The sequence below is a fragment of the Xiphias gladius genome, chromosome 3 (assembly GCF_016859285.1).
Source record: "Xiphias gladius isolate SHS-SW01 ecotype Sanya breed wild chromosome 3, ASM1685928v1, whole genome shotgun sequence".
Lineage (NCBI taxonomy): Eukaryota > Metazoa > Chordata > Actinopteri > Istiophoriformes > Xiphiidae > Xiphias > Xiphias gladius.
The window spans coordinates 3971035-4105030 of record NC_053402.1 but is presented as its reverse complement, the minus strand read 5'-3'; the positions used below and the strand labels follow the sequence as shown (position 1 = coordinate 4105030).

Here is a 133996-nt window from a genome sequence, read left to right as displayed (position 1 = left end):
GCACTCGTCAATCTTGTTGCAAGCAAAAGCTGATAAACTTACTTAACACTACTAACTCTGCACCAAACTGGAGTCACACTCATTAGCTGGTGAGCATGGTGGTGCATTAAGCAGCTAAAGTATCACAGATTTTGGGAGTGAGGGTCTGCGCAGACCCCTGTGCGGACATCCACATGGAACCTCACGGCAATGATGAACTGGCCTTTACCTCTGTGATAGACTGGCAACCTGTTCAGGGAGTACCCTGTCTCTGACCTAATGAATGCTGGGATTTGCTCCAGCCCCTGATAATCATGAAGTCTATAAGCAGTCATAGCCCACAAATAGTCGAAGGGAACGAGAGGACATAGTACTTGCAGGAAAAGTTTCTACGTGTTTGCCTTTAGAAATCTTTGAAGCTGAAGATCCAGAGTAAGTAGCAAATGGACCAAACATGACGTTTCCGACCATGAAAAGTGTTCAAGTGAAGTCGTCAAGTCTAGTCAGGTGTATCTGAAGGGACATAAGTATGCCCACTATCCTTGGTCATTAAAAAAGAAAAAAAAGACTTACCCAGGCCATTCTCACAGTCTGTAAATTCCATGGAATGAACAGCTCGGTCTACTCCATATGGACCCATGAGTGTCCTGTTAGAGATGGAGGGATAAAAAAGATGGAGATGAGAGGGATGGAGAGACATTTCTTGTTTTTCTGTCACAGTCTATGCCCTTTGGTTTGTAAAGTTACACAATCAGACTATGAGTGCTCAATGCGTAGGAGCACCTAACTGGAATTTGACATGAAGATGAATGTTGAGCCTTGTGTCTTCATCACAGAGTTTCTCGTGTAGCCTTACAGGTAGGAGATTGGAACATTTCCATACATCAGTCATGAAACACAAGTAGTGTACTTTAGTGTCCACTGCAGACATTTACTAGTGCAAATCAGTCTCTTCCACACATTGATGAATACATGTGACCATCAAGAAATCTTTTACTGAATGACTGAATACTGTTTTTACATTCATCATTGTGCCATGTCAGGTACAGAAATATGTTGAAGAATGTTTTTTTTCTCTTTTTGTTTAAACAGCTGACATTGAAAGTCTGGACTTAGGGATTCCAGCATTTCAGTCTTGAATATATTAGATCTTTTTTCATTTATTTGTGTGCAACTGTCGTATTGGATGAAAACAGACGAGTCTAACACATGAATCCAACTTACTGTAGCTGAGTTACTAGCCTATTGACAGTTGTCTCACCAGCGTGGAGTAAATGGTGAAATAGCCCTTTTGTAATCCCTGGACAAATACAGTAAGTCTCTCTGGTGAGACTACTATTTTGTTGACATTGTCTGCCATCACTTGCTGGGAGTTACAAATATACAGTAAACCTCTGGATGCAAGACTGAGGGAGAAAGATTCACAGGATGTGACTGGGGCATTACATTTTTAACATAACAGCAATCCAGCGCTGAGCTCTGACTTGAGAAAATATATTCAATTTTCAGCTGTGTTGAAAAGTAATTGTAGGGCTGGTCTGTGTGCCTGCAGCTGACACCTCAGGCAAGAATCCACCCAAGAATGAACCATCAATTTTTAAAATAGTATAAACAGGAGAAGCAATAGCAGTCTTCTATCTGACATGTCTCACCCCTAGATATGTTCATTCAGCCTCTCTAAAATGCTCATCAACAAATCTTTCACTACCTAAACAAAATCTGGAGAAACAACATTATGGCTGGATTTTTTTTGTTTTATTCCTTTATTCCTGATTTTATTTACCTCATAGTAATGCAGAATGTGTGTGAAATATCTTCATGTGTTGTATTTCACACATATCAAATATGATGTCTGAATATGACTTCATACTGTGTAACATATGAACACAATATTTTGACAAGGAAACTGATCCTGTCTGTGGAATATCAAGACTATTTATTACTTACAATAAATATGGTGCAACACTGAAGACAAATAAAGCTTTTGTTCATACATTGACTTTGGTGTTTTACTCGTATTCGCTGATGTATGGTACAGGACAATAGTGGGAAAAGTTGTATTGATATGCATGGTGTCCAAACTACTAGCTTCTACACTCAGTTATTAGTTAATTACTGTGTACTACAATCGTCCTGTAATAAATGTTCTTTCATGAAGGTTAGAATGTTCAGTTTGTGTAAAACTGTTTCAGATAGATGTTGATTCAACTGTAGATCATTTGAGGATGTAGCCTCTGATGTTGTTGAATTGTACTGTTTTATACTAACTGATGTTTCCATTATTTTTTCCATCCTATTTTTATCAATGAGGGCAGGCTAAAATACAGATGCAGTACAAATGCAGTACAGTTCAATAGCACCACAAACTACAGCCTCCAAAAACGGTCATGAGGTTGAAGAGTTTTAACAAAAACTGAACATTGTAGCCCTCGTGAAGGAGGATTTATTGCATGACTGCTGTATTAGACTGCATTAGTTTTAGCAAGGTGTTCCTAATAAACTGCCAACTGAATGTATATGAAGCTAGTGATCATGGTAGTATACAATGTCTGAAACCAACCTCATCTTACCTGTAGGCCTACTAACTAATATGTTATATATGGAAGCAGAGCTGATACATATCACTGGCTTGTACATATACTGTAACAAATATATAACCAATCATACATTTTAAAAACATGCTACTATTAGTGTTAAAACCCAAAGTTAGTTACACTATTGCTACTAACCCTCCATTTACCCCATATAGAGAAAGTATGACAAAATTTGCACTATCCCCTGCAAAGCTCCCAGGTAATAAGTTAACAGAAAAACACCACAAAACCCAATCATTTTAATCAAGATGAAATGAAGCAAGCAAAACAACCACTACCTCCCTGCTATACAACTGGCAAAATGACCAAGAGAGCTATATTCTAATTCTGTACAAATATCTAATAAAGATGCTGTCCTCTCATAAAAAACAATTAACAAAAAAAAACACCACTGGTCATTCATTTATACAGCTTAAGTTACCTATGTCTGCATTCATTGCCAGCATGGATCGATGGGCATACAAAGAATTTTGACTGACAGGTGAAGGATTTTGGCCTATGCCTGCCAAGTAGTTTAAGTTGCCTACACTGAATCGTGCTTTTAAAAGTACTCCAGTGATTTAGTACTGCACTCCTATAACACTGTTGGACTTGTGATGGACTTGTTGACACTGTCTGCTTGTGATGGATCAAAATCGATGCACCAGAACCAGAGATACTGTGTTTTTTATTCCACGCATCCTTCTTCCTTGTCAAATCCTGGCACCTACTGTATATTACAACCCATTCAATGCATTTGGGTGTTTTATGCTAGTGTCGATAATGTAACCTGGAGCCTGTAGCCTGCAACAGAGAGGCTACAGAGATGAGGAGCGGGCTACAGACATCTCGTAAGCTCACTTCTTTCTAACTCCACACCGCCATATTTTTTTACTTTTCAAACTTGTAGTTTTCAGACACAAGTCACTTGAGGACGTTAATCAGACTCACCAGAACAATTACAGCATTGGAAATTTGATCAACACTGAAAATGACCTGTGTTTATGTTTTTCTGTTGTGACCGTTGTAGTGATGTGAACAATGACTGTTGGCTCTGAGAAGTAAAGATGTAAGTAGTATGGAAGTATTATTAATATTATATCAAAATCCGTTGGGTAGGAGAAGGGTGGATGGTTTGGTGTATGTCCTACGTTTTAGTGTAGATGATGTGAATCAGTCTACAAGCACAGAGGATGGCTGCTTTAGAGGAGAAAAGTAGGAAAGAACTAACGTTCTTTGTTAAAACTTCTACAGTTTCTGTATGTTTAAAAACCTTGATATTTCCAATTATGAGAGGAACATGCTGGGTCCGGGGACTGGCTGCTATTACGCAATTGTAGAGATTTGATGTCAAGCGTGGGTGTTTGTGGAGCCTGCTGCAAGTCTGCACCATGTAGTCTGCTTAACTGTGTTCACTGTTTGGTGCTGAGCAGGTAGTATACAGTGGGTTTATATGAGCTCTTTCACTGAATAACTGATAAATGATGATAATGCTGAAAGACGTTTGCAGGACAGAAAACCAAAACATGAACTAAAAGAGGCTAAAAAGCCTTGTAGAGCTTCAGAGTGGGCTATAATTGTCTGTGATTTCATTATTCCTTTGGCTCCTATCACATTACACAGTTATTTGATCAGTTTTTAATCTACTTTATTTCATCAAATAGCGACCAGGGTTTTTATTTACCTCAACTGCAGAGGGTAAAAGGCCTTTATTTGAAGTAGGATTTTAATAGAGGCAGGTCTTTAATTCTAAATCCCTCTGTTTAAGGGAGTATAATTGGTCATATTTTAGTAAGAAGTCTCATTTGCCCTCCTAAAGTTACTGCATACTCTGTTAATATTAAATCAAGACTTCCTGTAACCATTTCAAATTAAGAGCCCTCTAGCTTCAGCCAGACAGCCCCAATCTGTATTTGGGGGCCGGCCTTTATTTGTAAGTGTCGACCACACCCCTGGCCATTATTGAAGACCCGGCTTTTAATTGACTATCAGTTTTTATTGGAGGTACATCTTTTGAATGCTGCAGTTTTAACTACAGAAAACATGCTTATGAATCTTCTTTGAGGGACCATTTCTAATCATTTTGAAGCACACTGACAAGCAATAACTGGCTCTTTAGCCAGACAGAGGCTAAAAAGGCTGAAAAATGTTGTTCTACTATTTGGAGCATCAGATCAGAAAATAAGGTTGTTTTGGAGGGCAATGACAATTAACCAGTTTTCATATTTAGGTAAGAAAACTTGTGAAGACCTGGTTTGAGGACCTGACCTCCTCTGCACAAATCATCTGAGCTTTAGTCTTTAGGCTGTTACACAGTGTATGTAAGAGGATTAAATGACTGATCGCTGCCTTTGTACAAATGACCATCAATATGTTCAAAACAATTACAACGAACACCTCACTTCTGTTATAATTTAGTCAATATTATCGTCTCATAGTTGTGTTCATCATTCTTTATGTCTGACTGGTTTTGTAGTCCCAGTTTTCTTACTGTCCTATTTGTTAGTGTAACATTTTAAACCCTGCATCAAATTTTTCTTCATTGCATAATAAAATCTGATGGATTGATATGTCCTTTTAATTTCTTTACACAGTTAAGTAATAAAGTGCAAATGCAACTTTTCACAGATGTAACTAACCTCTTATATTGAAAGACAGTTTAGAGATTAGCACATTTTAAGGTATTTTAAGATATTTAGACTCAAATAAATATATTGTCTCTGACTTGGGAACTTTGACTTATAGAGGTTCATTACATCATATGACTGTTCCTTTGATTTTTGCTTCAGCTTTTGGGATGCAAGTGCAAAGGGAGCCCATGTAAAGCTGGGCCACATACAGTCAACAACAGTTGAAAGATACAAAATTTAAAAAAAAAAAGAAAAAGTAAAAAGCATCTTGGTCAGAACTCACACACTGTACAGTAATCTCTAGTAGATAAGGTTGGCAGAAATTATTGTAGTCTTATGTAACAGTACTGCACAAGAACCGACCACTCTGTTTTTTTCCCAGTTTTCCTAATCCATCTAATGCTGACTCAAGTAGCAATTAAGGAAGATCCATTTGCTCAGAATGTACACTACAAAAGATAATGTTCAACACTAGGGATTAACAAGATAAACCAGCGCATACTTACCTGTAAATATTACTAGCAACACTTGGTAAGTAAATTTAAGAGACTATTGTGTTCATTTTGGGAATCTGGAACAATGTCTTCTCAGCAGTGACACTTACACTTCACTGTTTGCTTGCCACCCAAATGACAAGAAGGGTTATCAATATTTCAGCTGCAGAGCGTTCAGTGAAACAATGAGGCTAACTGAGGACACGGTGAACTTTAAATGAAAACATTGTCCTTATAAAAAAAAAGGAGAGTCAGCAGCAGAATGTACTAAAATGTGAAGACAGAAAGAAGTGTGAAGCATTATTGATATTACCAATGACGTGGAAACTCATGATTTAAGAGTGACACTTTCATGCTAATCTTTGATTCATGTATACATTAAATCTTGACAGTCCCCCAGTACATGTAATTCATTATTAGATATACACTGGAATTTTTCATTGTAAACAAGCTCTCTCTCTCTCTCTCTCTCTCTCTCTCTCTCTGTCTGTCTCTGTTAAACACACACACACACACACACACACACAATTCAATATCTAAACTCAAGGTCCTCTTACCAACTTTTGTGCTGTCTTCCACTTCTTTTCTTACAGTCTTCATCAGTAAATGTTTGTGCAGTTGTCATAACATGACCTAACCATGGTACACATGTGAAGACTGTGAGATGTGGCTTAAAATCTCACAAAAAAGGTAGAACATGGACCTTATATTAGGTTTTTTTATTTTGGTCAAATCATGATTGATAACAATGAAAAGTTTAGTGTACCTCTGTGAATAAATTTTGTCAAACTACTGTATTTGAGATCAAGGATGACTTTCGTGCTCAAATGATGGTTTCATTTACGTAAACAAGCATTACATGTTACATCTAACAAACATGTTGGATTTGCCACCAGATAACAGTATTAGCTTCTTTCAATCTTTTTAAAACCTGCATTATTTACATAACCATGTTGTCATCTTCTTCTTCTCATTATAGGCCATTAACACCTACAACTACCGCCAATCAGAAATTAGAAACATGTACCACATTACTCCTATGTTGATGCTGTAAAACTTAGTGTGGTAAAGTATGAGGTACAAATAATATGGTAATCCTCATCCAAACACTGCTCTACAGTACCAGTAGTCTAAATTTCCTTGTGTTTGTTTGTTTTCTGTATTTCAAAAAGCAGGCACCTGTAACAAAAAGCAAGATGCACTGAGCCATTCCAAGTAAAACTGGGTAAAATATAAGATTTGGCTCCAGAGTTGTCAGTACAAAGCAGGTTCAAACAAGAGCCAAGATTTCCTCCTTTTTTTAAAAGTTTGTGTCCTGGCTAACAGAACACAAAGAGTTTCCTTTCAGTTTGAGTTACAAGTTGTCCTGGGTTATCATTACATAAAGGGTACCCACCACTATGTTGCTTATGTTGGTCAAGAATATTCTCATGTACTCAAGATTCCAAATGTCTCCATCATATGACACATTGTGCTTCTACCAAGCTTCAACTGAAAACTTGCAGAACACAAAGATTAAAATTTAGTATGACAACAACTTTTTGTATATTATTCAGTGGGAAAAGCTAGTACTGAAACCATAAGCTAGAATCATCTGTCCTTGTTGTGTAACTATTTCAACATTCAATATGTTCAATTACAGAGGGTCAAGTGGTTAAAATAATTAAGAAGCCTGAATTTTCAGTGACTAAAAAAGGTTTTTGTGTTTTTTGTGATCTAGATGATATAGTTAAACTGTACGGAGAGAATGTGGAATTTTTACACATTTTCTGCTGGTAAAAAGGATTTCAATAATACATTTAAAGACACAATCAGTAATCTACAATCCATATAACAGTAGCTTCATCATTAAAATGCAATAATGGAACCTGCTATGACTCCCAAACTGATTCCCAGATCTAACCTGTTAAGATGTTCTTTAGAAAGGAAAGGAAAGGAAATAGGGTAGTATTTTTTAGAATTTTTGTAAGACAGTATGCTGAATTAACAACAGCAGGAGAGATGCTAGAGAAATGTCCCAGTGCTTCATTAGCTGCATTTGGTCAATAGGACATCTCTACTTATCAAGAAATCCTTCAGAATCTTAGTGTTACCCTGACTTCTGATATGAATTCATCCACTTTGATTTTTCAACATTACAACCCTTCATCTGAAAAAGTACATCATCAGACTAACTTTTCTTAAGGACTGTCATAAGACAAATGTAGGCCATGGAATGGCCATTATTGCAAAAGCACACCAAATACAACCAGCTCTCCTTGCGCGCGGAGCACGAGCGTGATAGACGATTTATGGAAAGAGGTCTATTCTGTTCAGTGGAATGGTCAATAAAATAACAGACGAACACACAAACACTATGTGCTGCCAAAGTGTTGTTAAAGAATTATTTCCCCTTCACATCCACAGACAAAGCACCTCCATTTTCAAACACCGTAAAACGCAGCACCGTGTTTATTGCTTTACCAAATGACAGTTCACTGCTTAGCGTGCGAACGCCGCACGAGCCCAAATTCAATCAAACCGTTTTTTCCACACACAGTTAACACTCCATTTCGCTTGTTCTTCTAAAAACAGAACCTGTAAACATCACTGTCACCGCCACTACAACATACACTCAACACTTGACAAAAGTAGGCATACAGCAGCGTCGACCCGGGTTTCATTCACAAAGACCTTAACCCGACAGTCTCCCTTTTGTTTTTTACCTGCTAATGATGACAGCTCCTTTATACATGACTGAAAAGGTTGGCATTTTTACATGGAGCCCGCTTCTCCGGTGAGACGGACGGTTGCTCTGCTTCCCCAGCCTTCACCCTTCAGCTTTCAGCCACATGATGGTCTGTCTACACAGGCAGCCTCTAATTCCAGTTAACCATGCTTTCCGTTCCAAACATCTCCACCTTCACCCACACATTTAATCTCTTACATAACCAAAGTCGCCGAAAAATTAAAAAAAAAAAAGGGCACAGAAAGCACTGAGACTGCAAATGATTTTGGCGAGGTTTATCATCACACATTTTCAGAGACTACCTGACATCTGTCTGTTCCCGTTGGATTACAACAAGTATTTATTTGTTGTTTGACAGCTGAAGAGAGCAGAAACGAGCAGAAAAGAATATCCTTAGCAAAACATTTTACAAGATTATTGTTATTGACTATTATTAAAATTTTGAATAATACAAAATTAAAAAAAAAAAAAAGTGTGTAGAATATTTTACAAGCTTGGAAAAATATTATATCTACTTGGGTTTATTGGACATTGTTGCAGGCATTTTTTACATCTAAACATAAATGTTTAAATATCATCTTAGTTTAAAACAATGACAATCATAAAGGTAAATGACATTTATAAACAATAGAAAATATTTGGGATGAATTATTTCCTCTGCCACCCCACTATACTAACAACTGCATCTTGAGCCACAGAGAATTTAAACAGAGCAGAAGGGGCATAAATGCCTTCAAGCACATTAATGCATAAGTGCCCAAATCTCCATTTAGAAACAGCAATTTAATACTCAATTGTCATCCATTACTTAAAATTGTCATTTGTCATTCAAGCCTGTTAGCATCTGCTTTATTGCCGAACGGTTCAGGCTGCAACTAACAAATTATTTTTCATTGTCAAACAATCTGTTGATTACTTTTGATAAATAAATTAATACATTATTCTATAAAATATACTTTTTTAAAAGATAGAAAAGTCCCCATAGAGGTAAGTGGTGATGATGTCTTGCAATTATGTTCCTCTCCTCATTTATAGGGGTTCCTTCAAATTGCTGTAGTTATTATAATCCCATAAAATAATTCCATACAAGTACTTAAAAGCATGCTTCCCAACATTGCTATTGTTACCTCAACAAGGCATGAGACAAATCTGAGGGGTCAAAAGATGATTAACGGGATATGAAACTACAAAAAAAAGCATTTCTACCATCCAAAACTATATTTTTTCAGATCTGCAGTCTTTTCTTTTTTTCTTTTAAATTATTGGATCATTTGACATCTTCAGGCCTCAAAATAAAAAAAATTAAAAAATTAAATTTGGGGATAAATTACTCTTTGATTGAATTGGTCATAACCCATAACTATATAGAATGCAACCAGTGATGAGGGGTTACTAGTAGACATTGCTTTGTTTTAAGGATGCCAAAACAGATGGGAGCAATTTAGAGAAATACAGTATATTTACTGTAGCCTACTGTTCTCTCACTGAATGTCATATAACAGGCAGTTGCTGATGTTCACCAGTGATATGTTGAGGCACTCCCTACAGCAGTAAAACAATCTGAAGTACATGACATAATTCTGTTTTCACATTTTACCTTTTCAGCTCATTTTAAATACTTCCCATCCATTTATTTTCTATATTCACTTATTTGTATAGGGTACCACAAGCTTTTCTAAGCAAGCACTGGTCAAAAGGCAGGGGATCACCCACACATCCAACCCATCACAGGCCAACAAACACACACACACACACACACACACACACACACACACACACACACACACACACACACACACACACACACACACATTACACCTTAAGAATGGGCCTCACAAAACTGTAAAGTCCAGGTTTATGTCAATGTAAAGTGTTTCTCCTTCCCACTGAATATTTTAGGTGGTGCTGCTCACCTGCCTTAAATCAGCTAAGATTTTAGGAATTGATTCAGCCTGTGTTTTACTGGAGTTTAGTGTGATATGATGGTCTAAATGGCGCTTCAGAAGCTTTTCCAGTCAGAGAAAAAAACCCATATTCTTATTCATCAATCTGATACAAAAAAGTCTGCACACTGTTTGCATTAAATGTGAGAAACACTGAAAAATAAAGAATTTAAAGGTTACTGAAAACTGAAATAAAATATCAGCAACTGGTAGCTTTAATGTAAAATACAAAAGCTCTGGATGCATGTGTAGGTCCATGCAGAATAATATTAATTTGGTACAAACACAAGTAACTAATATTTTTACTGCTAATCTTAATGCATGTGAAAATTTCCTAGAATAACAGCCTATATCAGTTCAGTATAGCCTCATAATCCCTGGCATGCAGGCAAAGTTAATATCCATGAGTAAATTCGGCCTAACTGACGGAGAAACAGTTTAAAACATACCTGGCAAAACCTAGAGGCACTTTCAGCCTTTGGAACATGTCTGTTTCTGTGGAAAAGCTTGGCTGTCTGATTCTCGTTGTCAACAATGGCTCTACATATTCCCTTTCATGATGCACTGCAGCTGCCAAGCAGATATGAAGAGTGCCAATTGATGAAGAGATGATAAGCTTATGGCAAAAGGATAATACACACAAATCCACCAACGTGCTAAATATAGGCCTTTATAAGAGGGCTACTCAATTTCTCCAAACACTGAGCACAGATTTTACTACATTTCTTCAAACTGTACACACACATCATAGTGTACTATTACTACTATACTATTTAATATTTCCCCCTATATTTTACTTGCTCTGTTTTTTCAGAAACAGATATGATCGTTTGCTTTGGCTTCCAGAACATAGAGCTGTTAGTTCACCCCCTGTGTGTAAATTTCTTTTGCTGTTAAAGCTGCATTAATTGTTTTGTTTGTTTGTTTTTCAGTTATTGTTCTTGTTGTTGTTTTGGCCACTTCAGGGCAGTAGAAGAAACTTCAAATTGAATATTGAAATCACCTTATAAAGTTATTATGATTGAAGTGTTAATGAACGTTTTTTGACACGTGCAGTAGGCATGGAGCAGCATTAACATTCATTATGTTTCTGTACAGCTGAGGGGAACTGCAAAGTTGGTGATACTTCTCTTTAGATTCATTACTATGAGTGACAGTTTTTAAATTAACCATTGCCATTTGAACCCTTGTTAATACAAAATATTGATTAGTGCAGCTTTATAAACTGCCAGGCCAGAATAAAACAATCTTTTGGACTCTATTTAAGATGTTGAAGATGTGATACATTGCCTGCTGAGGGAAAAGTACATACAGTAACTGAGGTAACACATTCTACTTTAAAACTGCACTAATGACTATGTGTAATGTGAAAGGTGTTGGACGTAGTGTCCACAAAAAAATTATCAACAACGCTACAGAACTTTTTTAGCGTCTTTTAGCTGATTTTTTTGGTTCTCTAACCCACAACTCCTCTCGCATCAGCCAGGTTTCCAGAAGCAGCAGGCAGTTGTTTTCAGTGAGATTTTATAAATATCTTGGCTGAATCTTGGCTCAGATTTCAAGTGTTTGAAACTAAGTGAATCTTGCTGGATCCCTAAACTGTCAAACAAAATGGAATTAAATAAATCATTATTTACAGTGACAACAGTGCTACTGAAGCTGTTTTAAGTTTCTACCTACACACAAATAATTCTTATAAAGCCAGGCCAAGGTTTCTGATGTTTACCCAGTTGCTGAGATTAGAAGAAGCTGGAGGCTGTCCAGCATCTTTCCTAACCCAGAGGTCTTGTACTGACTCCAGAGACAGGCTTTGAGAACACAGATGTAAGCTTGGCTAACACTTGCCTGCTATGGTAGCCAACATGTTGTCACTGCTGTCATCTCATTTAGTAATGAATAACATTACTTGCACAAAAATGTCCTTACACTTACCCCAATAAGAAAATTATCTGTGAAAATCTGATGGAGACCTGAAATATGGAATGAAAGTCTAAGAATAGTGAATGAAAATCATGTCCTTTTCAGCATATTCAGTTTAATTGCATATCATCAGGACCCATCATGTCCTGTACAGCACTACCAGTGATTACTGCCCACACTCATCAAAGATGCAAAGTCTGTGTAGAGTGACATATTTATAACCAAAATTCATCATCTTGGTGATGTAACACTTACACAGAAACATGCCAATCCTTCTGTGAAATAATAACACGAGGACAGAACAAATGATAGAAGACAGTTAACTCCCACAGCAGCTCACTAACACATAAATCCTGACATCTTACTGTAAATAACTCTACAGCCAGAGGAACTCATTCACACCCTCTAGGGTTTGACTGGGTTTTTGAAAGCTGATGTTGATTCTAGTGCTGTTGTTGGTATCTTTAGCTACAAACAGTCCTCAAACCAAAACTACCAAATATGTAATTTGTCTCTACCCTCTGATACAAGTCAATGCATTAAAGCATTTCCTGAATTAGCCTCCCTACCAGCAACAGAAAAGACACCACAGATAAACTGTTAATCATTCTATAACATCATCTGACTTCCTCCTTTGCTCCTGTCATAATGACTATGGCCAGTAGTTTTGGGGCATTTGCTGAAACGACTGATGTGGTCTCATGCAACCTCTAGAGGTCGCTTAACAATAAAATGTAACTATTGGTTGTAATAAGCTTCTTGCATAAACAACCTATGGGGTCTTTTTTTTTTTTATAGGAAGACAGTCTACTATCCAAGTTTGATCATTTGCTGAGAAAACCTTCCCCATAATTGAGGTTTTGGTTGAAGTTGGAAATTAGACAAATAAGTCACATAACATTTAGACTGTAAAAAATTTTTAGTTTTTTTAATCTTATGAAATAACTATTGGGAAAAAAACATGATATTCCTCCATCACAAAAAAAGTCTGATGCTTATGAATTTGGGACATGTCTGTGATCCTGAGTTGATAGGAAGTGAGTTTTTGTTGCTTGCCTCAGTTCTCTTAAATTGTGCTAAATTTGTAAATCATGGGTTACTAAATAATCTGCTTCTTAACAATAAATGGTGCTAACTGGCTGATCACATTGGTATTGCTTGTTTCCCTCTCCCCTAGATCTTTCTGGTAGTAGTCAGACATATATCTGTATCGATTGTCAGGAAAATAAAGAGTTGATTTGCTGCACACTTCTTATTCATTTTTTGCTTTATTTAACAGGGACAGTGTACATTAATAGACATTTCTGTAAATCTACCAGAGTTAGTTAAAAGGCTATTTTTTCATATGTAGTCCTGGATAGATGTTTCATTGTCAGCATGTTTTCATAGCATATTTTTTCTTAATCTACACCTCTGATTGAACCGAGGTTAGGAGAAGGCTAGTTGACACACACTGAACCATTTTAACACAGGTCTAAAGTTCGTCACTAACCCTGTCTAAGTGTCTATCTCCACTGTAATTCTTATAGTTCTAGTAGGTGAGTGACCCAATCTATGCTACAGGAAATTCTGACATACAAAATTACTGCCTTTTAGATTCAAAAATATTCTAGGAATCTTGCTGAAAATTAAATGATTAACCAAAAAATATTCTGTACTTTTTTGGAAGTTTGAAACAGGTTTTCCTCAGGTGTGATCAGTAGAACGCTTCTACCCCACATGGTCTAAAACTGAACTTGCAGCTGTCTGAGTAGAACATAAACACATTAATGTTCAATGTCAAGATTATTTGTGAGAAAATAAAGAAAGAATTCCGGTTGCATACAGGGCAATGTTGTTCCTTTGATCTTGCTGACTTTCAGAGGGACATGACTTGCTTGTTCAGGACCTTAAGCCTTACATTCATCAGCATCTTCCTTCTTCTGCTATCCATGTTTCAATAATTTGGTTTGTTTGTGTGGTTTTCAAATGGCAATCCAATGTTTGAGGTAAGTCACCTAAACTCATTCAATGAGCATTTGATTTGGGTGACTTGTGTTTACTTTCATCAGCTGCCGGATTACATAAAATATGAAATCCCACTTATTTTTTTAAACTCTAATGCCTAGAGAAGCTTAGCAGTTCTTCAAAGCATTGAAGGGTGAACCAAAAAGGCAGAAGGCTGCACGGTGTTGCCATATATTCACTGACTTCACTGTGGAGGTTGAGCATTCTGTTTTTTGGTAGTGTGCTTTGGGATACCAGGGTCTTAAAATAGTCTTTATTCTTTTTTATTTTGAGGCTGATGTACACAATAAGTGATTCAATTGAAATTCAAGTAATGATTTAAAGCTGCATTTATTTGATTTTTGACAATATTTTGACCTGACCAAGACCAAGATGAAAACACAACATTTATACTTACAACTTTTTAAAGTTGATAAGGTGAATGTGTAAGTGAAAAGTTGCCTTTTAACACATCCAGCAAATATAGCACCATTTTTATTCAATTAGAAGAGGTGTTTGTTTCCACTTGATGAATTTATGTCCAATATTCATTCTCATCTTAGCTCTGTTTTGGTTTACATTAACTCCTCAGAAAAGATTCTGGCTTTTTATCAGCTAAATGCTCCACTATGTTGTTGAGCAAATAGTGTACAGTTGATTTATCAGAGCTTTTTCACTGAAAACAGCTGCATGCTGAGGCTGGAAACAAGGTTGATGAGAGTGATGTTTGTGGGGCAGAAAACAAAAACAATGAGCTAATACAAAAAAGGTCTGCAGAGCCAAAGGGAATGTAGAATTGGTGATAATTCTCTGTGGAACCAATGAAGAGGTTGATCACAAAATCTTTAAGGCTAGTAGGAGTTATTGAGAAATGCTAGCGTAGTGTGCAGCTGCTATACCATACCCATTGCCATCTCAGACACCTAATGAACAATGGCAAAATCATCAAAAAATATACACTATATAAATGTAAAGTAATTTTAAACCTGAGTCTGTAGCCTTTTAAGACATGCCACATGTAACATTGCTGGTTTCATCAAGCTGTTAAAGTGTCTTTTACCTAATTGTAACTTAAAGATTTATTCTGGCATACTAGCTCATTTATGGAGCCTAATGCTTGTTGGATATTTGTCAGATGGTGCACGAGAGGAAGAGGTATCACTGGTGGAAAATAACAGTGACTTGAAAAGTTTAATGATCAGAAGGAAGTGCTCTAAATTCTCCCACAAACTGCATCATGCGGATTTTAACAAATTTTTATAACAAACCTCTGTTGAAGACTTAATTAGACCATTGTGAGCATAAGGACCACATGCCACCCACTTCTCTATAGTGAGTCAGCTAATAAATTCGATAAATTTAATCGATTATTAGATAGAGATTCCTGCTGCCTACTAAGTCCAATAAAGCCAAAGCATACAATGATAAGACATTATAGTGGGGTTCTCATTTAATTCCCTTTGCTCACGTGCTATATCAAAAGTTTTTAGCTAGATATTTGTGTGTTCATCTATCCATTCACCTCATATGCCCTGGTTGCTCTGTAAGGAGAAAAATGATTTTTAGAGAATGATGTGCCACAAGAAAAAACACCGCCTTTGTTGGCATATTGCTGTGTTTCTTGGCACATTACCGCCACCTGTGAATCAGTGGTATAGCGTGAAACTAGTGGGAGGAATGTGTGATGCATCACTGCATTTTTATGCATCCTCACGCTCATGCACAGAACAAACAAATTCCACATGCAAAGCATTGTTCCATGGTGCTATTAGTGATCAGCAACTCCAAAGGGTAAATTTAAGAGCTGGCTCTCAAAATGCACTGCAGTCACAACCTACGTTTCCCTTAAAGTATTAATCTTTTAAATTTCAGTTTTGTTTGATTTGGTAACAACTGTGGTTACTGGTGGTGACAGCAAGTGTGTTTCAGGAATTCAGATCCCAGTTTTCTATTGGAAATGACACATCCACTATGGGGATTAGCAAATACACCTAGAGCAGCTACTGTGAATCACTTGTGCATGCATGCAATTTGAATCCCATTTGGGAAAGGCAAACTACAGAGTGCAAATATATTGAATGGCTAATGCTGAAAAAAACTTTGACCGTAAATGTTAGTGAAACTGGAGTTTGATATAATGAAAATCTTAAGCATTAACACTTTAAACTCAGAAGACAATTACTAAGCAAGCATGTCCAAATCATGAAAAGGATCATGTGAACCTGAAGTTTTTTTCTGTATAAGATAATTCTTAAATCTGGCATGTATGAGTTACTTTGAACAAATCAGCTAACTGAAAGGAAGGGAATCATTGTATAATCATTTAAATGATTGATAACATCAACATGCACACACTGAAAATAATTTACACTGATAAATATTTTTTAATAATAAATGTTTACCACAGATGTATGTGTACTGTACATACAGCTCTGAAAAAAATTAAGAGACCACTGCAAATTTTTCAGAAATTAGGAACTCTACATGTATGATAGCCATTCCATTCCAGTGTCTGTTCTCTTCAATTCAAGCACACCTCATTCTACTTAATGAGGTACTGATTAGGTGATCACCTGAACCAAATCTTATTTAACGAGGAAAAGTATAAAAACCACTGCTGTGGTCATCACTATCGTCTTGCAATAGGACCAGCTGGATGGCAAAAACAGTGCTAGCAGTACCGCAAAAGTAATTGAGACAGAGACAGAGACAGAGACAGAGACAGGGACAGGGACAGGGACAGGGACAGGGACAGGGACAGGGACAGGGACAGGGACAGGGACAGGGACAGGGACAGGGACAGGGACAGGGACAGGCTGAGGTTTTGCAAAAGACCATAAGGATTGGACCATAGAGGACTGGAGTAAGGTCATCTTCTCTGATGAGTCCAATTTTCAGCTTTGCCCAACACCTGGTTGTCTAATGGTTAGACGGAGACCTGGAGAGGCCTACAAGCCACAGTTTCTCGCACGCACAGTGAAATTTGGTGGAGGATCGGTGATCTGGGGTTGCTTCAGCAAAGCTGAAATTGGGCAGCTGTATCTTTGCGAAGGACGCATGAATCAAGCCACGTACAAGGTTGTCCTGGAAGAACACTTGCTTCTTTCTGCTCTGACAATGTTCCGCAATTCCAAGGATTGGTTTTTCTAGCAGGACAATGCTCCATGCCACACAGCTAGGTCAAGGTGTGAATGAAGGACCACCAGATCAAGACCCTGTTATGGCCAGCCCAATCTCCAGACCTGAACCCCATTGAAAACCTCTGGAATGTGATCAAGAGGAAGATGGATGGTCACAAGCCATTAAATAAAGCTGAGCTGCTTGAATTTTTGCGCCAGGAGTGGCATAAACCCACCAAACAGCAATGTGAAAGACTGACTCAGAGCATGCCAAGACTCATGAAAGCTGTGATTGAAAATCAGGGTTATTCCACCAAATATTGATTTCTGAACTCATCCTTAGTTAAAGCATTAGTATTGTGTTGTTTAAAAATGAATATGAACTTGTTTTCTTTGCATTATTTGAGGTCTGAAAATCTTTTTTGTTATTTTGACCATTTGTCATTTTCTGCAAATAAATGCTCTAAAGGACAATATTTTTATTTGGAATTTGGGAGAAATGTCAGTAGTTTTTAGAATAAAACAAAAACGTTCATTTTATTCAAAAACATGCCTATAAATAGTAAAATCAGAGAAACTGATAATTTTGCAATGGTCTCTGTTTTCCGTGCACTTCACCCCAGCTTTCCATTACAGTACAATCCTGTGGATCAACAGCAACTATGCATTCACTCATTCCCCCCAACCACACACACTTTCTCATCATGCACACAGATTTATACTCTTCTTCTATTTGGAAGCCATAGCAACGACCATTTGCCTCAGAACTTTAATCACTAAATCTGCACAGTGAGTCATTATCAGATTATGGGATTATCCAATCCACAATGAGAAATCAAACAGGCCCGGAGTCAATCACAGAGAGACAAACGCATGCATGCTCTTACACACACACACACACACACACACACACACACAAATATGATGTGTGTGTGTGTGTGTGTGTGTTTGTATTTATGTGATAGAGAGCACTACGAAGAGAAGACACAAACTAAAGAAATGGGTGATAATTGGCAAGTGTTTCCAGTTACGAGGCTGCCCTCTACAGATGAGGAAGAAAAACTGCAGGTTCAGTAAACAGCAGACTAACAGGTCCTAGATGCTCCAAGTAGCCAATCAAACATACAAATTATTATAGTTTAGAGAAGTTGAAGAAGCAGAGACTTTTAGCAGCTCTACTCCACTCTTTCAAGAAGTAAACTATTACATCAGGTCTAATATTTGTGTTATCAATACTAGGCGGACAAATTATGGTACTTTAACATCCGACTTTATACAATCCTGTTTACATCAAGCCATATTTTGGTAGTCCTGGTAGGAAATACTACATATAGCCATTACCACCTCCATTTCCAGCTTGACTGATCCAGTCCAGCTCATTTTATGTCCAATGTGACAAAAAGCGGTAAATGGCACTGTAGGCTAAACTTTAGGCTGTTGCTGTTATTTGCTTTGCTGTAAGTTTTGCAGAAGCAGTAGGCACATAAGCATTAATAATATGTCATAATATAACACCAAGTAAAGACAATATTTTTAATGAAAAATTCGGAATGAATGTACATTCAGTGTTAATGTTGAATCTAAATGTTTGAATCTAAAAATTCGTTTTCAAGTAAGGTTTGTCTTGTTTTCTAGAGGATCTTTCTGCTTGGTAAGAATAAAGAGTTAGCTGAAGTAGCTACGTGCATTTGAGGCTTTTATAGTTGGACTCAAAGATTAATGCAGCAAGCTAGACAACAACAATGCTTTTGTTTAAGCAGTGATCTCACATTTTTGGCCCAAGAGTAATTCACACAGCATTTTAGCTTTGAGAGTACAGATGGGTGACAAATTAAGAGCAAAACCGACATAAAGTGTCTTAGTAAGGTGTTAGGCCACCACGAGCTGCCAGAACAGCTTCAATGCACCTTGGCTTTGATTCTACAAGTCTCTGTAACTCTACTGGAAGGATGGAACATCATTCTGCCAAAAGGTATTCCCTCATTTGGTGTTTTGATGATGGTGGTGGAGAGCGCTGTCTAACATGTCGGTCCAAAACCTCCCTTAGGTGTTCAGTTGGGTTGAGATCTGGTGACGGCAAAGGCCATAGCATATGATTCACATCATTTTCATACTCATCAAACCATTCAGTGATACCTCATTCCCTATTAATGGGGAATTGTCATCCTGTTTCTCCACTCATTTTTCAAGTTTTTCCTTTAAATTGTCACCCGTCTTAGCTCATAAATTTAAGAGAAGTAGTCCAGAGGACTCCTAGGTCATTAACCGTGTCTACACAAAAAGAGTTTCAGCCACGCTTTTCAGTCATCCGTTTCAAGCACATCTGACGAAACAGATGTGCTCCTATTTAATCCATTCAGCTTTCTACGCAGGCCAAGTAATGGCTTGCAGTTTACTCACGCTATACACATGTAAACGTGACCCAAAGTGTATTGGATATTAACGCTCTAAGGCTATTTTTCAACGTTATCTCATTTCCCTACTAAAAGTTGCTCTCAGCAGCTTTGTGAATAGCTCTTAGGGGGAAACTATTAGTTGGGAATGTACACTACAAATGGTAAAATAAAATCCATCGATTATCAAGGGCTGACTCTAAATGTGTTTTCAAACCTGTAGTTTGGTTCATTTGTCTGGACAAGGGAGAAAAATTATACATTGTTATCTTTTGCTTCTGGTCCACTTTCTGTTCACTCTGGCATTTTACAAATTAACAGGTAACTCATGACTCATAGACAGTTATGGCGATTTTTTCCATCATCAGGATGCGTGGAGAAATCAAATTCCTGCATGTCGGCAGTTCATGTAGAACTGTAAAGCTTCTTAAGGGTATATTTATGTTCCCTTGTGTCACATTGTGTTCGCGAAGAAATAACTGATTATGAGCATTATTGGTATCATTAGACTGCAAAGACACCACACATTACAATAATGAAAAACAGATATGATTGATTTTAGTGCATCCGCAAGGTGACAGTGCTTTTCCCAAAGGACATAACCAACCAAGAATTATCAGCAACAGCTATTTTTAGTATGCTGCTATGAATTAAGTAGGATTTTTTTTTTGTCTTGATTCAGGACTTTTATTTTGGGTAATCTTTCCAATTTTTTGAAAAGAGGTAACATTTAAATACAAATGAGGTGAATTCTAGACAATCACATCCTAGGGACAAAATGGACACTGAAATGCATGAGTGAAGATTTCCTTAATCACTTAATTAACCTTTAGTTGAACAAAAGGCATTGAGCTAGTCTCAGCCTATTACAACTGTTAGAGCATACATCAGCAGATCACTTATATCTTCTCACTTCTAATGAAAAAATAGTGTCTGACACTTTTGATACTCCTAAACAGACACAACAGACTAGTCAGCTAAGAAAAGAAACATCAATAGTTTAACAGGGAGAGAAGAAAATAGCACCAACAAGCAAATTTCCCTGGGGGCAAAACAAGTCAGCATTCTGCTTCAGGATCCACGTCTTCTGTGGGGAGAAAATCAAACCCAATGAAGTCTTTTCCAGCAAATCAATCACCAATGAGGACAAAAGCAGTTGATAAGTGGTTAATTTAAATTCCATTACTGATCAATGATTTTACCTGACAAGGAAGAATGGAGCTGATTCTCACAGTGTCTGTTAAATTTAAGAGACAACCACAGGAGGAGACAATAATGTAGGAGTTTAGAGGGATACAGACCAGTGCTGAGAAGCATTGAAAAACATGTCCATCCAGAAATTTGGATTTGAACAGACCTGGGCATAAAAAGCAGCCATGCTCAATTTAGTTGTTGAGAAAGTATTTGAGGTGGCCTCACAAGTGCATATTTTTCCAGTATGTAATGGAGACACTTATACCAGCATTATCTCATTGGATCGCATACAACAATGACACCACTTTCAGGACATTCTAGTGTCATGTTTACGCATTTTAAGCTTTTCGCGTGTCATTTGACAGTTTTGTTTACAGTTAGGATTAAGGGGAGGGTTAGAGGTTAGTAGGTAATAAAATGACGTGGCGTGAAATGACACGCAAAAAACAAAAAATGCATAGTGACAACACGCGTTATGACTTAATGAAATTGGCGTGTTATTCATATACCATTTGGTGAGATCAGGCTGCTGATAGTGCATTCAGAAACTATTATTTTCATTCATTAATTTTGTTATTTTTCAAACTTATGCTCAAATTATTTAAATTTGAGCATAATTTATTAAAAAGGAAAAACTGAAATATCAAATTGACATTAGTATACCCTTTGCTCAGTACTTAGTTGAAACAGTTGAGTTTACAGCCTCGAGTCTTCTTGGGTAAGATGCAACAAGCTGAATTTGGGGATTTTCTGCAATTCTTCTCTGCAGATCCTCTCAAGCTTTGTCAGGTTGGATGGGGACTGTCGGTGGACAGCCATTTTCAGGTCTCTCCAGAGATGTTCAATTAGGTTCAAGTCAGAGCTCAGGCTGGGCCACTCAAGAACATTAATATAGTTGTCCCTAAGCCACTTCTGTGCTGTCTTGGCTGTGTGCTTAGGCTCATTGTCCTGTTGAGAGGTGAAACATCGGCCCAATCCGAGGTCCTGAGCTCTCTAGATCAGGTTTTCATCAAGGATATCTCTGTACTTTGCTCAGCTTTCCCTCAACCCTGACCAGTCTCTCACTCCCTGCTACTGAAAAAACACCCCTGAGGCATGATGCTGCAACCTCCATGCTTCAACGCTGAGATGGTATTGGGCAAATGATTAGTGGTGCCTGGTTTCCTCCAGACATGGTGCTTAAAATTGAGGCTAAACAGTTCAATCTTGGTTTCGTCAGACCAGACACTCTTGTTTTTCATGGTCTGAGAGTCCTTTAAGTGCTTTTTTGCAAACTCTAAGTGGGCATTCAAGTGCCTTTCACTAAGAAGAGGCTTCTGTCTGGCCACTCTGCCACAAAGCCCAGATCAGTGGAGTGCTGCAGTGATGCTGTCCTTCTAGAAGTTTCTTCCATCTTGCTACAGAATCTCTGGAACTCAGCCAGAGTGATCATCAGGTTCTTGGTCACCTCTTTTACAAAGGCCCTTCTCTTCTAAGTTTGGCCAGGCAGCCAGCTCTAGGAAGAGACCTGGTTGTTCCCGATTTCTTCCATTTAAGAATTATGGAAGCCACTATTCTCTTGGGAACCAGTGAAGCAGAAATTTTGCGTAGCCTTCCCCAGATCTTTGCCTCTACACAATCCTGTCTCTGAGGTCTGAAGGCAGTTCTTTCGACCTCATGGCTTGGTTTTTTCTCTGATATGCGTTGTTAGCTGCGAGACCTTACATAGACAGGTTTGTATGATTTTAGCATAAGGCTGCAACATTACAAAATGTGAAAAATGTGAAGCAGTCTGAATACTTTCTGAACGCACTTTATATTGGCCATGTAACTTTATATGTCTAGCTATGTCATACAGGTCCGATGGGCGTTTCTCCCGTTTGGGGAAGCAAGTGACCAATCAGTTTTGTTCGTGGGTTTGGCCTAGCCAAAGCCAAGACTCAAACCCCACAGAGCATCTGTATAGAGACCTGCAGATGGCAGTTACCAGGTGTTTCCCATCCAATCTGACGGAGCTTGAGAAGACCTGCCAGGAAGGATGGGATGAACTGCTAAAATCCAGGTGTGCAAAGCTTGTACCCAAGAAGACTCAAAGCTGTAATTGCTGCCAAAGGGACTTCAAAAAAGTACTGATTTAAGGGTCTGAATATTCTTGTTAATAAGAAATTTCAGTTTTTGATTTTTAATAAATTTGAAAAAAAAAAATTCTAAAAACATGTTTTCACTTTGTCATCATGGGTTATTGAATGTAGACTGGTGGCCAAAAAAGGGCAATTTTATCCATTTACAATTAAATCTACAGCACAAAGTGTGCAAAAATTGAAGGGCCTGACCACTTTCTGAGGCAACTGCAAATCAACATGTGAAAAACACAGTTTCCTCCACAGAAATGGGAAAATATACCAGAGGGATAAGACCATTCCATCCAGCACACCTTTTCTGGGGAATACAAATGAGACAATAAAGACAAAGTGAGAAGGGGACAAAAGTTAAAGTTGAACTGATTGACAAGCATCCTTGGTCATGCAATATACTTCAAGATACTTCTGATTTTTTGAATCATATTATTATAGTGGTTGAAGCATCATGGCATTGGTATTTCTAGTAGCAACTTTGGTCAGGATTGAAGAAACAATGAATGAAGTCAAATACGGAGACATCCCTAAAGAAAAACAGTACTCCTAAGCACATCAATTAAAACTGGAATAAAGTTTCACCTTTCAGCAATGTGACCCAAAGCACCCAGCAAACAGCAAAAATACGGGCCTCTGAATATCCCTGAGTGGCCCCAGCCAAAGCCCCGACTGGAACCCCACTGAGAATCAGGAGAGACCTAAAGATAACTGGTCACCAGTGATCCTAATACAGTCTGACAGAGGACACAGTAAGAGGATCGGAATTGGAGAGACTGTGTGTTTCCAGGTGTGCAAAACTGGTAGAGGCATACCCAAGACTGGAATCATTTGTATAGTTAATGATTCAATATTTGTTTTAGACTAATAAAAAATAATAATCTGGAGACATTGCTAAACAAATTTTCGCTTTTTCTTTGTCATTATAGGTTAATGTGTTTACTCTTTGCCCTTCTTTGTCATAGTGGAGCCTGGTTTGTCATACATTTTTTCAAGCTCTGGAAAAGATTTTTAAAAATACTTCCTATTGACTACAGTTCTGTTCAGTATGGGTTTATATTGGAAGTGCCACTAATATTTTCAGGCCGATTGTCAATATCATTTGTTGCACAAAAAATATTCTGGTCAATGTGGAAAAGCTTTTGAAACGATACTGCTGCTAGGGAACACTACAATTATACTGGGAAGAATAAATAAAACCAGTGGCAGTGACAGGTACTGTAGGTTAGAAGGAAAAAAAGGATTGGAGTGGATTCCTTAAACCAAATCATTCGGGGCAAGTTCTAGTCTCATACAGAGGTCCATGTGGGTTATCTTGGATCCTATTAACACAGACCTGAACGAGGGCCCAAGATGAGCCAGGTCCAAATTATAATCTGTCTAATTGGAGAGCGGGAGCTGGAAATGTGAACTGTGAAGGGCAGGAAAATTGACATGTGCTTCTGGTCTTTTCCGTTACAGTTACTCATTATTTGAAGGAGTATCATGCCATTACCAGTGTTAGTGTTGTCTTTGTTTTGATATGTTTGGGTTGACCACATTTTGGATCATGTCGAATTATCTTTGTGTCCATTTTAGACCAGGTATCTTAAAATAAGAAAAAAAAATTATGCACATCAGGGTTAGTTAGCTTTTCCACAGGTCTGTTCTAGATCGGGTGTGACCCAATCCTATCTGAGATTTCTCTGATAGTTTTCCTAACTTATTTTATTGTAAAGTGTTGTATCTGACTAATTCCCTCAACGTGTCTTATCTACTCCATCAGTGATTTCCTATATATCACAGATTTCCTTTCAACAACCTCTATAGAATCTGTTCACATTAAATGGAGAACCCCCCATTTGCGACCTTGTCATTGATGGTGTGGGAGACAGTCCCAGATGCTTCCTATATAAAATTTTAGGGAAGTAGGTTGTGAACTACTCTTTATCAGAGGTGGGGAAGTTAAGCAGAAATGCATTTACCAAACCAACCAGTTAGCCCTGATCACTAAAGCCTTCTCATGTAAAACTGTTGTTAGAAAACATTTTACATTAAGCATAAATCACATCTTTGTGCAGCTTGTCCAATTTGGTTTTCAAGTGTGGATTGGGCTCATTGCTGCACACACAACAGTAATGATCCCATTATGATTTTGTGCAACGGAATGAGATGAAGATGATGCACATGAAAACTTACCTGGACAAGCCACACAAAGATGATACAGCTTTATCATTAGTGTTTTCCAACACCATGTTTCAGTTTTACAAGAGAAAAGACTTCAAAACCAGTTAAGTTTCCCACATCTGATAAATACCATCCCTAAGCTTTTCAATAGGAAGGATTTGGGACTGTCTCCCATGCTATCAGTGAGACAGCCCCAAACTGGGCTAAGTAGAGAGAGCAATTAAAGCAGCAGTGAAAGTAGCATGGGTGGGATTTCCTAAATAAAATAGCAGTTGCTCTATTATTACATTTTTTAAATATTGACCTTGAATTAACAGGGAAGGAACAAAGGACATATGTACATCATAACAGCATGTCCAGATAAGGAGGTGAGAGATGCTAAGACTATGTGACTTAATGAGAGCATGTTGTTTTCCTCTGTCACCAAAGTGGTTTTTGTTTCCACCAGAGGCCTGAATTCCAAAGGACAGGAGCTGAGTAAATAACCTGTCAAAGTGCATCCAGTCACACCTGCCACAACTGTCAGTTTGTGCTCAGTTTCACAATAAAAATCTAGTCAAGGACACCAAGTAAAACAAACAATGTGCTGAGGTTTTCGTCCAGTGTTTTAAAGAAAGGATGACAATATTCAAGATCATTAAAGTGAGACTTTATAATGGTGATAAATGTTGCTGAGGCATTTATACTAACAAAGTATTCAAAACCTCTCTAGTAAATTCAAACTACCACACAATCTTTTAGCTGAATTGCAAATTCCTTGAAGGGTTTTTTTTTCCCTTTTCTAGCATTTCTGAGTAAACTTTTTGTTTGTTGGCATATTTTCTTATTCCCACATAACTGCCACAATTTAGATCACGCAATAAATAATCTGATTATCAACCAATTAATTGTAAGTTCTAGTACAATACACTATGAAGGTGCCTCTGCCATTCTTTCTGCAGTACTTTATTTCGGTATGGTAAAGCCAGCTTGGTCAACCAAAATTTTTAATGTAAGCTTAGAACCTTTACTACAAATTTCATTCAGTATAGGCTACTTTACATTATGGCTGGCTGTTTTGCAAAGCATGCTGCTTTGTTTTTTATGTGTTTTACTACCTTCCAGACAACCACTGGCTTCCCTTCATTTCAGGACAAATCTTCCATGATTTACGTAATCCATAAAAGTGAATATCATATCTACTTTGATTGCAGTCAAAGTTATGGAGTGGTAAGGCAGTGTGGACAAGGGTTGCAACTAACATTTATTTTAATTATTGATATTTTTTCTTTCAATAACTAAAAAACTATTTGGACTATAAAACAATGAAAAAGCAAAGACTGAAAAATTCTCTTCACAAGTTCCTTGAACCCAATGTTACATCTTCAAAGGTTTTGTCCAACAGACAGTCCAAAACTCAGAGATATTCAGTTTACTGTTATACAAGACCAAAAATATTCATATTGATCAGCTTGTAAGTGATCACTAGTAAATTTTGCCATTTCGGTCAAATAGTTACACAATTAATCAATTGTCAAAATTGTTGTTGAATATTTTTCTTTTCACCATATAATCAATTGTCATTTCAACTCTAATATCCACATATTGTCTTAAAAAGATTTCCTGACAACTCAATTGACGAACTATTTATGGACAGAATAACCAGACAGGCATTTAATTTGATGGATTAGCCAAAAACATTCCTGACATTCCTAATCAATGTACGTATTTCATCACAGTGATGCAAAAATCATATAAAATCCAATATAACCACAAATCATTCCTGCACATTGATTCGTAATATTTCCCATAATGGTCTAATACACCCAGAGATAATAAAGGAAACAATACCACAGTATGAATAGTATGGATAAATGTAGATTGTCACACAGCACAGCATATAATCATATAATCCAATGGCCAATAAGCATATAGGACAATCAACATGCACTTCTAACTAGTTTGTCACTGTGGTGTGTTGCAACCTTTACTATCTGTATGTTGAGGTGACCAGATTTCATGTATTTTGACCATGGTAACTGTTGTACTGTAATAAACTATGGTGAAGGCCAACGGATAAAATTGGGTACTAACTAAGTAACTTTGTAAACAGTGTTTAAAACCATACAGTAGCCTACCATGGTGAGTGAAGCTTTAGTAAACTAGGGAAAACTCAATAAAGAAAATGGTCTTTAATAATAAATAGTACACCATTAGATAAAATACTTGGTTAACAGATTCCCATTATTTGCCTCATTTTTGTATTTTATTGTTTAGAATAATAAATTGGCAGGCTCTGTAATAATTTCTTTACCATTCCTCCTCTGTCTCCTTCACTCCTCTTCTTATTCAGTCTTCCTCCTCTGCTTCCTCTATACTCTCCCTACAGGTATTACAGTAAAAAAAAAAAAAAAAAAAAAAATTCTTCTGATTTTTTTTAATTTTAAGGTAAAGTCATATTCCCCATGTACAATTTGTAAAACAATTTACAGAGGTGGCCCACATTGGCCCTCGGCGCTTCCTAAATAAATAGTGTGTTAAATATGTTAAATTAAAAATTTTGCACTATATTTGTAGATCGCATGGTAACTGACATCCAAATAGATTGTATGCCTACAAATCAGCTACCTATCACCTGGTAGTACAATTCCTAAATCCTGTAACCCCACCCGATTCTGACACTGGGTTACCTCCTGGCTTGAGGATTCACTTGACACTCGTTAGTGTCTGGTCGAGTTTTACACAGCAATTTTATCTAAAACTAGGCAAGCATGTGGCTAGTCCTAGAAGAGTGATATAAAGCTGCTATACTGAGCAGCCAGCCCCCTCTGTTGGCCAAAACAAGCACAACACGACATGTCTGCTAATCTGCTCTGCTGACCGTTTCTTCTTTTTAGTGTGTTTTTAATTCACAGTTAAAAACAGGCACATTTCTAGGGACAGCTCCAGCCGGAGACAGGCAACCGAAAACGGTTGCCTCAACGTCCTCAGTAACTCATTTAACGAGGATGGATGTTTACAACAGATAGTTTGGCTAATAATATGACAGCACAACTTTGTTTTCTCTTCAGTATAAGTTTACCTAACCTGCAGGTTTGTTTCCAACCCGTCTAATCATCTGGTTGGTTTTATTTTAATGACCTGCTGGACTTTGTTGTAGCAATGTCACCATGTTTGCACATCTCAGCAATTTGTGAGTACAATGTTATTATCACTGATAGAAAAGATCGGCAAGTATCAAAATTAGAAAAATTTTCACTAAATCACTAACAGACCCTTTTCCCAGCAGACATTATGACTTCTCAAAGCAAGAAAAGCACAGCCAGAATTAAAAACAACATTAATGATGGCTGCTTTCCATTTCGGTGAGCCAGTTCCAACTCTCAGTTATTGTGCATTTTCAGCCACTGACATGGTTTACTGGAACATTTATTGGAATGAAGCCTTCATTAATGTACTTATTTACACCACTGCTTTTCCTGCTTTGACAAGTCAAAATGTCTCCTGACAAAAAGGTATATTATCCTTTAATCCCACTAGCCACATATTTACCTCCAGCTGCTACTAATAATAGAGGCTGCTGGCACTCCCTGTCGGCTCATCAAGTTCTCTACCAGCAAGAGTTTCCCTAATTTTCATCTAAATTTCTGAGAATTAACCTATAATCTGTTAGTAGTAGATGTGTGAATGAAATCTCATTCAGGAAATTGTTTATAGTCTTGTTTTGTAAGGGAAAATTATCCGAGCAGCAGAGAAGAAGGTATGCTGCTTGTCAGCAATGAGTGCAAGAACAGTGAGAAAGGTCATTGACAGTAAAATGTTTGATAAAATGCTGTATAATTTAAAACTTGGTGGACCTCTACTGGTAGCCCATTAGCAATGCTAGCTCATGCTGTTCACGTTTACAACCCAACCCAGTCTGTTTCCTGTCCCCCTCACCCCACCTGCTTTTGGTCACAGCACACGAGTAAATTTTGCCAGATGAGTTCCGGGTCCCTAATACAGTTCTACCTTCTCATCCACCACATTACTTTCCCCTGTAGCATAGCTTGAGGCATCATATAAGATTTGAGCAAGATTGAAATCTTGATCTTTGAACTTTAACAAACGGCCAATATTGGCCTGACGTTTCTGTCTAATCAAGCATCAACTGCCAAAAGCAAAATGTGAAACAGAAATGGAAGAGACAGAGATAGAAAAAGAACAGTGTTTGCATTCAATGGTGCACCATCTGTCTCAGAATAGTGTTTGCACTCAGTGGTGCACCATGTCTGACTGTCTTAACATCGTATCTTAACATCCTGTTTGACCTGTGTTAACAGGTGTTCCATGTATCAACTTTCAAATGTTTCAGGACACATTATGAAACTTAAAAATCTTAAATGGGGACAATTGGAATTAAATTAAAACATCTACCTCCACAGAAATGACATAACCTAATGAATGTCTGCAAGCATAATTCCCTGTACATTATGAATTGCAGCCTTTATGTCATTATAGTGTTGATAATGAGTTCAACATGGTACCAGAAAGTTGTCCAGCAATATATTGGAAATAAAGAGGGCAGACTCTGATATCTGATATCATATAGTACTTAAGATAACCCCGAAATGTAAATGACTTACTTCTTATAACCTCACACAGCACCTTAAACCCCTTTGATATTCAAGGTGCTTTCACACCTAACCAGTGTGGTGCCATTCAAAGATGCTAACATTCACACTAATGCGGTTCTGTCATGGTGTGAACGAAAAGCAGACCAATCACAGGATTGTGTAATAGAAGATTTAAGCATGAATTCAAAGCAAAAGTACTATTAAATACATCTGCTGATCATGAACTGAAAGTAATGTGATCTATAAATCAGTGATCTGTATAATTGCGCAGTATCATTTTGAAACCAACTCATATGGGGGTCAGCATGTGAGTGTGGAGATTTTCTCTGATACATCAGAAAATGAAAAGCAGTTACAAGTATTATAAACTACTTATCCCATAATATTACGGTACTGATGGCTCTTTTTTTGTCTTGTTTCTGCTTATTCATTTTTATTTATGTTCAATTATATGAGTTCCAGTTGCAGTCTTAACGCAGCCCCTGAACCCCAATTTGGTATACATCTCACAACCCTAATTGCCATTATCGATTCTGCTTATTGGTCTGATTCTATATGAGTTCCCTTGATGATTCCTGATCATTTTCTGTGTGGAAAAACAGTAGGCTTACCCAAATTTTCAGCATCAACATACCTGTTTTATTATCTCTCTCTCATCATCTAAAATTGATGAAATGAGAGAATATTTCTACAGCATTCATTTTAATTTAGGTTTTCTTACTGGAAGTTAAGACCATTTTGCGTAGAAAGATGTTTCAGCATACTGCTGGTGTTTCCACCCTTACTTCAAATTAATATTTTATAGATATTATAAATACGTCATCTTTCTTAGTGAAATGAACAACCAATGCTGCTACTAAAATTATTTTAAATAATATAACTTTTAAACAGTCCATCAGTCTCCATCTGTCGGTCTATGAATAAGCAGACCTATACAGAACAGAATGAGACATAAACAAACAATATTTATTTTATATGATATTTTCTAGGGTATCTTAAGATAAGCGAATATCAACATTAACATGAATAAGAAATTGTAGAACATTTTAAATGTAGAAAATAATAACGTATAACGCTGAGCTTCAGCTCTGCTGCCTGGTAATTACTCCAGTCTTTACAATTTTATACAATTCGCTTTAGCTATAAAATGTAAACATAAGCCTATAGGCTATGGCTGCAGCTTTATTTTTAATTTTATCAGTTACATCAGGCCCATTCAAACTGGCCCCCCAGATTTCCTTTTATACATTTTCAAATATATTGTTACTTATACTATGGCTTGGCTGAATACTTGAAGGTTATTATTTACTTAGAGATGTACATCCATATTGCCCAGTGTGCCCAGCTAATCAACATCTTAAATTCAATTTTTTAAGCGACAGGCAATGTCAATACATTGCTTTCCATATAGCATTAGTCCAGAGTTGTATCTAAACCTTGACTGAGAGACTAGATAATCATTGTCTTAATTCGGGTCCCTAATTCCATCCTAAAATTAGACCACAAACATGAAACCATGGATCAAGCAGAGTGGTCACTATTAACCCATTCTCTATGGCTGCAGTACAAGAAATTAGAGCGGTCGGGCTCAATTTTATCAGCTGATATTGGCCTATCCCAGATATATCAGTATTGGCTTATATGTTATCTGATATGCGCCAATATGAAAACTTTTTTTACAGACCAGAATAACAGACAGAATAAGATGCTTGGACTAATTTAGAAATGGCGTCATCACATAGCTTGTCCAGCAGAACAAGCTCCGCACTGTCTGCAGTACATGTAGCAGAGCACATGTAGCAGTGTATTCACGGTAAGTTGCTATCTAGTTTGTGAAATACATGGATGGAATAGTAATAAACAACGACCCCATCATTTCCCCTTTTCAATATAACATAACATACACTATACGTATATATTTATATATATAAAGAATATCGCCAATAGAGCGATATCAGAATTTTTTACTCCCTAAAAATCAGTATCTGCTCCAAAAATCCAGTGTCGGTCGGGTTCTACAAGAAATTATATTTTTCATTTTGCAGGAAACCAAAGATGACACATTGGGAACCCTTGCTGTAATGATCATTTAAGAATACAAAAAAAGAAGCTCCAAACTAATAGATACAATGGTCTCAATGTTCATTATCATTTGTTTTGTCGTTTTTAGAAAATCAGAGGTTTTGAGTCATTATGTTTTAATACTGTAAATAATCACTATCACAGCCAAAACAAATAATCAAATATGGCTTTAATGTTGAGTGACGGATATGCAATTACAGGGCAGCCATTGTATTTTCTACACATTGCATTAGTAAAAATTCTGAAACAAGCCAAGATGATCATGAACAATTTCCAGTCCACCCAGTCACTTCGGGTAACTTCCCGGAGGAGACAATCATGTGGGAAACTTTACGGGTGGTACTGTTTGTGGGAGAGATGGCTGGAAAAAGATGGGTGTCATCCAGAGAGGGGGCACCCAACAGTGTTATATCACCTCCCTTCAGCTTGCCTTTAAGCGCTCCTGGCTGAACCCGCTTCATTGTTACTGATTGTGTTGCCTAATTTTGGCAATGTAATTTAAAAATGCCACTCAATGTAACCTTAAAAAGTTTTCATCCTACAATTTTAAAAACTTTAACCTAACTGTACATTGGATCCATTGTTAGTGTTTATTGTGTATTTGCTTAATCTGCAGGGTTTACATTGATTAGTTATTGAAACAGGTAAAAAGGACAGGTGCTCCAATCACAGTAGCACAGTTAAAGCTTTGCTAAAACAATTATTTTCCTTTCTTTTCGAGATAGTTAAAGCTGTTTATCTTGTGTTATTTTGTATTTAAAAGAAATTGAAAATTAGACAAAGAAACAACAGCATATCAACAATCTTTTTAAAATTTTTCTGTGAGCGCAGTATCAAAAATCCAGTCAAATTCAACTTATCTGAACTACGGGACCCCCAGGAACACCAACACACACATACAAACGCACATTCTTCATCAGGTGGAAAGGAATTATATTTCAAAATCTGACACTTAAGATAATGCATACTATGAATATGTACAGGAATTGACACTTTTAAATAATGTCAACTTTGCAATTACTCCAGCATATTTTTACCGCTCTGTGTGTAACCTACAGTGGTTATGGGAAGAAAACAAGACAATTTGATTAGAAGTACAACGTCGTACAGATTAAGGTATGTGTGCCGAGTCTGTTGTGGGAACCTACTGATTTGAAAGCTCTTCAGTCGTGTTTAATGGCAGGTATCGTTTTCCAGATTTGTAATGAAGTTTTGTGTTGCATTCTCTCTTTCCCTGAGTGAACGCAACGCGCAGGCGTGATGTATTGAACCAATACCTCGTTCACTTTGCACGTACCAGTAAATGAGCGACAGTCCATCGAAACGCTCAAGCTCTCTCCCCCGCTGTTTCGGCAGAGACATATTATCCAAGTGTGGTCCAGCTGTTCAGCCCCTACCGCTGCTGCCGGTCGCGTTTCGGAGCGGGAACAAAGTGCCCCGTACCAGAAACGCATCACTCTGCCCTCTCTTCAACTGGCGTCGCGCTTCGGGGCTGAGCGGCGTGCCTTTGCTGACTGCGTGCATGTGTCAGCGCTCATTCCCCTTCAAATCAATGAGACGGACACTGCTCACCGGTAACGGGAGGATCTGTCGGCACGATTCTAATCTGACCGACGCGCGGGCCTTTAACTGCTGACTGACCTTAACGCATCTGTTTGACAAAACTTCAACGTCTTTCCACCCGCACCACAGTTCTAACAGTTTCTGCTGCCCGTACAGCAGGAGAAGCCGAACCTGTGTGGTGGGGACACACCGCGCAGTTGATTCCAGGATCAGAGACGCTGCATTCAAGGTGCGATTAGGAAAACCGGTCAAAAGACAATCTGAGGGCAAGGCTCCTCGGAAGAAATCACGGCCGTCACTTCATTTAAACTGATTACGCCACTGACTTAATTTTTTTGAAGTCAGTTGATACTGCAGATAATTAGAAAGATAAATGCCCATTTTAAAGAATATCTATTACTAAAGCATAATGCCAGTTAAAACAAAAAACACATTAAAGCTGGTCATGCATTATTTAGCTTACTAAATACATATACAAATACTCTGCTTAAAAGTTCAATTACCTTGTAAAAATATCTTAAGGTTAACATTTACCTCTCCTTCACTGAAAAAACAGTAGCCTATCTATGAATATGCAAATATTGTTCATTTGAAAAGAAAATTTAACTGAACTGTTTAGGTGCTTCACCAATGGCCACTTATGGTTACACAAAATCAGCAGCAAAGGCTCGGGAGAGGTGGGATGCACATCTTTTGAAAATGAGGCAGCCAAAAATACAACCAAGAGCAGCCTACTGCAGTATTGTGATGCTCCTATCTGGAATCAGCTGGACAAGTCTACAAGAGAACAAACTAGTCTGCAGGCATTCAAATTTAAACTGAAATCCAGACACCAGAAGACATGTATGAAATGCTTTATATGTATTCTTGTTTTATTGTTTGTTTGAATGTATGTACCCATGAATCCCTGGAAAGCAGTATGTCTATGGACTCTCATGATAAAAAGTTATTTATGCCATACTGAAGTTCTGTTCAAAATGTGGTGCATATTGGCCACTAGGTGGCATAAACAAAGTTGAAAAGTATGAAAAAAAAACAACTTTTTCATTTTCATCATAAGCTAACGTTCAGACTGCATAAATTGTTACACATAGCATTTAAGGACCCTCATGATTGTCAGATCACTTAGCCAAAAACTTGGAGTAAGTTGCAACAGGTTCCCTCAACCCCAAATCCAGGGTTTATGCTCGGCAAGGCTAACCATGTTTTCTGGAATACCCCAGTAGAATGCCCCACTTGAATACCCCTTTCCAGGTGAGGTTTAGAATGGTGCACACATGTCAGACACCAAAAATGAAACATGTGCAGCAGCAGGTTGTGCTATAATCACGGTAAGCATGTTTTGGCATAGGCCACAGCCATTTCTGCCTATATATTCTTTTTTTGCAAAATTTCAAAAAATACAAAATCTACTTTCCCAAACTCCTCCTAGGCTGCCAGTTCAATCTGCATGAAACTTTTAATTGAATTGATTTATTTTTTATTTATATAGTGTCAAATCATAACAGGAGTTATCTCAGGCACTTTCCCTAGACCGTACTCGTTATAGTTATATTTACAAAGGGGGGCAGGGGGGAGGAAAGGGAGCATAGCATAGTACAGGTACCGCATAAAGATGTATAATAATAATGAGACTAATAAGAAAAATAATTATTATAATAATAGCGTGAATAATAATACTAATAAAACTACAAAATATAATCATAGTAATGATAATCATAACAATTTAAGCAGTAGATGTTTAGCAGGATCATGGGGCAGTAGATGGTTTGCAGTCACAGATCCAGACTCTAGTACCAGGGGCAGAAATACCTGCAGAAAGTGACAAGAGGAGAGAGGAGAGAGATGAGAAAGTACAAAACTATGGGAGAGAGAGAGAAGTTGCAATAATCCAGCCTAGAAGTAACAAAAGCATGGACTAGTTTTTTTGCGTCTTTTTGAGACAGGATATTTTTGCGATTTTACATAGGTGAAAAAACGCAGTCCTTGAGGTTTGTTTTATGTGGGAGTTAAAAGACATATCCTGATCGAAGAAAATTAGATTCCTAAGTGGTGCTGCAGTCCAGGGCAAACCCATTTAGAGTAACTATATCATTAGATAATGTGTTTCTGAGGTGTTGGAGGCCAAGCACAATAACTTCAGTTTTTCTGAGTTTAACAGCAGGAAGTTGCTGGTCATCCAGGTCTTTATGTCATTAAGGCATGTTTGAAGTTTAGCTAACTGATTGGTTTCATTGGGCTTCAATGACAAGTACAATAGGGTATCATCTGCATAAGAATGGGAGTTTATGGAGTGTTTCCTAATAATATTGGCTAAAGGAAGCATATATAAGGTGAACAGAACTGGTCCAAGCACAGAACCTTGTTGAACTCCTTGACTAACTTTTGAGTATATGGAAGATTTATGGTTAACGTGCACAAACTGAAATCGATCTGATAAATAGAACTTAAACCATCTTAGAGCGGGTCCTTTAATGCCAATTAAATGTTCCAGTCTCTGTAATAGGATATGATGGTCAATGGTGTTAAATGCAGCACTAGCATCTAACAAGACAAGTACAGAGACAAGTCTTTTGATTCCTTCAATTCCCTCAAGTCCTTCAATTAGAAGGTCATTTGTAACTTTCACCAGTACTGTCTCTGTGCCATGATGTACATATGCTATGATCTATCATCCATGTGCTTTCATGATTACACATTATTAAATGAGTTTTTATCCTCCAAAAAATGCAAAAGTCATAAAGGAAAAACTTATACAAATACAAATACAAATACTCATACAAAGGAAGTGATGTCATCTCTTTACGGTCTCTCTGATTAAGACAAAACCAGTAGTATGCCGTACCACACCAAGGTTCTGTACAAAATTTGGTGCATATCGGCCACTAGGTGGTGCTTTTACATAAATTTGAAAAATGTGCAAAACCAGCTTTTTCATTTTAGGTTGGAGTCTAATCTGCATAAATTGTTACACATAGCATCTAAGGACCAAAGCCTGTCCAGGGTTTATGCCAAGCAAGATTAACCATGCTTTCTGGAATACCCCTCAGAAACATGCCATCCTTGGTGGAATGTTTTCCAGTGTCTTTGCTGCTCTAAGTCAGAGACTTGCATCGCACCTGCAGTATTAGAAAACAGGTACCGGTTTTAATGGTGTGGCGGAATGTATTTGGGCCCTTCTAGAGAGTTGGTTCAAAGTCAGAGTTGCAAGGATCTTGAAATAAATGTGTCTTTCCCCCAAACTTGGTATGTATGTAATTGTATAATATGCAGGGTACAGATTTTTAGTTATTGTACAGTTAATTTTCATTTCATTCATTGGATTTTCAGACAGTTTTGGAATATATTTCCTTTACCAAAATTTGCTAAAACTGAAACACAACAATAAATAATATAATAAGAAGGGTTCTATTGACCTGTTAAGATTTTGTTTATATTTACCTTGTAAAAATATTTGAATTTTTTTTTAAATAGATTTTTTAACAATTTTAAGTGTAATTTATTATATTTTGAATCCAATCTTTCTTTGTAAAGGGCAATTGCAATTGAGCAATTATGATGACGTAGGGATCACAAAAAGTGAACTTACCAAGAGTGAGAAAAGACTGAATAAATATTTTTTTAAAAACATTTTTTTTGCTGTCGCCTCCAGAGTGGCAGTAGGGCCAGGAAACAGAGACTTTGAAACTCTCCTCAGCCCAGAATGACCCACTAGTTACAAATTCTAAACTGGATAGTGACAGCTCAGAATATAAAGAGTAGATGGACCTACATTTCTCTCACTCCCAGCAGCTATTGTGTCTAGTGACAGGGTTGACAGAACAGAACATGTCCCTGATACATAACTCCAGCAGGGTGAAGTAGATACTGGATGAACTCTGGCATACGATGGAGATTACCCAGAAGATGAAAAAGGAGAACGAAGAGACACTAGTGTTGTACATTAATGACGTGAAAGAGAGAATCAACAAAGGAAAGGAGAGAGTTTTCAAGTTCAGAATGAAGGTTTAGGTCCATGACTCTTTAAAAACAGAGGACCAGAATATTATGTTGGATGCTCTTGGCATGACGGTGACAGAAGTTCATTGCTGCTGCGTGGATAGGCAATTGAACCACCTAAACACCTTGGAGCAGCTGTCTAGTGTTGAGTACCGTTTTTCATTAATGCTTCACTGAAATGAGAGCATCCCAGCAGAAAGTTTGGAGAAACTGAGGCAGATCAAGGACAGGCTCTGATAGGAAAAGCTCAGAGTAGAGAGGGACAAAAGGAAGAAAAAGATGAAATGCATGCAAAGATCCCTGGGTGATGGCAAGAAAATGCTTGGAAGAAGCTCATGCCCAGATGAATCCCTGTCGAGCGGAGGATCAAAGTCATGATGAGGAGGTCCTTTATGGCTCATTGGGAGAAGTGGAGATTTTCCATATATGTGGCTAAGAGAGAGGCTGAACTGGCAAAGCAGCAGAAGGAAAAGGTGGAGAAGATGGCTACAATGCTTCAGCCGATCTCTGTCCACAGACAGAAAAAGATACATGAGAAAGAGCAGAAGAACCTGCCAATCAGGTATCACAAGACAAAGACGGACCAACATAATCTGTGGCCAACCTGTCTTCCACCTATTTCCAAAGCAGCTCAAGCCACTTTAGCTGCAAAAGATTCAACAGGAGGGGGGTTTGGTCCCGCTTTTAGCATGGAAAGGTCCAATTATCTCTCTGCTGATACCAGAAAGCTGCCCACTGCCCAGATTTTCCAGGGCTAAACTTTGGAATATTGAACAGCAGCAGGATTGTAAAAAATTGGTGCTCACATATGAAGAGACCAGAATCATCCACCTGCAACAGACTTGCCTCTTCTCTGCACCTGCCATCTGTGAGCCCCAGCAGGCCTTTGCAATCAACACCTGCCGTCTGCCAAACTGAAATGCGGCCAAGCAAAAGTCCCAAAACTAATAATCTAAACCAGCCAGACCCCCTTAATTCCTTAATTCTTCCCTATCCTGCCACCTCATTTCAGTGGTTGAGTGGAGAAAGGTTTGGCAATGAACAGACACCTGGTTAACATCCTTTCCCTCTGTGTGTGTGATACAAAAATAAATTTATTTATAAATATAAATAAAAACTAACAAATAAACCTTTTTTCTTTTTAGAAAAAGTCAACTGATATTTTCATGTGAAAAATGTTTTGAGTATTTTAAGTGAGCCATGTGACCACCACAAGCTAGCCTTTGTTACATGTCAAACTGTAGTTGGATTTACTAGTGATTCTCGTTTGCCTGTAGTTTATGTAGTTTATTCTGTGGTAACTGAGATGCCACAATGCATATATATATATATATATATATATATATATATATATATATATTTGAGTAAAATGGAGGTTAAACCATAAACCTAGATCGCCTATATACCATTTTAATGGGCTACCCTCTCATACAGAAGAATATCATTAAAACAGCTATTAGTATATTGGAGATGGAGTACAAGCTGATAGAACGGTCTGATAACATTTCATTAAATCAGGTTCAGCTCTAGCACAATTTGATTATTTCTATGACTATGGGTTGTATCCAAGGGCAGGGAAAACAACATATATGGTAATATAAGTTGGAGGTCTTGCCAGACTATGAAGGCTTTGGAAACTGTCCGTCTTGACTGCAGCATTTTGTCTCTGCCCCCTTCTGCCACCATCTACTGTCATTTCTAATTTAATCTAATCTTGAAGAAGCCTAACGTCTTCTGTGAGAAAGATCTAACTAAACAAAACAGTTAACTAAATAAATGAACATGACTAATTCTAATAATTGCAGACTTTCTTTTTGGTGTTGTGTAGGGGGCAGTGCAATGCGTGGATTCATAACCTTAGTATTTTTTAAATCCTGGCTATGGCCCTGTATCCAGAGGATAATCTCGAATTTTTTTTGACATGACATGACCCTGACATTTAGCACATCTGTTCTGTCTCAATCACCCTTATCAAACACTTGGGTTCAGGACAAACTTGTCCTGAAGCCAAGTGTTTGATTTTGAAATTATTGCCTTGTCATCAGGCTTGGAAAGATAAAAATTTTAGGCCCCTGCAACCTTCAGGGAACTCCAAGACTTAAAACTTTAAGGCTTTGTTCAGACTGCAGGCAACTCCAATCTGGTTTTCAAATCAGATCTTTAGGACAGACTGCCTGCAGTGTTATTTGGTCCATCATCTCACCCACCGAACAATTGCACTGTCAAGTCGCGGTACAGAACTCCTCCATAGTTGTCCTCCATAGCACCAAAAAACCTTTATAGCGCTCTGCTAGTAGCAGCATGGATTCTGCTCACACTGTCACTATGGATTTCACATCACCATTTTTTGTCCATACTTTCTAAAATCAATCCAGATACAATCTGGATATGCCAAAAAATGGATTTGGGCTGGCAGTCTCAACAAGGCCCACGTCTTGTCATACTTGAAGGTCCCTAAATACAAAAAGAGTATAACCACAAAGTTCATTGTTTATATGCAGGGTCTATGACTATTGAACTTGAATTTTTTGCTCTCAGTGAGACCAGTAGAGTCTCCCAATCCTGTCACCAATGCCTTTATTTGTTTGACCTAATTATACCAAAATCTCAATATTGATATGTGAATTAATGATTAATTGACATTGAAGTAATACTGTACAGTCCTAGTTGAAATTATTGGGAACCCTGAATTTTAAGTATAGAATTTATAATATTTTCAGAAATAAATGCAAATGCATAATCAAAATATCGTAATAAATTGTCCAAGGTTACTGAACAAAGGAGAATAAAAAAACAAAACTTGCATTAAAATAAAATAATACAAACACAAAACGTCCCCTAGACACAATTATTGGTACCCTTCACTAATATTTGGTTGCAGAACCTTTGGCAACAATGGCAGCCTCTAAATGTTTCTAAGCTATCAAGGAGCTTCGTGCACCAGTCTGCTGGTAGTTTCTGCCACTCTTCCATTGCTGTGTTCAAGCTCTTTTAAGTTTGGATGAGTCCCTTTTTGCAATGGCAGATTTCAGCTCTCTCCAAAGGTTTTCAATGGGATTTATGTCAGGACTCATTGCTAGCCAGTTTAAAACACTCCATCTTTCCCTTTTCAACCATTCTTTTGTGCTGCTCGATGTATGTTTTGGGCCGTTGTCCTCCTGAAAGATCCAAGACCTTTGCCTCAAACCTAGTTGTGTGACACAGGTAACACATTTCACTCTAAAATGCCTTGGTAATCTTCTAATTTCATCATTCCTTTGATGCATTCAGTGCCTCCGGTACCAGAGGCAGCAAAGCAGCCCCACAGCATGATAAAACCTCCACCATGTTTTACTGTAGGTAGGGTGTTCTTTTCCTTATGGGCGTAATTTTGTCACCTATAAACAAACTGATGCACTACATTCCCAAAGAGCTCTACTTCGGTTGTCCATAGAAGATTATGGCCTTCGCGCATGGAACCCGACTTGGTTTAATGTGGGGTGTATGGTACGGCCTTAAACCACCACTCCAGATTGCTCCAGCTAGGCCTGAAGCTCTTTAGATGTCTTGCGTGGTGTTTTTTTTACACAATACGCATCAATGTTCACAGACTTCTCTCCTGAGTTTCTTCTTAGCGCCACACCCTGGAAGTTTTATGACTATGAAACTTTTTGATAACATTACAAACTGTTGAAACAGGGATTTTAAGATCTTTTGCAATTTCCTTGTAGCCTTTGGAATTATGTTTTTTGATAATAGCATTTCTGATGCTCTTAGACTGCTCTCTTGTCTTCACCATTGTGAAAAAGAAACTGGAAACAATCATCTCTTTTTTATGTAGTAAAGCCATTATTCATTGGTTAATTCAGGTCATGTGAACACTGAAAATTAAGCACAGGTGAATCTTATTTGTTTTTTATTTGTTTGAGGAACTAATTTAAATAAATCAAAAGGGTGTTCTTCAGTAACTTTTGATATTTTATTAAATATTGGGATTATACAAAATTGGTTAATTTGCATTCATTTCTGAAGAAATGAAGATATTCGCTACTTAAAATTCAGGGGTGCCAATAATTTCAACCAGGACTGTATGCCTCATAATACATCTTCAATCATTTCCACCATCTTAATATCCAGTAAACCTTGTGTTGGAACCTTCTCCTGTGACATCCATCATCATAGCCTGAGATGGTTAGTAAAAACTTCTCCCATATGTTTCATATCAGGGTATCTGCACTCCAATCCTCCTGTTTCCTTAATCCTACATTGGAGCTCTGAGTTTAACATGCCTCAGGCAAAACACGAGTGCTCTGAATCTCTGACTTGTAATGGCTGCAGCTGGGATTGGAGACAAGGAGCTGTGACTGTACTTCTGCTGTTATAGGAACCCAATACCAGTTAATCCAGTCAAGTCCAATATGTCACTCCCTCAAACTCCTCAGCTGTTGACTATAACTATCAACACTAAAACAATACTCAAAGCCTCAGTCACAGCAGGTATTACAGGGGATCACAAGCAGTTTGAATTGATGGTCATGTACCACCAAGTCAAACTGCTCCTTATCTCAGTTGATGCTGCTGATGTTTTTACAATTTATGTGTTAACTTTTCAAGTTTACTGAATCAAAATGAGGCAGTGTACCTTAGTTCAACCAGGACGAGAAAAAAACTGATGAAATGCATGGAAAAAAATAAGTAAATACACTTATGATATGTCAAAATTGTCAAATACTAGGTCAAAGTTGTGACCTTTCTTAACGTAGAAAGTAAAGTTTTTACTTAAATGGGCTATAATTAATCATTTTATTATGTAACTAAAATAATTAAATTAATAATGTTATAAATTTATAACTCATCATTTAACTTACCATGTGAATTTCTATTGTTATCAATCCAAGCTTTTCCTGTTTTTTTTTTCTTTTCCTGGTGAAAATGCTTCTGTATTATTATGATGGTTTGGATCACATTTACTGAGGGGAAGATAAAGCTGCATTAATTGATTATTTTGGCCTCTTGGGGGCAGCAGAACAAATGGAAAACACAACAACTGACATATTATCCATTTATAAAGCTGTTATGGCTAACACTCGGTGATAATTCTCTGTAGGTTCATCACTACAAGCAAACCCTTTCAAACTGCACATGCATATATGCATATATCCATGGGGGCGCTGTGGGAGTGCAGTGGTTAGCACTGCAAAAAGGTTTGTGGAGTTTTCATCTCTCTGTGGGTTTCCTCCAGGTGCTCTGGTTTCCTCCCTTTGTCCATTGTGACTCTAAATTCCCATAGGTGTGAATGTGAGCATGAATGGTTGTTTGTCTCCATAGATCAACCCTGTGATACACTGGCAACCTGTCCAGGGTGTACTCTGTCTTTCACACAATGTCAGCTTGGATTGGTTCCAGCCCTCCCGCAACCCTCAAAGGATAAGCGGGTATACCTAATGGATGGATTTATAAATGTATATATACACTAACACACAGACACACACACACACACACACACACACACACACACACACACACACACACACACACACACACATACATATATACAGTGGCATGAAAACGTTTGAGCACCCCTGGTCAACATATCTCACTGTCACTCTGAATATTTAAGTATTATAAGAGTAGAAGATGAGTAGATGATAAACTGATCTCCAAAAGCCATAAAGTTAAAAGTGAAACATTATTTTGAACAGTTTAAGCAAGATTAGTGTATTATATTTTTTTGCATAATTTTAGAGTGAAAATAAGGAAAGAAGCACCATAGAAAAGTTTGGGCACCTCAAGAGATTTAAGCTCTCAGATACTCTCTTTACCAATGTCTCAGACCTTAATTAGCTTGTTAGAGCTATGGGTTGTTCACAGTCATCGTTAGGAAAGGATAAGTGATGCGAATTTCAAAGTGAATTTCAAAGCTTTATGAATATTCTGACTCCTGTTAGATCTAGCTGTTTTTATTAATAGTGACTATAAATAGCATACCAAAGATATATGCTGTTTGCACACAGTTTATTGTATGTACGTAGAAATGCATTGGCTTATGAAAACAAGCCATTCCGTAGGCGAAGTCTTGAGGACAGTTGATGGACACCATGCCACAAACATAAAAGCGATATCTGATTTCTCATGTAAGAACTCTTTCTGTTGAGCAAAGAGATAGATACGCAAAGAACATCATATACAACAATATTTTGCACTACACCCATACTGGGTCATGTCAGATGGATAAGACAAAAACAAAACATTCAGAACAAGCTACACGTGAGGGAGTGCAGGGTTTCTTCCTGTTTAGGGCACAGTCTCTCCTGACTGGTGGAAGCCTGTGGAAGAAAGGAGGGACCAACTTATCCGCCAGCCAAGGGAGCGCTAAGCCTAAGCCACGGCGCCTCCCCAAGGTTCTTGACCAATCAGATAGATGCACACTCCCTTTGAAAAACCTTTGTAGCGCTAAGTCAGACACCTTTTTTCTAGGAAGTTGACTACAGCTAACTGCTTTGCAGATTGTGGTTTCCTGAATAGAAAAGGTCCATGTACATGTTCAATTTGATTGTCTGGTTTGTAATAAATTTCTAAACTGAGAAATATCTCATCTCCTGGACTCTCTTCCCAAATTAACAAACGTGCCGACAGTCCCAAAACCTTGTCCCAACAATCAGCAGCCATGGGCTCTTCTAAGCACTCTTCCTAGCACTCTGAAAATCAAAATAATTGACGCCCACAAAGCAGGAGAAGGCTATAAGAAGATAGCAAAGTGTTCTCGGGTAGCTGTTTCCTCAGTTTGTAATGTAATTAAGAATTGGCAGTTAACAGGAACTGTGGAGGTCAAGTCGAGGTCTTGAAGACCAAGAAAACTTTCAGAGAGTACTTCTCGTAGGATTTCCAGAGAGACAACCCAAAACCCATCATTTGACTGCAAAAGACCTTTAGGAGGATTTAACAGACTGGAGTGGTGGTGCACTATTCTACTGTGCAGCGACACCTGCACAAATATGACCTTCATGGAAGAGTCATCAGAAGAAAACCTTTCCTGCATCCTCACCACAAATTTCAGTGTGAGAAGTTTGCAAAGGAATGTCTAAGGAAGCCCGATGCACTTTCGAAACAAGTCCTGTGGACTTAAAATGGAACTTTTTGGCTACAGTGAGCAAAAGTTTGTTTGGAGAAAAAAGGGAGTACAATTTCATTAAAAGAACATCTTTCCAACTGTTAAGCACAGGGGTGGATCGATCATGCTTTGGACTTCTGTTGCAGCTAGTGGCGTGGGGAACATTACACTGGTAGAGGGAAGAATGGATTCACTTAATACCAGTAAATTGTAGGAGAAAACATCACACCATCTGTAAAAAGCTGACGAGGAAAAGAGGATGGCTTCTACAACAGGACAATGATCCTAAACACACCTCAAAATCCACAATGGACTACCTCAAGAGGCGCAAAGTGAGGATTTTGCCGTGGTCCTCGCAGTGCCCTGACCTAAACATTATCAAAAATGTCTAGATTGACCCAAAAAGAGCAGTGCATTCAAGGAGGTCCAAGAATCTCACAGAACCAGAGGGCTTTTGCAAGGAAGAATGGACGAAAATTCCCCCAAAAAAGAACTGAAAGACTCTTAGCTGCTACAAAAAGCATCTACAAGCTGTGGTACTAGCCAAAAGGGGTGTAACTAAGTACTGACAATGCAGGGTGCTCAAACTGTTGTTTCAGGCCCTTTTCCTTTAATGTTATTTTCAAACTGTAAAAGATGCTAATAAAAAAGTAACCTTCTAACAATAAAGAAATGTTTCATCTTTAACTTCGTGCCTTTTCAAAATCAGTTCATCGTCTATTCACTAACTATTCACAGTAACAGAAATTTTGACCAGGGGTGCCCAAACTGATATTTCTGTTTTTCTGTTTTAATGAATTTACAAAAAATTCTAAAACTCCGTTTTCACTTTGTCATTATGGAGTATTGAGTGTAGATTGATGAGGGAAAAGTGAATTTAAACGATTTTAGCATAATCCTGCTACAAAACAACAAAATGGTGAAGGGGTCTTCATACTTTCTGAACGTACTGTATCTGTGGTGCCAATTGTATATTCATTAAGTGTCAATAAATTCAAAATGAGAGGCAACATTTGCATGGACTATGACAGCAGCTGTATATGAAAGTATACTGAGCGTCATGTAGTGCAGAAACCTCATGAACTCTAGTGAACTCATTAATATTCAGCAGGGTTACATATAACCAGTTTGAGCATGAAGGGTGTTAGACTAGCAGCTGATTTAATAAGGTTTAAGACAGCTATCTACTGTACATTTCTGGCTTTTCAAAAACTATACTCACTGATCTGGCAGAACTGAAGAACTGATCCCAATCTTATTTTATACTTCAGTTATCTATCTGGCATTAGGCAGTATCAGAGGTCATTGTTTTTTTAATCAGGTGAAATCAAGAGAAAAGGAAAATTCAAAAGTATATCTGGGTTTTTTTTTCAGCCAGTTTCTTCCGAAGGCTTACAATAACAGCTATCTTGCAGGCTGTAAGATGGGTCTAATAAAATCTTGGTAGCACTCTGTGCCAGCCTGTACAATACCATTTTTGAGGCATATCAGATTGTGTGATGAATGCCAGGTGAATCAAATACTATTATGGAAGCAAATGACATTTCATCAACTATTATAATCCATCTATTCATTTTTAAAATGCAGCAAAAAAAAAAAAAAGCTGTGGCCATATAGCTGGCATTATATTTTTAGCTGTATTTTCTTTTTTTGCTTTATTCAAAAATATATACACGCACAACAGTTTGGTAACTGGAGGTGAAATGAAAGTAAATACATTTCCTCAAGTACTGGACTTAAATTCAGGTTTGAGGTACTTCATTGAGTATTTACATTTGATGTGACTCCTACTGCTACTTCATTACATTTCAGAGGGAAATATTAAAATAGTACTTTTTACCCCAATATATTCATTTCACAGCAGTAGTTATTACTTACTTTTCATATTAAGAGAAAATATATATGATAAACTGATAAATTATAAAGAATTGTTTAAGTAAATCAGTGATTTTCAGTCTTTTTGGCTTGTGTCCTATTACAAAAGTCTCACAGTGAAATCTAGGAACATTTTGGATGGCTGACCACAGATTTCACCACATTTTGCCTAAATTGTCAACTTTAATCTCAAACAGGACATCCCAAAATCACAAAGGCAAAGACTTTTGGGCGATTTGATATTGCACATCAATATGATTCAGTCTATTTTCTTATACTTCTTCAGTAATCCCCAACCCACACCTTTTCACAATTTGATAACAGTAAAAGCAACAGTGCACATTTTTTCTACTGTCTCACTTAAAAGAGTATCAGATCCATAAACTGCAAGTCCATGTATTGTGACAAACATTCAGTCAACCTTCTACTGATCCCACAGTACATTTCTACACAATGGATCCATGGCAGTGTTGCACTTTTAGAAGTTATTCAGGCATGGAGTGCTGTATTGAATTTAGGTTTGTGATATAAACAGCTCTCTCTCAAAGAAGGCGACAAGTGATTTTATTAACTGCCAACCCAGTTTATACATACACAGACTTAGTATCATACTGCACTATATGCACTATATGCTCACACTTATTATGGGCATTATTACATGAGACTGATTTTTAAGCACTACAGGTTTCTGTTGAGGCATCCTGAGGTTCAAAATATTTTACTGCTGGACATTTATTAGCTTCATGCTCACTGAATGTGAACACATCAAGATTCTTTATGAGTTTATCAAGTCAATCTACAGGATCCTGCAGGTAAGATATTGTAGTTCAGCTGCAAAATGCTCTAAATAGGCTTAGAATTGAACTGACTTGGTACTGAGTCTTTCTGTAATCAGCACATGCAGATAGGCAACTGGTAATGTAGCGCCATCTACTGCATAAATTCATAACTATGTAGGAAGTTTTATGAGTCCACCTCAGTTATTCTTCCCGGCAGGCACCTGCTGTCACAACAAATAATATACTAAATTAACAATGATAACAATACATTTATTTGTATAGTACAATTCAGACAGACAGTGCAACTTGAAGTGCTTTACATCAATAAGAGTTATAAAAATACAATGATAAGATGTGAGACAATAAAATACAATAAAATACAAAAGCCCATGAAAATAGTTAATAGCTCTGATACCAGTATACATTTTACATAGCTACATGAACACTAGCCTTAAAAGATAGGTTTTAAGTTTTCGTTTGAAGCCATCTAGTGAATCAGATGATCTGACCTCCTCTGGAAGGCTATTCCACTGAGAGTGGAAGGGAAAGAACAAATAAAAGATCAGTCTATTAGGATTTGAGCATGGAAGTCCGATCTTGACCTTTTGGAACAATACATACAGTTATTGTCATGTGGTTACATTTGAATATACAAAATGACAGTCCAAAATGACTGTCCTCAGTAGTAGCTATGTATTCTGCATTACTTTGTGCACTGTGTCTTTGACATGTGTTTTTAGGCCTTTTGTAACAAAGATAAACAGGTGTTTGGATCCTATTTGTACAACTGAGGAGAGAAGTCATACACCGTACATAATTACAAATTTTAACATACTTTTGAATAAAAAAATCTATAGTTTGAAAGGAAGCCTGAAAAACCTGTTTCATAGAGCATTCTGTAGGTGACATTGCACTGCAGATAAGTTGAGCAAAGAGCAGCACTCGACTTGTATCTGTGTTGAGAAGGCTGCAGTGTTTCTTTCCTGTGGTTAGGAGGGGGTGAACTGACGGAAATATCCTCTCCTCCCTGAGAAAAGTCTAAATCTGGCTAAGTAGGGTCACACAAGCATGTACACGTATGCACACACACACTCACTCACGCACCCAGACTGCTCATATGACATACTAGTGTGAGGTGTGGTTTGCTCACACTGTCAGGTTTCAGGTGTACAAAGAAAGAGACAGGAAGTAAAGACATTTGATGTGACTTTTCTCACTTCATACAGCACACTGTGATCATACCTCTGAGAGAAGGTGAATGGTTTGATTCCCAAGATCAAGAGAGGTGCTAAGCCCTCAAATGCCATATGAAGAAATTCTGTCTCTTAAAAGATTGAAACTTTTTAAGATCCTTATAATAGTTTCAGGTGAACTTAAGAATACATTTTTGTAGTCTTGCATTGGAATGATTATGAACAGATGACAAGAGCATTAGTATTTCAATGTACATACTGTATGGCACGTACTGATATTTATTTGACAAAATCCAAACTTCCAAGAAGCATTTATTGTTTTGGCCACTTGGGAGCAGCAGAAAAATCTGAAAACACAACATACTGTCTTTCTATTTATGCATCCAACAAACAGGAGAAACATTAGCATTCGGAATTAGGACTTCTGCAGCACCCAGTCATACTAAGAGCTTTTAAATAAGATGCAGCAACCAGCTGCAACCGCGTTGAAGTTTGACGCATGAAGTCCAATATTCACTCTCCTTGTAGTTCTGGTTTGGTCTCCACCAACTCCTGAGAAAAATATCTGGCTCTTTAGCTGATAAATGCTCCATTGTGTTCACCAGTGAGTCTCTTTTTTCCTGAAAAAAAAGCTGCCTACTACTGCAGGAAACAGGGTTGACGAGAGCAGAAATACAAAACAATGAGCTAAGGAGAACGGTAATATTAATCTGTGTGTTTGTCACTACAAGAAACTCCTTTCACAATACACATAGTCGTTTGAGCCATTTAAATTAAAATTAATTAAATTTAAAAAAAGATCAGTGCACCTTTAAAATCTGTCTATTCATTTGAATGATGTTGTTTCTTGACCCACTTTATAGTAATGTCAGTGTTCCCAAATCTCAGCAATTACCTCTGTGAGTGCAATGTTATTGTTGCTGATAGAGAAGATGGCCAATATGTGGAAATAAGATCCAATATGAAATAAACCAGAATTAACCTTTAACACTAGATGAATAATGTGGTACAACATATTGGCAGTATGTGACTGCATTAACATCTGCTTCTCCCCTGCTAGTAACAAAGCAGCAGACCCTGATATCCAAGAAAATACCTGGGAATATTTATAATGATGGGCCCCTGGGCACAGGCACCTTAAATAAGTCTATTTGATTTCAGCAGATTTGGAAGGGCCATATCGTTTAAACTAAAGTTGACCTAAACATCCCACATACAATCAGAGGGGATAAACACTGTCCTTAGAGGTGTCAGAATAGCTTTTTTATTGTGACAACATCATAGGGAATGTTTTGGCTATTCATTCAGTTTTAAAGAGAGACTTTTTGCCCATTTCTCAATCAGAAATCTTAATGGTAATCACTTCACACAGAGGCTCTGACTCAGGGTCCCTGACTTCTTGGACCCTCCAGCCCATGTTCGGTAGGCTTGTTTGATAATCCAGCCACTATATTCCCCCTGAAATTTCCATGTAAATATAAACTGATGGGTGTCTATCTGGAAAACAAATTCCGTAAAATTTACTCTCATGTCCAGGAACAAAAACGCCACCACTTACAAGAATGTCAGGTTTACAGCAAGATTTGCTTAAAGGAATAGTTCAACATTTTGTGAAATTCACTTGTTCACTTTCTTGCTTGCTCATCTGTACTGTAGCTGAAACCAGCAAGAAATGGTCCAACACCCTGTAAATCAGCAAATTATCAACCTTTCACTTTGGTACAGACAAACAAATGAGATACAAAGTGTTAATTAGTGAGGCTTAGGTGTGCTGGCAGGTGGAATTTGTCATGTTTTGACAGTGCCAGGCTAGCTGTTTCCCTCTCTTTCTGATCTTTACGCTAAACTAAGCTAACCAGATGCTGGCTGTATCTTTGTATTTACCGCCCAGACATGAGAATGGTATCAATCCTCTCATCTAACTCTCAGCAAGAAAGTGCATAAACGTGTTTCCCAAAATGTTGATTATTCCTCTAAATGGGTTAGAGTTAGATTTATTATTAGGTGAAGGTTAAATGTAAGACAGTACAATGTCTTCACAAGTATAGTAGTGTGTGTGTGTGTGTGTGTGTGTTTGTGTGTGTGTGTGTGTGTGTGTGTGTGTGTGTGTGTGTGTGTGTGTGTGTGTGTGTGTGTGTGTGTGTGTGTGTGTGTGTGTGTGTGTGTGTGTCTGTGTGTGGTGTTGGTTTGGCCACAGACTGTAACAAGGGATGGCTCTGAATGGCTTAGCTGTCCGGACAGACAAAACAGCTGTTTCCTGTCAGAGCAGCTTTGCTGGGATTTTGGGGGATTTAGCTTCTGCTGGTACAAGGGCTTCCTTACACAAGTGTGCACGCGCCATTACATGCACACGCAAATGACGTATATTCCCATATCGTGTAACTAAGGAGACTGTTTGGCTTATTTCTTGCGTCTCATTACCTTGTTATTTTTATATATATTATTGCTCTGTTTTTTTTCTGGTTTTAGAATTGTATTTCAAAACAAAAATTGATAATATGTAGTTTATCAGACGCATCTCTTGTTCTCTGTGCTGATAAAGGTTAATATCATTTATGACCACAAAGTGCATCCTATGATGGACATTTTGTCCAACTATAGATATAAAGAGAGTTAATTCTCGTATACATTGTATCAGCATTCAGGTAACTGTTGAGAGTTCACTGATGTGCCAGATAAATGCCAATTAATATTTAACACATGCTTCAGATGTTGTTTGTTTGCTTCAAAAGCTTACTTACACAAATCAAAAAATCTCATGAAAAGCCCAAAACCAACATGTTACAGGCTGTTCAAAACTGAAGATGCCAAAACACTACGCAGTATTTTAAATATACTATGAGGATACTGTTAACAGCCATGCAAATTTATCAAGGCACTAAATTATTGTATCCAGTGTCTTTGTAATTATAAGGTAATTAGAAGAAATACATCATTCACATACAGTAACAAAGTAATACACCTGGAATGTGCACTTGCACATTGTTAGAAGATATTGCACTGTGTTAAAAATAATTTTAAACTTCCATACCATGTCTGCGGCTGTCAAAGCTCAGTAATTTCCCAAAACAGATGCACTTTGTGGTCATAAATTATATTAACCTTTATCAGAACAGAGAAAGAGAAATGCTTCTGATAAACTACATATTATCAATTTTTGTTTTGAAATACAATTTTAAAACCAAAAAAAACAGAGCAATAATATATATATAACCTACACTGTAGGTTATTTTTTATTGAGTAAAAATAACCTATTAAGCTATTTGATACACATATTTGTATGTAACATTCATTGTTGGTTTGGCTCTGCACATGAAATTTGTTGACAATCAAAATACATAGAACATCACATAAATTATCCAGCCATTAATAAGACACGATTTATATTAGACTTCTCAGCATCTGCAGAAAATTCACGTTTTTTCACCTTTATTGTGTTACTATATTGTATGATGGATCACTGAGTGATAAGTGTGTCGTCACCTGAGCACAGATCATTAGACTAATCAAGCAGTCAAGCAGCTCCTTAGGAATGCAGGAGTGTTTATTGAGTGGACCATATATTTGAGGGCAGGGTGGAGCTGCGTGGTTGCCAACAGATTATTTTAATAATACTACGTAGCAAAGGGCTTGGCATAGTTTTGATGTGTGTGTCAGTGTGAGTGCATGTTTGTTTGCAGAAATGCCTGCATAGATCTGTGTGTGAATACATATTCCACAGTAGAAACGTGTTTGTTTTAAACCTGAAGAATGGGACACTCCTGTCATTGAGAGGCTGTTGCTGCACACGCCCTTCACCCTACTACAACAGTGGTAAAGGAATTCTACTGCAAATAACTCAGAGACACTGCTGCTTTAAAGTCTGGGATCACCAAAATTTCAAAAATGTTTTCTCACTTAGTCCAGGAGGTATCTAGAAATCATTTGCATTAGAAGCATTAGAATGAGTAAATCAATGAAAAAGACAGATAGTGTACTTCTTGTGTACAAAAAAAACAAACAACTTTATTATGTTTGTAATAACGCTAACAATGTCGCCAGCATTAATACTATTTGTGGAAGAAAACAAGGATGCCCTTTACCACAGTTTTTTTTCACTAATGTCTTGTATATTTGTTGTCTGCTGTTGATTGTCAAAATGACTGTGACTCCATCAACATGTTTTTATTCTGGTGCTTTCTCAGTTCAGTCTGTATCACAGAGTAAATTCAGTATGTGTTGGCCACACTTGAGCTATGATGTGAGTCTGGAATGACATCCACACCCTGAAGAATTCAGCACTTGCATGCATCCTCACACATTACCCAGGGAACCTGTTGGTACAGTTTAGAAATATAGTAATTTACTTTGGTCACTTGGAAGTCTCACTGAGGTTAATCTCTCGAACCCTACCAGATCTCCACAGGGTCCATCATTATAAATCTAATATGTTGTGCAGAAGTGTTCAAACCTGCAGAACTTTTTATAGGTTTTTAAATCTAGATCTCACAGTTTCCAGTGACACCAATCATGTCCAGCTGAAGTACAATAAAATGTCTCTTTCATTTTGTATATTATTTATTTGTATGTATAGTTTTCTCTAACTTAAAAGCTACTTCAGGGGATAGATTAAAGGGAAAGTATGGCAGAGCAATATAAACTGAATACACACATGCAGGATTTCCAGGAATAAACATGAGTAGTCACCTCAAAAACCCTACCACTGTATGGCACCACCCTGGGCAACAATGTATCTAAAATTCCATAGGTGTCATACTTGTCATACCAGCACTGAACCCACCTCCTCCAGGTAATAAAACTCTCATGACAGCGAGACACACCTTAAAGTTACCCGGTCACACCTCCCTGGGGAATGTGGACTGTGGGCCTAACAAAGGCTTGAATGCACTTCCAGTTCTCCATGTAATACCTGCACACATTCATCCACACAGTATCACTGCAATATATACACATATACACAATTTCAGCGTGTCACTCACCTGGCTGTGTTTCTATGGATATACAAGCGTTAGACAAAAAGTACTCATACAAGCACACGTTTTTTTTCCATATTGGTTTACAAATAGGTACAGTACTGGTTGAAATTATTGGCATCCCTGAATTTTAAGTACAGAATTTAGAATATCTCTTCTTTTTCACAATGGCAAAGACGAGAGAGCTGTCTGAGATCATCCAAAGGATACAGGCAATTGCAGAAGATCTTGAAATCCCTGTTTCAACAGTTTGTAAAGTTTCACAGTCATAAAACTGTTAAGATGAAGAACATGGTGCTTATAAGAAACTCAATAAGAGAGGTCTTTAAAGGTTGATGTGGATTATGGAAAAAAACACCACACAAGACATCTAAAGAGCTTCAGGCAGACCTGGAGCAGTTTAGAGTGGTGGTTTCAACCCATACCAAACTCAGCACACTAAACCAAATAGGGCTCCATGGGCGAAGGCCAAGGAGGACAAAACTATTGGAAGAAAGGCAAAAAAAGGCTAAACTAATGTTTGCAGTTTTCATAAATAAGCCACAGTCTTTCTGGGGTAATGTTCTATGGACAGATGAAACCAAAGTAAAGCTCTTTGGGGCAGGTCTGGCTCAGGAGGTAGAGTGGGGCTTCCACTAACTGGGAGGTCAGTGGTTTGATCCACTGGCTCCTGCAGTCCGAATACTGAAGTGTCCTTGGGTAGGATACTGAACCCCAAATTGAACCCTGATGGCCGTGCCATCGGTATGTGTGAGTGTGTGTGTGTGTGTGTGTGTGTGTGTGTGTGTGTGTGTGTGTGTGTGTGTGTGTGTGTGTGTGTGTGAATGTGAAGTATGGCTGTGTGTGCGAATGGGTGAATGTGGCATGTAGTGTAAAGAGTTTAGAGTGGTCAATAAGGCTAGAGAAGTACTATATAAGTGCAGTCCATTTACCATTTACTCTCAGGGAATGCAGTGCATCAGTATGTTTATAGGTGACAAAATGAAGCCTATAAGGAAAAGAACGCCCTACCTACAGTAAAACATGGAGGAGGTTCTATCATGCTATGGAGCTGCTTTGCTGTCTCTTGTACCGGAGGCATCGAATGTATCAAAGGAATGAGGAAATCAGATTACCAAGGCATTTTAGAGTGAAATGTGTTACCCAGTGTCAGAAAACTAGGTTTGAGGCAAAGGTCTTGGGTCTTTCAGTGGGACAACAGCCCAAAGCACACATCCAGCAGCACAGCAGCACAAAACAATGGTTGAAAAGGGAAAGATGGAGTGTTTTAAACTGGCTAGCAATGAGTCCTGACCTACATCCCACTGAAAATCTTTGCAGAGAGCTGAAATCTGCCATCTGCCAAAAAGGGACTTTAAAATTTAAAAAATTTAAATTTAAAAGAGCTTGAACACATAGTAATGGAAGAATGGCAGAAACTACCAGCAGACTGGTGCAAGTAGCTTCTAGATGGCTAAAAGAAACATTTACAGGCTGTCATTGTTGCCAAAGGTTCTGCAGCCAAATATTAGTGAAGGGTGCCAATAATTGTGTCTGGGGTACATTTTGTGTTTGTATTATTTCACATGTTTTTATTCTCCTTGGTTCAGTAACCCAGGACAATTTATTAAAATATTTTGATTATTCACAATTGGTCAATTTGCATTTATTTCTATTTGCTAAATTCTGTACTAAAAATTCAGGGGTGCCAATAATTTCAACCAAGACTGTATGTACACTATGTGACAGTCCGAATGGCTGAGTGAGATACGTAACTAAAGGGCCGGGAGAGTCTGTTAATATTGTCTGCACATTTTGTCCACACAGCATCCACAGCTGCAGGCCATTTAACCCGAACACTTTCAAAGTGAGAGTTCAGTTTGCATTCTTGGCCTTTAGTCAAGTTTGGTCAAGGCTGATTTTGGTCCTCTTCTGTTTGTTGCAGGATGTCAAAGACAAATTATATTATTATACCTGAGGATAGCAGCTTATACAGCTTATACTGCTACCTCTAGTTCTACTGGTGCTTATACAGTGCTAATACTGCTACTCCTGCTTTTATAGTGCCTCAGTTTCTACTTCCTCAATACTTCGTCAGTGCTTGAATGCTATGCTACTTCTATAGCCTTCTTCTTTTATATATACTTTGAGGTGTATGTTTGTATACGTATATATGCTGAAGTCATGTGTTTTCACAAAGGCCCTAAGTCAAAGGTCCTCAGAGGGGACCTTGCAGTTTGAATAGGAGGAAATGCTTTGGACGTAAAGCCATATGCTAGTGATGTTTTTCAGGAAAAACAACCGCCTTATTTAAGAGTTGGTGACCAAGGCTGATTTTCAGAGTGGTTCATCGGCTTCACACCCTCTCACAAGCAGATCTGCAGATGCTTGACTTGATGCTGTTCTTCTTTGTAATAAACCTTTATATGCAATCAAGACGGTGTCAGCGGAGTCTCCTTCATCCTCTTCACATCATCAACACCATCTAATAAACTACAACTTCTACAGTGCTTTTTACTGCAACTGTCACTGCTACTTCTACTTCTACCTCTTCTGTGCTTGTAATGCTTCTTGTACTTCCACAATACTTCCACTACTTCTTGTACTTCAATACTTCAATGTTACTGCTACTTCTACAGTGTGCATACTGTTCCTTCTCCTACAGTGATCCTACTGCTACTACTATTTCCACAATGCTTCTACTTGTACCCGTACTTTTACTTTTACTTTTACAATGATTCCACTTTTACTTCTACTCCTACCTTTACTTGAACTTCCACAATGTTTCTTTTCAGCTCCTGAAAATAAAAATTGTGCTTCAAGGCCACATTGATTTTAGTACATGCATTCAAGGTGTGGAATATTTTGTGCTTTATCTCACTGATCTATTCTTTTTCTGTAGTTCAGCTTTATATAGTTGAGTATTATATTAAATGTATATTTTTGTTCATTAAATACAAATATTGGGGAAAAAAATGCAACTACAATGAACTACTGTGCTTCTCCTTTGAGCAGCAGGGTGAGGTTCTCTGGTAAGACTGTGCCTCCCAGAAGAGTAATCACCTTGTGACTGTGTGTGTGTGTGTGTGTGTGTGTGTGTGTGTGTGTGTGTGTGTGTGTGTGTGTGTGTGTGTGTGTGTGTGTGTGTGTGTGCGTGTTTGTGTGTGCTTAAGTGCATGTGTGTGTGTGTGTGTGTGTGTGTGTGTGTGTGTGTGTGTGTGTGTGTGTGTGTGTGTGTGTGTGTGTTTGTGTGTGTGTGTGTGTGTGTGTGTCATCATACCAAAATGTGGTCCTGGAGACACCTACTGTAGCAGGAACTACCACAGAGGCGGTGTACTTTGCCATGTCTTTCTGACTGTCATTTATTGACAGATTTTGTCACCATGATACCGTCACAGTCGTGCAAGATACAACCCTGAAACTTTACAGGTGTGGAGGTGAGATTAATATGAAGGCCGAGTTCGAAGATTGGTGTGGTACGACTCATGAGTACTGAGAACTCATATAATAATGTAGTAATGACTACTGAGTACTCATGTAAATATGTAATAATGACTAGTGAGTAGCCATGCGCTGGAACGTCAAACTGTTGACAGGTGTTGTGGTTGATGTTCTCTAGTATTTGTTGCCTCCTTCCTCACAGAGGTCATAGTTCGGAGTAGAATAGCACCTCAGAGCTATTAGTTATCCAGAAAACCTGCTGGCATGAGAGTGTTTTCTGCCGTTTATCACTCAGCCCTCACTACTCTCTCCTGCCCTGTAGCAGTAAATAAAATTTACACTAGCTGCACTTGTCTTAAAGTTTTTTACTTCTTCATTAGCCCCGGCAGTTATCAGCAGCTTCTGATGGTTTAATCATGGCCATGCTCACAATCAGAATGCCGCTGTACCAGTTCAACAATCCAGCTGGACATTCCAGTCATGGTACAGTACCTGGATCAGCCTCCCAGACTACACTGCTGGAATGCTTTAACTTTCATCACAAAGGCAGGCAACCTCTGTCACATTAGCACTGTTGTTGCACTGTTGTTGCAAAGGCCAACTTTGAAGACAAAGATAAACCCCATAATCAAACTCCATTCGACACACTCTTAACTTTTATGACTTGGCTGAACTAAAGGGCCATTCCAACAATTTTATACATGAAGATCAGTTTACTTGTTATGAGGAGCGCTGCTCAGCCTGTGACAGTTTTATGTCTTCTATGGCTGTGAGGCAGCGTTGTTTACTCTGATAAAATAACCCTAATGATGGCTAATGAAGGATACTTTAAATGTGTATTGTAGGAACTGTCAGGTTGTCACAGCCTTTGTAAGTTTTCAACAACTAGCACCTTTATTTTAAAGACAATAGCTGTGTGGTTTTCATATCTTAGCCCATTAGCTCAAATCTTCATTAATACTTACCATTTTCCAGGGCATATCATACTGTTTTCAGTTGTTGAATGTCTTTGTCCTCATCTTGAAGAAGGCAGTGTGCTGAAATATTGACCTTTAGAACTTAAAATGAAAAAAGATTTAATTAGTCTTCACAATTCATCCATGGCAAAGACCTTGAAATGCAAAAAGCTAGCAAGTATAGCTCTAATTAAGTTTATTTTGACAAAATGGAATTATCCTGTTAATCTAATTAAAAAATCATTTTGAAAAATCTTGGATCTCTGGAGATGATTTTTTGATTTATCATGAATGATCTTTGGTGATAAGTACAATTCTTAGTTGTGAATAATTTTGTAATGTTTATTTTCTCATCTTGATATTTATTTTTTGTGCCACCTTCTTTACATTTCTTACAACCATGTGTCATTGTTGCCTATCTTTTCCTAGAAATTAGTTAAAAAGATACTTCTTCACAAAGAGTATTCTTCACATTTAATTTATCTTGTAAAACACTGATTTCATGATGCTTTATAAAGTAAGGTTATTGCAGATGTTATGTCTTTTTCATGCTAATATTCCTATCAAGGTCCAAGGGTTAAATCCCTTTATCATTAATGTAAAGGCAGGCTGAGGACAATTAGCAACATTTCTGAGTTCACCTTTTGTGTATTATAAATGACATTCAGAGCTTCCTCTACCGTGTGCATTTAACCTTGATCTTACATTAAACATTTAAGGGAATTTGAAGGGAATTTGAAGGGAATTAGAGGATTCTGTTCCCTTGTTAAAACATTTTAGTTATGACCAGTATGAGTCCTTTCTGCCTAATATCTGATTTATTGGTCTAATGTTGATGTAAAAGATTCTCAGAAGTCCAGATAAAGTGGACACATTATTAAATCATTCCACAATTGAAAGCATTGTATCCTTTTTCATTCACCAACAAAACTGTAATTCACCAGAAACCTGTAGTATCAGGTTGCAATTTGAGCTGCTTGTATGTTTGCAGGAGGGTTTGGCCTGCTGTTAATGTTTAAGCAGAAAACAGACTGTATACTTCATGGATTCGTCACATCTATTGACTCTCACCATTGTATCAGAAGAGAATGCAGTGGTGATGGGGTTAGCAGGGGCTGTCACCCATGTCCGATATCACTATTAGTTTTTGATGACATAACACGAGATAAGTACAGTGTGGTCAGATATAGGCCTTAACAACAAAACTCTAGTTAATTCATTAGGATCTGAGATGATTTCTCTTTGAGCCTGTGTGTGCTGTTTTGTTCCTCTGATTGATCCCTACTGTTTCTTGCTGCTTGTGTCAGATCTGATACATTCACTCCTTGAACTGCCTTAGAGATGTTGTTGGGAATGTCATTTATCTCCAAATGACTGTACTACTCCCTTTTGCCTGCATATAGATGAAAGATGTAACCTGCACTGGGACACATTATCAGTGATGTGACCTGGGGTCATTGGGTGTTTCGGGTCTTTCAGCATCAGACAGCCTAGCCAAGGCAATCCAGTTGAGGTTGAAAAGTCCCCAGCTAGAGTCCCAGCAGCATTCGTGCATGAATCAGCCCTCTTGATCCAAAGCCAACTAGTGGCTTTCTTTGCAGCTTCAGTGGCAGGTCTGATGGCCTTCCTCTCTGCCTCCCCAGTTATGCCCAGTAGCGTAAAAGTTTTGCAGAGTGAACACCCTGCAAATCCTCGGCAGCCCACCTCCACAGCCTCCCAGCAAGTTTGCAGGGGTGTTATCTGGGCTGGGATCTTAAGCTGCTTGCTTAGGTTCAATTGCAGTTGCCAGTCGGTGGCCCTGGCGAGGAGACCAGAGATAGTACAAGGTTGTTGGTGGGGCTTCTCTCTGGCTCTGAGGAATGTGATGGTCTTTGGCTGATGGTGGCCCTTGATGGTGTTGATGGCAATGGCTACACTCTCAGTGACTGCTGAAGTACCTGGTCATAGCGCCAGTAATAGCCCCTGTCTCCAAGGGTCTTTGGCCAGCTGCTAAAGGAATGATCCTCTTCCAGAACAACGAGGGCTGGAACGTGTCTCTATTTTTTCCCCAGTTGTGAAGGTTAGCTGAACTAAAAACTAAACAGCTAAAACCTAGACTAAACTAAGAACCTGGTGTGATGGAAGTCTGCTTGCCAGATATTAGACCAGGCAATCTTTCATTGCAGTGCATTTTCCCATCTAGTCAATGGTCCTTGCTGTCCAATCCCTACCATACTACTGGCTCATACCTCCTCCACACTTGCCCACACTTCCTCCTGAACAAGATGTTTCCTCTCTTTGCCCTGGATGTTATTGATCCTGGTCACTGGGAAGTAGCCTATGCCTGTATGCCCTGTAGCTACGGACCCCACAAGTCCCTTCTGCCTCGTCCGTGACTCAGCAACCTCCAGAGATTTCTCCACGCTCCATTTCCTGCCTGTTTGAACCTGGACGCCAGCAGATGCCGTTTTTGGGTCCCTGGAGTCTCTGTACTGAAGAGCTTCCCGTGTCCGTGACACCAGCTCTCGATCAGTCGGAGTTGCAGGATGTTACTACTGCAGTACAGAGCAGCGCTGTTTCGACTGCGGGGTAGGCCTAGCCATCATTGCAAGTAGCTGCTGATCTTCCTCTCCAGACACTCAGCTGTCATTATGGGCACTTCATTTTATCAGTTTAGTGAGCCAGACATCAAGCTCTTTGCTAGTTTTCTGCATGGAATCAGCATCATTGAGACTGGTGTCTTTCCGCAGCTCTTAACTGGCTGCTTTGTAATTGAAGGTTTGGTGGCTCATACTTGCCCAGGTGATGAGCTTCTCTAGGCCTTGGAGTATCCACCTGCTACCTGCTAAGTCATTGTGACAGTCCATGAATACTCTTGTTGGAGGCTGTTGCACTCCTGACTTGGTCACGGGGCCTCTGCATTCTACCTCTGCTGACTTGACGACCATTTTCGTGGCAAGGGTGAAAAGGATGATTGAGATTGTACAGCCTGTAATGATGTGCCAGACCCAGAAGCGACTCTTAGCCTGGAGTTGCCGTAGTAATCGGGAGTTCCCTGATTATGCTGGGAACTGTGTAGGGCAAGCTCAACAAGTTTTTTGTGGTATGGATCTGTATATGTTTGCAAGGTCCAGCCACATTAGCCAAATTAAAATTCACTTGTACATATTATCATCCTTCAGTTGAATAAGAGCAAAGCCACGTGGATCATCAGTAAGGAGTTGATTCTTTCCTCTGCCAGCTTTTCCTGCCATCTCCTTCTGTTCTTGTCCATATTCATAGTCACATCCAGTGAAGTCATCTTGCCATGTCTCTGTGCTAGGAGCAGATGTTCACAAAGCCCTGTGCTGTGTGCAGTTCTGCTACTCGATGCAAATCCAGCAGGTCCTGATAAAAGGTCAAGTTTGGGCCATTTGGCTGAGTTAAGATTCGGGCCTGGGTCAAGTTAAGGTTTGATTATTTTCAAATGTAATTTATGTCGAAGTTTATCCATGTCCAGGCATGTCATGTCTTGCAAGGCGAGCTATTGGTTAGGCGTTGGAACGTACAGAACTCTAGTGTTAAATCACATCATCTCTGGTACAGTTTGAACCATAAACTGCAGAAAGAAATACATGTGCCATTGTCACATGCAGGATATTCTTCTGAAGGGCAGTAAGAGACAGTAGAGAAAATACAAGTACTGCAAAAGTCAAGTAATCATAAATATAAAATATAAATCCACAATAAAAATATAAATACAAAAATTAATGAATATAAAAATATTATATATATATATATATATATATATATATGTATGTATGTATGCATATACAAAGAAATAAAAAGAAATGGTGATGCAGTAGTGGAGGAGAGTTTCAAAAAACTGTGTTTGTGTGTTCAGAACCCTTCACTTTTTTCACATTTTATGTTGCAGCCTTATGCTAAAATAATTTTAAACTGATCGTTTTAAACTGATGTATTTGGATGTCACCATCTGTAATGTCACCCTCACCTTGCACATTGTAGCGGTCCCATAGTTTGTTGACAAATCTGCCAGCTCCACCCACCTAATTTGCACAGTGAAAGCTGATCACAATGTAGGGAGAACTGAGATAATGAGAACACTGATTAATACAAGGTACAAATGCAAAGGCCTGTGTTAAGATAACATTATCCAGATAATGTATCCAAAAATAGATTGCATATTAGTACCAGGTGGAGATGGAGTCCTGAAGTTTAATTTTACCACTCACTGCCATCTTGGGTGTAATTGCCAGAATATCCAAATTTGTTCAGATTAAACGGAGGAAACATGGGTAGAGGAGAGGTGGAATGAGCAAACACAACACATCCTCCAAACTAAACAACCATGGAGGTTGTTTTTCTCTACCCCCTGATACGACGCATAGTAGCTTTTCCTGAATTAACGTCCATACCAGTGGAAGGTGATATGCCACAGATACACTCTTAAAAATCACTGTTGAAATATATATAACTGAGCCTTTTTTGATATTACAATGCTGTGGTAAAGACTAAGTTAGGTTTAAGCACAAAAACAACCTGGTTAGGTTTAGGGAAAGATCATGGTTTGGGTTAAAATAAGCATTAGTCGTTAAGGTTAGAGCATGTTCGTTGTCATGTTAACAATAATAAATATGTGGTTAAGGTTATAGAATGGTTACAAGAAACATCGTTGACTATTGGTTTGAACCAAAGAAAGAAAGGCAGTCTTCCGTGTTAAAGTCCAATGTTTTGTTGACCCATCCATCCATCCTGACCTCCTCCATTTGTGAACTTCATAGCTATATTACAACATCACCTGACTTCCCCCTTTGCTCCCATCGTAATCACTAAGGCCACTAGAGAACTTTGTCACTTGAATGTAAGCATGTAATTTCTGGGCGTTTGCTGGAGAGAGTGATGCTGTCTCACATGTAGGCTAGATGTTGCTTAACATTAAAATGAAACTATGGGTCGTTATAAGCTCTTTGCACAAACGACCTATGGGGGCGTTTTTTATGAAAGGGCAGTCTCAGCAAATAGGAATGCTGAGACACCTGTCAGTCAAGCAAATGGGCTCAAAAACATGCCTTATTATTGCTTAAAGGAGCAATGAGTCAGGTGGCAGCAGTGTTCCTGGCTTGATTTGAACACCTTTAAATCCAAGCTCCATGGGGGCCAAAGGTCAACATATCATGAACTCTTGGGTAACTGACTTACTATTATGAAAACAAACCGCGGAACCACTCTTGACACCACAAAAGGTCAAGAATGGGAAGGGCTGTTAGAACCACACAATAAACACACCTACTCACAGACACATAAACTCACCCTCACACTTTGAATAAGATTTCCCTGTGAAGATGGACCACATGAAAATTTGTTTGAACAGCTTTAATACCTGAGCTGGGCTATAATTCAATTATAAAAAGTATGCTTACAATACTATTTGTAATTGACAACTGTTCGTTGTTTGTCAGAAAGAAAAGGTTTTGCTGCTTGTATGGAGGGGAATAGGTGTTATAGGAAAAGATAGAACTCAACACTATATTGTTAGTTTCCTAACATAGACATAGGAACATGGAATCCCATGAAAAATATTTTCTGGGATCACACCCATGGCTGGTAGATCCAGCCCCTCCTTCCAGCTGATAACAGTCTTTCCTTCCATGGTTGAGAGGTCATTGCCATCAGTTCAGATGCTAAATGACATTGATTCATTCCACCAGAGGGATGGAAACAATGACCCCACTTGAAGAACACCCCACTATATTCAGTCTTTAGAAAGTTTCATATTAGGAAAGGACTAAAATTCATAGTGTCTACACAGCCCAGGGGTACATTCAAGTGCTCAGATAGTCAGTAGCCCTCTAGCAAAACAACACAAGGGGCTGAAGCGGTGTGGGCACGTTGCTACAGGTACTAGTGAGAAGATTAAACATGAAGCTAGAAGTCAAATTTAAGGGATTATCAGACAAGAAGAAAGTGCACAGTGGTCTGTACTCCTTTGAAGCCGGATTTTTTAGTTTGCTGAAGAAGTTAAGCCAGTGTCAGCTTTATTGCAGGATAAACCGTTTTTTGTGCCAGTTCCTTCTGCAGCGCCAGAAGGAAATGGCAAAAAAATGAAGAATTAATTAAAATGTATTAAAATGAAGAGGTATTTTTTGATACATCGTTTTTTGTGCATAGATGGTGTAAATGTACAGTGCAAGGACATGCTGACTCTTTCATTTACTACGCAGTAATTCTCAAGGCTTTGTGGGAGAGATGCAGTATAGTTTTGATGGAGGGGTCGAAAGTTTCAACAATTAAACTTTCAGCAAATTAGGGCAAACTTAGACTGGAAGTGCCTCATGAGTCATCTGTAAGAATAAAGAACAAGTGATGCAGTAGGGGACCGGAAGCACAGTCTATGGCCAGAAGCTTTACTGTCTTTACCTGCTATGGAGGTGTTGGTCAAAATTAGCAGTTTCTGACATACCTCTTTCAAATAATCCTTTCCTCCGAGAATACAATGACAAAAAAAAAAGTGCTGCCTGACACAAGTCATGCAAATTGTTGTATTGATCAGGAATGTGCACTTGCACATATTTGATTCATCAATGTAATGTTTTGGACAGTGGCAAATGCAGAGCAACTTTTTTATAGAATGACCCTTTGTTTTTTGCTGATGCCATGTGAGTCGGGGGCCCTGCCATGCCAGGGTAGAATGAGTGAAGGAATGGAGGGGGGGTGTTTTATCATTCACTGCTAATGTCAGTTTGAACACAACGTCATCAGAGTTGTCTCAGCATGAGCTGAGGCTCTGACGACCTGTTCAAAAAAGATTCAAAACACTTAAGTTGGATAATGGAAAATGTAGAATCCAGCATTTTTGGATCTTGACCAATATGAGGGACTAAAAGCAGAGGTATCTCAGCCCCTTTTGCTTCAATTTTGACCATTTGTCCCCTCACTTTATGGATGTGCAGCACCAAATTACTGGTGTAAACCTTTAAGAGAACCTTAAAATGCATCCACACTACGGTAGCAAAATTTGAAAACACATCTTTTTCCTCTCGATTAAGTTGTTTTTTTCAGCTGTAAAAAAAACCCTATGGTGTGGCCACACATTGTGACAGGAAAATGGGTTTCAAATTTAGTAAAAAGTATCTTAGATGAAAATCAAAATAAACTGAAGTGAATGAGAATGTTCTTTAAATGCTAATGTTATGTAAAAATAGTAGCATAGTTTTAAGTGTAAAGTCATACTGCACATGAGCTGAGTTATCAAGACTTTGTTGATGTGTAATCTAGTTTGATGCCCCATTACTTTGTAGTTCACCTGGAATTCCTGTGGAAAGCTGTAGCATCACTGTCACACATCTTACACTGGCTGACACACACACAGAGAGAGAGAGAGAGAGAGAGAGAGAGAGAGAGAGAGAGAGAGAGAGAGAGAGAGAGACGGGCACACAGACAGACAACATTCACATAGGAGGAGGACAATATCTGGTCTGACTGGTTCAGCCAGTGTAGTCCTGGTCGCCCCCTACCTACCCACACTACACACACACACACACACACACACACACACACACACTAAGGGTGTGTCCATGTGTTAGTATGGATTTGATAGCTGATCTGTATTAAAGAATATACCATTATGTCATAAATTCTCCAACTGGTTATCCATCTATAAATCTGTAACACTACAGCACAGTAACTGTACAGTCACCAGTCACTTTTGCTTAAAGCTGAAACACAAAGATTTTTCGAAAGTATTCTTCCTCGACACACAAATATTTTGTCACACCCTGTTTTACATTGTTTTGTATTTTTTTTCCGTTTTTGTGTCATAACATTGTGCTGCATACTTTAGTGAAATCAGTTACTGTTCTTATATCTTTTTCAAGACATTATATTTTGTAATTAGTTCATATCTGTCAGCTGCAGTGATAATTGTAATACTGTGTCTTTATATTCGGTAAAATACAGTGTGTGTTTGGCTGTTTATACGCGGGAGATTAGCTGAAGGGCGGGTCCTCCCTGGCTGCACAGGTACACAGTGTGAAAACTATAAGTGAATGTTCTAATTGTGAGCCGAGTGCCGCTGGTACAGTGTGTGTGGGAAGGGAAGCTCTGACATTGAGTTGGGTGTGTGGACATATTTGACACACAACACATTCACAGCGGGAGCAGTTGTACGAACAGAGGACACAAACACAGCTGAGGTTCACCGGTCCTGCTGGGATTGTTCTCTTGTCGCAAGCCGCTGACAGGTGATCTGTTATCATGTTCAAGAAAAAGAGCAAGTCCACCGCTATAACGCAACCAAAATCAACGTAAGTAGGAAACTTTCTGTTACAAGTAGTTATGGCATCTTTCGGAAGCAGTTTAGCTGTGTTTTGACGTCTTTTTAAAACTTTTCTATTTAAAGCGACTTTGCTTCCTGGTGAAGTCACATACCTTGACCACCTGTTGGCTACTAATTTTACCTTAACCTTCAGTCTCTCTTCATTTATTAACATTATAAGCAAAGTAGCACTTCTTTTATCACTGGGTCTGTACAAAATTCCTCCTCCAAAATACACTGAAATGGGCAAACAATAGTGTGATGCTAGGTGGAATACATACTTGCCGAATCAAACATCATATTATATTTATTAACTAAAAACCTCAAGTTTTATATAAATCACGGTTTTTTTTTTAGCCCAAAGATGAAGTCATTTTTATTGAATTATTAATTTTTTAACGAAGTATGGTGCCTGTGCTGAACATGCAACAAGGCTTACCCTTTGGTGGACTAACTTGCTTCATATTAACTACTATAGGTGAACTATTCACCAAGCAAACCCTGTTGCATGACTTAATATCATTTTAATACACTCAGTGAATTAACTGTGTGGATGTAATGTGACTAAAATGTCTGCATGATCTGCGTTCAAGACAGAAATCACAGAAAATTGTAAATTAGATTACATAATGTGCACTTTAACTCAACTGAGGGTGTGGCTGATAGGCTGTGTAGTAAATTTGCAGTAATTGGTCTGATAAGTAATAGACTGTCCTCCTTAGAAAGGCATTGTATGAGGAATTGCTTGCAGTCTCTCCCACAGTATTCCTGTTCCAAGCCTAGTCCCTATCACTTATAGTCTTTTCACTGTGTTTGTCCTGCTCAAGTGAAATCAATCAGGACATGATGAAGTAGATAAATGTATTGAGTCTGAAGTTGCTTTATTATATCATTATCCCTGGAGTCTACTCATTTTCATTTCAACCAAAGGTCTTGCCTCCACTCAGCTCTCAGGTTAGAGGTCTTTAAGGACACTACGGAGATAATGCTCTCTGTCACTCAGCAGGTATTAGGAGGGTCGGGACCTCGAAAATAACGCCCTTTAGTGTCAAATACCAAAAGATCAACTGATCTGTTTTTCAGGGTGTAATCCTCAAGTATAACGAGTGTTGCTCCCATTCTCACACCTGCCATCGTGAGACAAGGAATGCTCTATCGTCCCCAGGAGGACTCCAAGTCTTTGAAATGTGTTATGCATGGGCATCACATTTATTTAAAGTCACTTAGCTGGAAAAAAAAAGGTCATACAAATCCACTGACTTATTTGTTTTTGAATTTACGTAGCTATTGTTGGTTTCTACTCATCAGATGACAATGAGGATGCCATAGTGAAGATAAGTCTTTATTGTAATCATTGCTAAACAACTCCCAAATAACCCAGATAACAGACCAGTAGTGGAATCCTAATAATGCAGCTTTACTCTCTTCATTCTCTTCATGCTAGTTAGTATGTGCAAAAAAAAAATAAAAAAATGATGAAATCCAAAAATGGCTGGATCACGAAGGCCTCAGAGTTTGGGATTAGTGCCAAAGAATAATAGATGATATGCTAATTTATGTCTTTTACAAAGATTTAATCTTCAAATCTCTTTATAGAAAGTTGGGTAAGAAAAAGACAGATAGTAAGGAGGCACTGTATGTTTTGGAGTATATCTCCTCTCCTTATCTAGACATGGAAGATTACTGATTATTGGGCCACAAAGATATGTAAAAACAACCACAAAGAGATGCAAAATGACCACAAAGGGACATAAAATGACCACAAACAGACAAAAAGTGACCACAAAGAAGAATAAAACAACCACAGATGTTTGTAACATGACCGTAAACAGATGCAAAACAATTACAAACTATGCAATGCTCTCATAAAGGAGGGGTATGGAGCCTTTTGGTTTGGGGTTCATTGCATCATACTCCGTCCATGGATCCAGAGTTCATGCATATAGATGGGGAGCAGGCTGCTGGGACAGAGCAGGGGTCTTGGTTTGTTGTGACACTCACTGACAGCAGCAGCTCTCCACACCCTCTATGACTTAGTGCTGGAGTGTTCTGGTTCTAATTTGACCCTCTCCCTGTTGAAACATGTGAGTTGTATTTCTCAAGCTAATGCTCCAGTGCCAGTTCCTTCCCAGAAGAAACACAAACCAGAGCTATTCATCCTTTAAAATCATTCAAGGAAATTTTATTGGCAACTGTTTTTATGCCTTGCATTTAAAAACCAGTTGATAATCCTTTTTACCTCATACATTGAGTCTTGTAGCAGCAATCAAAATACATGTAATTTAGGAGACGTGTGATCTATAAAGGAGTGTTGTGCTTACAAAAGGACCTGTTGGTTTGAAGGTTTCACTGAGTATCCTGAGCTTGCGTTGTAACGTGACAGAAACCCCCTTCAGGGTGCTTTTCATTTGGATGGGCCTCAACAAACTACCTGCTACTTCTGCAGAACTCTACAAGATATACCAGTTCAAACTTGTTCTGTCATTGTTTCATATCAAAACCAGAAGAGGTTTTGAAATTAAAGTCAGTGTCCAGTATGCATTCACCAGACATTATATAACTTGTGTACAAATGGTGAATGAGTGTGGATGTGCATGTGTGTGTGACATGATGGGTGGTTGGATTTGAATAGACAGACATGGACTGTATTTGCTCTGTTTCTGTCACTGGCACACACACACACACACACACACACATACACAGAACAAAATTATGTTTCAAAGACAACAGCTAGGATTGTAATTGCTTGTGTCATAGTTCATTTGTAACATTAATGTCCTAACATTTACTGGTATCATGTGAAGACATTATTTGAGGGAAACTGTAAAAACAATGTATGTATGAAGTCCTTTCAAGAAAGGATTTATGTCAAAGTGCTATGTCACAGAACTTCTCCTGATATGTGAATCCATGGAAGGTTATTGTAAATTATTAATTATTAAACTGGGGCAGTGTGAGTGGTAAAGCTAATAAGAAAACAATCCACTCTCTTAACAGCTGTTGTCAAATAAAACCAACTGATACTGGATGTTTGACGCTATTGCTGAAATCAATATTTGAGAGTTAAACAAATTAAATAACAATATCTCAGCTAATATATATGTTTGTTTGTTTTTTTACATAAATACGCACAGACTGGTATTATTGGCAAATATTAGCTTATCACAGATATATGGGTAATCAGTACATTTATTGATGGACAAGTAACAAGAAATTGATATATCTTTATAGTAACTTCAAAACAGTGATGCCATACACAGTTTGTCGATCATGGACCACTGACATTGTGCCATTAACAATATATATATCTACCTCAGAAGTCCAGTATTGATCTGAATTTACACATAATAAAGAATTATCCCTTAAATTTGTTATCTGAACATTAATGACCAAGTTATAAACTGAGCAAGACATTTTACAGTGTAAAATAAATTGCTCTCTGGTGGATAAACTATGTAATGGAGACACTGTTTCTTAATAATCTAAAACATATCTTTGGTATTTCTGACTTGAAAATTTCTTGTTATTTATCATACATGCAGACACTATATAGTATGGTCTAGACCTGCTCTATATGAAAAGTGCCCTTAGATAACCTCTGTTATGATTTCGCGCTATATAAATAAAATTGAATTGAATTGAATTGAACTGAACTCTCTGAGGTTGGGAGTTAAAGGAATACACGAAGACAGTCACGAAAGTGATCCAACAGATGGTTGGTTCCAGTCCTCCCTATTAACACTATGAATTTCATATACTTTAACTGAGACACTTAACTTCACAGGAACACTTGAACTTGCACATAGGCACACCTTACAATGGGTGATAGTTGTCACAGTGATTGGACCAAGTGTGTCTGCAGCATGATATTAGGAAAAAACCTGCTCGGCCAGTTTCCTTTACTTTAAGGAACAGTGTCACCTGTGTGTTATAAAGCTGCCTTTGCACATTTGCAACTGATGGTTGTCTTTTGACAGTATAACAGCTGATGTGTATTATGATTCTCAGGAAAAAGCTGTGAGTCATCTGCTTGGTACTAAGATCCTGGAGGTATAAAGTGTTGAATAAAAGCAGTCCAATTCAGGTTCATCGAGTCATTAATGGCTATAAAACTAGCTCATAGCTTTAAAACTCTTGTTCTCATATTTTATGTACAGTTGATATGTACAATACATATCACAATGTGGTACCGGCTCAGTTTGCTTTGAGTCATCTGGAACAACACCCAAACAGAAGTATGGTGGGGTTTTTTTTTGTTTTGTTTGTTTTTCTGAAGCAGGCCTAATATACTGTAGATTGGGTAGATCATATATATTAGTGAAGGCATTTTACCCCACTAGCAGCAAGGTCTAAGAATTGCAATTACTGTCCAGATTGCCATGAATTTTATCTATGGATATTCACGGTATATTTTGCAGACCAAATGACCTCTAGCCTGCAACTATAAAAACACAAACAAATATAAAAGTGTACTCGGCAAGTTGCCAGAGAGTTTACTGAACATAAACATGCACCCCAGAGGATGAGGTCTCACTATTCTGGCTCATGTTTTTTTTCAATGATTCAATTATTTAATATACAATATATCAGAAAATTGTAAAAGAATGCTTATTGCAAGTCCTCAAATCCAAACTGACATCATCATATAGCTTTTTTGCTTAACCAAAAGTCCAAAAACTCATTGATACATAATTTACAATGATATAAAAAAGAGAAAATCTTAACAGTTGAGAAGCTGGACCCAGACAATGTAGCATGTGCTTGATTTTTTAAATTGTTGTCGATTAATTCTTTGTTGAACAACTTACCAATAAATTGTAACTGTTTTGGCACTGGTATGTGATGCCACTCAGTATTTTTATATTAAATAACCATAAGGTATATATAGAAGTCCTCGCAGACCGCTCAAGCTACAATTCTAATGAATTGAATGAAGACCTCTGTGATGCTGATTGGTATTCTGTATTTACGTTGACATTTCGACTGAAAAGTTTCCATAGACTTGCTGATCATTAAATACAGTAATTGTTGCTGTGATACACAGTAGACCTACAAATTTACAGTTACAGTAGCAATGTCTTTTGTGATAAGTAAAGTGGATAACATTGACAACTTATGGTTGTAACACACAGTATATCTCTTCATCTCTCTGTGTTTGTCTTCCAGCGCTCCCTCCACCGAACTGAGTGCGCTGATCGAGAAGCTGCAGAAGAATGCTGATAAAGTGGAGAAGAACATCTACGATGTTGAGCAGAACCTCAACAAGGTACAATTTGATAACAGTGTCTTCAAACAGTCTTAGAGATCTATTCATACTGACAACCATGATATATTTTGCCAGATAAAATTAATAATTTGACAACATAAAACTCTGAGCTTTTGATTTTGAATAATAAAGGAGAAAGATCAGGAGATGCAATAGTGTTAGCATTCTGCCTCACAGGAAGGTGAATGAGTTTGGAGCTTCAACAATGTTATATAATATTAATCCATATCTTAAATAGTAAGCCTAAAAGCAGGCTGAATGCAATTAACTGTAGCATAAACATAATTTTACCTTGAATTTCCCAATCAGTAAAATTAGTCTTGAATAACAGGCCACAATTTCATTTAATTGGTGTATTGCTATTTTACGTCATGTGCGCAAGATTTCTTTTCAGTCAGGAAACATATGTAGTAATTTAAAAGGCACTGCTGTTTTTGAGTTGAGATTAAATAAAATTGAAAATTTTAAATTTTGGTTTTGTCTCTACAGTTGTCCTACATTTATAAAAAGTTATTCCTGTGATTTAGTATTGTGCTTCCATAAAGTTGAAGGACTTTCAAAAGGCATATTTTTTTTAAAAAGAAAGGTGAAAATTGAAGTAACCACGATAAAAGTTATGACTTTTGGTCAAAAATATGGATTACGATCGACAAACACTGGATCCTACACTTCCCATAATACAACTTGACAAGCATCTTTCATAGGAGCCTTTGTGTCTGGTAAATGACCACATCTTTTAAACTCTACATCTGTAGTAGTCTGTAGTCTGTTAATAGTCTCCAGGTCCACGCCATTACAGCTCTGATGACAGGGTTTAATTTATCAAACTTTAAAGAGCAGCTTAACACCATGTTTCATCTCAAGCATTACAGTGTCCTTTATTTACTTGTTGAATAATGGCGACTACAGTGTGTGACTTTGTCACTGTATATCCTACGTCTTACACAAGGTATAATGATGATTGTAAATGTATTTTACTGCATCACTTAATGTTTTCTTATCTGCATCTACAAAACAGGTTTGTATTTTTAGACTTGAGAATCAACTTTAGATGTGACTTCAGAATACCATTGTAGAGAGACAGTTATTCCAAAGAGAGTAAAGAGCACAGAGAGTTTTTCCCACAAAGTTTTTTGTCTGAGCTGTTCCCGGAACATTTTTACAATATTCCTCAATGTGTTGTAATTGTGGATTGTGAAATTAGTTGGGTTTTTTTTAGCTGTGAGCAGCTCCTCCATTTCCTTTGTACATTGCATTATGAGAGAATGGTATTTTAGTCTATGCAATGAGTATACTTTATTTTGTCACTTTTTGAATCTGTACATGCTGAGAGTGTGCATTGGGCCACTACTTATGATAGCTTGGGATTTGCAGACACTAGACACTGGATAAAAGCAGTTAAGCCATAATTTAATTTACAAATGACATATTCCAGTGACTCATTCTAAAAAGACTCAGCTGAACATCAAAGATAAGATTATAAAGACAGTTCTCAGTTGAACTCTGATGCCAAATCCATCACAAATTTTTAAAAAATTAAAGCAATTGTAAGATACTGCAACAAGTAAAAAAAAAATAAATAAAAAAGCTAAAAAGGAAGGAACAATGCAATTTTAGACTAAGAACTTAATTTCACCTTATATGTTTATTCTTCTACTGTTTGTGTTTACTTAGACATTAAACAGTGACCAGCAGTTTCTGACTACACCATTGTGTTTTTGCTGTAGGATGTGAGTAAGATCAATGAGGGGAAGCAGCCGCTGTATCAGGATGACACCAACAAGAGAATCCTCAACTCCCTAGAACTGCTCACTGGCCTGGATGAGGACGCCATAAACGCCAAGCGTCTCCAACATCCACAGACTGAGATGATAGAACAGGAGTGAGTAAAACTAAGCTCCTGGATTTCTTGTAACACTTAAAGTCTATATTGTGCTATGTAATATTAAGAAAATATCCAAACTACAATATCCATAACTCATGTATGCTAGTGTCAGCAAGCTGCATGCAACTCAAGGTAGACACTGTTTCGTAAAAAACTCAGATATTTACCTCAAAACCAGGCCTTTAGTTGGAACAGGCGTAAACTGTATAGGAGACAAACGTGTATTCCTAATTTTCCTGTTTCCCGATAAATTCTGTATAAGGTACATTTCCACAACACTCATTCCACCATTACAACAAAAGTGTCCTGTCATAATGCACATCTCTACTGTTTTCAATTTATCTTCTCTAACAGATATTGTTTACGTTTACTAATTATTTCTAATCACTTCTATTTTGCCATTTTTTAAATCGCTGTTTAGCTACCGTCAACAAAACTCATCACTTCCTGCACAAATTTTTCACATTAAAAGCCTTCTAGTACCTCAGTGGGCATAATCCTTCCCTATGCGTTTTATTTGAAAGTCTGCAGGAAATTACCAGTATAAATACCAGTATCATTTAACATCACCAGAAAAATAAGGCAAAGTAGAAGTGAATGGAAAATCTGTAAATTCTCATATAAAAACCAGAATTCAAATAATGACCAAGTATTAACTAAAGGCATGGCCAGCACAAACAAATATAGGCTGGTCGCTATTAAAGGCTGGGTAAAAAAAACATGGAGGGGGTGCAAGTACCTGTAACCTACTACAACGTACACAATGCTCCTGGTAAATGTTAGAAAAATACTTGTTATTTATTTCGTTTGGCCTGCCACTTATTTGAATGCAAGCTTTTATTTGAGAATCTCTGCTATTGAATATTATGATTACAAGAGCTCCAAGTTCTTTTAAGCAGAATATGAGTTCAGATATACAGTAAATATCATAATTATTTGTATAATTTATATACACAGAAGCTGTGAACATTACTTATGTATTGTCCCTACTGTGTGTGTATTCAGCATGAGACAACTGCGTGAGAGAGTGATTAAGCTGAAAGAGGACCATGACCGTATCTACCACCTGATCCGCACTGAGGGAATGCCCAGCATCAACTGGGGCAACATGATGGATGAGAAACTGGTAGGGTGCCACTGTGGACCTGACATTAATGTCTGTGAGCCTCCATAAATCAGTCAGAGCACTTCCCTCATGCTTTGCTGATGCTTTTTGATGTCTGGTTTGGAACCATAAAATGCAGAGAGGGATTAAAGGAAATTGAAAAATACTTCTTGTTATATCTTGTTAAATCAAATACTTGTACACTTTCCACTGATGTTCCTTTTCATGGAATCAAATTTGAAGCAATTAATGATGATGATGATCAGGTCCAAAATGAATGCCATAATTGGCAGTAATTCATGATGTTACTGTAAAAGAAACCAGATGGGAAACCAATGTAAGAGATGTATTATAGTATGAAAATAATTCATAAATTATATAATAAGTTTCATGCACAATACTGTATATGTAACTGGTTTTTACTTTGCTTAATGGATTTCATTACAAGTCCTAAAAAGTATGCAACAAAACAAAGAACCAGTTTAGTGCAACACTAAAATGTATATTTCATTGTCTCTGTTTGTATTTATCAAAACACCTGTTTTGAGTATGTAATTAAGATAATATGGATGGTATATTAGTTTTCTTCTTTGATCTTGAGATTATCTTTGTTAACCTTTGGAAACCAAATTCAGTACTAAAAATTGCAAGATTGGACGACCTCATATTGTTTAAGGCTGTAGTAATCAATTATTTTTATATTAAAAATAAAACAAATGACTGTGTAATGTTAAAGTAATTGGTTAATGACAAAACAAAAGAGAATCATCACTAACTCTGAAGTTCCCCTCAGCTCTAGAGAGCTTTTATTTATTTGTTTGTTTGTTTGTTTGGCCTTTTATGCCTTTATTAGATAGCGACAACTGACAAATGACCAGAGAAGGAGAGAGAAGAGATACAACAGACATCCCCAGCCAGACACAAACTGGGGAAATTTCAGTTCAGAGTCAGCCCCTTTTTAGGTTTTTTTTTAAGCTAATTGTTTGGTTTTTCAGCCCACAAACTCTCATCAACCTGATTTCCAGCGGCAGCAGGCAGCTGTTTTTAATGAAAAAGCTCTGATGAACGTACTGTACACTACCTACTCAACAGCAAACAGCAGACACAGTTTGAGACTAGCTTGGTGAGCATAGTGGATCAACAAAAGCCAGATATTTCACTCAGGATTTGGTGAAGACCAAAAAACCAATCTAAAATAGTGGGAATATTGGACTTAGATTTATCAGGTGGACACAAACACAACTCAATATAAATTCTAACGTTACTCTGTGTCTGCTGCATCAGTAAATCATAACTGCTTGCTAACAGATTAAGATAATTATCTTATCTACAGATAATATGTCAGATGTTGTGTTTTTAGTTTGTTCTGCTGCCCTAGAGTGGCTAAGAATAATTTGATGAAGCTTTAATGAATTAACAAAGCTAAGCTACAGAAGGAAATTACTGGATCAATTTTAAGAAGTAGAAAACAGACATAGGAAGTAGGGGGTGATAGGAAAACTTGGCAAGTAGGTCCAAAGGTGACAGAGTCAAGAAAAAAAACAGTGTTCATGTCTATTGACATGGCAAACTCCTAACACAACCCTAACAACTAAATGCACAAGGATTTGACTTTTGTGGACTTTTACATACTGTAGAGGGGCTTCAGGAGATGTCATACATCCTCTAGTGGCCATTTTCTCCAGGTCCGTAGCCCTTAAACTATGAACACCTAAGTGCAATTTAGATATACTGCTTGGCCATTTCAGCAGTATTATAGACAATATCAATTTCAGTAGAAGCTACATCAAGTTAAGTCCAAATTGTCACACTCTGCCGTTTGGAGTGGACTTAAGTGTCTTGTTTTGTCTTCCTGCCCAGGACAACCTGAACAACAAGGGGTTTGGACAGGACCTGCCATCTGTAGAGAACGAGGTGGAGGAACACAATATTTTCCACAGTGAGGTGGAGGCTCTGGCTCCTCACATCTCCACCAGTGGTGACAAGGTACAAACAGAAACCCAGAAGAACTGAATGACGACAGGATTTATCTATTTTGGTGATTAATAGGGACCATAAATGTTTTAAGTTTCATGAACAGTAATAATCATGAAACTGTGTTAGTTCCTTTGAATTGATGATTATGTGTTTCGATCATTTATTAGAGTCAGAAAAATGACAAAATTCAGTAAGGCAAACTAAATGCCATTAGCAACATGAGTAAAACTACCACAAAAAAGAAAAATACTGGACCATTTAAACTAGTTGCTTTTAAAGTTTTCTAAATATGGTTTATATTGAAAATAGATTTTTTTTAAATATTTTGCAATTGCTAATTATGATTAATAGCTTGCACACTTTTGCTCAACATAACCATAATTTTTAACAGCAGTGTGCAATATGTTAAAGTTCTCTGTTTGTTAGTTACTCACATGACCCTCATCCTAATAGAGTGTTCTAACTCTTTCTGTTTTCTTTGTTTCTCTAGGAATACATCAGTAGCCTCCAGATGAAGTACAACAAACTGCTGGTAATAAATCCACACACACACACATACACATTTACCCTCCAAGCACAAGGGTGTGTATTATATATATGTCCTAGTGCATCTGTGTGTGTTAGTATAATCAGCATAGGCTGTGACTGTAGGCTGGTCATGTACAGAGATCTGTTCCATCTCTCGTCACCAGCTTGCTTTTAGCCCTTTGGCTAGTTTCTGTTGCTTCAGTATTGTGTGCTGACAAACATGTCATTGCAACTTACTTTATTTTAATGAAAAGAAATGTGCAAAACACTTGTTCAAAACCTTAAAGGATAACTGGTGGTTTTCAATATATTCCTTTTCACGAAATCCCATGTGCAGAGCCAATCCATTGATATATCCATCTATATTCCTCTGTGCCATAGTGCTCCATTCTTCTCCAAAAACTATTAAGACACAGTGAGCCACACTGTTGCACTGGGTAACATATTCCCTCAATGCCATGATCACACACCGTAGTTTATTTTGACTCAGTCCCACATACACAGTCCTTCTGCAACAAATACTCACTAGAGCACCAAATGTGGATTAATCTGTTGCTAAAAATAGTCCCCAACAAATGCAGTTTCTGTCTGAGTAATGTTTGATAAAAACTACATTGACCAGCTTTTTGGGGGATTATTGAGCCTTTTTTAAAAGTTAACTCCTATTAGTGAGCTGTTTTTTAAAGATTAACATTTTCAGAAGGAACCAATGGGCTTGAGGTTGAGAGCCCCAGACAGATGTGTTGTTGGTTTCTGTCTTTTCATTGAAAATTGTTGACAGTAAGAAAAATATAGAAAAATGCCAGCCTCAACCTGAAAGTTAAACATGAAATTAAAATGCTAAAATGTATTAATAAAAACAGCAGCAGTTTAGCTGGAAAAAAATTATTCACCTAGCTTGCAAGTCTTGTAGCTGCTTCTAGCTAACGACATTACAAGTTAACAAAACAAACTTTTTTACTATTATTTTTGACATTTTAAAACCTTTTGAACACACAACGTGTTATTTACATGTATTTTAAATATACTGTACTGAACACTGCTTCCACATTTAATGGGAAAAATAATTAAGCTAATGCTAAATGTGCTAGTCTCAGAAATGATACTGTGGTTGATAGCTCTGTAAGGGAGAACTGAGGAACATGGGCTGAAGTCAACACATAGAATGTGCTAGTTTTGGGATAGCTAGCTGGGATTTAAACCATTTGAATAATTTGAAAGATGATATAATCACACAGAGTCTACACCTAGTCCTTTAACGTGACATTATCCAGTTTTTTAAATCACTTAAAAAACTGTTAAACTCACTTTAAGCCACCATTTTACTCACAGCAGATTAGCACTGCTCATGTTGTTAAATATTTACAAATAAATATATTTTTCTCAAATTAATTTTAATTTTAATTTTAATTTATTCTTTGTACACTTGCTTCCTGGGTATCCCAGTCATTAGGTCATTATGTTTTCATCAAGTTTTTCTTTCCCTTGGCTAGGCCAGTTCTAGCACTCGTCAGCGCAACCTCCTGAGCCTGCGGGACTACATGCAGCGCTGCACCAATGAGCTGTACTGGATGGACCAACAGGCTGAGGAGAGGATCAACTATGACTGGAGTGAAACCAACCTAGACTACCCTGCCCGCCAGAGGCAGTATGAGGTAGTTGAGGGACGGACACGCACCATACATAAAAACAAGCTTCATATAGAATAACAAGGAAAAAAAACACGATCCCCAGTTTACTCAAAACATCTATCTCACCACAACAGAATTTCATCAGTAAATGTTTGGAGTCCAAGGAGGCCACCATCACCAAGCTGAATGATGATGGAGAGAAGCTGATTACCTCTGAGCATCCAGGGAAAAATGTTATTGAGGTACACACTCATCCATCAACTTTATTTAGATGGTAGAGATAGGTACGGTGAGGTGAAAAGGGACAATTGTATGCTGGTGCTCTGAAAACAACAAAAAATTAGTTACTTAAGTCCAGTGATACCTGTCTGTGAATCCATGGGTATATCATTAACAGGAACTGGTAATAGCTAATCCTCATTCTTTTAATTATACCATCTTGCCAAAATGTAAACAAATAAAGTAAATAAAATAAATGTAGGTGGCATTATACTTCCTGTTTATATCACACAAGGCATTAAGGGAAAACTTAAAGCATGATTATCCTCAAATAGAAATAGGAGAAAGAATTATAATATGAGTGACAAAATCCATTAATATTAACTTTTGTCTTGTTGCACTCTTGCCATTAATATATATATTTTTTGATATTTTAGAGGCTCAGGATGTCTCATGAACATGGTTCTTAAGTTCCTGGAACACTGACAGTTTCCTCTACCAAATCATATACACATTTGCCCTGTGTTGTGTTTTGTTTTTTTTTTTGGGGGCTACGTGTGCTAAGTCTGTGTGTGTCCTATATATGTGTTACGTGTTCTTACAAATTTCATTTTTAACCTTGCCGTGTCGTTTTAAATGTGCCTTATATATAAAATTGCTTCACTTCATTTTTAGTAATCAAATACCCACACACATTGTTGTCAGGCTCATATGGAGGCAGTCCATGCTGACTGGAAGGAGTACCTGAACCTGCTCATCTGTGAGGAAAACCACCTTAAACACATGGACGAGTATCATAAGGTTAGACACATAAGATAGATGAATACTCAGAGGAAGTTACACCGGATTTTCAAACGCACACGCACACACACACGCACACACACACACACACACACACACACACACACACACACACACACACACACACACACAAACAGGTAAAGCTCATCAGTATCTGTGTATTTCTGTGTGTCCAGTACCAGAAGGAGGCACGTGACACTCAAGACCTGCTGAAGCGGCTGGATACAGAGGTCAACCAGAAATACAACCCAGAGTTCAAAGATGTGTATCAGATGGAAGGTCTCATCAGAGAGCTGGATGTGAGCATTTCTTTGTCTGCACATGGATAGTATGGATGACAACTGACAGTACCACTGACTCCTTCTACAACGGTGGAAAATATGCTGTACTGTTTGTTTTTGTGTGTGTGTAGGACCAAGCCAAGGCCATGAACCACTTTGATGAACGGGTCAAGGCTCTTCAGAAGCGCAGCCTACAGGTTTTGCCTCTGAAGTTCCGCAGAGAAACCCCCCAGAAGCTGCTACCCATTGAGGCTCTGTGTGAGTTTGACACAGATGAGGTATGTCCTGTGTTTTTGAAAGTTAAAGCCAATCTCTCAATTGTAGCTGCCATTACTTGGCATTTGTTGCTCATTTTTTATAAATTTTATTTTTGAAGATTTTTGGTAATATACATATGACAAAGGGAAAACGAACATTAAAGATCTATGAAATTAAACATAACACATATTATTGAAAAGAATGGGGGGCCACCTTATGGAACGTGTTACTCATAAGCAAATACTGATATAGAGATATATTTGTACACAGATAAAACAGATAAAACAAAAGAAAAATATCCTTGCTACATCAATCCCATGGCCATGATGGAAGCCACAGGATGTCTGGTCCAATACAAATTAAGAAGAGTTCCCCGATTTTAAGATAAACATTGTTTTTTGAATGTAATAAGTATGTCAGATGGTCAAAGGACATGTGTCCAAGTATGAATCAGTTAGCTAAATATGATCCAAATTAATAAGATACATTTTCTTGCACAAAAGGACAGAACTTAAAAGCGTTTTCCTCTGTGCTTATCAAGTGTAAAAACTGCATCTGGTATACCAAGTATAGGGACAACAGATTCATCCCAACATCAATACCACAAACAGTGAGAGAGGCAGCCAGTCTTTGATTTACATTTAGGACACGATGCAAAAGAGTTTGGTGTTAACCTACTGCCCTGGGATGTATGTGCCTTGTGGAGTATGTTGAGTTGCGGGGCCGTGCTTCTGTTGCAGAAACTTAAAGAAGTTGAACTCAACCACGCATCCTCCCACATCTCCTTTGTTATCTGAGCTCTTTTTTCTTAAATTTTTCTCAAATGGTCGGTGATGGTATGTGAGAAGACCTAACGTAATCATAAAAGGAACTAATAGATAAAAAACATTTAAACAAGAAAATTAGGATTGTCATATTCTGGAGTAAGACCTGTGGTCACTTTGAATCTACCTTCAAAACGTCTAACTGCTCTCCATGTTTGTTGCTCACTTTTAAATCTGAGAGGACAAAATCCCCTGAATTCCAAGTAACCGAGCTTTGGTGCTTCCCTTGTTGCCTCATCCATAAAACTGCGTAGGAGTTTAGGTGGTCACAAAAGACAGAAATGAAATATTTAAAAAATAGTCAGATTTATACAACTGTGTGTACACACTTCTGCACACAATTTTTCATTGCACACATGGATGAGCCTTATATTCTGCCCACTACGCTCCTACAATTAACCATCAGTGGTAAATGCAAAACCCTCATGATTATTGATACACACATTGTTCAATGGGGGAGAAAGCAGTGGTGTTACGATCAAAAGAAAGTCTGACAGGCTGAGGTCCGCAGGAGCTGTTAATGCAGTCTGTTTAATTACAGGAACTGTCAGATTTGTTGAACTGAAGTGGTCAGGCATGGAGGTGGATGCCAAGAAGTGCATTGCTGCACCATATACAGTAGAGTCTGAACCATGTGGGCCAGAATTGGAGCTCACCACTTGATGTTTGTTAACATCTATCAGTACATCAGTACATGTCTGATGAGACTACAGTCTGTTTTTGGTTTTTTAAAAAGAACCTAGTACTCCTGGCTATCAAAGCCTGATACATAACCCCAAATATGGACAGTTCTTATAGCACCTTTAAAATGTAGAATTATCCTAAAGTATATATTTAAAAGGATCTTCTTTAGAATTTTCTATTGCTCATTTGACTCCCTGAAACTCAAAAATTTAGCTTTTTTTAAATTTCTGTTTAAAGTTGATCAGTTGATCAGAATTTAATTGTTCTTTTTCCTAGCAGACATAGTTTTATTGGATATTTCTTTGATCAATAACTTTCGCTGGTGTGTCATGACTCATGTAATGAATTTTGTCTGTTTGTTTTCTTTATACATACTGTAAATTTTATTCCTTCTTCTGATTTCCTCTTTGGAAACTTTTTTGTAACTGTTTTATTTCCTTTATCATCTCAGTGTTATTCCTGCTTAAGTGACCCCATTTTAATTCAAAACAGTTCATCTCATCTTTGTTTCATGTTATTTTTGTCGGTCACTGGCTGTCAGAGTGCTAATCACAGGATTTTCCCTGGTATCAGAGTGCATGATAAAGCACTCTCCCTTTGCGTTGCTTTTTCTAAATACTGGGCCTGTAATTTTTGTGTATTGTGGTGGGATGTTTTCAGATCCCTTAAGACGAAAACCCAGGCTGAGATTGCAGTATGTTATTTAAAACCCCTGGGGATCAGAACACAGGGGATTTAAAAAAGTCTGCACTCTGACTAAAAAGTCTATGGAACTCTTCAGCTTAGGTGTAGCAAAGCTGTTCATGTTTAGGTTGGCTCTTGACCTCACTGATTTCAGGTTTTCATTGTTGGCTATAATGTGTAGTACAAAATGCACAAGGTTATGCTCCATATCACTTTAAACACCCATGTTCTAGTACCTAGCAACCCTTTTTGGGGGCCATTTTTGAATTAATTGTATTTCTAATCAATAGTACTGCAATGTCCTTGGTGTAGGACAAAAATCCAATTTGTCAGGCTTGTAAGGCTTTGTCTTTTAATCTCAATGAGACCTTTCCTTGTAAATAAGGGTGTGTGTGTGTGTGTGTGTGTGTGTGTATATATACACACACACACACATATATATATATATATATATACATATATATACACACACATATCTATCTATCTATATATATATATATATATATATATATACACACACACACATATATATGTGTGCGGGTGTATACATGTGTATATATATGTCTGTGTATAAATATAATTAAATTAATGAAATGGATTTTAGTTGAGCTTAAATGATTATTAATTTAATTTAAATTATTTCACAAATTATTGGTTCATTTATTTATCTTACACAATCAGTTTGGGGCTCCATTTCTGACAGTGTATTTTAGATTGTTAATTTTAACCAGTTAAATTAAATTAAATTTCAATTATGCATTCTAAAACTCACCCCCTAAGGTAAAAAAAATTACCAATTAAATTACCAATTAATAATTATATTTCTATTTCCTTTTTTGCTTTAAATTATCGATTAACTTGTATCTGTATTTTAAAATGGAATTGCAACATTTATGTTGAAAAGGTAGAGCAGCCAACCAAAAAAAAAAAATTAAAAAACCTCTTTAATGTCATTGTTTAAGATTTAAGTATATTTGTGTCCAGTAGCAGATGACAGATTGTGATTTTTGGACATGTGCAGGGGCAGATTTTGCGCGGGGAGAGGTACACTCTGCTCCGGAACAATGGGACCAAATGGGATGTGAAGGACCCAGCTGGACGTAAACTCACTGCCCCGGCTGTCTGCTTCATCATCCCCCCCACTGACCCTGAGGCAGTGGCCATCTCTGACAAGTGAGTTTGTGCAAATGTACAAATATATATATATATCTGTACAAAAACATGTCACTTCCTATAATCGTTAACTGGATGAGCTCCAACATTTTATTCCAGTTCAGCGATAACAGTATGTTACGTTGTGTGCTTGCAGCCTGGCCAGCCAGCAAAAAGCTGTCAAACAGAAGATGGCAAGCAGCAAGGCAACTCTGCTGAAACGCTTTGATGAGCTGAAGAAGCAGAGTGGGACTGGCACAGCCACAGGTACAGAACACATCCAGTTCTGCTCTCTTGCAACCTTTATGAAACTTGATTTATGTGTTGCTAACTGATGACTAGGCTATATTTTAGAAAAGAACAGAGGAAGCAAATAGTGTGATTTCAGAGCATACTTCTGACAGGGCTAGATTAGCAACCAGGTCCCAACTGTGTCAGTTGATTTATGGCTATTTCATTAGCTGCAAATTTTCTAAGGAAATGTTGAATACCTTAAGGTGGTGAGTACCTTAAGGTGGTGAGTACCTTAAGGTGGATACTTACAATGTCATCTCAAGGTCCTGTCTCCAGCCCTGTTAATATTTTAGCTGATATTGTGCATAATAAATTTATGTTCAACCACATAATCACAAATTAATCAACACAGTGAAGCATACTGGGGCTGAGCAGGTTAACTACTTCCAGTGAATAATGGTTTGTGTTTTCATTAGTTACAGAGTAACCTCCCTAATACTGATTGGATTTAAGGAAATGCACAATGTATAGAGAGTGAGAGGAACATGAGTGAACTGCTTCAATCATAGGATGAATAAACGTTTTTTGATAGCGTGAGATAATGGTAGCTAAATTAGCACAGGCTAATGAGGTTGATGAGTATTTGCAGCAGTTAGCTAATGTTGTCTTGTAACTCAACAAGGCCAGCAGTTTAGCCAAGTGCAGAAAAACTAAATATCTGTAGTTCTGTTAAGGTATATATCCATTAGATAAAAGTCACAGCCAGGAGCATGGCAATGGCAGTTTACATGGCAACGCTCGTAAAAAGAAGTCCAGTGGTACAAGAAACATGAGCAGTCAGACGGTCAGACAGGATGTAAATAAATCCATGTTAGCCAAATTTTTTGGGAAAAGAAAACAAAGATGAATTGTAAAATTATCACTAATACTGTCTGGTTTAATCATCCATCACGGTTTAAATACCCACTGCTTCAACTTTGATTGACTGGGATTTGGTTGGCTGCTCTGGGATTATTATGAGCATTTTAAGTGCATCTACTTTCAGTTTGACCTACAAATAAAGTGGTTTAGATAATCCAGATTAACTGTTAACCTGTGTGATCTGACTGCTTGTATTTCTTGTTCAACCAGGTTTTTTTAGTGTTGTCATGTTTCCAGATCTCAGCAATTACTTTGCAATGTTGCCAGTGTGCTGTAATAGGTACAGTGTTATTACAACCAAAATGAGAGGCAAAACTACAAAAAAAAAAGACCCACATGTAGTGGAGTGGGACCTCCTTTTAAATTATAAAAAAATATATAGTACTGCCTTTTGCTGTAAAAAATGGTAACAGTAAGTACCTAAACTTTCAAAGTGTTGTCATTCAGCTATGACAGATTTGCATGAAATCTGGCATAACTGGGTGTGAAACAAAGGTTTCAGATGAAATCATTTGTTGACATCCTGTAGAAAGTTTCACTGTCTATTGAGGCATTCATTCTGTGCCACTGAGAGAACAGATGAAACCAAATAATGAAGTTCATCATACTGTGTGTTATTGTGCGTGACCTCAGACAAGCAGGAGCAGCAGTGCCGTCAGCTGATGGCCGGTCTGGATAAGGTCGTCAGGGACCTGGACAAACAGGAGAAGGCCATTTACACACGAGTGCGCCCACCACTGGAGCAGAACAGGCCACTGCAGGACAGTGCTGACCGCCTGCAGGATATGAAGGTATGACTTCCACTTAATTCTGTTCTTTGATTTAAATGCTGTTTCTCAGCCTGAAAAAGCTGAGAGAGTATTTATGTATTTTACAACTAACCAACTCAGACCTTTCCCTTCAGGACATTGCTGCAGCTGTCAGTAAAATTGAACCAGAGAAATCCTCTAAAGTGCAGGAAGCAAAGAGCTTCTTGGTCTCAAACCTGAATTGTGCCAGTGCTTCTCAGCTTCACAGCAAAGTGGATGAGGCCAACAAGAAGTACACGAAGATTGAGCAGCTTCTTCAGTGCTCTCAGGAGAAGTATGAGACTTTATATGTATTGCATTATTTCATCGTCTGTGGTAGTAGTGATCTTTGAGGGAGCAGTATTCCCCAAGTTTGTCTGATTCTGAATTGTTGTTTAAACCTGGTAGGGATGGGTTCAAATCCAGCATGTAATTCAAATTTGCTGAATCATCTAATAATTGCACTTTCCTTTGTTTTAGACTGAAGAATTCCAACCAGCTGGAGACATCCCTTCAAAATGGAAAGACGTTTTTGTCCACCTACGAGAACAAGCTGGCCAGGGAGGAGGTTGCTCCAGCTGACGTTTCCTCACTGGAAAAAACACAACGGGAGCTTGCAGTAAGCTCTGACATTCTTTGGCACACAGTACAATGATATCCTACACTGACAGACCCCAGAGCATACTGGTAAAAAGAACAATAAAGGTATACTGTGGAATTTTTAATCATTAAAAGTTCTATAAAGCAGTGTTTTGGTCAGCAGTTCCCAATTTTGTAGATGGCCCAATACACATTCCTGCTAATGGTTTCGTGCTAATAAACTGAACATTTGGTGAAGGTAGTGTGCCAAGAAACATAGCAATGTGTCAACAAAAGGCTGGAAAAAAGAAGACTGCCAGCTAGCAAAAAAGTCCAAATATTAACTTTATAAATGTTTTATGTAGAGGAAAATGCATTAACCATGTTTATTTAGTGATAAGAATACCCAGGATGCCTTTTTAGGAGAAAACACTGAATGGAAACTTTTTTTTTTCTTTGCAAGAAAACTTGACAGGGTACCTTTAACTTCTAAAAACGCAAGGGTAACACACCAGAAATATAAAACTTTGAGATTTTCAGTAAACTTTTCTAAAATACCAATATTAAATTAATAAGGTGGTAAATATTAATATCCAAGTAAAGTAGATGTGCAACTAAATAATTACTTGGTATTATACCATGGACAGAATGAATACTGGAGGATGTGTATTATTTTCATATAACCCCATGGCTCTGAAGTAGCAACTGTTGTACATTAATCATCATAGCTGGACAGCTGCTGGTTTCAGTTGCTACACTACAGTTGATCCTACTTATTAGTGCAGAAACATTCACTCCAAGGTTTACAAGGATAGGGCACCCAAAGTTTCTTTTTAAAGATCATATTTTCCCTAAAAAACATGAATTAACAATGTTTTATCACTGCTAAATGGCCATACTATTTTTTTGCTTGTTTCGTTTTTTGATAACTACACGACATATAATGGATTATTATTTTTTACCAAGACTGAACTACCCACCAGGCAAAGCAGGCAACTGACATAGGGACCCAGAACACCCAAAAGCCTTAGGTTTACTGCGTGTCAGTTAGTTGCACATAATTAAACAAATTGCAGATTTTTATAGGAATTAGTGGAATTTGCAACACCAAGTTACAGTTTCACATAACGGGGATCCTTAATTAGGTTGTTTTGTGGGCCTGTCTTTATGAGGGCCAATGTGTCATTATCTAGTCTTAATCATTGGTTGCTCTGATGGCTGAATAGCAAACAAACCAGACAAAATAACAGCAAAAATCTCAAAAAAGAGAGAGAAAGAAGAAAAGCTTAATTACTTTAGTCTTTGTGCTATCATGGGGCATATTCCTAAATAAAGATTTGCATTTGAACAAATTGCATGACATCGATTGACACATAGACAACCTGCAACCAATCAACAGGTGGGGAGTTAATACAGACCTGACAACAAATTTGCCCCAGGGCCCCCTAACAAGTTAATCCAACTATGTCCCGTATGAATACAAGTAAGAAGATTGTGCCTTTAACAGAAAATATGCAGTGGAATTACTGCACACACGGAAGTGCTAGATGTGAGGCATGTAAGTGTAAAAGGAAGAACGCATCCACAAGCTCATTCTATCATTGACCTGTTTATATTATTCTTTCCTGAAGAATATTCATTTTGTCTCATTTGCTACACTTAGGATATTGCATCAGACCTGAGGTCCAAGAGGTCAGTGATCTCTGAGACAGAGCAGAACCTTCGCTTGGCCAAAAGCAGCTGTGACAACATGGCTACCAAATTCCAAGAGCACTGCCCCGACATTGAGAGGCAGGAAGCTGATGTCCAGAAGCTCAACAAACGCTTCAACAACCTCAACAGGCAGATTGACACCAGGTGAGAGGGTCAGGACAAGGAGGGAAAGTTGTCTGAGAATTGTGTATCAATAATTTTTAGAAGAAATAACTTAACATTACACCACAATAACATATATACTTACACATAAGTCTGCATCCAGATCTCTTTTACTGTGTGTTGCAGGTCTCAAAGCTTGCAGAGAGCCAAGATGGCGTATAACAATTACCGCAATGATTATGACAATCTGAACAGCTGGCTGTCTCGTGTCCCAAACTATGAGCCCCGTGAAACTGATGACATGAAACAAGTGGAGACCAAACTGAAGAATCAGCGGGTGAGAGTGATAAGCAACAGGGCAATTCATATTCTGTAAATTTTACTGGTGTAGCAGAATATTCTGCCACTGATACTATAGAAAAAGACTTAAAACGACTTGTCTGTTTTCTACAGAACTTGCTCTCTGATATTGCAAGAAAGGAGTCTGACTTGAAAAATGTCTCCAAAAATGCCCAGCTTTACCAACAAGCTGTCAAAGTAAGATATTCTACATTGATTTTACTACCACATCACTACCTTCAATTTTCAGAAATACAAATTAAATAAGGTTAAATTAATGGTTTACTGATTCTTCTTTGTAGGACTACGAGACTGAAACTGAGAAGTTCAGATCTATCCTTGACCTTGAAGATGGCCTTGTACCTCAGACATACAAGAGGAGCAGACTGGAATCACCAGCACTTACAGTGAAAGCAGAGGTGAGGCACAACAGTCAAGCTTTCATGACATGTCACTGTCATGTATTTGAAAGTACACAAGACACACAACTTGTACCTGTCCTGGTCATCCATGCCTTCCATTACCCTTCCTCCAAATGTTCAAGCATGTGCATGTTTTTAGCTTATATGGAAAACACGTCTGCTAGCTTTTTGTCAGCATAGATTAGCCATTGCAGCCACCAACACACATTCAAAGGGGTACTCCAGCAGTTTAGTATTGCACTTCTATATAAAGTTCCCTTACTTGTGAGAGACAGATTTAAAAAATAAACAAATCAAGGCAGTAGAGGCTGAGATATCCTGACTTTTAGTCCCTAGTATGAATCATGCCCCCAGAACCCCTGAATCCTACATTTCCCATAATGTGACTAGATAACATCATTTATTAGATGCTCCCTGCCTGATAAATACCCACATCTTTAACCTCCACAACCCCAGTTTATAACACAGCCTTTCCTGTTAAAGATTTAAAGTCTTCAGCCAAAACCGAGATAACTCTGATGACATTATCATGACATAATCAGGGTTTTCTCAGACTAAAATGTGCCCCCAGAGCTGCCGCATACTGTAGTTTCATGAAGGTTTTAATGTTCAGTTTGTGTTGAAACTGTTTCAGAGAGGTGCCGATTCAACTGTATGATCATTTTGGAGACTGCAGTTTGTTGTGCTGTCGAATTGTATTGCATTATATGGACAGGAGTTTCTATTATATTGTCCAACCCACTTATATCAATGGGGGTAGGCTAAGTAACAGAAACACCTCTCTGTACAATACAGTTCAACAGCACCACAAACTACATCCTCCAAAATATAATCTTCATGAAGGGAGGATTTATTGCAGTACTGTTGTACTACACTGGATAGTTTTAGCTAGGTGTACCTTATAAACTGCCACCTACGTGTAGACACATGCAATATGTGACAAGGTCAAGGAGTGGCAAGGAGCCATAACTTTGCTTTAAAAGGTCATAAGCCAAAAAGGTTATGTACCACTACAGGATTACGGTATGTAAGGATAATGTATGTGCTTTTTGTTATTTTACTGTTTATAGGAAGGTGCTATTGAAGCTCAGTTCACTGAGGTGAATGCCGTGAACAAGCAAAGGTTGCAGAATCTCGAGTTTGCAGAAAGTCTTCTCAACCAGGTAAAATATTTTCACAATAATTTTAACAACAATAATATTAACCTTAAATAAAGCAATAATAATAATGATTTCTCCCTCTATAGCAACCTGAGATCTCCATGATTGAGTCTACAAATGTCAAGTCAGTCCATGCTGCTGCCCCGGGAGAAGAGCCTTGGAGAATCAGGAAGCAGCTGGAAGATGAGATCCAGAGGAGGGAGCAGCTACAAAAAGAAATTGAGACTATCCAGACTGACATCTATGTCCTTGAAGGACAGAAGCCCCAGGATACAATTGTCAAGAAGGAGCTGATCAAAAAGGTTCCTGACCCCCAGCTGGATGAGGAGGTTCACAAAGTCCAGCAGAAACTCTCAGAAGAGCGCCGCACTACCCATGTACTGGAGAATGACCTTGAAGTACTAAAGTTGAAGCTGCGTGGCCTTGAGACAGAGGTCAAAGAAGGGGCACAGCAATACACAGTGAAGGAGGTCCTGCGTATAGAAAGAGACCGTGGTCAGGAGGAGGAGGTGCGTAAGCTTCGGGAGGACCTGGATGAGCTAAGAAGGCAGAGGGTGATGAAAGACAATGAGCTGATTCACATACAAAAACAGGTGACACTCTTGGCTGAGGAGAAGAGCAAGGAACAGGAGGTGATCACTGAAGAGGAAGTGATCAAAGTTCAGAATGACCCCCAACTTGAAACGGAGTATCGGATGCTCCTTGACAGGAAGCAGAAGGAAACGGATGGTAGGAAGCAGCTGGAGGATGAACTGCAATTTCTTCAGGAGAAGCTACGAAGGTTGGAGAAGGAGAAAGCAATGGCAGAGGAGAAGATTTCCATCAAGGAGGTGCTGAAGGTAGAGAAAGATGTTACCTTTGAAAGGGAGGTAGAAAACCTCAGGAGACAGTATGAAGATGAAAACGCCAAACGAAGATCATCAAAGCGAGAAAAGGCTGACCTTCAGAGGAAAATTACCAGCCTAGAGGAGGAGAAGTCCAAGGTTGTTATTCAGGAAAAAGTGCGGGAAATCGTCCGTCCTGACCCCAAGGCTGAGAATGAGGTGGCCAATCTCCGGCTTGAACTTGTGGAGCAACAGAGACGCTGTAAAGATGCAGAGCTCCAGCTTATATCCCTGCAGGATGAGCTTACCATGCTGAGGAACAGAGGACCTCAAGTGGAGGTCAAAGAAATAATCAAAGAAGTCATCAAATACAAAACAGATCCACAGACTGAAAGAGAACTTGAGAGACTTCGCAATGAAATTGTAGATAAAACCCACCATACTGAGAAATCTGAGATGGAAATCCGCCAACTTCGTGATGAAATTCAAAGATGGAAGGACACCAAACCCCAAGTGCAGACAAAAGAGGTGGTAAATGAAGTGCTGCAGTACAGAGAAGATCCAAAGACTAAAGAAGAGATTGAGAGTCTCAAAAGGAAACTGGCTGATGAACAGAAGAAACATCTTGACCTTGAGAGAGAACAGTCAGCCCAAGAAGAGAAGATCAGACTGAGGAAGATGGATCTGTCTCAGGTCCGCGAGAAGATTGTTCAGCAAGAAGTGGTCAAGATGGAAGAAGACCCTCTCCTAAAGTCAGAGTGCGACACCTTCTCACAAAACATCAGCAATGAGCAGAAACAAAAGGAAAGCCTGAAAACAGAGTTCTACCAACTGCAGAAACAGAGGGTTGACCTGGATCTGCAAATGGAGGAACTAGAGCGTGAGCGCAAGACAAGGCGTGATGCAGAATTGGAGATCCAAAGGCTTCGGGTCAGACTTAATGAACTGGAGATCCGCGACAAAGACAACCGTGAGAAGGTGACAGTCAAACAGAAGGTAGTCCTGCAGCAGGATCCCCAGCAAGAGAAGGAACATTCCATCCTCAGACTACAGCTTGATGAAGAGAGGCACAAACGCACCCTGCTTGAGAAAGAGCTAAATGCTCTCATCCAGCAGCAACTTAGCCTGGAGAAGATGGATGTAAAGGAAAGAGTTGTCCGCACTGAGAAAGTCCAAGTTGAGAGGGACCCAGAGGCTGAGATTGAGATTGAGACCCTAAGGAGGACTCTGGAAGAAGAGAAAAGGAGACAGCAAGAACTTGACCAAGAGCTGTCCACCCTCACTTCCAGGCTCTCTGATATGGAGTTCTCTAACACCAAGTCTTCTAAAGAACTGGACTACATCCGTGATGAAAGTAGCCGACTGCAGCAAGAAAACCAAAGGTTGCAAAATGAAATCCGCAAGCTTCGATCGGAGATCGAGATCACCAGCAAAGAGACTCGGCTTATCACTGAGTCTGCACCAAGAGAGGATGGAAAGAACCTGGAGTTGAGGCTTGATTCACTACAGAGGGAACTCGCAGAACTTGGAGGTATAACCATCCAGAAGGATGAGGAAATTGAGAGGCTTCAAAAGAACCTTGCGACAGTGAGAATGAAGAGGGAGCAGAGGGAAAGCCATCTCCGTAGGTCTATTGTAGTCATTGATCCAGATACAGGCAAAGAGATGCGACCAGAGGAGGCCTACAAGTTAGGGTTGATAGACTGGAAGATGTTCGTCAACCTGCAGAGCCAGGAGTGTGACTGGGAGGAGATCACAGTCAAGGGTCACAAGGGAGAATCCTCTGTTCTTCACGACAGAAAATCGGGGAAAAAGTTCTCCATTGATGATGCATTGCGTCTTGGGCACATCACAAATAGCCAGCTTCAGCAGTACATAAATAAAGAAATCTCCATCCAGGAGTTTGGTGTAATGGTGTCGGGCAAGAAAAAGTAAATGATTACATTGTAAGAAAATGCATTTGGGTTTGATTCTAAAAGCTTTCATCTGTTCATCTCTGTTGGTTAAAAGTCTCAATACTTTATATTGTACTTCTACTCTGACTTTAATACTATGGTGACTTGGCTTTATTTTGGACTTTATCCATGTTTCCTAAATGCACTATGTATTTATTTGCTTATGCATATTCAGTTTTGTGGTACTGGGGTGACTAGATGGATTGATATTACTATCGTTACAGCTAACTACATGACACTTCAACATAACACTGTGGTATAAAAAGTTTGCTCAGCTGAGCTATATTTTCTTAGACTGGGTACTAGGGTCAATAACATATCTTTGATTTGATACTGTCACTGAAATTCACAAGGGTACTAAATGTTTCAGTTATTTGTGTGGTCTTCCCAGGTTTATCTGATGTGTGCTCTGCAAGCTTCAATAAAAATCAAATCAAACTGAGAAAACTGTATGTTTTTTACTGTTTTTTGTGTAATTTTATTATCGTGAAACATATAGATTTTCATGGTATCATTGAGAAAAGATAACATTTAATTATGAGTCTCATATTTTGATGATGAACTCCCAATACATTCCAGTTGCATGTTATTCCCCGTCCTCCCTCCCCTGACATCTTGTCACTTCTCAACACTTCACTATCCAAATAAAGGTCAACTGTCGTAAATCATATTTTCAAAAAAAGAAAAGAAAATCAGCCATAACAAGTTCATAAAATAAGTTGTAGGTTCCTTTCTGTAATACCAACATACTGCACCTGATATATCACAGTTAGGCCTCAATAGTGTTATGGATATGAATCCTACTACCCAAATTAGATCTTATATAAAATTACTTAAGGGGTGCCTGATTTATGAATTATGCTAAAGCCACTAAAAATCTTTACTTGCGGAACTCATTATGCAGTGGTGGTAGAAGTATTAACATCCTATATTTAAGTAAAAGCAGAAATACCACAGTCTAGAAACATGATAAATATTAAAAATTTGAAGTCCTTGTCCTTGGCAAAGAAGAAGACCAGTGGTGATAGTAAATCCCCTTGGAAGATCTCACTTCTGATGTTGATCGGTCTCAATACTAACGACCAGTCTGCAGTTTGGAGATTCAGGGTCATCTTCCAGGTCTTCATCCTCTCCCTGATGAATTTGATAGTTGTTGGGCAGACTCTGTAGATCTTGAGGTTCTTCTCTATCAAGAAGTATGGCACACTGTCAAATGCCTTCCTGTAATCGATCCATGCTGTTGACAAGTTCTTTTTCTTTGATTTGACCTCTTGCAACATGGCTTTATTGCTAAGTATCTGTCCCTGTAGCTTCCTTTCTTACATCCCATCTCTTCTGCTGGTAGCAAGTTGTTTTTGTTGAGGAAGCTATAAATCCTCTCAGTGATGATGGAGGTGATGATCTTTTACATTGTTGGTAGGCAGGTGATAGGCCTGTAGTTCTTCAGGGTCTGCATCTCCTCTGTCTTCAGGAGCTGGTATGTGATTCCCCATGTCAGATATTTGAGGCATTTCTTTGGATTCTTGATGATGTCATTGTAGGCCCACTGAGATCTTTGTGGATACTGTCCTGGTTCTTGCCTTCCAGTTGTTCGTCTTGTTGATGGCAGCAGTGGTCTTGGTGTTGTTGTTATCTGACGATTCTTGGTTCTCTGTGTTTGTCTTGGTTTTGTTTTTGGTTTTGTTGTTGGTTTGTTGTTGCTGGATCCATGTAGCTCCCTTGTTTCATCTTTTATTATTCCTCTTGCTTCCAGCTTGCTCCAAAACTCCTTGACTTCTGTTGGTAAAGAGGAAAACAGGTGTTTTTGGAGGAGAAATGAATGCATGAAGTTGCAAGCAAGTTTAGTTATGAACAATTTCTGATGAAACTTGCTTATCTCAGCGATGTATTTGTAAAGCTGAATAAATTTAAATCTTCAGCTTCAAGGCAGAGACAAGATCCTTCCTCACTTGTTAGACAAGATCATGATTTTGATATTATTTCGATAATTAAAATTGGCCAATTTTGTCACCACTTTGTTGGGGTGGGGTGCATGAAATTTTTCTTCCTCCAAAGGAGGGCACGACAGAAAAAGTTTTAGAGTCAATGCCCTGGGCTATTAATTCATGTGAGTTAATTCATTCATTAACTCAATCATTTTGAGTTTTCTATTCACAAGAAGCATCTGCTGATGTGTATCCCCCCTCGCATGAAAGAGATCTCAGAAGACTTAAAATTAAGAATTGTTGATCTGCATCAAGCTGGAAAGTGTTACAAAGTAATAGGAATCATTGGAGCTGATTAATTCTCTGTTCACGAGTGTACTATATGCAAATGATGGTGCATGGTTATATGGTGCATGGTGTCCATGGCAGAACACCATAGAGGAAACTATTGCACTCCTAAAAACCATCACACCTGAAGTTTGCGAAAGAGTAGCTTGGTACTCCACAACGGTACTGGGAAAATGCTTTGTTGATTTATGAAACTAAGGTTGAATTGTTTGGGAAGAACACGCATATGGTGTAAAAACTGCACTGCATACCATCATGAAAATATCATCCCAACGGTGGAGGGAGCATCATAATTTGGGGCTGCGTTGCTACCTCTGGGCCTGGACAGCTCGCCATCATTGAGGGGAAAATGAATTCTTAAGTTTATCAAGGTACCTTACAGGATAATGCCAGGTTAGCTGCCTGCCAGCTTAAGCTCAGTAGAAGTTGTGTGATGCAGCAGGACAATGACCCTAAACATTGAAGTAAATCTACTACAGAATGACTTCAAACAAAGACAATCTGCCTTTTGGAGTGTCCAAGTCAAAGCCCAGACCTTAACTCAATTGAGATGCTGTGGAATGATCTTGGGGAGCTGTTCACAACAGATATCCTAAGAAAATGGCTGAACTGAAATAGATTAGTAGGAAGAATGCTCCAAAATGCCTCCTGAATGTTGTGCAGGTCTGATCCGCAGCTACCAGAAGCGCTTGTTTGAGGTTATTGCTGCCAAAGACGGTTCAACCATTTATTAAATCTAAAGGTTCACTTACTTTTTCCACCAGCGATGTGAATGTTTAATCGTGTGGTCAACGAATACACAAAAGATTATAATTGATTGTGTGTTATTAGCTTAGGCACATTGTGTTTGTCTTTACTTGTAACTAAACCAGGTCATTCAAAAGAGGTCACATACTTTTCCTTGCCACTGTACATTAACTGGATTTGTAGAGGGTTTTTTTTCAGACTGAAAAAATAATTTGAATTCAAGATCCTCCTTTTTTAATTCTTCACAGCAGACAGCGCCTCATGACAACTGCGACATGCAGTTGAAAGCTCCAGAAAAAAAGCTAGCAAGTGGATTTTGTGTTAAGAATGCCAAACTACTATTTTCAAAGTCAACAAAGAATTATCATGCCTAACTTTGAATTTTTTGTTTCTTGAATAATGTTTAATAGATCCATATCAACTTTAATATTTATCAATAACTTTTTCAAAGTTATTGATCTTTTTCAGTTATTTATACATCCACATATATATTTTTGTTAAATACTTTGCGCACAGATATGTTACTACACGTGCTAATTGTTGGCTACAAATATTTAATGCTGTACTGCAAGTGTGCCTTAATATCTACTGACGATAAGAGCTAAAAGTAAGGTGACCAGATTTCTGAAATAAAAACCGGGGACATTTCCAGTTTGACGGTAAATATATCATTAAAAATATCCAATGTTTTTATCTTTTTTTTAAAAAGGGGAAAAGTTCTGGTTTCATGTATTTTGACCATGGTAGCTGTTGTACTGTAATAAACTATGGTGAAGGGTGACGGATAAAATTGGGTACTAACTAAGTAACTTTGTAAACCATGTCAGATTACCATACAGTAGGCTACCATGGTGAGTAAAGCTATGGTAAACTATGGAACACTCATTAAAGAAAATGGTCTTTAATAATAAATAGTACACTATTAGATAAAATGCTTTGGCTAACAGATTCCCAATATTTGCCTCGTTTTTGTATTTTATTGTTAAGAATAATAAATTGGCAGGTTCTGTGACCATTTCTTTAACTTTCTTCCTCTATTTACTTCACTCTTCTAACTATCCAGTCTTTCTCCCCTCCCCCTACAGGGATTAAAGCATCAAAAAAAAATCTTTTTTTTTCAGGCAAAGTCATATTCTCCATGTACAATTTGTGTAACAATTTACAGAGGTGGTCCAAATTAGCCCTTGAACGCCTGCTAAACAAACAGCATATTAAATATGTTCAACTAAAAATTATGCACTATATTTGTAGATGGTAGCCTACATGCATTAGATGATATGCCTACAAATCAGATATCACTAGGTAGTACGATTCCTAAATCCGTAACCCCACAGCTCATTCTAACCCTTGGACATGTTTTGGATTCACTTGACACTTGCTTAAGTCTGGTCGAGTTTAACACAGCAGTTTTCTCGAAGACTAGGCGAGCGTGTGGTTAATTGTAGAAGAAGCGTTATATGAATAGTGAGCAGCCAGCCCTCTCTGTTGGCTTATACATGAACGTCTTGCCTTCTCAGGACGTCTTGCCTTCTGCTTTGCTGTCCGGTCTGTCTCTCTGGTCTATTTTTCCTTCACAGTTAAAAACCGGAACGTCTGGTCACCCTACCTAGAAGACCTCCAGGGGCCCCTAGAAAAAGTGGTCCTCCTACCAATAGGTGGCAATAACTCCCGTTTAAAACAGCTGAACATAGAAGCAGCCAGGTTGTGGTTTAAGATTTTTACAGAAATTGCTTTAAACCAAGTGAAACTAAAGCTCCTTATAAATCCAGTACATACATAATATGAACCATATAGTATAATATATAAACGTATTTGTTTGTGGAATGCAGATTTGACGACACAGCATCTGTTTTCATCGCTGTTCAGTTATTTCTTTCTCTTTGATATTAAATTTGTTTATAGCTTTAACGCTGTTTTAAATCACTGTATATCTTGTATAGGTTTAGGCTTTGCTAGAAACATTATTCAAAGTAACAATAAACACAGCAGCGTAGCGGATGTTACATAGGGAGGACGGGTTTGGCCTCACATGTGATTAGTGGGTGTGTGTTGTCTTCCCCCCTCATTCAGTACGACGTTTTATTAAAGTTTTAAGATGGCGACGGTGCATCTGAGGATCGGGGACCTAGTGTGGTGAGATAATCTTCAAATATTGTTAAACGCCTTCGTTTCTGCTAAATGATCTGGCATTGCCAGAAGTAGTGCTGTACTTGTTAGTTTAACGCTATTTTTTCTTATTGGTAGTTACCAGATGTAAGTTCATGGAAGTGTTCGCGTAGTAGATTAGTTGATGGTCAACCCAAACAAATTGCTAACCAAGCTGACTCAGCCAACAGCCGTCGTTAGCTGCTAGCTAGCGGACAAGATACAGATATGGTTTAAACTTAAGGAAGATATGTTTTTGTCCGGAAAAGCTATCTGTTGTAGTCTAAGTTCTTGCCAGAACATGTTTATCTGCAAAGCTTCACCAAATACTCTCAATTTTATAATGTAATGTGGTCTGTGACGAGCTTCGCTAATACTGTAGCTTAAGCGGATCTCTACTGTAGGTCGCTTTGCATCTGCTCGGCTTCCGTGTTAACTGTAGCAGCTCTGTCTCCGCAGGCTAGACTTGTTCATCTGTGTTATCGAGTTTTCCCTTAAATTCAACCCACATATGTGACACTTGTGGAGATTAACATCAAACTGGTCATCACATGTGACTTTGTTGCACCAGTTTCATGATAGTATTATCCAATAATACAAAATACACGAGAGAAAGTGGGGCATGTTGCCTTGTATATTAGCAAAACGCATAACGAAAACGATTTCCCTAACGTTACACAGCAATTCTAGCAGTATCTATTTGTTTTCTCTTGTTACCTCTTTTAGTTGCCTGCTGCTTTGAATGTCCTATTATTTAACATTGACAGCTGTCAGACTTGAATTGACACGTGGCTACTGCTAAATAGTATTAAATTGTTATTTGCGTCTGACAAACACTGCGAAATCGTCTAATGTGGCAAGAGGAAATGTTGTACAACTTATGAGGACATAACGGCAAACTAAGAGAAACAAAGAAAGGATCAAGTGGAACCGATACTTGGTGCTAAGGATGCATTTGGTACCAAAAATATACTGATATACTTCCAGCAAGACATATACCAAGGCTAAATGTATCACTATTATTTCAGGGGGAAGCTGGGTCGTTACCCACCATGGCCAGGAAAGGTAAAGAGTGAAGACATGTCAATGGCTGGATCAAATACATTTTACCATGTTCATGTCAATTCTTATGCTAATATTGCACTATAACATTTATTCACATTTCAGATAGTAAGCCCTCCTAAGGACCTGAAAAAGCCCAGGGGCAAAAAATGCCATTTTGTGAAATTCTTTGGAACTGAAGACCAGTAAGTATGCATTATAAGGTACCTGACTGACCTCACAATGCCTTCTCCACCAAATGTGTAAGAGCTGTTTTTCTGTGTGCCTGTCCAGTGCCTGGATCAAAGTAGAACAGCTGAAGCCCTACCATGCCCACAAAGAGGAGATGATCAAGATAAATAAAGGAAAGCGCTTCCAGCAGGCAGTTGATGCAGTGGAAGACTTCCTAAAGAAAGCAAAGGGAAAAGAACAGGTGAGGGGGTTGTCTTCTAACACTTAATTCAGCACTTTGTAATGGATCTTGCCTTTATAGCAAGTTTGTATTTCTTCTTTTTCATCCAGAAATAGTAATTACTTTACTTTAGGTTTTTGATTTTTATTCACATGCCCCAAATGCATGGATTTCACACTGACTTCTCTAAAATGATTAACAGAAGGTTACAGGTGGAAATACAATGGCTATATCATAAAAAATTATATAACACTAGAATTACAAAATATCTCCTAGAAGACACTGGGCATTACAATGCGATAAGATGTAACTTTGTCCGAGAATTTCAGATTAGATTTTTCTGGTTCGGATCTGGAATCTACAGATACCTGTTTCAAAATGTACCGAAAGGATGTCATGAAGGGCTTACTGCAAACGGCTGTTTGCAAAGTTTACACTTGACTTTTTGGTCATCCCTTTTAACAGCTTTTAACAAAACACAGCCACACTGCCGACTTCTTTGACATGCTGTCAATTATTTTGGAGCTGACTCCAAGTAAACATTCAGTAAACATTAAATAAGTTAGACCTAGCAGTCTCCATTAGGTTGGGTGAGTTCAAAATTGTGAAAACAGGGTGACCAATGACAATTTGGTTGGAGGAGAGCATATCGACAACTTGACCAGGACACTACAGCCCTAATATTTTCACATCACAGATGATGATAATGGATGCTCGTAAAGACGCTGAAACAGAAGACATGACGTGTTGGCTGATAAAGCGGTTTAATGGTGGTCAGCAGCTATGCACTTTGCTGGGCAGTGACCATAATTGTAGATAAGGTGTAGAGATGAAAATGCGCCAGTAATAATGTAATGATGAAATATTTTTAGATAAAGGGGTGCCAACCATAAACTGCATCGTTCCCATTTTTCATCTGGCCCTGGCTCCATCAACTGAAATACAACTACATCATACAACATGACTTGTGCAAACATTATTAAATATTATTAATGCCTTCATTAACGCCATTTATACCTGCAACCATTCTGCTATGTGAACGAGATAACAAATGTTTTTAAGGTATTACTAAATCTGTTACTCATTTGGTAGTCACAAGATATATGAAATATAGCCTATTTTTATATTGATTTTCTATCTTAGAAAACAGATGCCTAAACAAATTCTTAACAACTAAACATTTTAAAAATTTTCTCATAATAATTTACGATTTTATTTTTATTGTTAGGTAAAAGAAATTAATAAGAGGGGCATCGACAAAGACAGAGTATCTTGTGCATTGGTGTGTTTACAAAGATATAGTTTTTTCTTGTTACCTAGGTAAATGTGACAATTAATGGAATGGAATGTGTTTATCTCCAGCACAGCTGTACCTAATGATTTAGTTTCACTATCAATCAGTTTTCCAATTATTTTCTTGGTTAATCGATCAACCGTTTAGTCTATAAAATGTCAAAAAAAGGGAAAAGGGTCCCTCTTAATTTCCGACAGCCCAGTCTGACTTCATCAGAATGCTGGTTTTGACCTACCAATAATCCAAAACCCAAAAATATTTAATTGCTTGTCATATGAGACGAAGAAAAGCAGCAAATTTTCACATTTGGGAAGCTGGAAGCAGCAAATTTTGTGACATTTTTGCTAAAATAAAATGCGAGAAACAATTAATCAATTATCAAAATGGTTGCCTATTAATTTTTGATTGACTAATGAATTAATTGTTTAATCATTGCAGCTTTGGCTCCACCACTGAAACTGATCAAATCAAATTAACAATTAACGAAGTAAGACTCTTTTCAATGAGTCCTGCTCTACCAGACTTCCTTCATGGAATACTCACATTCAGTCTCAGCAAATGTTTATACATTTGGACATATGTTCTCTGTGCAGGCCATCTGCCCTTCAGAATCAGTGCATTAAACATAGGAAACAAATTGTTTTCTCTTTTGCTCAGTGTACATGGAACCTGGTCAGTCATGGCTTATTTTAAAGACGTACTAAATTGAAAGATTATCAGACTGCGTACAACTCTCTTGACATGCTAAACTGGCAGCACAAAATGATGATCTCTGTTTTTGACAGAACTCAGATGGCAAAGGAGACTCAAAAGGAAAGAAGATGCCTAACAAACCACTGAAAATACTGGAGGAAGATGATGAGGATCTCAGTGCCCTGAAGGACCCCTCTGAGAAGGTCAGTTGGACACTGATAAGTTAAAACATTTGGTCTGTCAATATTAGTTGAATAGATTTTTACTCAAAATGTACACTATTTAGAAAAGACAAAAAAGATAGCAAAAAGAGAACTGGAGAAGTGAAGAGACACACTACAGATTTACAGTATAGACTGTTAACAAGTTCTTAACCTCATCCTTCTCTCCTCAATGCATCAAGCCATCCACAGATCCCCTCATTGTCTATAAGGAATGTAAACTTTTTCAAAGAATCATATATTTGACCTACAGTTTTATTCACCTTCAAAGCAGGTCAGGCATTAGACTGACCCATAAAACAATCTGATGAAAATGTCTCTATTAAACCTGCAATGTACATTTAATGTCCTACAATTTAAAGTGATCACATCTGTTAAATGATGCTTCACAATGGCAAAAACATGTTCAGTATTACCTTGCTGAGTCTTATACACAAAAATGAATAATGTGACACACAATATGGATACTAGTAAGAGTAAGCTCCACCTAACCCAGGTACTAGTTAACTATCCTGACTTTCTTGGTTAGTAAGTGTGGTGAAAAAGCCCTTTTCCACATGCAGAAATGTTCTTAGAACTAAACTTAGGCACTGCTCAGATGATGATATTAAATCTGAGTTCTACGTATTGTCACTGGTTACCAACAGTGCTGGTGATTGTGATTTGTCAAGTGGATGTGATGTCACAACACAACAAGGAATACTTCAACAAACATTACTACAGGAACCACTATCGTACTGCTGCATGAATATGAATCATGTGGCAAAATAAACAACTGAAAATGGTCTGATGCTAGCAAGGCTATCTTGCTAAGCTGAATCTTTTGTTTATTTCAATAAAATTCAACTCGACTTGATTTATTCGTAGTTTTGTAGTAGTTACATGTAAAACATATTTTCTCTCTTATCTCTAGTGGTATCTATCCATGCAGATCAGTTTGGTGGTGTTTGTTCAGATTTTGAGATGCCTGTCTGTCTGAGATTTCTGCCACCACCCTAATACAGTGGAGGGGAATGGAATTCAGTTAACATAGTTTTCTCCATATATGATAGAGAAACATGCCCCACTACAGACATGGAACTCTGTCAATTCACCCTTTGATTTAAAAGGTGAATATGTGTCTCTCTCCTCCTTAAGGACTTAACTGACTCTGACCCCGAGCCATCCACTATTGAGAGACTGGGGGCTGGACCTGGCTCAGGATTCAAATGGGAAAGCAGTGTAGGTGAACCCCCATTCCCACCAAGCCTGCCTTGCCTTGTTGTTCTTCTACCTGACCTTTACCTTTGGCTTTAATCACCAACAACTGCAGACCTTTCCCTTCTGACCTGTTTGGTGCTCACTCTTGACTACTCAAACTGTTTGTTTGGCATGTGCGCTTGAGATGGTCAACAACTCTGTATTAGGGCTGTTGACGAACATTCTAAATTTGATTATTTAAAAATATATAACCGAATTGTGAGAAAAAATAGACATTTTGATTGTGTACATAATATTCGAATGTGGGGGGTTAAAAGCAGCAATACCACGTCTGTCTGACTCGCGAGTTCTCGCATGGGCCTGGGCAGCTGTACTGAATGCACTGCATGATGAAAAGGAGTCGCACATCACCACTTTCACTGAAATGTAGTTCAAGCTGAAATTAGAAAAAAACTAAACAACAACCATGTAGTGATGATGGCAGAGAGTTCACAACCCAAGTACGCAGCAGAAAGAGTGATTTGCACTCCAAGCAATCCCTGTCTGGAAATACTTCAAATTTTGGTCAGTAGACGGCAAAATTGTGGAACCTTGAGATAAAGTTGTATGCATGCTATGTAAACTACCGTTAGGTAGGGCACAACTCGAAAATATGCACCCACGTACCAGTAGGTAGGTAGGTCTCTCATTGTATTTGTTTGTCCTCGTATGTACATAATGCGCAAAATAGACATTTGAATGGTTTGAACCTGTGTGTGTGTGTGTGTGTGTGTGTGTGTGTGTGTGTGTGTGTGTGTGTGTGTGTGTGTGTGTGTGTGTGTGTGTGTGTGTTTTTTTTTTTTTTCTCAAAAGAGAGAATAATCTAACATAATTTTTGGACGATTTTTAACAGCGCTACTCTGTATTTGAAGGCCCGAACGGAGGCTGTGGTTTAGTCGACTTGACCCAGAAATGTGTGATTTCCTAGTAGGCTGCCTGCTTTCTATTAGCAGCCTGCTCTTCAGGACCAGGGTTGATGACCACTACTGATATAAATTGCTCTTAAACCAGTATGATGACCAGGTTTTTGCGTGTGTGTAAAGAAACATCACACCCCCAAAAAAAGGCGAGTCATTAACAGGTCTTCTTTATGTCAGTGGAAACATTTTTGCTACCGTAAAAAGTGGTGAGTTTGCTGTTCCAGTGTTAGCACAACAACTTTGGAATTCCAAAAATTGCATAAAATGATATTATCTGATTCCAAAAGGCCTCAATTTACATCGTTGTAAGTGGTTACTCCTCATAGTGGAAACAGTGCATCCCCCTGCTTTATAAGTTTTTGAATGCAGTTAGTGTGCAGGTTAATACAACTCAACCCGTAGAGAGCTTGCACTGCCACCTACTCCTGCTCTCAGCCTTCTCTAGGGCTGTTGAGTTGTAAGCAGAATCAGCCAATTTCCTTGTTTTAGTTGTAATTCTGTGCAAAACATAACAATTTCCTTCATCTACAATAATGCAACATATTGGGGAAAAAAAGGTATGTGCCTGTTTTGTGGTCATTTTGCTGCTTTAGAAATCTAAATCCAGTTAATTTTAGTTTTAAGGCTGAAATGGAACTGTGAAAGCATGCAACTGTGTATTTGGAGTTGTACAAATGTAAGCAGTTTCCACTTACATAGGGAGAAGCAGACAGTGACTGGCTTAGTGGGTTGAACTGATCATCTTAATTGAGGTGTAGATGCGTACCTGATGTATGGGAATCAATGCAGTCTGGTTTCAGAGGACTCCTACTCAGCCACTCTGTTACACACATTTCTCCAAAAGATTACTTATTTTCACTTTAAGACCTGCTAAGCACACACTGATGTTTCATACAATTAACATAAACTTAATATTTTGTATTTTTTTTGTTTTTCAGGTTTTGGCAGGAAGAGTTACATAGTGATCAGTGCCGAGCCCGTATAAATTATGTAAAAAGAGAATTTTGGGACATTATGTTCAATTTTCACTTCAAAGGCCAGTCATTCCATTCACTATATAAAGCACACAGCAGTGTCACTTGTAAAGCTTTGCTATTGGTATACCTCTGGTTCTTTTGAATAGCAAGCTGTGTTCTTTTTCTGCACTGGTGTTAGTATTCTAAGACTCAACCAATGTGGCTAAAAAACTTATGTCTTTTTAACCTGAATGAATTGTGCAGCAGTTGACACACACAGGGTTCTCATTGGTTTTGGAGTTTTTGCTTAACTGTAGAGTTTTGAGATAATTGAGAATTGAAAATTGAATTTAGCTGGGCAATGAGTAACATCTGGGAATTGAGAAGAATTTTAATTTGCCTTTCGTCATCAACACTTTGGGGCACAATCCAATTCTTAGGCCATGAATGGAACCAATCCCAAATTTGACCACAAACTGTAGAAAATCATGGCACTTTCTAAAAAGACCATGATGGGAGCCTTGATGTGTTAGCACTGTGCAGTGTAGATTCAAGGATTACTGCACATTGTACGTGCACATGGTCAGTACATACCCATATGTAAAGAGAACACTGTCGCATTGAACTCTGCTTCTGTTGCAGCCTGTGAAGGATGACCCACATTTTCATCACTTCCTACTGAGCCAGTCTGAGAAGGTATGAGAAAGCATGCTGCTCAGTATTGACACTTCTGAACTTTATAATTTTTTTTCTTTTCAGGTTAAGTTAGAGGAATGTGTTTTATTTTGTCTGTTACATCTTCACATCTCATATCATTTGATAGCTAGTCTGAGACTCTGTAGACTTGTTTGTCTCTGAATGTGTCAGCTTGGCTCTGATTTGATCAGTAGAGGTAAGATGTTAATGTAGCACCTTGTGTTATCTCGACACACCCAAGCTGAGTTTCCCAGAGGTTGTAGTGTTTGTCATGGCACAACCCACCCCCTAACGTAGGCTTGTAATAGTTAAACTGAAACAGCCTACGGTTAAACTGGTAAATCTTCTTTCTTTGCCAACCTGCAGGGGATTTGCTTAATGACATTTCTACATTCAGCTCTAAATGTTTCTGGGCATACGTCCATGTTTAAGTTTTTTTTTTTTTTTTTTTTTTTTAATAATACCAATGAAATAAGATGAAATGAAGCCACAAAATATACAGAAATAACAATGTCATTTCATTCTTAGAGCAATGGATGTACCAATCAAATACACCAACTCAATACACAATATTGGAACAGTTATTAATAAGAAATAATGATAATAAAAAAATTTAATATAGCACTTATCCAAAGTAGTGATTACAAAGTCCTTTTGCAAAGGGCAGGCATAAAGTAATAAAATACAGTGAAAAAAGTGAAATTTTTAGATCAAATAGTAAGAACAAAGGACAAAAATAAAAATAATTACTAAAATTTAGCCAGATACAGACCAGGCGTCACCTGGATGTGACTGATCTGCATTTAGTGTTGTTTGTTAGTAACTGTTTGATACAATTTTTACTACATAATTTTGTGATTACAAAATTACATAATTTTGTAATTATTTAGTTAGTTTTACTCAAGATACATAGAATCTGATGTGAATTTGGCATTACAGTGTGACGTGTGTGTAGAGTATAGTATATTGGTCATCTCTTGTTTCTCTCCTCTCTGCCCACAGCCAGCCTCATCAATGGAACCCATTAGCAAGCGCCTGAAGATTGTTGAAGAGGTAAAGTAACCAATGAATTATTGTAAAAGTAGCCGGTCAGAATATCTTTTTACTTGTACAAATTGATTTTAAACTGTAGAGTGTTTAAATAGCAAAATTTCAGCAACATGTTTTTTTCCATACATAATGCTTAGCAAAGCTAGGCAAGACTTTTTGTTTCCTTCAGTATGATATTGACTGTGCTTTGATTGTGCAGGACACAGGGTCAACATCTATCCAAGCAGCAGACAGCACAGCCATCAATGGCAGCATCACACCCACAGATAAAAGGTATTAGCACATCCTCATTACAGCATTATTGCACACCATTATGAAAATTACTTACTAAATTTATCTGGAAAATGGATCACAAGGTTAACACCTAGGATTGCTATTACTGATTTTATTAATTAATTTAGTTGTCATTTAGGAACCTTTTTGAAAGGGTTCAGTGGATTTTAGCTTAGACCACACGAATACACTCACCAAGCACATAACTAGGAACACCATACTAATACTAGGTAAGGCTTCCTTTTGCTCTCAAAACAGCCCCAATTCTTCGTGCCATCCACAAGATGTTGGAAACTTTCCTTAGATATTCTGGTCCATGTTGACATGATTTCATCACATCATTTCTGCAGATTTGTCAGCTGCACATTCATGCTGCCAATCTCCCGTTCTACCTCTCTCATCAACAAGGCATTTCCGTTTTCAGTACCATCCCTGAGTAAACTCAAGACATTGTTGTGTGTGAAAATCTCAGGAGATGACCAATTTCAGAAATACTCAAACCAGCCTGTCTGGCACCATCAATCATGCCTTGGCCAAAGTCACTGAGATCACATTTTTGATCATCCTGATAATTGATGAGAACATTAACTGAAGCTCCTGACCTGTATCTGCATGATTTTATTCATTGCACTGTGACCACATGATTGGCTGATCGAACAGTTGCATAAGTAAGCATTTGTACAGGTGTTCCAAATTCAGTGCTCAGTGATTGTATATGAATGTAAAATTTTCATTTCATCATTTGTTTGCTCATGTTTTGATTTGTTTGTTCTTCTCGGACTTTGCCCTCCAGGATAGGGTTCCTGGGTCTGGGGCTGATGGGTAGCGGTATAGTTTCCAACCTGCTGAAAATGGGTCACGTTGTCACAGTGTGGAATCGCACAGCAGAAAAGGTGCATAATGCAACACACAGTCACTGTCACACAGGAAACTGTATTATCTACTTTAAAATCATTGTTGATACTGATGCTGATGAGTCTCATAGCATTAGTGACATGTTGGCAGTGTTGATAATTTACTGATTAATAATATATTTAATTTCAAACTTCTTACTGTGTGTCTGCTGATGTTCAGTGTCTTTTTATCACTGTAATAATTGTAGGCTTTTTAAGCAGTTGGTTTAATTCTTGAAATCAAAAAATTAAAGAGGATAGCCAATACATATACATATAAGAGCGAGACTCAAGACCACCCATTCACAGAGAGGTACCACAAAGAGGGAGAAAAGACCAGCAGCTGAGAGAGGATGAAGCAGTGAATTGTGGACAGTGCAAGAAGAAACATTTGGGGTGAAACACATAAGATGCATATCCTAGTGAAAACTGATTAAGATTTCACATTAGAATTTGTTTAGTTTAAGAGTTCAAAGACAAGGCATTGATCAATGCCACAATAAATGGTGTTTTCAAACAGCAACACATTTATTGTACCAGAGGTGAGTGACACTATTCTGAGTCTTAAAAGTTCCCTGGAGAAGTTTTTTTTTTTTTTTTTTTTTTTAGTTGGAACCCATTTTGTTTTGTACATGAGGTCGCACATGCATGCACGGTGACATAATATACCTTCCTGCCCATGATTTCATACTTTTCAAGTGATCTACAGATGGCAATAATACACTTAGAAACACTGCAATGTGCTACCAAAGACAGAGAAGAACAAGTCTGCTTGATTGTAATCATGGGTGTAAAAAATTCAGGATTTAAAATACTTTAAAAAATCAGCTTTGCAAATGTTTTGTGAGAAAATGCATTTGACAGCTTTACTAGACCTCAAGGATACAAATGTGTCTTGGTGAATAACACTGAATGTAAACATGACTCTGTTTACATGAAAACAAAACAGGGTACCTTTTAATGAAAGGCCGCATACCGCACTTTTTTTCACATTTTATGTTGCAGCCTTATGATAAAATAATTTTAAATTCATTTTTCCCTCATCAATTTACATTCAATATGACAAAGCGTAAATAGAATTATAGAAATTTTTCCAAATTTATTAAAGGAAAAAACTGAAATATCACATTGACCCAAGTATTCAGACCCTTTGCTACTTGAAGTTTAGCTCATGTGCCTCCCATCTTGATTGGAGTCCACCTGTGGTAAATTCAATTGATTGGACATTAACTAAAAACCAAGCCATGAGGTCCAAGGTACTGCATGCAGAGCTCAGAGACAAGATTGTGATGAGGCACAGATCTGGGGAAGGCTACAAAAAGGTTCCCAAGAGCAAAGTGGCCACCATAATTCTTCAATGGAAGGAGTTTGGAACCAGCAGGACTCTTCCTAGAGTTGGCCACCCGACCAGACTTAGTAATCAGGGGAGAAGGGCCGTGATAAGAGACCTGATCCAGAACCTGAAGGTCACTCTGGCTGAACTCCACAGATCCTGTGTGGAGATGAGAGGAACTTCCAGAAGGACAACCATCACTTCAGCACTCCATCGATCTCGGCTTTATGGTAGATTGGGCAGACGGAAGCCTCTCCTCAAAGAAAGACACATGAAAGCCCATTTGTAGTTTGCAAGCGTCTAAAGGACTCTCAGACTGTGAGGAACAACATTCTCTGGTCTGATGGAATTAAGATTGACCGTTCGGCCTCAATTCTAAGTGTCATGTCTAGAGGAATCAATCATAACCTTCCTAATACCATCCCAACGGTGAAGCATGGAGGTGGCCGCATCATGCCGCAGGGGTGTTTTGCAGCAGCAGGGACGGGGAGACTGGTTAGGATTGAAGGAAAGCTGAACGGAGCAAAGTACAGAAATATTCTTGATGGAGACATGGTCCAGAGTGCTCAGGACCTCAGACTGGGCCAAAGGTTCACCTTCCAACAGGACAATGACCCTAAGCACACAACTAAGAAAACACTGGAGTGGCTTAGGGACAACTCTGTTAATGTCCTTGAGTGGCCCAGTCAGAGCCCTGACTTGAACCCAATCAAACATCTCTGGCGAGACCTGAAAATGGCTGTCCACTGATGGTCCCCATCCACCCTGACAGAGCCTGAGAGGTTCTGCAAAAGGACAATGGCAGAACATCCCCAAATCCAAGTGTGCAACGCTTGTCGCATCATACCCAAAAAGACTCAAGGCTGTAATCGCTGCCAAACATGCTTAACTAAGTACTGAGTAAAGGGTCTGAATACTTATGTCAATGTGATATTTCAGTTTTTCCTTTTTAAGAAATCTGCAAAATTTTCTAAAATTGTTTTCACTTTCTCATTATGGGATATTGAGTGGACATTGATGAGGGAATTTATTAATTTAAACAATTTTAGCATAAGACTGCAACATAACAAAATGTGAAAAAAGAGAAGGCGACTGAATACTTTCTGAATGCACAGTATGTTGTCAAATGACAGAATGATCATAGATCTGTGTTGGCATGCTGCTAATGACTCCTGCCTGCTGTGTTCCAGTGTGACCTGTTCATCCAAGAGGGCGCCAGGTTAGGCCGGACTCCGGCAGAGGTGGCTTCCATGTGTGACATCACTTTCTCCTGTGTCTCTGACCCAAAGGCTGCCAGGGATGTGAGTTTCATCTCAACTACAGTAAATGGCTTCCTGTGGAGGTATGAATCACTGGCTTACAGGTAAAAACTTCCCCATGTCTTTGTGTCTGTGTCTCTCCAGTTGGTGTTAGGACCCAGTGGAGTGCTGCAGGGAATCAGGCCAGGCAAATGCTACGTAGAGATGTCCACTGTAGACCCAGAGACCATCACGGAACTCTCACAGGTACACACCAGCGCACACACCAAAGTAACCACAGTTATTGAAATCTAAATGACACCAAGATATTAAGTATTACTGTATTAAATTGTTTTTTGAATGTTTGAATGTTAGGTGATCACGTCGCGCGGTGGCCGTTTCCTGGAGGCTCCAGTGGCGGGAAGCCAGCAGCTCTCTAATGACGGAATGCTTGTTATCCTGGCAGCTGGTGACAGAACAGTCTATGAGGACTGCAGCAGCTGCTTCCAGGCCATGGGAAAGACCTCCTTCTTCCTGGGTATGTAGGGTGTAATGATGTGTACAGTCAGCCCATGATGTAGTATACAGATGAAACAGGCTTCCCTGTTGGATACACTCACAATAGTTTTAACAAAGTTGGGAAGCACATGACGAAATAAGGTTATCAGATCCACCCTTCTCCATAGAATTTTGCAGAGGAATGAGACTGACAGATCAATTTTTTTGGCATATTGCCTTTATTGGATGGTGACAGTTGAGATAAAGACAAAAGAAAAGGAAATGTAATCTCTTGGCTTCTTTCAGTGACGTCAGTGGCAAATTATGAGTATGACCTGTGACCCCACGTGTAACATCAGTTCTGACCCTTCAGTCTTTTCATAAACACACCACAATCTATCATACTAAAGACTTGTCATAACAACAATCCTTTTGACCGGTGATTGCTCAGAGGATCACTGCTTTCAAACTGTTGTATCAGCACTGGTAGTTTGGAAGACCATCAGTACTGAATTGCAACCATTCATTGGTAAATGAAACTGTATTGAAGTAACAGAAGCTTATATGTTGTTTTGGGGACCTTAAATATTATGCATAACCGTTGAAGACTGATTGCACTTTGGGAATTCTATGCCAGATACTTGTCGACAGCCCAGAAAATAAGGCAATATGGGTCAATTGTAAACCCACTAATAATGCAGTGTTTCTTGTCAGTGAATGACCATTAATACACTCATCATGCACTTTATTAGGAACATCATACTAAAACAGTAAGGCCTCCGTTTGCTCTCAAAACGGCATCAATTCTTTATGGTACTGATTCCACAAAATGTTCGAAACATTCCTTTGAAATTCTGGTCCCTGTTGACATGATTGCATCACATCATTTCTGCAGATTTCTCAGCTGCACATTCATGCTGCCAATCTCCCGTTCTACCACATCCCAAAAGTGTTCTACTGGATTCAGATCTGGTGACTGGGGAGGCCACTGAGGTACACTGAACTCATTGTCATGTTCATGAAACCAGTTTGAGATGACTTTTGCTTTGTGACATGGTGCATTATCATGCTAGTACTAGCCATTAGAGGATGTTCAGTTGTGGCCATAAAGGGATGCAAATGGTCAGCAACAATACTCGGTAAGCTGTGACACTAAAACCATGATTGATTGGTATTATGGGGCCCGAAGTGTGGCAAGGAAACATTCCCAACACCTTAACATCACCACCAGCCTGGACTGTTGACACAAGGCAGGTTGGGTACATGGATTCATGATGTTGATGCCAAATTCTGACCCTACCATCTGCATGCCTCAGCAGAAATCCAGATTCATCAGACCAGGCTATGGTTTTTTTTTTTTTTTTTTTTTTTCCCCCCACTCTTCATCTGTCTAGCTTTGGTGAGCCTATGTCCACTGCAGCCTCAGATTTCTGTTCTTGGCTGACAGGAGTGGAACTCGATGTGATCTTCTGTTTTTGTAGCCCATCCATCCTCAAGGTTGGACATGTTGTGCATTCCGAGATGCTTTTCTGCTCACCACAGTTGTAAAGAGTCTTTATCTGAGTTAGCATAGCCTTTCTGTCAGCTCTAACCAGTCCGGCCATTATCCTCTGACCTCTCTCATCAGCAAGGCAGTTTCCTTTCGCTGAACTGCCGCTCACTGGATGTTTTTTGTTTTTGGCACCACTCTGATTAAACTGTAGAGACTTTTGTGCATGAAAATCCCAGGAAATGAGCAGTTTCATAAGTACTCAAACCAGCCTGTCTGTCACCAACAATCATGCCTTGGTCAAAGTCACTGAGATCACATTTTTCCCCATTCTGATGATTGATATGAACATTAACTGAAGCTCCTGACCTGTATCTTTCTGCTTTTATACATTGCACTGTCACATGATTGGCTAATTGGATAATTGCACGAATAAAGAGGTATGCAGGTGTTCCCAATAAAGTGCTTGGTGAGTGTATATCTCTGACATTTTCAGATCCAAGTCTCGTGTTTTATTTAGAATGCGCAACCTGCCTGAGGGCACATTTTGTACACATTAATCGGTAGACCTTTAACTGCAAAGCCCCTTGACCTGTCGGTGCCCCACAGAAAGGCATGGGTACGCTGACAACAAGAGACTGTTGCATATTTCTCTTATATGAAATGTTTGTATGTGTTTTAAGGTGAAGCAGGGAATGCAGCGAGGATGATGCTGATCCTCAACATGGTGCAGGGCAGCTTCATGGCCACCATTGCAGAGGGGCTTACTCTGGCCCAGGCCACTGGCCAATCACAGCAGACCTTCCTGGACATCCTATGCCAGGGCCAGATGGCGAGCACCTTTGTGGACCAAAAATGCCAAAGTAAGTCAGCATAAAGGAAGTTTTAAGTCATTTGTTTATTGACTTACCTGCACCTTGCTTACTAATTGTTTATATGTACTGTATATATTTGTTAATTTTCTCCTTTCAGTCTTAAATGGTAAAATTTTGAACTTGAGGCAATAGAAAAATTGTTTAAATGAACCTCTGTCGATTTCAAACTAAAAATGTTGTACAATATTTTAAAAGTTGGGCTTATGTTAACCTTTCTTCGTGAATCTTCCAGATATTTTACAGGGCAACTTTAAGCCAGACTACTATTTGAAACATATTCAAAAGGATCTGAGGCTAGCCATCTCCATGGGTGACATGGCCAACCATCCAACCCCAATGGCTGCAGCTGCCAATGAGGTACCACTATGTGCTTTTATTTATTTATTTATTTTCAGGTGTCTACTTTGTACTTTGCTTTTGTGTGCTCATTTTAGACTTTTGTCTTAAAATTTTGCTACTTGATGCTGAAAGACTTGACAACAATAAAACTGAATCTTTTTTTTCTATTTTATTCTGAACCGGTGATCAGCAAACTGCCTGCCTGCTCTAAATACTCATGAATGTTTGATTGTGTAGTTAAGATGAATGAGGTAGATTCCACATGCTGCCAAAGAACAATTGATCCATTAGGAAACAATATGGTTTCATAGATTAAATGAGTGGAGTCTGAGAGACTCTGCCTTAAAGGGGCCAGTATACTTTATCTGAACTGCTTGTTTGATGGTTACGTAGCTTCAGAAGGCCCCCCCACCACCACCACCGCCAACATTTCTGTATCTTTAATGTAATAACTAACGCCACCACAAGGCCAAAGTTTTGTCAGCATCAGTTTCCATGAAATTTGGTGTAGAGTACATAAATAGGCCTTTTTCACGGCAGACATTTTGACATTTAGGGACTTATTCTTTTGCTCTAGGAAACTGCAATGGGAGTTTTTCAGTTTTATGATGTTTACTAGAACAAACAATTAATTGAGAAAATGTTGGCAGATTAACTGTGATAATAAAAATAATACCTTCACTGTGACATGTCAGTATGTCTTCTGTGAAAGACCTATTCCCAAATAGTGACTGAGACCTTTTTTACACTCAAAGGAGAGAACCAGACCTTTATTTGACCCTTGTTTACCTGTTCTCAAGATAAACTCAGTATAATGCCCACAGTAGTACAGCAGAGTCATGCTATATACAGCTGAAATTGGAAAATTAATCGCCAACTGCTGTCAAGTTTTTAAGCAAAAAAATCCAAACATTTGCTGGTTCCAGCTTGTCAAATGTGAGAATTTTCTGCTTTTCTTGATTTTATATTATTCTAAAATACCTTTGGGTTTTAGACTGTTTTTAAGCCAAAACAAGAGATTGGAAGGTGGGAATTGGCTTTTTTTCCCCCCACTATTTTCTTAAGTTTTGTAGGCCAATCAGTTAAATTGAGAACATAACTGGTAGATTAGTGAATCTCAATGAAATAAAGTGGAAAAAAGTAATCATTTGTTGCAGACCTAATGTGATACTCATCACTTTGTTGAAAGTTTCACTTTCAAAAAATACTGTTTTTCATTCACTGATTATTTTTTGTCACTTCCACGTTACCATTTTTGGATTGATGTTAAGATACCATCAGTGATACTCTTCCTCTTCTCACACTTCTTGCACTCATGTTAAAAGTCTTCATTCTACAATCCCTTCCATCCCTAGTAGGCTTTAATGTGAAATATCTGCAGAAAAAGTTGTGTTGACTGTAGCTTAACAGTGGTGAGCTCCCTGGCCTGTGCTCATTAGGCCCATTCAGGAGTCCATCCATTCAGGAAACCACTGGATGAAATCCAGAGTTGTATGTTAATTTTTACTTTTGGTTCTCAAAGCCATTACGTGTTTTAGGGGTGTACAAAATATACCTTGTTATTTAAACTGAAACCTTTTTCAATGCAACTGCATTAATACTGGATCATCAGAGCTCAATAACGATAGGAGTGAAACATCTGCAATACAACTCAGTCTTTTTTTTCTTTTTTCTTTTTTTTTTGTTCTGTTCCTGTGCAGGTTTACAAGAGGGCTAAGGCACTGGACCAGTCAGACAATGATATTTCTGCAGTCTACAGAGCCTACATTCACTAGAGCGGGGTGTGACCAATCCTCTGGACCACGCAGTCTTTAATACCTTCTTATTTCTCCCTCATCATTTACTGAGTGTTTTATTTTAAATTCTAGTCATTTTATTTTATTTTGCCCGAGCACCAGCCATGTAACTTGCCCACAGGTCATGGGATGCAATTCCTTTTTTAGAGGCAACCTTGAGCATTGTACTGACTGTACCAGGGGAATATATGTAAGAGTGCTCCACATGAGGCTATACTACTGCACTGCTGCAGTTTGCTGTGGGGTAGTTTATGGTTTCTGACAACTCAAAAAACGGTAGAAGTAATGCAGGGTGTTTGGCGAAGATGTAGGGTCCAGTGCTACTGTGAAGAGCAGGGTGTCCGACTCAATCCAGAGAAATTGCTGTCAGGTTTCGTGGATGAAGAAACCCGCAGTTTTTTTTGTTCATGTGCAAATGAAGAGTTTATTTAATTGAGTGTGATATTTGCTTTTCTTTTTAAATGTCCAGAATTCCATGAAAGAAAACACCAAGAACATGCCACTGCATTGCCTTAATATTGTAACCCCTCAAGTCTTTGAATAATAGATGTATTTATTTATGTTTCTTTCCAGGTCTTCTTGGTGCAGTTTGTTCATGGCTTGTTTTTGTATTTGAGGAGATGATGTACGCTTTTACGTTGGTGTTAATGATCTTTCTTGAACAGGTTAAGGATAAGAGCAACAGATGTGTTGAGGCCTTAAAATGCAGTTATAATTGATATGTCTCATCAAGACTTGAGATTTCCACATTTGAAACCCTTCTTTCTTTTGTTTGGAAGAGTTCTCATTTCTACTGTGTTTTACTTTCTTAATATATTACACTGCAAATAGATGAATCCAGTTTTTGAGTTGCATTTTAACTGAAGTTCATAATTAAGCCCCAGCCTCATGTTTTGTTTTGTTTTTTTCTGGTGAGTTATAAAAAATTTTGACTGAGTTTTGAAGGCCAAGTTTAGAGCTTCAAGGGACAAAAAAATCAATTAAAAACCAAACTACTGAAACAGTTTTATGTGGGTTAGTGGTAAGAAGGTTTCATTAGTTTTAAAGACTGACAGTTAAAACTTTAGAATGAATAAATCATCAGCTGTGCTCAGTCTAATACACACACACACCTCACTTCAGCTAAACTGTTTGCTACATTCCCATTTTTACCCAATCAGGGCTCCAAACCAAATGTTAACATGGATGTGTTTTATTATTTATTTCTTACATCACCCTCAAAAAGATTTTCGGTAGAAAAAAAGGCCCTCCCTTTATATTACCCAAAATCTTTTTGTAGGTGGTAACATGACATTGGGGGCAATCTTGATTTCATAGTAAAGGTCCTCACAAGTCCACTGAGTTCATAGTATACAAGACCTGATTCAGTTCCCGAACCTCACTGATAAATTGGCCCGTCAGTATTATCAACTGATACAAGCTCATGACAGATTCATCATACATGTAGGCTTTAATGCTGGTTTATTCTGAAACCACAACATTCTGGATGAGGTTTAGTTATCCTCGAGTCCATTCTAATGGGGTGTCATTTTTCTGTTAGTTAATTTACGCACATCAGGTTTTTTATGGGGCCCGTTTTGGATAGGGTCCAAAATTTTGGACCTGTGAAGACCTCTACTACATGGCCTAAAACATACCCTAGATAAGTATGCAGATGCAAATGACAATGCCCAACATATGCAAAAGACACACAGCATGGCTGTGTATGCTCAACCAGAGGCGTTATGTGCCTGAGAATGTGAAACAGTTCTGATATAGCCAGAAACTCATACTGGGCTTGTCTAACACTAGACAGAAGCACAAATCAAAAAGGCATCTTTAATCTGTCGGTGCCTGTTTGAGCGCTCTTCATTCCACCACTAAAAACTGCAGATGGATCAGAATGTGTGAAATTGTAGTTTAAGGCATCTGTGTTAGCATACTTGCAGAGTGAGTCTTGAGATTTATGCTGCTGTTCCTTTTCTGTCAGATCGGCCAACTTCACATCAGCTCTAATCAATCCCTAGTGGTTTTACGAAGCAAGTGCAGAAATGGGTCAATAACGATGGTAAATATGACATCTATTTTTTGTTTTCTTATGGTTCTTACAAAAAAAAATAGAGAAAAATATGTCTAAAGAAGGAGCACAACAATACTCAACCCCACTGTCAACGTCTGGGTTGTGGCTTTGAGTTATTTAAACACGAGCAAGCTGTAGCTCTGCTATTCATCCACTATGACATGAAGAAGCAGAGAGCAGAACTTGGAGGACAGTGCGCACCATCAGAAGACCCAAAACTGTAATTGCTTCCTTGCAGGAAAAAAAACCTTGTGTTGTTTTGTTCCTTTAGAGTTTTGATCCATTGAATCTGTGAATGGGTTTCTCATAAAACAGACTAATTTTGTTGCATGTTAAGAATCCAGCATCCCATTTTGAAAGATTTTCTGCCAAACGAATGATGTTTAAACTTTTTAATTTAGGTTACACACTAAGTGTAAAGAACTGTTTTTAGAAGACAGATGTAAATAGCATATTAGGTTGAGTAGGGTTTCTTTTATATCTATAATAACCGGGATTAATGAAAACTTCTTTTGGTTTTAACTCTACAGAGCGACTGTCTAACATCTTTGTCTTAATACTGTAGATTGTTCAGTTCAAGTGTAAATGGTTTATTAATATGTGGCTTATATAATCTGTCTTATTATTAAATTGAAATGGCAATGACTTGGATCCCATTAAAGAAAGGAGGGTGTAAATTTGGTTTTGGGGATATTTATGATTTTGTGTACATGTGGAAATATCAAGACTTTTTTGCTGTTTAATAAATCCTCTCCTGATTGCTGACATTAATGCATGTTTAATGACCGATCTAGTTTTATCTTGTTCTGGAAAACTTTATTTGGACAGTCAACTTGATTAGATCTCCAATATTTGCGACTTAGTAACACTCAAAACCAACATGCATGGGTTGGTCTCTCAATACTTTCTGACTTCTATGGCTCTCAGCCTCAAGTACATTTATTCTTTCTTTAAAGAACCATAAAAAAAGCCACACAAATATATTGTTTAATTTTTTTAAAGGCTCAGTAATTTCCTAAAACAGTCGAACACTAGTTTTTAACAGACTTTACTCAACAGGAGGAAATAGTGCATTTGTTGGGGACTATTTTCAGCAGTGGATTAATCCACATTTGGTGATTTGATGAGTATTTCAAGCAGCAGGATGGCTGATGTGGGTTTGGGTCAAAGTAAACTACAGTGTGTGTGTTCATGGTAATGAAGGAACATGTCACCTAGTGTAACAGTGAGGCTCATCGATGTTTTTTTAATAGTTATTGGACAACAATGGAACTCCATAGCACAGACGAATAAGATATATCAGGGCTTTGATACATACACAATACTTACTATTTTGGTCTTTTTATGGGATTTGTTCACAATAGGAAACCTATATCAAACTTCAGCTTTATCTTTGGAGGGGCAAAAATTGTGAGCTTACTGTTGTCGTCCTGACAGGCCTTGTTGATGTCCTTTGGAGGCTATAGTTCCTGAAGTGGAACAAAGCCTCTATTGTCATCATCCTCTTTGAGGTGGGTCCTTCTCACCAGAAGGTAAGAACTCCTATATGTGGAGGTATGTAGAGTTGAGATACAATGTAAATACTGGAACCCATTTTCAGTCTGCCCATTTTAATTTATCTGGCTTCACTGAGCCTAACATCGACCGTCCTGGAGAAGGGAGGGGAAGGGGAAAATAAGTTAATGTCTGATGGGGTCTATCTAACTGAAATGTTGCATTTATAATCAGGGAAATATTTAACTGCGTGGATAAGGATTTTTTCATTTTTCCACTTATGTAAATGGTCAGTAGTCGGGCTTCTGACAGGTTTTAATCTGATCCTCTTAAACTAACCTTCTTTGGAATAGATGAGCCATGCGGCATGGGTTTGTGATACAGGCCCACCAGCCCCAATTTGACATGCCTGGATTTTTTAGTTCTTCAAAGCTCTATATCAACAAATCATAATGATTTTAAAATAATGCTGAAATCATATATACAACAACATCCTTCCATAATATCTCAAAGACAGGGAGCTATTTGTATCTGAAAATTATTTCAAGAGTAGTATTTGCCCTAAAAACGCGATGGTCATGATCTGGCTAACTGTCAATAAGCTGCACTTTTGCAGGTTAGGGTTTATGGACTTTTTGCTCTGATAACAGCTCTAGTTTGGTACCATCTTCAGAGAGCCAAAAACACTACACTCATGTCAAATCGTCAGCAATCTAATCTGGATATCTCAGTTACTTCACGTACAAAGAATGTGGTCCAGTTTACTTGTGGTATGCTACTTAAGCATGTAAAAACAGTTGTATAATGTCTTCTGTGGATTTGGAAGATTTCTGTCAAATGTATTGAAACTCTGATGATATCAACAGAGTTATATCTATAAAAAAGATATCAAACCACTTTCATCATGCAATTTCCACTGTCCGAAAAGTCACTAAGAAACGGCAGTTAAGGCGAAGTGTGGAAATCAAGACAAGATCTGGAAGACCAACAGAACATTCAGATAAAACTGCAGGTGTGCTGGGAGAAAGGCAAAGTCAAACCCAACATGATGAGGTGACACGAGTGATGGTGCACCATTTGACTTCGCAGCCAAGATGCACAAAGGGTCTTCATAGAAGAGTCATCAGAGGGAAACCTTACCTGCAACCTCATGACAAAAGACAACATCTTAACACTGCAAAGCAACTTCTGGATAAGCCAGTGTGGTTTTTTTTTTTTTTTTTTTTTTTTTTAAATAAGTGCTGTGGACAGATGAAGTTAAAATTGAGCTCTTTGGCCCCAATCACAAAAAGTGAGTTTGGAGAAAAAAAGAGCAGCATTTGATGAAAAGAACACCTTGCAAACTGTTCAGCATGGCAGTGAAAGGTAATTTTAATGTATTCACACGAAGGTAATACGGGACTTTCTCGGTGTAATTGGCCAGAGTAAAGATGGTTTTCCACCTTTGTTTTACACTGAGGGTATAATAAAGACATAATATTCTGTAGTTTTGTAAGACCACATAGTGAATAATCAAGTGTCTTAACATTTTCAATACCAGCCGAATGCTGCAGTACCGTATGGTTGTGTGACGCTGGGCGGAACTTTAATTCCCAAATAAAACGCCTTTTAAGAACTAGTGGGTGGGTCCACTTTAATAGTGAATGTGTGACCAGCCTAATGCAGCATTCAGGTGGTTCTCGTAAAGATCAAAATACATCCCCTCGTGCGGGTTTGGTCGGAATTTATAACTAAATGCATCAGTCAGCACAACATAATTCATTTATGGATTTTTTTTATTTCCAGAAGACAGACGACACGCGGCTGTTTTGTGCCCATATGGCAGAATACATACGTGAAACTGAACGTGCAGCACAATCAAAGCTGAAATTAAAGGCTAAACCATATATAGCTTAACAAATAATAATAATCATACAAATTCCTGCCCCTATGCTTCCAGTCTCTTAAATTTTACATGTCAGCACCTCGTCTCGTGATCTAATAGGTCTTTTTTCATTTGTATTTACCGCTGATTTGAGTCGTTCATTTGGGCGCTCGCATTATTTCCGACAACACTTAAAGCCAACAGATCCTCCGCTAAGCTAGTAAGTAGTGAGACACCTTTATCCCAAGGAGAGAAGTGTTTAAGAAGGTGTTAGTCAAGGGTTTGCTTCTTCTGTTCACTGCACAAAATGCTCAACCCGCAAAGATCTTTGTCTGATCTGCCCAAGATGTCCGCTGCCAGTCAAGTGGAGAGAGCTGTGTTGGTAAGCTGTTCTGCCTCCGCTCTGCAGCACTGCGAGTGGGCAGGGAAACACATTGCCGTTTGGCTGTATGGCTAGCTGGTTTACTGACTGCCCCGTCGGTTAATATAACATGTTTAGACATTTTTAAATCGATATTTTTAAATAATGTAGTTGGACGTAACTAACTCGGGTGCTTGTGCAGCTGCTGTTAGCCAAGAGGGACGGTTGCATCCGCGCGCTACAATGCAGGTGCGGTGGCAGGGCTCGCACTGTCAGTCATTGTGCTGTGATGTTGACAGTGGGCCTGTGTGTATGGTAACACCTGATACCAGATAAACTAAGCACGTTGTGACCGTAAAAATGATCATATAATATGACCTGTCACTGACAACTCAGTTACTACTCAACTCAGTTTCTCGGGAAGCTTGAATGTCATCTATTCTTTGCATTTACTGTCATCGCCCTGAAAGGCCTATGTTTGAATATTGTAGCACAATTACTGCTAATCAAACGCAACAGTAATAACTTCAACTACACTAAAAGCAAACATGATGTTCACTACACTGTTGTGAAGTAACCAACTGTAAACCAGTGGCTGTCTGGAAGGACTGAAACATTTATTAAGACAGCGAAAGCATCGTGATATACAGTGAATAATTTATTAGTGATCAGATGTAGACATGACTTATAGTAAGCAGGCTGGAAAATGGCTTATTCCAACTAGGCCTCTAAGAATTAATTTTATTATCGATTAATCTGTTGATTATTTTCTTGATTAATTGATTAAAAGTTTGGTTAATAATATGTCAGAAAATGTCCATCCCAATTTCCTAAAGCCCAAGGTGACGTTTTCAAGTGTTGTTTTGTGTGATTAACACTCCAAGACCCAAACGCATTTAGTTAACTATGGTAGAAGGGACCAGAAACCAGAAAATACTCACATTTGAGAGGCTGAAACCAGAGAATTCAATATATTTTCTTTAAAAATGACTCCAAGATTAATCAGTTATCAAAATAGTTGTATTTTTCTGTTGATCAACTGAGACCCCAAGTATTCAATATGAAATTAATATTTAAAGTAATATAAAATAGATACCTGTATGGATAAATACAGATGGAATACGATCTACCCATGAGATTGTGAAACACTCATATACAATTTTTAAAACTCGGGTAATTATTATGGAACGTCATTTCAGCATCTCTCTTTTTACAATAACAGAATTACTTTAGCAGTTTTTATTTCTAATTGTATCACTGGGCTTCAGATCAGGTTGACTGTGGAGGGAAATGTCTCTTGACTCAGCAGTCCTTGGACTCTGAATTCGGGAAGGCGAGAGAGAGCGAGTCAATGCGTTTCGCACAGGTCTACATTGAAGCAAGGGCGCACAATATTAAGCTATAGAATATTTTCGGTTCATTATGAAACTGTGGTGGAACAAATTACACTGACGGGCTGCCACAGTCTATGCAATGTATGGGAAACACTGCATGTCATACTCGTTTGCCTAGTGTGGTTAAGGTTAGCACTGCTAGCACCAGCAGTCCTCTTTCCTTGCATATTAAGTCCACATGCCCATGCTGAATATTGTTACACATTGTTCCGGTCGAGGGGTCATATGCCAGTTTATTCTGACACAGCCGACATACAACCTTATTTAAATTTTTAGATCAAAATATTGCCAAACTGCCCTGGTTTTACGAGATGTCTTCTGTCCCACTTTCCACCTTGCTTGTTTACATCATACGGGAATTAGCGTGAGAAGGGTCTGCTGCCGTCTGCCAGGGCTGCAGCCCCAGCTAATGGCGGGCGGCTGAATAAATCTTAGATTCAACAGTTAACCGACTTTGTACATTAATAAAATACCAATAATTAATTTAACTGACTAGTATTTCTGGTGCCGACTAATGAGGGTATCAACGTTTAATCGTTTAGTCGACTATTCACGCATATCCCTAGTTGAGGGACACTGACTTGCTGGGAAATTAGTCCTCTTCCATACATGTTTTTAACTCTGCAAATATCATTTGTTAACAAATATATTGCTGTTAAATTGGACTGGATTGTACAGAGAGGGGTGTCTAATATTAAGTCTACCACCATTAGGGCTGTCCCTTTTTCAAAAAAGTTTGAACGAATTTGAACAGTACCCAATTTGTTCAAACATTCAAATGCAATCCATATACTTTATTGAAAACTGCACATGAGAACATTTTAGTTTACTGTAGAACTGTTGTATTATACTTCATTAGCCCTAGCTAGGTGTACCTACTAAACTGGCATCTGAGTATATATACCTCTGGAATAAAGTGAGGTGCAAAGTACAAATGATGGTGCAGCACAGGATTGCAAATGCAGGGTACAAATTAGAAGCAGTGCACCTATGTTATTTTGTTGCAACTGTTACACTTTACAAGCATTATAGAGTGTAAATGGGGGAAAAAATGCACGAGCCGTGTAACGGGGTACATGACACAGTGAGAGGTGCTGTCCATGATGCTTCGTAGCTTTAGCACCATTCTCTTTTGACACCTCCACCAGAGAATCTAGTTCCACAGGAAAAGCTGCTGAAGAATTTTCATGTTTCTTTTTTATTGTGCCACCCCATATTCCTGTGTTTGGTTTTAGTTATTATGTAGCATCTTTATTTTATCTTTTTGGTAGGAGGAGGAATTCAACTGGCTGCTTAAAGAAGAAGTGCATGCTGTCTTAAAGCAGCTCCAGGATGTCCTTAAGGTAAAAGTAAAGATTTAATGTATAAAGTTGTATTTAGGACTGGGTGATGTTGTTAAAAATCATGATCACAATTTTAAAGGGCTGGTCCACCAATCCACATGAAGATCTGTTTACTTGTAATGGGGAGTCCTGCTCAGCCTGTGAAAACAGTATATTGTCCTCTGTGGCTCTGGAGGAACTGGCTAGAGTGCCCCTTTTTAGTAAGAATATTTTTACAGTTTCTGTATATATGATATAGCAAATCTATGCAAAATCACTTATAAAACAGATATACTAAGTGATGTTTAATGCAATGAACTTTGTCCCAGTGTTTTGATGGGAGACACGTGAATAATTTATTTATTAGTTTTTATTTACATTTTGCTCAGTATCATTAATTTGGTTAACAGAAATGCATAAAATGATAAAGGAATATGATCATATCATCACCATATGATACCAGTGAGAGTTAATAAATGATTATATTGCGTTATCACCCGGTCCTAGCCGTAATGTATTTTCAGTAAGTGTATAAATACTTGTAAATGGATTATAGACCAGAAGTAGTACTATAGATCAGAAACATTCGGTAGAAGTCTGCAGAATTACCTGAAAGGCAATGATTACACAACATTAATTGAAAGTTTTAATTCTAATTGTTATCGACATTTTGCTCTGCTGTTGTCTACCAGGAGGCATCTAGACGTTTCTCAATGCCAACCCCAGGCCTGGAGAGTCAGCTCAAACAAGAAAACTTCATCCTCGGCAGCTCAACGTAATACTTCATCTCTCTAACCATTTCATTTTAAAATGCAACTCTTTATGCCATACAGTTACTGTAAAATCACAATGGTTAGGTTGTTGGTTAGGTTGTCTTAAGTGAAATGAGCGGGCCCTGTCTCTTACATAGCAGTGTCTTCCTTTGGGCAAAGTGGCTGCCAGATGCACAGTGATAACTGGTTTGAATGGGTTGGTTATTTACATCATGTTGTAATCTTTCAGATCAGGTACCCTCCCTCACACTCTGTAAAGCATTCCCTTGCTATAATCTGCCTTTCCTATTGTTTCTCTGGGGAGATTGAAATAAAAATGTAATTTGGTGTTTTGCAGCATGGATCAAGTGAAGGGGGTGCTGACTCTGCAGGGAGAGGCTCTGACTCAGGCCGTGAGTTTGACTAGTTCTCATCAAGGCTTTATTCCCTTTATATGAAAATGAAACTTTGATTTAAGCTAAATATGCGCCTTGTTAATGTTTTGCTTTTCTCAACAGGACATTAACCTGAAGGTCGCAAAAAGTAGCCAAGTGCTGCACTTTCAGTTCAGAGAGGACAAGCAATGGAAGCTGCAGCAGGTACAGTATGTCAGTGTGTAATGCTACCAGGCAAATTGAGAACCACAGCTGTAGCTGTAAGATTTGTCTGTCAGGTACTTTAAGAACACCTTCATACAAGAATCTTCTTTTTTCCAGTTTCTTCTCCCATGTAGATTTAAAAAAAAAAAACTTTCGTTAAAGTAGGTAATTCTGTAGTAAGAAACAAGTAAACAACTTTTGCTAGGAGAATTGGCCAAGACAGCAGCACAATCAGGTAACAGATAAAACTACTAAGAATAAATGACCATATGGCTAAAAACAAGCTATGAAGAGTCTTGAATTCAGTTAGAGACGTCAGAATCATCAACTTAAAATCCTTTTGTTGACTATTGCAAGTGGCTGGAGCAGAATCATCAAGGCTTTCTTTCCCATCTCTGTGCATGCATCAAGAGACAGACAGGATATATACACTCACCAAGCACTTTTTTTTTCATGCAGATATAGGTCAGGACATTCAGTTAATGTTCACCTCGATCATCAAATGGGGAAAAAATATGATCTCAGTGACTCTGACCATGGCATGAGTGTTAGTGCCAGACAGGCTGGTTTGAGTATTTCTGAAACTGCTGACCTCTTGGGTTTTTCACGCACAACAGTCTTTAGAGTTTATTCAGGGCGATGCAAAAAACCAAAAACATCAAGTGAGCGGCAGTTTTGTAGATGGAAACACCTTGTTGATGAGAGAGGTCAGAGGAGATTGGCCAGGATGGTTAGACTTGACAGAAAAGCTCCGGTAGCTCAGATAACCTCTCTTTACAACTGTGGTGAGCAGAAAAACATTGCAGAATGTGTCTCTTGATTACAAACTTTGACAATGATACGCCTACTCTTTGAGAGTGTTCTTGACCTGGCTAGATGTTGTGAAGGGGTTTTCCTTCACTAAGGAAAGAATTCTGTGATCATCCAAATTAGTTGTTTTCTGTGGTCTTCCTGGCCCTTTGGTGTTCCTGAGCTCAACAGTGCATTCCTTCTTTTTAAAAAAGTACCAAATTGTGGATTTGGCCACTCCTAAAGTTTCTGCCATCTGTCTGATGGGTTTGTTTTTTCAACATAATGGTTGCTCCTTCATTTACATTGACACCTCTTTGGACAGCATATCGAAAGTTCCCAAGAAAAGATACCAAATGCAAATTAAACACTTGGAATCAACTCCAGACCTTTTTATCTGCTGAGTTTGTCAAGAAATAACGAGGGAACAGGCCACACCTGGCCATGAAACTGATCGTCAGTCAATTGTCCAATTACTTTTGAACCTATGAAAATGAGGGACAATGTATAAAAATGGCTGTAATTCCTAAATGGTCAATGTGATATTTTTGTTAAACCCCTTGAATTAAAGCTGAAAGCCTACACTTCAATCACATCTTGATGGCTTCGTTTCAAATCATTGTGGTGGTGTACAGAGGCAAAATTACGAAAATTGTGCTACTGTCCAAATACTTTTTTACGTAACTAAGTGGTGTTCTAAGGTAATCTGAGATAAGGATTGTCTTAAAAATTACACTGAATTTTCTCATTAGTGGTTGTTTTAACCATGCCTTTGTTGACTACACATAATGTATGGGTAGTCCCACAATGTGTTGTTCTTAAGTTACATTTTGTTATTTTGCGAGTCTATGAGTTTACGGACATGCTACCAGCTCTGTTAAGTTGTACTTAGGCACAGTGATGCTTTGAGCTAAATGCTAACATCAGAATGCTAACATACCCACAGTGACAATGTTAACATGCTGGTGTTTAGCAGGTTTACTCACCATTTTAGTTAGCATGTTATTATGCTAGCATTTGCTAATTAGCATTAAACACAAGCCTAGCTGAGTTGACGGGAATGCTGTTAGTCTTGCAGGTATTTGGTCATAAACCAAAGTATTGTGATGAAGATGATGATGATGAAAAGTCAGAGGATCACCAGAGTTATTAAATTCATACTGAGGGGAACATGAATGTGTGAACCAAATTTTATGGCAATTCATCCAGTGATTGTGCAGATATTTCAGGCCAACCAAATTGGGGTTTTAGAGGAAAAGTCAGGGGATCACCAAAGTCATTAAGATCAACCCTTCACACACTCTCAATGTCTGAACCAAATTTCATTGCTATTCATTCGATAGTTGGGTTATTATAATGTGTGCCAAACTTGTGGACTGACCGACACTGACATCCCTAGAGCCATGCCAGAAGCATGGCTAAAAATAACAAAACTAACGGAGAAGTCCTTTCAGCACTTTTTTCTATTTGTATTTCATTTATCAGCTAATTTGAGGTCAGATAAACCCTGCAGGAGTATACTCAAAGTATGGGCAATATTAGGGACTTAACTTAAATAATTTTAAATATTAACTTGATATTATCTAAATTATTTGTTTTAAAATACAACATCAGATTAATGATATCATCAGTTTAATTTTTTACAGTATGACACTGCAGATGTATGGAATGAACATTGAATTTTCAAACAATCCTGTGTTGTACACGTTGGAGAAATTTCAGAATTAAATTTTAATACCATGAATTCAGTATGTTAGTATTACAGTCAGTTCAACAAGCTGAAGTCTACAAGTATGGAGATTAATTTTTAAAAAGTTTCTCAGTCCACTTCCTGTTTTGTCTTTCTTGCTGGTGTTTAGTCATGCAGTCACCTGGCATTTTTGTTAAAACTTAACTTTTATTGGTTTTGACAGTCTATTTAGTTACTAGGCCAAAGTCAAATTTTAAAATATTTTCAGTTGCTGAGACAATAATATTTGATGAATGACACACTTTCTTATCATAGCTTTAAATATAAAATGTTGCTCTTTGTGTGCAAATTATGTTAATGCTAAAATCCTGCCTTAATCATCCCTCTCACCTATCACTTCCCTCTTGTCTCCATTCCTCCATCAGATCCAGGATGCCAGGAACCATGTGAACCAGGCTCTGCAGCTGCTGCACAGCCGTGATGAGAGCTACCATTTCAAGACAGGGGCTGAGGTTAATAAGGTATGTCACTACTCAGGGAAACAGTGCCCTGTTCCAATCAGTACAGAGCTGAACATAATTTAGATCCAAACCTGGCCATTAGTATAACTCAATTTCATCTTTCTGTTTGTGCTGTAGCTCATGGATGCAGTGATGCTCCAGCTGACGCGAGCACGAAACCGCCTCACCACCCCAGCCTCCATGACACTGCCTGAGCTGGCCACCAGTGGTCTGATGGTATAAGCCAGCAGACAATACACATTACACATACACACACTGCTTTAACACACTGAGGACCAGAGTGTGATAGATAATGGGTTTTTTTGGCAGATAACGTTCTGATAAAATCTGATAATGTAGATGAACAATATATTTGCCAGTATTTTTTTTAAATAAATGTTACAAAAACAAACACATTTGATAAGAATCCCTGGTTATTGAATAATTCTGATGAAGATACTATACATTAATAGGCCAAAAGTATGTGGACACCTCTGTCCTCATACTCTTGTTTACTTTTGGTTTGGCCTGTTTTTCCTGGTTTGGTCTGGACCGCCAAGGTCCAATGAAGAGAAAATCTTAATGATCCAGCATACGATGATATTTTAGACAGTTTTTCTCAACCTTTTTGGTTTGTGACCCCTGAATATGTCTGTGCATGGTGGCCAGTTTAACCAAACATTAAAATTGTTTCATTTGGATACTTTTTTGGGCCCTGGAGATGAAACACTATCCAGGAATTCACAAGCAAAAGAATAGAAAAATATCAAAAAGTATAAAGTTGCAGGAATGTCTTCAAAGATCCCAGACCTGAACCCATCTAACACCTTTGGAATGAACTGGAGCACAGACTGTAAGCCAGACCTTATCACCCAACATAAGTGTTGGACCTCACTAATGTCTGAATGGGAACAGATCTCTGCATCCAGGTTCCAACATCTGGTGAAAAGACTGAAACCAGAAAAGTGGAGGCTGTTACAGCAGATTAATGCTCATGATGACAAAGTCACATTTTCAACTATCACATGGGTGTAATGTTCAAGTGTCCACATACACCCACATCAACATTGTTCTATACTATACACACACACTACCACATCACTGGTCTCTAGTGAAAAAACATCACAACCCTAAAGACAAAATGTCAGTTTATTTAGCATGAAGCCTCATACTGTTCAATATTGTTCCAAATTCCTTTCTTTCTCTGTTTACCCTTTCATCACCAGAAAATGTTCACTCCTCCCATGCCTGGGGATGTGATGGTGAATTTTTACATCAACCTAAGCAAACTGTGTCTGACTGTCTACCAACTTCATATGCTGCCTCCCAACACCACCAAGGTTTTATCTTGTAACTCAACACTATATGAAGCTATACATAGTGTCTTACTGTTGTTTAAAGTTTTCTCTCTCATCTCAATAGAATTTCAAGCCAGCTGGAAGCTCAGTGTTGCACAACCCTGGGGCAATGTTGTAAGTCCTGCTACCTTCCTTTTCTTTCCTTCACTTTCTTTTCTCTTTCCTTTAGTAGACAGTATACATGAACAGATTAAAGTAAATAGTATATACAACAATATATATATATATATATATATATATATATATATATATATATATATATATATATATAAATAAATAAATGGTAGGGACTAGGGACTATACCACATTCGGGAAGTGGAAGTTCATCGTCAAGGTCCCCTTAATCTGTCTTTACTTTTTGCTATGAACACTTCCCTCTACAGCGAGCTCAACAACAACCGGTTCGAGGTAAGCCATGTTCACAAGGTGGAGTGTGTGGTGCCCTGGCTCAATGATACGCTGGTGTTCTTCACCATCTCCCTGCAGCTCTGTCAACAGCTCAAGGACAAGGTGGGCATCTAATGGAAGATGACTGTGCCATAGTTAAAGGATAGGTTTAGTTTTTTCAAGGCCATATTAAAACAACACTCATATAACATAATGAGGAATTTTGTCTATTAAAAGATTGAAACATTTTAAGATCCCCACTTGATTTGACTAACTCAGGCTGCTAAAGCCTTATATTAGCTTCAGACTAACTTAAGAATACATTTTTGTAGTCATATTTCAATGTACACACTGTATGTCACGTAATGAAATGGACTTGCAAAAATTCGAACCTATCCTTTAATGCGGCATTTATTTTTTTGGCCACTTGGAAGCAGCAGAAAAATCTGAAAACACAACATACTGTCTGTTTATTTACACATCCAACAATCGAGAGAAACATGAGCATTCAGAATGAGTTCTGGAGCACCCAGTCATACTAAGAGCTGTTGAATAAGATGCAGCTACCAGCAGTTTGACATAGAGCATGTCTTCATCAGGGTAAGAAGAAGCAGTGGCAGTGTAGAAGTCTAAATTGTCTGTGTCATAATAGCTGTCTCTCATAGGATGGACAGGTTCTGTGCATTACTTATGTCTAGCCAATACCAGCATTTCAATATTAAGATTCATTTGGAATTGTGTTTGTGTCCACCTGATGAATCCATGAAGTCCAATATTCACTCTCCTTTTAGCTCTGGTTTGGTCTCCACCAACTCCTGAGAAAAAATATCTGAATTTTTAGCTGCTAAATCCTCCACTATGTTCACCAACCAGTCACTAACAGTGTCTGTCTGCAGTTAACCAAAAGAGGCTTTTATCACAACACAATAATACTGTGTTTACACTTTGTTTTCCTGCCTGCAAGTAGCCAAAAAAAAAATCAGTTAGTACAGCTTTATTGAATAGGTTTGGATTTCTGAATTCCAGCGTAATACGATACTCACAGCCCAGACAGTATGTACGCTGAGAGGGTGGAGCCGCAGAGTTGGTAAAAAATCACTATTGGACTGTCAATACAAGCAACACCTTTTAATTTACACAGTCATTTGATCCATTGTTAATATAAAAAATGGATTAGTGCAGTTTAGGGATGTGTACGATTAGTTGTCTAAATGATTAAATGTTGCTACACTCGCTAATCCGCACCAGAAATACTAGTCGGTTAAACTAATTACTAATATTTCATTAATGTACAATGTTTGTTAGCTGTTATGTCTAAGACGTTACGTAGCCGCCTGCCAATAGCCGGTGTTACACTCCCTGGCAGATGGCAGCCCCCTCTCCTCACACTAATGCCGGCTGATGTAAACAAGCAAGGTGGAAAGTGGGACAGAATACATCTCGTAAAACCAGGGCAGTTTTGCAGTATTTTGACCTAGAAAATGAAAATAAGGTTGTATGTCTGCTGCGTCAGAATAAACTGTCATATAACCCCTCGACCGGAACAATGTGTACCCACATTCGGCACAAGTATGTGGACTTAACCTGCAAGGAAAGTGGGCTGCTGGTGTTAACAAGGCTAACGTTAGCCACACTCGCCAAACCAGTATGACATCTTTTCCCTGCCAACACTGTGATCCCGCTCGGTCTGAAAAGATAGCAGCTCATCATGTCAACGACTGTGCAAGATATGCTTCCACTCAATTTTGTTGAAGGCAAAGGTGCCCAGTTTTGACTGGCTATCTGAGCATTGTCTTACTTGAAGACTAGTCTAAATTTAATTTCCATTTAATGAACAGGAAAATTAGTGGTTAGGAACATCCCTAGTGCAGTATTCAGGTGGCCATCAATCACAGTTCCCACATATTTGAAACTGCTGAAAATGTCCGCAAAGGATCTGGTAACTTACCCATAACAATCTGGAAGTTTTGTATCACATATGTACCAGAATATTCTTAAAAAGGCTAGTGTTAATGCATGCCCCGCCTGTGTGGCCATTGTGGTTTAAGGCTGGAGCTCATCCTGGCAGTGTGGACTGCAGGGCATCTGATCTGTCCAAGCAAACAAATGTGTATTGGACCACCAGTTTTTGGCCTGTTTAGTGACGGCCTCATTCTCTTGGTCACCCCAAGTCCGTGTGACTTGGACCCCAGCATACCTGCTTGCAGGTTTAGTTTATATTTGTCTTTTCAACTTTTACTGGGTGGATGGTAGATAATACTTTGCTGGTTTATGTTTGTATAACTGTAAATTTTCTAAAGCCACACTAAGCTCCTCTGTCCTCCTTTCATTGCAGATATCAGTCTTCTCGAGTTTCTGGAACTACAGACCATTCTAATCCCCTTCCAGTCCATTCTCCAGACTAACCACACAAGTGTAAGGGAAATCCTGGGAAATTTTTTATTTTTTTTATATATTTCATTATCGTCGCTGTCATCGTCATCCAGTCATTCAGTCTAAGGTATTGCATGATCAGGCGAAGGAGCCAGTCAAACCCCAACAGCTATCAATTCACCATTCCCAGTTGTAGTAGCCCAGCTGACTGACATTCCTCTTATATATGTGTATTGCATCTCACAGCACTGACTTGAACTTCTGAAAGAATGAATGTGATTGTTGTTGATTTATCATTAGAATTATTTTTTGTTACATTCAAGCAAGTTAATACCCTCAAAAACATATTTGCTCATTGAGCTTCTCACTATGAGTGGTGGGGTTTTACATGAACAAAAAATGATCTGCCAAAGTTAGAACAGTTTTGGTTATTTCACATGACAGTTTAGTGTATTTTTGTTTTCGTATGACCTTTCTCACTGGTTTGAAGTGGGTGGGGCTCAGTTGGAAAATGGTGATGTCACACTCTTCTGCGCACCAATCAGGATTTAGCAGAAATTTGAATCAAAAGGTGATGACAGCTGTGGGGCGGTTTGCTGATGTTGCTAGAACTGTCAATTCACAGCTTAAATTTTGCTTTAGTCATGAATATTTCTGAAGTGTAAACCTAGTTTTCAGGGGTTTTAATCACTACATTTATAAAATACAGGTAACAAACGTAATCAGTATACTTAAGGCCGAGTTCAAAGTAGAATTCAGTAAGTTGAGCAAATATTAATGCTGGGTGTTGTACAAATCATATATGAAAATGAAATTAATACAGAGAGTGCCATGGAATGCTAAAAAACTTTGTGAGGAAATACAAACATAAATACAAAAATCAACCCTGTGAAGAGATACAAAAGTATTATGAAAACATTTCCCACTGTGGGCTCTGTGGGAATAAAAATATGAGTCAGTTTTTTTTTGTCTGTTTGCTTGTTTTGCTTTTTTTTTGCTTTGTTTTTAATTGTTCATTGCCCCATTTTCTGAAAATGACATGATTACTCACATTCCCTATTTGTTACTACATGGAAATGTCTAATTACCGTTTAAGCTAGTGGTTATGTCTGTTGATGTAATCTGTGATTTCAAGTGTTTTTCTGCTCTATATTCTTTTTTACATATGTTGCACGTTTTTCATTCCCTGTGAACTAAACACTAATCAAATCATGAACAAATTACTTGATTCCAGTAAGTGTTATTCTGTTTTGAAAAGCTGCCTATTATATAAAATGTGAAAATTATATATCTGTGCAATAAAATATTCTAAACAATAACTTATCCATGTTGAACTCTCCCTGTTTAGCTTTGCTGTAATCTGCAGTGAAGCTACATTGAAAGAGATGTCTCCATTAAACTACATTTTTTCTCCACTTTTCATACAAACACAGTTGTATTTGCCAGCAATTTTGTAGTGTTCACTGATGAAAATCTCAAATGCATTCAGTTCGCTTTTAATGTTTTCTGGTTCTTGTTACCAATTCACTTTACTTTTAACACAACTATGACAACCACACAACTCCAAGCATCCTCACTCTTGTTCCTTATGAAAAAAAATCTGTTGTCTTACATGGTAAAGAATATGCAGATGTACTATGGCTTTTATCAAACAGGTGGAAGAAGTACTAAAGATCTTTCACTTAAGTAAAAGTACCAATACCACAGTGTAAAATACTGCAATACAATTTGAATTCCTGCTTTCAAAATCTTACTCAAACATCTTATTTGAGTATCAAAAATAAAAGTACTCATTATGCAGCAGAATTGCCCCTATGATGATGATGATTTAATAAAATTGTAATTTTTTCCCATCAATCTACACTGGTCAAAACTGAGGGAAGGATGAATGCAGCAGAATACAGAGAGTTCATGAAGAAAATCTGCTCCAGAGGACAGGCGACCTAAAACTGGGGTGATGATTCCCCTTTCAGCAATACAATGACCCAAAGCATGCAGCAAACTGTCCTTCAGTGGCTCAGCCAAAGCCCAGACTTAAACCCATACAGAACATCTGTCGTGAAACCTGAAGATTAGCATCAAATCTGATGGAGCATGAGAGGATTTGCCAGGAAGAATGGGATAAATTGCCAAAATCCAGGTGTGCAAAGCATGTGGAGACTTCCTCAAAAAGACTTGAAGGTTTAATTGATAGGCTTGCAAAACATTCTAAAAACATGTTTTCACTCTGTCATTATGGTTTAT

The 133996-nt window shown here is 38.2% G+C and overlaps 4 protein-coding genes and 1 long non-coding RNA gene across 7 annotated transcripts in view; 3 read left to right on the top strand and 2 right to left on the bottom strand.

Annotated features, from left to right (window-relative positions):
* The window catches only part of si:dkeyp-72e1.9 (syntaxin-binding protein 4), a 69446-nt gene extending 60897 nt beyond the window's left edge, over positions 1-8549 (bottom strand). The window contains exons 1-2 of the mRNA XM_040116663.1: positions 8382-8549; positions 553-626 (exon numbers count right to left, since the gene is read on the bottom strand). Coding sequence (XP_039972597.1) covers positions 553-626; positions 8382-8428 — 121 coding nt within the window. The 5' untranslated portion in view covers positions 8429-8549. The remainder of the gene's footprint in view (positions 1-552; positions 627-8381) is intronic.
* Positions 8550-20465: 11916 nt separating this feature from the next.
* Positions 20466-33285, bottom strand: LOC120784266. Its single transcript, XR_005706418.1, has 4 exons — positions 33211-33285; positions 23342-23377; positions 20968-21002; positions 20466-20852 (listed from the first exon to the last, which is right to left on the bottom strand). It is a non-coding gene; the product is annotated as an uncharacterized LOC120784266 (long non-coding RNA).
* A 32646-nt stretch (positions 33286-65931) lies between these two features.
* Positions 65932-92765, top strand: ppl (periplakin). Its single transcript, XM_040159153.1, has 22 exons — positions 65932-66046; positions 71224-71323; positions 73051-73205; positions 74214-74334; positions 76174-76299; positions 76781-76822; positions 78312-78473; positions 78584-78691; positions 79374-79469; positions 79646-79768; positions 79882-80028; positions 83222-83373; positions 83510-83619; positions 85141-85298; positions 85412-85590; positions 85776-85914; positions 87538-87731; positions 87876-88026; positions 88143-88226; positions 88331-88447; positions 89521-89613; positions 89697-92765. Exons 1-22 carry the CDS (start codon positions 65997-65999, stop codon positions 92367-92369), a joined length of 5280 nt encoding a protein of 1759 aa, XP_040015087.1. The 5' UTR covers positions 65932-65996; the 3' UTR covers positions 92370-92765.
* Positions 92766-97091: 4326 nt separating this feature from the next.
* On the top strand, positions 97092-117634 carry glyr1 (glyoxylate reductase 1 homolog (Arabidopsis)). 3 transcript variants are annotated; one of them, XM_040159130.1, is made up of 17 exons: positions 97092-97110; positions 97480-97542; positions 98583-98619; positions 98722-98801; positions 98890-99028; positions 101087-101197; positions 102353-102436; positions 104973-105026; positions 106029-106079; positions 106276-106349; positions 107143-107242; positions 109766-109876; positions 109979-110080; positions 110189-110351; positions 112484-112663; positions 112908-113032; positions 114715-117634. In XM_040159130.1, exons 2-17 carry the CDS (start codon positions 97505-97507, stop codon positions 114787-114789), a joined length of 1524 nt encoding a protein of 507 aa, XP_040015064.1. In that variant the 5' UTR covers positions 97092-97110; positions 97480-97504; the 3' UTR covers positions 114790-117634. The 3 variants fall into 3 exon arrangements, with proteins under 3 accessions (XP_040015064.1, XP_040015073.1, XP_040015054.1); XM_040159120.1 differs by lacking the exon at positions 97092-97110 and having other exon boundaries at positions 97418-97542; XM_040159139.1 differs by lacking the exons at positions 97092-97110; positions 102353-102436 and having other exon boundaries at positions 97417-97542.
* Positions 117635-120344: 2710 nt separating this feature from the next.
* Positions 120345-133071, top strand: rogdi (rogdi atypical leucine zipper). Its single transcript, XM_040155440.1, has 11 exons — positions 120345-120609; positions 123254-123325; positions 123997-124079; positions 124415-124469; positions 124575-124655; positions 127560-127655; positions 127773-127871; positions 128861-128974; positions 129057-129106; positions 129376-129502; positions 131715-133071. Exons 1-11 carry the CDS (start codon positions 120535-120537, stop codon positions 131754-131756), a joined length of 894 nt encoding a protein of 297 aa, XP_040011374.1. The 5' UTR covers positions 120345-120534; the 3' UTR covers positions 131757-133071.
* Positions 133072-133996: the final 925 nt, after the last annotated feature.

What these genes read in the sequence shown, in the direction of transcription:
- rogdi (XM_040155440.1), top strand. Translation starts at nt 120,535, where the DNA reads ATGCTCAACCCGCAAAGATCTTTGTCTGATCTGCCCAAGATGTCCGCT. An exon ending in AGCTCCAGGATGTCCTTAAG is followed by an intron (nt 123,326 to 123,996) that starts GTAAAAGTAAAG and finishes GTTGTCTACCAG; the next exon opens with GAGGCATCTAGACGTTTCTC. An exon ending in TGCCTCCCAACACCACCAAG is followed by an intron (nt 128,975 to 129,056) that starts GTTTTATCTTGT and finishes TCATCTCAATAG; the next exon opens with AATTTCAAGCCAGCTGGAAG.
- glyr1 (XM_040159130.1), top strand. Translation starts at nt 97,505, where the DNA reads ATGGCGACGGTGCATCTGAGGATCGGGGACCTAGTGTG. An exon ending in ACCCAAAGGCTGCCAGGGAT is followed by an intron (nt 109,877 to 109,978) that starts GTGAGTTTCATC and finishes GTGTCTCTCCAG; the next exon opens with TTGGTGTTAGGACCCAGTGG. An exon ending in TGGCTGCAGCTGCCAATGAG is followed by an intron (nt 113,033 to 114,714) that starts GTACCACTATGT and finishes GTTCCTGTGCAG; the next exon opens with GTTTACAAGAGGGCTAAGGC.
- ppl (XM_040159153.1), top strand. Translation starts at nt 65,997, where the DNA reads ATGTTCAAGAAAAAGAGCAAGTCCACCGCTATAACGCAACCAAAATCA. An exon ending in CAGGGAAAAATGTTATTGAG is followed by an intron (nt 78,692 to 79,373) that starts GTACACACTCAT and finishes CATTGTTGTCAG; the next exon opens with GCTCATATGGAGGCAGTCCA. An exon ending in AACAGGCAGATTGACACCAG is followed by an intron (nt 87,732 to 87,875) that starts GTGAGAGGGTCA and finishes TGTGTGTTGCAG; the next exon opens with GTCTCAAAGCTTGCAGAGAG.